Below are 144179 nucleotides of genomic sequence, written 5' to 3'. Positions count from 1 at the left end.
CCTTCTTGGAAAACAGAGCACCCACACTTTTCAGCAAAGAGGGATTTGATCTCCTCCTGAGAGAAGTTCAGCCCTTGTGTGCTCAACTTGAGGAGGGAGGGGAAGCATACACAACAACAACAAAATGGCAAGCATGCTCCCTGCAGCCTTAAAAATAAAGCCTACCAATCAAAGACTGTGCCTGAAGGAGCTAACAATCTCATCGTGCCCAGCATAGCTTTGCATCTTTGCACACACAGCGCTCAAGATAACAGCAGGGTCTCCACTCCATCAGCCAGTGGTAGAGGCATCAAGAAGCTCAATACTACCAGTTCCCTGGCATATCCAGACAGGAATTTGAATCCTCTCGTGTTCCTCATGAGCACAACACAGAAAAGGGAGGATACAGCACCCACATTGCTCTCAATTTACAAGCAGGTAAAAGGAGAAAGTTAGGGGATGTGACCAGGGCAGCCAGAGCCACATACTGACAGAAGAGACCTCCAGAGCCTCACTGCAAAAGGCACAGGATATTGCCAACTCTGTTTATTTGTGGTTTTTCCAGTATACCTCAGCCAGCCTTTTCTCCTTCCCTGTGGTAAGTCTTACTTACAGTACTTCACCAAACCTTTACTAGGCGTTACAAGTATAGGCCATCATAAAACATCCATATGTATAATTTTAAAACATATGCACATAAACAGCCATGTTAAATATGTAATAGCGAGGATTTTCATCAGAATTTCTTCCTGCTGAATAGTGCCATTCAACCCTGTGGTAAGTGAAGTTTATAGCAAGATGAATGTGTCCTCTAGAATTTAGTCTGTGAAAGAGACATTCTCAAAAACAAAAGTTTACCCCTTGAGCCTTAGGTTAGTAAGGTAGTCTCCTCTCTCTCTCTCTCTCTCTCTCTCTCTCTCTCTCTCTCTCACACACACACACCCCCACACACACCCACACCTCTACCTCTGCTGAAACAGATTACAGTATTTCCAAAGAGGCTCTTAATTGTTTACTAAAAATCTGCTTCTTTCTAGATACACTAAGTCACTGTGCAGAATTCCAAACACAAGCATAGCTAAACAGTGCTAATGTTAAGGGTGAATAACTATTTCGCTTAAAATAAACTGTTAAGAGAGTATTTAAACCACATGCAAATCTTCCTTAGCTGCATTGTCTAGTTCTGCTTTTCCTCTCCCTCCCTCCCTTCCTTTTCGCTTTAGACAGTTTTTAAATTTTACTTTTAGCTTGGACCACAAAATCAGATTGAACGAAGCTTAAAATCAACCCAACCATATCACATTGTTGTTCATCAGTAAATGCCGCATGTAAAAAGGTGTTTTTTCCCTACCTTTCCAGAAACAAATTAAATGTGAAATTGAGGAAAAAATTATTGGATAGTAAGACTCTGCAGTTTGGGAAAGGTAAAGTGTGCATAAGAATCTAGACATAAGCACAACCATTGAAAAAAATCAAAAATAGAGCAACCGCTTATGTCCAAAATGCCTTCCTAAAGAGGAATGATTTGTTGTCGTGGGAACCTGTCTGGCATCTGAGGAGAATTTTTAAAAAACCAACACAGTATCAGCCCTTAAAGATTAAAAAGTGTATTTACACCTACAACTGATATCAGATAAAAGGTACACAGAACTCGTGAAACCCCCACTAAAGTTAAGGAGAGCAGCAAAAAAAGTTTTTTCAATCATGCAGAATCCTATGCATATTTATTTGGAATTGCCTTGGATAATGTTCCGCAACTCTTACCACTGTGTGTATAGGATTGCATCCTTTAATTAAGCAAGGTCCTTTGGATTGGGCCCAAGAAAAGTCTTCAGTTACTAATGTAAACAATGCTACTTAATAAGGTGCTTCATATTTAGATTACATAATAGTGAACAGTTTTTCAGCTATTTAAAATGAGTTAATTTTGCTGCTATATAATTTCTAGCCCCTATTCAGAGGCTGATCTATATATAAAAAAGCTAGAGTAGTTCTGGAGTAAAAGCACATTGAATAGGGCAAATGTTATGCGAGTAGGGGGAGGACTGTAGATAATGTATACAGAATGAACTAAAAGAAACCTCTGTCACAAGCTATATTTTCCTGAGCAAATAAAATACTACAAGTCCATGACATTTAAACCACAGTTCCTACAATCAGCCTGCATTTGACCTTTCGGTACAGTAATATAAAGCAGTCAATTTTTCTCTTTCTCTATCTAAATTCAAATTGTTGTTGTGGTGTTTTTTTTAAATCCCATTCCTATATTAAACACATACTCTTATTTAATAAAATTACCTTTCCAGTAAGCGGCTTCCTGCCTTCGTGCTTGGCCAGAAGAAGTGACTCTTTTTTGAAGGACACCTTGGACTTCTGAAAGAAATAAGAAACTGGGTAATGGGGGAGTGGAGAGTATTACATTTTTTTAAAAAAAAAACACTAGGACCAATGTATGAAGGACATATTTATTCCATTTTGCCGAAATCCAACCCTTTGCAGAAAAAGCTCCACAAAGCACTTTGTGGATGAATTCGGAAGAATCGCATTTCTGCTCAGGCAGCAGGACAGCATTTCAAAAGGGAAAGAAATATGATTGCAAGCAGATGCTCATTCATGTTCTCATCTTAAAGGAATGTGTGTGTGTGTGTGTGTGTGTGTGTGTGTGTGTGTGTGTGTTTAGGCAGAATGATGAACAGCAGATTTTAGGGTGCATTAAATGTTTCTTAATTTCTTGCAGATGAGGGAAACAAGTATATTTTGGCACTACTTGTACACTGTACAGGCAGGCAGTATTTCTCTGTTCTTGCTGGAAATAAAAATTTTGCTTCTGGATATTGCTGTAGACCACTTGTGTCATGGGATAGCAACCGATTAAGAAACAGGAAGCAGAGAGTAGGAATAAATGGATAGCTCTCCATTGGAGGAATGAGTTCCCCAAGGATCAGTATTGGAACCAAGGCTTTTTAACTTATTAAGGATCTAGAGTTAGGGATGAGCAAAGTTTGTTCATGATGCTGAACTGTGTGTGTTTCCTACTAGAGGGGCACAAAGAGTACAATATTTAAGAAACCTTTCAATTACAGTGGTACCTCGGGTTACATACGCTTCAAGTTAAGAACAGTTTCAGGTTGCAGACTCCGCTAACCCAGAAATAGTGCTTCAGGTTAAGAACTTTGCTTCGGGAGGAGAACAGAAATTGCATGGCGGTGGCGCAGCAGCAGCAGGAGGCCCCATTAGCTAAAGTGGTGCTTCAGGTTAAGAGCAGTTTCAGGTTAAGTACGGACCTCCAGAACAAATTAAGTATTTAACCCAAGGTGCCACTGTAAAGTTAAACAGAGTGTTTCAATCAGCTATATTCGCATCATATTTTGCGTTTTCAGTTCTAGGTGTTTTCTGAGTCTGCATCATTATCTACGCTAGTTTAGTTGTAACTCTTTATCCAGAGGAACCAACATGGGGCTGAAGGGGCTTCAGCTCCCCCAATATTTTGGGGCAGGGGGCAGTGCTTCCCCCAATATTGAGGGGGCCGCCACCCCTGCTGCCACCAGGCACCCTCTATGTACCCCAGAGCCAGGCGGCAGCTGGGACAAGCATGGGGGGCAATCTCCATGCTTGCTCATCACAGTGGCAGCCTGGGAGCCCAGGAGCTGGGCTGCGGCAGGGAAGAGCAAGCATGGAGATCACCCTCCTCGCATCCCACCACCATCACTTGGCGCATGCCAGTGGCATCACCTGACATGTCACGTGACCACGCCCCCTCAATGTGGAGGACAAGTTTTCGCCCCTGGCCTTATCTTATCCTTGGCTTAATTTCTCTTGCAAGAGAAGTGCTGCACCTGTTTCTCTGCCATTTGCTTACTTATTTATTCCTGAGAATCAAACATTCTGTCCTAAAACAATGGCACCCCTGTATTTTCTCAAATGGGCTTCCATTCCCCTCACACACACCCAGCGCCGTTTTAGCATTTTGTGGCTGTGTGAGCACACCCCATAAAGAGACAAATCAGAATGTTCACTTGTAATATTTTTTGCAGTAAGTTGTAACGAAGTGCTAGTTTGGACAACAACAACTACAAAACTAAGACATACACACAACCCACTCCAATCTTTGGCCTTTTGGAAGAAGAATTGCAACTTTGATGTTTCCTCCAAGTCATTTCTATCTTCGTTCTTTTAGAAGAATTTTGTCACCCAGTGGAAAGATGATTAGCATAACACTGTAAAAGAAACCACCACCGAGATCTTTTGCTTGATATTACATGCACCTGTTTACTCAAAACTTTACTCTTCGTCAGAAACTAAGGCTGCTATTTGTTCTGCATTTCTCCCCACCCCCATCCTGCCTTGCGTACGGTTCACAAATAACATCTATATTCATTATGCTCTGTACCCAGTGACTGAGCTAGCTAACAGGGAAAGTTATGTTCTTCCTGTTTTCTTAGACTCTCCATTAGTGTTGGCCTGCTTCTTTGCATTCCTGTTTACGCAACAGTACTTCACAGCTTCTGGACCAATAACTTAAAACCAGCAGACATTTCTATGGCTCCTTCACTTAGACAAACACACAGAAGTGATGAATGTCTTCTTTGTGTGGTTTTGTAGGTTGAGACAACATCAACAGAGATGAGGCGGAATCCAGATTTTAGAGTTTTTCGGAGAACTAAAGGTGGAATGGCAGAATACTTTTGCCCTTGCTGTTCTGTGCCCACTCATCCTGCCAGGGTCTCTGGTAAATGGTTTTCCTTCAAGTGGCTTGGAAGCTGCCTCATCACCTAATACCGAGAGCAAAGTGGACTATAAGCAGCTTCACCCATCACAAGTTTGAAAACCAATAATCGGAGCAAGCACCGCTTTTTATAAGTTGTGCTGGGTGAAAGCTGCTTAAAGAGCCATTTTATTCTTAAGTGAAAAGAAACCCTCCAGCTGAACTTCAGGGATGGGGGTTGCAAAGAAATGGGATCTGGCTGCAGATTGAGCTCTGCTCCCACCAGCAAAGGTATGCACAGCCTGAGAATCGAGGGGGGAAGCCAAACCACACTCCCACTTGGGTGTCTTTGTGGAGTGACAAGGCAGCCACCACATCTGTAGCTCTCCTGCTCACAGCAGCTGCAGTGGAAGGCAGGGGCAGGGAAAGAATGACTCAGCCCAACGCCATTGAAACCAACTCATGATCTGGCCGATACTAGGCAGGCTCAGCTTTTTTGCTGACTCATTCCAGTGGTTTTTCCTGAATACTTCCAGTGGGCAGAAGGGGCTTCTGATGCTTCTGCTATTCCTCCAACATCATGGGGGTTTGGCTAATAATAATAATAATAATAATAATAATAATAATAATAATTTATTATTTATACCCCATTCATTCTGGGTGGCTTCCAACAAAATATTAAAATGCAGTAATGCATCAAACATTAAAAGCTTCCATAAACAGGGCTGCCTTCAGATGTCTTTTAAAGATAAGATAGCTGCTTATTTCATTCACATCTGGTGGGAGGGCATTCAACAGTGTGGGCGCCACTACCAAGAAGGCCCTCTGCCTGGTTCCCTGTAGCCTTGCTTCTCGCAGGGAGGGAACCGCCAGAAGGCCCTCAGCGCTGGGCCTCAGTGTCCGGGCAGAATGATGGGGGTGGAGACGCTTCTTCAGATGTACTGGACCGAGGCCGTTTAGGGCTTTAAAGGTCAGCACCAACACTTTGAATTGTGCTCGGAAACGTACTGGGAGACAATGTAGGTCTTTCAAGACCAGTGTTATGTGGTCTTGGTGGCCACTCTGCCTATCCAGGTTGTCTCTGTTTATTTGGTCATTTCTCCTTTCTTCTGTTATGTTTTATGCAAGACTATCTGCTTTGAAGTATTTATTCTTCCTCAAGTGCCTGGGTCAGTTTACCTGCTAAAATAGGATGGGGTTTTTTCCAGCACTTTCTCCTTTTAAAAGTTTTTTTTTTTTACATAATTTTTATTTATTAAATTTGTATGCCGCCCTTCATTCATAGATCTCAGAGCAGTTCACAACATAAAAATACAAGGTTAAAAACACATTAAAAAAATTATAAATCAATACCCTCCCTCACTTCCCACAAACACATTTGAACTGGGCCCAGAAACTAACTGGCAGCCAGTGAAGGGGGGGGGGGAGGATTAGTGCAATATGCTCAAACTGTCTTGCCCCTGCGAGCAACCTGGCCACTGAATTTTGCGCCAGCTGAAGCTTCTGAACACGCATCAGAGGCAGCCCCATGTATAACACATTGGAGTAGTCTAACCTAGAGGCTACCAGAACATAGGCAACATAGGGGCACAATAGGGCCACCATCCCAAGCCGATGGAAGGCACTCTGCGCCACTTTAAAACTCTTAAGCTGAGTGCTTACTGTGTGTTTTTTTAATTGTATAGAGGCTCATGTATATTACAGTAGAATCTTTACTCAACTATTGCTGCTAGATCGGAGAAACATAATATAAAGAGTGATTATATTTTCAAAATATGTTATGATTCTGTAACAGTCTGCTGTCCCGTGAAAGCTCAAGCGACAAAACCTGATAATCTTTATTTTTAATTTTTTTAAAGTAACTTATTTAACCTTTCCATACACAATCTGCAAAATTTCTGATGCACTTGTACTCTGGGGGCAGAGCAAGATTGTTGCTTTCCCTTCCACGCTGCTCAAAACATTTGGAGCGCTGCAATCTGGTTTGAAGATGAATTAACTGTGACACATCTGAAGCTCTCGTTGCCACTACACCATTACTTTCTGCACACATCTGCCGAGTCTGTGCTACTGCCCGGCTCTCACATTTATCTTCATCTGTTCCATATTCTACAACTCTGGTCATAATGCCAGAAACCATTTTCCAGCACTGTAAACATTTGTTAGCAGATAGAGGACTGGCAAGGCTACATGGCTATGTCGTAGCAGCTATTTCCAGAACAGGGTGCAGCTTTAAAAAAAAAAACTTTTATTGTATACTCAACCAAGACATAAATACCAATAATGAAACTGCTTCAATGGTACACCCCTAATTTCCACATTCAAGAGTAAAGGTTGTATCCAGTGCTGCTGTTCTGCACAACTCCCCTCTCTTCTTCTGCAGCCTGCCAAGCACTCTCAAAATATTCTCCAGTGGTTTGGGGAACCCTCTGGAGAAGATCAGGGGCACAGGGAGAGTAGAAGAAAGTCCTTTTATACAAGCAGAACTCTGCTTGCACAGTATTGAGATACAGGTCAAAGCCCAGACACTCAAAGAGAAAATAGTGAATTTAATCCTATAAAAAACTCAAGACCAATCCCATGAAGGTTTACCCCATGGGTAGGCAAACTAAGGCCTAGGGGCCGGATCCGGCCCAATCGCCTTCTAAATCCGGTCCGCGGACGGTCTGGGAATCAGCGTGTTTTTACATGAGTAGAATGTGTGCTTTTATTTAAAATGCATCTCTGGGTTATTTGTGGGGCATAGGAATTCTTTCATTCCCCCCCAAAAAAATTATATATAGTCCAGCCCCCCACAAGGTCTGAGGGACAGTGGACTGGCCCCCTGCTGAAAAAGTTTGCTGACCCCTGGTTTACTCAGATGCAAGTCTGAGTTTGTCAATGGGGCCTTACCCTAAGTAAAGCCATTTTTTGTCCACGTGTAATTTATTTAGTAGCATTATTCATGCTGCTTTCCTTATGCCTGAAGAGATCATAATTGTTCCTGGATGCCATTTATATGGTGTCCATTTCAGGAGGAGAATAAGCAGCAATTGGATGTGAATCCTACAGGGAAAATTATTTGAAGCTTGTGCAAATATTCTAGCAACCAAAGACCAAAGGGAGCAAAATTTCTTTAAAATATTGCTCACAAAATCAAATATTTTAAAATAAACAAAATTCATTTTCAGATAATTTCATCTATCACTATTTGGGTTTTTATTTTGTTTTGGCAGTTACCCCTTTAGTTATCACTGTGGAGGTGTCTGTCCTGCACTTTAACAAATTGTGACTTGGAGAGTAGAAAAGGCCAAGAACTGTTCAATTTAATAGGAAAAAAGTGACTTCCCTTATGGAAAATGTGGAGCCAGTTTGGACATAATAGCCAATAAAAGTGAGGGGAAACATTCCTACTTCAATGAAATGGATTTTGGAGGCAGCTAAAGTTATTTTTCTTCTTTTCGTTTGACTTTTGATTACTAAAAAATGTGCTATATTATGGCACCAGGAAGCCCTAGGCAGGACAGGGGCTGCACTGCGATCTTGACTTCAAGACGTTGCAAGCCTGATACTAAACAGGATCTTAAGCTGGCTTTTAGGGGGGTCCTTTGTTTCTGGTCCTGTTCATACCCCAAACATGCCTTCAACTTCTCATTCCTGCTGAAAACACGGGGAGTGTTTTACAAGCTGCTGTCTAACAATGCTAACCCTCTACTTTCTGTGAACTTGAGTTGACTAGGTTCAGCTCCACACCATGAAGAGGGAAAAGAGTTACTTTCTAAAAAAAAAATCCAGGCTTGACAGATAATTTCACAGCAACATGCTGCAGTGCGTAAGGGAAAGTACCATACTTTTCACTCTATAAGACGCACCTAGTTTTAGAGGAGAACAAGAAAAATCTCTCCCTCTCTGCGCAGCGCCTCTCCAGCAAAGCAAAGTCAGAACAGCAAGAGGGATCGCTGCACAATGAAAGCAGCAATCCCTCTTGCTGTTCTGGCTTCTGGGATAGCTGCGCAGCCTGCATTCGCTCCATAAGACGCACCCCTTAATTTTTAGGAGGGAAAAAAGTGTGTCTTATAGAGCGAAAAATATGGTATGCATCTGTTCAGCCCCTGACAGGGCCAGACTGTGTTGATGCCAGTGACGTAGCCATCTGCTCGGGTGCCTGGTGCGGGGGCATGTCCTGCAGCTGGGGGCGGGGTCAGCCTCTCTGCCGCCTCCCCCTCAGTTGTAGGGTGGCTGAGGGAGAGGCAGTAAGCAGACGCAAGTCCCACACTGCTGTTTCAGGCAGCGCAGAACTTGCAGGCGCCTAAGTCACCATGTCACTCCTAAAACTTTTCATGAGCCCAGTTTTATTTTATTTTTAAAAACTAATTTTTCACTGCCCACACCCCCTTCCTCCGCCACCAGTTGATGCGCCTTGAGTTACTTTGTGGGAAGATACTGTGAACAGCAGCTTTGTAGTAACCATAGTGGGTCAGCTGTCAAAAGGACACACTTCAAAAAGCACCAGCGCACAAAAACAAATTCATTTACTACCACATGTTCACAAGTCACTTACCCAAAGCATACAATTTAAGGAGGGCAAGCTAACTTAGGGGAGGGGAGGGGATATGTGGCATATTCCCCACCTCCTCTTGCATTTCCAGAATGAGAATGTCCTCTCCCATAAAAGCTTGTTTATGGAAATGATGAATCATACTTAAGTGTTCTGGAGCAGCACCTACATTTGTATGCATAAGGGAAGCAAATCAAAGAAAGGTCTGTTTCTTTGTGCTGACATCTCTTTCATCAGCCAGTTCCCCCAGCCCATCGGCAGCTCCTTCTTTCCTCCCATTTGGGAGGGAAGATTCTGGTTCCGGTACCAAGACATCAACTGCCAGGAGCCAGAAGAGGCTACATTAAGCACCTCCACATATCGAATATAATGCATCCTTAGGTGTTCCAGTTCATATGGGGTTGAGTTTTAAGTTATTGTTGGATTCACAGGGCCACCCAGTAGTAAAACTATGTGGCTCACAGTATCAAGAAGCGCTTCACTATATTACAATAATTTATATAGTAATACACCATTCCATGGGACGCGGGTGGCGCTGTGGTCTAAACCACAGAGCCTAGGGCTTGCCAATCAGAAGGTCGGCGGTTCGAATTCCCGCAATGGGGTGAGCTCCCGTTGCTCAGTCCCTGCTCCTGCCAACCTAGCAGTTTGAAAGCACGTCAAAGTGCAAGTAGATAAATAGGTACCGCTCCGGCGGGAAGGTAAATGGCATTTCTGTGCGCTGTTCTGGTTCGCCAGAAGCGGCTTAGCCATGATGGCCACATGACCTGGAAGCTGTACGCTGGCTCCCTCGGCCAATAAAGCGAGATGAGCGCCGCAACCCCAGAGTCGTCCGCGACTGGACCTAATGGTCAGGGGTTCCTTTACCCTTTACCTTTACCCTATTCCATACCCTTCCAACTCCCTGGCCAAGAGCAGCTTAGATCAGGGGACCATGGGGGTCATTTAACCAGCCCACAAGTCGCCCCCGAACCGAGCCACGCTAAACCAGCACAGTGCGGCACGGGGACTCACTTCTGTGGCGCCAGAAATTACATTGCTCAGATGCAGACAATGGAAATTGCAAGCACGCATGCAATCCAGCCCATGGAGGGATTCTGCTCGAGTGAACCGGTCCAGGGGAGGAAAACCTTGCCAATCCCTGTCTTAGATGTACGTTTCTCACAGGGCAAAACCCCCTTTCCCCACACCTCTCTTGAAATGAAGGGACTTTAAGGCGCAGCTGGTGGCACAGCACAAAACCCTGCTGGAATGACCTGCCGTGGTAAACTATGAAGTTAAACAAAGAGCAGAAAAGCATGGTGAATGATGAGTTGTTTAGAAATCATTTTACTGGATGCTTCATATGTTTGTATGAGATCAAAATAACGATAGGTGGAATATTGAGGCTTAAAAAAAACAATTTTTTTTTTGGGGGGGGAAGCAGGTGTCAGGAACCTATGGCCCTCCAGATGTTGGCTGAACTTTAAAACTCCCAGCAGCCTTGGCAAGTCCGACCAATGGCTAAGGAATGATGGGAGTTGTAGTTCAGCAACATCCGGAGCGTCCAAGGCTTTAAACAATTATTTAACTTTTGGTGGTTATGAGTGCACAGACCACATACCGATCTCTGTCTAAGATGGATTTATATCTGATGCCAACCATTGAAAAAAGGAACCCTGGTGTGTTTATAGATCCTGGTTCTCTTAAAAGACTACTGCCATAGATTTGGGCTGGGGGCTGGGGCTTTTGGCTTAAACGTTTGGCCAGCTAAAGCTGCAAAATATGAAATACATCCATTTCCTCTTGCCTATTTTCCTACAATAGCCCAAGCACTTGTGTAATAGAGAGATTGCTATTCAGAAAAGGAAAACTGGCCTTGCTGTCCCTTCCTCCCCGTGCACTCATTATTTTCGGCCCTGCTTCCAAGCAAACGCGCGGCCTCTCAGTGGCCCGCTGAACAAAGCTCTTGGTGGATTATAAAGCCATAAGTGTGTGCGGCTGTTCTACATTGGTTTATTCAATGCCTGGTGCTCTTGTGACAGCCTCGCTCACTCGCTGCCGCACATGAAAGAGCTGTCTGTGTCCCTGATTCCCCCAAACGGGGCCAGAGCCTGAAGCAGCTATGTGAAATCACTCAGGTGCCTCGCTCCACTTCCTGATACTTCTCCGTCAGCAAAAGTATTTACCACTGCTTTCGCTGTTCCACTTAGCTCTCAGTGTTTTTGCCAGCAAGCCCTTTCTTTGCGCTCTCATTTAACGGTGTGCTCGGAATTGTAATTCAGAGATCACAGACCCCACTTTCAAATCTCAGTTTAGCTATACAGTGGCACCTCGAGTTACAGATGCTTCAGGTTACAGACTCCGCTAACTCAGAAATAGAACCTCAGGTTAAGAACTTTGCTTCAGGATGAGAACAGAAATTGTGCTCTGGAGGCATGGCAGCAGTGGGAGGCCCCATTAGCTAAAGCGGTACCTCAGGTTAAGAACGGACCTCCAGAACGAATTAAGTTCTTAACCCAAGGTACCACTGTAGCTCCGTACTCTCCATATGATTGTAGACCCTCCAGGTGTCCCAGTTTTCCAGGGACAGTCCCAGATTTACAGAAACTGTCCCCAGTTTCTGATTAGATTTCGGACTGTCCCGCTTTTTCGCAGAACGTTCCTATTTCAATCAGAAATCCACAAGGTCTGCCCCCACTCCGAAATTAGGCTTTAAAAAAGCATTATGTTGTAGACAATAAGGGCATTTTTCATGCTGAATTATGGTACATGCTACATGCAAATGTTTGCATTTAAATCCTGGCAGCTGCTTTTGGAGCAGAGAGGAAGGCAACTTTCCCCCACTTTACTCTTCTTTCATTACAACTGCATCAAGCACTGCCCCTGTCCAACAACAAAGCAGGATTCTGGATGCATGCTTAACCTCACACAAAAAAGTGTGGTTTTATTTGTGCAAGTTTGTGTGCAATGCCTTGCCTAATGGTCAGGGGTCCCTTTACCTTATACTGTAAATTTAGCAAGTGCTGGATAGCAGTCCACATGACCACGCTGCAAAGCAGGTGCTTTCATTTCTTTTTATAGCAGATATCAGCAGGCAAGGTTGCCTGTTGATATCTGCTATAGAAAGAGGTGAAAGAGTGGGTCAGGCTGTATTCCCGCACTTCCCGCCTCCCCCTGCCACTGAGACTCATTTGCAAACAAGAAAGACATCTGAAACGCTCTAGAACAGGAATGGGAAACCTGTGTAGCCCTCCATCCCTGTCCATTATCTATACTGGCTGGAGCTGATGGGATTTGGAGTCCAGCAACAGAGGCTTCAGCTGAGCTATCTCTTAAGCACCTTAGCCGCTTGTGTCTCAGCTTGAAAGATTGTGTGCCTGCATGTTTGCATGTCCACATCACGGACTGGGCAAAAGTTCAGAAACTTCAGAAACCATGAAGCCCTCCAAACAGATTCTGACTTGTGTTCTGCACAGACCGCAACAAGGCAGGGCTAATAGACATGACCATTTTTGCATAAACAGGTGCCCATAATTTAATTTCACACTGTTTTGATGCCCGAAGTTCTTCAATCAAATTTTATGCATGCCAACACCAACTTATGCTGGTTTAGCCATCAACATTTCCCCTTAAAAATAGCATCAATTTGATGCTTCCCGGAAAATCCATCAAAGGACCCTCAACACTCCACAGCTCACAAGGAAAACTGAAAGGGCAGAAATTTCGAAGAGCCAAGCTGGTTTATAAACACCAATTCTCAAATAACTGTTTGGAGACCAGAATATTTGCCCTCTCCCACTCTCTAAGGCAAAACACTTGCAGAACCACATCTGGTAAACATTATCTGAGAAAGGCTAGATAACTTTGATCTCAGAAGGACCTTCTTGACTTGCGTATAAATGCCAGGTCACCTTTCTACTCATTAGAAAATGAACAAGAACGGTTATAAGTCTGAATATTTCAACTAACCCCATTGAGAGATCATTACACAATCAAGATAGCGCTCATTAAAGGGGAAAATAATAATAATATGTGTTTAATGTAGGCATGAAAGGGAGGACAACAAAGTCTAATTAAATGTTAAATTCAATGGTTAAGCACCTCAAAAAGAGATCTTTCCCACCCTAAGAACAACGTGATCTTAATAAATTGAGAGTTCAACCCCTCAGTTTATTTAACGCTAAGCATTTGCTCAATCCATACTAAATTACCACCATCACAAACACAACAACACTGTATGTTAATCTCCAGGTTAAAAATGGTGAACTCAAGATAGCGTTAGGCCACAAGGAATAATTTATTGCCTGTATAATTTGTCCTTGCTTTAGTACAATATTTCATTAAAGACCTATTCAGAAGCGGCTCTGCATAAACCAAGTCAGTTTCAATTGCTCATGTAAGAGCTGGTCTAACTTCAGGAAAAAAATAAAATCTTTTGACCTTTGTAAACACATCTGAGCCTCCCTTCCCCTCGCCCCTCCTTCTCTTCCTTTTGGCAACGAATTTCCAGTGCAGCTATATAAGAATATTTGAACAGTCATTCTTTGTAAGGTGCCATCTAAGCTTTTAGTGTTTCTAACAGTTATTGTAGCTCTATGCATCACACTGGAAATAGTGTGCAGATTTTTATTTTTTAAAGGCTGTGAAATAATTTACAGGGATTAATCAAATCACTTCAAAAAAAAAAAGGGGGGGGGAAGCTTGATTAATCCCAGCAGGGGAGGTCTACCTTCATGTATGAACCTGCCTCGAAGGAGGGGGGATTTTCAGTAGCAGCCAGCAGATCATTTGAGTTTGCTCAAGCTTGATCTGCACTTTATCTGAATTTGAATGTTTCCGATACTTATGGAGCATACAGCTGATGAACATAGGCTTGACTTCTGAAGTTCTGTAATGATTTACAGCATCTGATCAAAAGCCTGGACTTAGTCCAAGAACGACTGATGATGGTTCAACATTAGGTTTCTATTTCTGAAATCAAGGATGTGAATGGACAGTAATAAATGGCTCTGTTGCAATAGGAACTTGACATTTTTCAGGACAGGATACAGTTCTATGGTTATTGCACTTCTTGCTCTTAAAGAAAAAAGCCTCTCTAAATATTAGAGAAGTACAGAATAATAATAACTAGAAAGATGGGAGTGTTTTTTTAAAAAATGGGATCACTGGAAATTTGATTCAGCTTGCAATTTAAAGGCAAACTTACAGAATTTGCACTTCCAATACAATATGCAAACCAAAACACAGCTTTCCTTCAAAATCCACACTTCCCCAAATTTTGTAGCACAGATCTCCAGCTAAGAAATGTGCAAGAACCTGCATATGCTAGGGTGAAAAGTGCATATAAATGTATTTATTAGTGAAAATAAATATCCCAAACCACATTGTATTAGGCAAAATTGCTTTGTAAAACTGATTATTAGGAAAAGTTGAATTCAACATGTATATATTAGGAGATAATATGTTTACTTATGCCTATTCATATGCTTAATTTGAAGTTTTTGATCTTTGCAAAAGAAAAAAGGCGTGCAGTTGTCCTGCTCTTCAGTGAAAAATGCTATATCACAAAGCAGGCAGTATCTCATGAATTTCAGCATCTCAAGGGCAGCAGAAGACCAATTTGCGTTTGATCTTGATGGTAGTTCTTGAGCAAATACTACCCTTTGTGAGACAATAACCGGACTGGCCTTCTAAGCACTCCCTATTTCATGACCCTTCTTTAAAATTATAATATTTGTATTATAAGAGAGAGCTCTATACATACCAGCACGTTGGGCAAAAAAAATTAGTAGCTCAATTCATTCAGGCAATTGAGTTATGCGGTGGAAATTTCCAGGTCAAAAGTTGCATCAGCTGCTGAACATTTGATGCTGATACAAATGAATTTAAATATTTTACCTGCTTAATATATTTCTCATGTAAGTATTTGATTCTGGGTGCTGCGAACTTCCAGCACTTCACATAGCTCCCACCAACACAATTAAAAATACAAACACAATAAAATACACAAAGCCCTTACAATACTGTTAAGTGCTCCCAGCCATAGAGTTGCGAGTACCATTGTCAGGTTGCTGAACAACAACATGCAGAGCTCAGTGAAGTGGGAGGCCAAGCAACCAGAAGAGTCTTGGAGGTGTACTTGCCTGGAGGCAGAGGCAGAATCTGAAGTCAGGTCCAGTCCTAGGGCTGAGCGAATGGCAATCCCAGACAGTACAGGGGTCAGGGAATCTAATGACCATGGAATCAGGGCTCAAGACTAGCAGGAAACAGCAAGCTAGGGCCAGGAACTTACAACGGTAATTACCAGCACCTGACTGCTGCTGGAAGCTCTGCTTGAGAAGGCTGAAGCCAGCTGGTTTTCATCAGAGTCCTCTTTCCTCTGTGTCTTTGAAGGCTGATCAGTTGCAGGTGGAGTCGCTCCACCTTCTCCCCCATTCAGGCTGCTGTTCAGCAAGATACACTGAGCCCACAGACACCTAGCACACACCTTGGGTGAATGAATGAACTTTATTTGCGTCAGCTATTGACCATAGCAACAAATGAACACTGCAGCTAAAACACCCAGCTAAAAACCTTGTAACCTTTGCTGTCATCTGCTCCTCTTGATCTGCCACGAGAAAAGATACTGTGGCAGAGGTTGGGCAACCCTGAATGGACAATAAAAGAGGGGTGATAATTTCATTCCTCAACTCTTTATAAAGAGTGCAAGCCAGAAGGGCATGCGCCACTGATTCAGTGCTGCCATCTCCACAGGGACATAAGTGTTTTTCATGTGGATCTGTTGGAATCGTCCCTCAAGTACAGCCGAGGGCAATACATTCAATCTTGCGAGGGTAAAAGCGCGTCTCTATTTTGGAATTGCTAGGTTACGCAGATAGGGTGCCAGAGAATCGAAATGGGAAGGTGGAAAATAGTCATACCATGGACAAAATTTCCTTATTGTGGCCAACTTGTTCTGATGCTTGATATCATTTAGGCGCTGGCCTTGGGTTTGGTTCTCCTGAAATGAAGGTCTTTGGAGGCCAAGGACCATAATGTAAGAATTACACACACACACACACACACACACACACACACACACTTATACAGGCTGGGCATAAGATGGAAGGCTCACAGTATTAACTCACCATTAGAAGGTGTTCCCCCATTCTAGATGGAGCTTTGGATTTTGCACAGAGAGCAAAGCAAGCTACTGGGTCATTTCCATCCCAGTTCCAAGAACCGTCCGTCCTTTTTGTTTTGTTTCACCCTCAGACGCCTTGATGACATCTCCTTTACTCAGGGGAGAGAGTAAGAAAGACACACTCCTTTCCAGAAGAACCATTAGCTCCTATGGCAACAAATCACCTGTAATGGGCCATTTTTTTAGTGAGGCAGAGGCCAAGTCTCCCAGGAAATAGGAACATACCAAGCTATTTACTTAACAAAAGAAGCCAGCCTCCCCATCTTTTTTCCTTTTTTAAGAGGCGATCCTCCTCTTACACATACTCTGAATGCACACAGCTATAAAAGTACAAGGCTGGAAGGGACCCTAAAACTCAATTTAAGTCTCCTTAGAACAGATTCCCTTAGAAATTAAGTTCAAAGAGTTAACATTACGTACGCTCATAGTTTTTGGCATGTCTGTTGGGATTCCTTCCCACCAAATCCCAGCTGCACTCTCTTACTGAGCAGCGCTAGTCACAAATTGCTTTGAAATAGGCTTTGGTTTCAAAAATGGCACCCAAGACCAGCTCAAAGCTTCTATGTGCAGCACTAGATTCAGTGCATGCACACGAAAGCTTATACCAAGAACAAACTTAGTTGGTCTCTAAGGTGCTACTGGACAATTTTTTTATTTTTATATATATTTCGTGTGCAGTACTAGTTGCCCTGTTCTTTGGATAGGTACTGAGTAAGTATCATGAATGAGGGACCTGTGGCCCTTCAGATGTTGCTGTACTACAGTTCCTATCAGCCCTGATAAGTAGTCATGGGAGTTGGAGTCCAACAAGGGCCACACATTCCCCATCCCTGGTACATGAGGAGCACGACTGGTGCAGGATTTACCGCATTATCTCACCCACTAATTATACTCTTTCTACTAATGAATGTAAAGGGAACAAACTGTTACTACCTCTTCTTAACCAGAAAATCAAATCACTGTGGGACGGTAGAGCTTATCCGTATTTGCTTTGTTTATACCAACCTCTTACAAATTAGTGAAAGGTCATGCCCGTTTTAACAAAGCTGGCAAACTTAGCATCCCAAGACTGCAGTCCCCCACCCCCCAATCATTGTGTTTTACTGATATATCTTACTGATGACTGTGTTCTGTTTATTACAAAGTTGTCACTTGTTCCTCTTGCATGGCTATTGCTCTCCCTACAGCAAACTGAATACAGTGGACGCTCGGGTTGTGAACGTGGTGCCCACCTGAGAGGTGGCGGAACTGAGTTCCAGCAAGTTCCGGCTGAAAAAAGGCCCCAATTACAAGACTCAAAAATCTTTACGGAATTAAAGACATTGAATTCTGTCTAAATACACACACACACACACACACAGCCCTATTCCTTTTGGCTATTCAAGGGCACATGTGTTAGATATACAACAATGATGATCTACTGAAAGAATGCCATCTATAAAGCCCCCGCAGTTAAGTCAGTGGAGGGGAGGGCGAAGCCAATGTTGACTAAAGAGGCATCTGCTTTTCTCTCTGCATAGAACTTGCTGCTAAATCTCCCGGGGATCCGAGTTGAATGACATCCAAGGACAGAAACGATCACTGTCAGAGTTAATGGCTATGCATCTGCAATTTAAAAAGAGGGGAAAAAACGAGGTTCTGCATTGCACAGCCCTGGAAGGTTACAAAAAAAGGTCTGTTGTTTAAAATATTTATTTGTGCCTTAACGACGCCCTCTGTGCCTAATCCAATTAGTAAAAGAAGACGAGGCTGTATCATTAAAGATGATCTCATTAAAAAAAGGACGCTAGTAGGAAGCTTACTTGCATATAAGGCGGCTGTAAATCTAAGCTCCAGTATAGCCTGACTTGCAATGGTGTTTGCTCAGCACATTTTCGTAAGCTCTGATGGAAAGCCAGCGTTCCCAAGGTCCAAATTAATAAAGCAGATGAAGTCATGCATTCCGGATGCTGCATGAAAAAGAGGGGAGGGAGAGGCGGAGAGGCGAAAGAGAGAGAAGATTCAGTGTCCTAATAAAATTATACAATTTTCCATCAAAAACTCAATACGTGAAAACAGCCCAACAAAATATTTATGGGCTACCTTGGAATATCGTCCGGACTAAGCTATAGCAGAGGGTGCTGGGAAAGATCCACAGTCTTCAGAGGATTTCAGATTTAAAAGCTTTCCAGACAAAAGCAATACTGTAGAGGATTTCAATTTTTTTAGTGCTTTACTAGCAATAGCTCTGATCCAGAGCTGGAGGTGCGATGCACGAGGGAGGGATAGCCTTATTGCTTGTGCAGGAGGATAGACAAGATTTGTGCTTCGGGGCTGGGGACAGAGCTTAAGAACACATTTTTAAGAGGTGTGACGAGAGGTCAATGGCGCAATTTACGAAGTCCTAAGTTTCTTGAGCGTTCAAAGCCCTTTGCACACATTTATGCAACAATCCTTACAACGGCCATCTAAAATAGGCCAGTCTTCCTATTTCAGAGAGGGGGTAAAGCCAGGAGAATATAGCCTTGCTTAAAAGCCACCTAGCAAGTTTGTGACTGGCGTTAAGAGTTGACGTGGGTGTGACTTGGATCATGCATGTAGCAATGACACTATTCCAGCTTCCAAGCATCTGCATAGCTGGACGATTACACGCTTCAGTAATACAACCCTGCAGAGTCCTGAAAAGGTAAAAATATATACATTAAAACATCTCTGAAATTAGGACACAGACGAGAGCTGAGGGAAGCTGAGACTCACCAGCGTCACAACAGGCACTAGCCAATATATGCCCATGACAACTGCACAGCCACATTCCATATAAAGACTCCCTGCCGTGATGGATGCCGTCATACCTGGTGGAAGAACCCTTGTTTCCAAGCAACAGAACACCACTTTTAAGTGCTTGAGGGGAGGGAAGAGAAGCAAATCCCCTTAAAAAACAAGAATCCCAGAGGTACTTTAGCGAAAGACCACCCACATTTATTGCACACCAACATTTTATCTGGGAGGCCTTAGTCGAGTCAGTTATGGAATGTCTGAGCTAAGGCTGCTGCAATCTATAAACTATTAGCTGCCTTGAATGTCAACATCACTGACAGAAAGGCAGGATATGTACCGGTATTTTGTTTTTTTTTATGATCAACCAGTGGTCTGAAAGGAGAAACTATGACGTGTAAGAGATTGGTGCCTCCACAACACCCTATAATAAGAAAAAGACTCACCTGTGGAGAGGTTAGAAGCACTGGCTTCTTCTATTAGCTCTTTTTTCTCTAGCATTCCACAAGCCTTTCATACATCTTCTTGCTAGCGCAGTGCGTCGAATAACTCATCAAATAAAGTAGAATCCAAATGCACTTCTAACTCAAATGTGTATGGCCCAGCAATAATATTGTTGTTGTTGTTGATGATGACGGCGAGGACAATGTTGTTGTTGTTGGAGTAAATTAAATTTGTATACTGCCCTTCATTTGAAGATCCCAGGGCAGTTTGCAAGAGACCATCCAATACTTTTTTAAAAATGATGTAGTTTGCTAAATTTGCAGTTGGAACGTGTTAAAAGAATTGCAAGGAATTTATGAATTAATATTGCAACTGAATTGTTATTGCAGTATTGTTTTTGACAACTACTGTGGCTTAGTGTTGAACAGTATCCCAAATTTTATAAAATGCAAGCCAAATATCTGAGACTTTAAAAGACACAGTGGACTTTTAAATGAAGGAATCCTGCTTTTTTTATACACATATATTATAGGTTATATAATCCCAGATATTCTCTGGCAGGGTTTGGGACTCTCTCTGCCTGCCCTCTTTTCAGGTATGCAAAGTATGCAATCTTTTTAATTGAACAATCATCTCTTGGCAAGTGGAAAGCTTAAGTAATTCACAGAGCTGCAGCCTTCCATTCTATCTTGAAAAGAGCAGAGTGGGGGGGGGGAATCAGGTGGTTTGCACATACCAGCCAACTGTGGCTTTGGGTCATAATCAAGAGACAGCAACACTTGATCAATGTGTACAATGAAATCCACCTCTTCCCCCATGAAGAGTCAGATCCTCCTCTGTACACGTTCCAAGCTTGTCAATATCCTTTATAAACTGCGGCACCCAGAACTGGACACAGTACTTCAGGTGGGGGCCTGACCATGGCGAATAGAGTGGTACTATTACTTCCCTTGATCTGGGCGGTTTACTTCTGTTGATGCACACCTTCAAGTTGTGCATTTTAAAAAAGGAAGAAAATCAGTTGAGATTCTGCCAACTCACAAAAGGCTGTAAATATTTTCATAATGAGATAAAATAATGTATTTGGATGCAACTTTCTAAGTCAGAGGCGCAAAGGGATGGATCAATTGTGGAATTCCTTGTTTCCTTAGCCATTTTCTTTTTAATTTATAGAACTCTCTGAGCAATGCATTTAAATGAAAATGAATAATCGCTCGCTTAACAGAAGTCATTAATCCCCCTTAAGTGCATTCCTGCATGAATCTATTACCATGCATTTCACAAGCTTCAGAGCTAAAATAAATGTTTGATGTAATGTGTGCTACCTACTCTGTTTTAATTAAACAACCTCCTCAGCCTTAGCTGGTGAAATATGTCATTAGTCAGTAGCACATTCATCTTCAAGGAGAAGGCTTTTGAGGGCTGCCTGATAGATACACTTCTGAAACAGTGGGAACTATCAGTTAAGCCTTCCCAAGCACTAATGTCCTTTAATGTAATGTGAACTGGTTTCCCTCCCAACTCACCTTCGTTCTGGGCGCAATTAACCAACATGCCATGTTCCTCTTCTCCGAAAAGCAGAAACAAATGATCACTGGAGGCATTTATAAGGTTGTCTTGGGCCTATGACTATGAGGCATACTCCATAACTATTCCATTTACAGTGGTGCCCCGCAAGACGAATGCCTCGCAAGACGGAAAACTCGCTAGACGAAAGAGTTTTCCGTTTTGGAGGTGCTTCGCAAAACGAATTTCCCATGGGCTTGCTTCGCAAGACGACAATGTCTTGCGAGTTCCTGCTGGTTTTTCCCCCTCCCCTTTTTTCTAAGCCGCTAAGCCGCTAAGCCGCTTATCAGCTGATCCGATCAGCAGATAAGCCGCTAAAAGCCGCTAATAGCGTTAATCTGCTAATCCTTCAATGGGCTTGCTTCGCAAGACGAAAAAACCACTAGACGAAGAGAATCACAGAACGGATTCTTTTCGTCTTGCGAGGCACCACTGTATTACTAAAAGTCTGTGGTTTCTCAACTGAATTGCCTTTGAAAGACGCAAACTCTTCCTCAGCCCTCAAAGGTCCATCTCCTTTGCACCGTTGTTGGCATCCGTCTGTCTTGGGAAACAAAAAAGACTATTGGCTAATCCTTTTTCAAACCAACTGTGGGCTGAGCGGGACTTTGGCCTGCAAGATTTTGCTGCAGGTCCCACCTACACCTTTTAAAAACGGTGAGCTGACAAGAAAATGAAGAAGCGTGCATGCACATGAAAGCTCATACCAATAACTAACTTAGTTGGTCTCTAAGGTGCTACTGGGAGGTTTTTTTTTATTTTGTTTCGACTACGGCAGACCAACACAGCTACCTACCTGTGACAAAAAAACGATTAGCTAAGTCCTGAGCAGCCTAAAACAAACACCTGTGAGTTAGCAAACACAAATTTTCAGGTACGCATTTCTCCAGACAAACATCCAAGAAATTCAAAGTATACTTTAGCAAGTTCACAATATGGTATTGCCTTCTGGCCAGGGAGGAGCTACAGCTGTTGACTGCAAGTTCCTAGATTTGTAAAGGGAACAAGGGAAGACTTCCTGCCATAGGCTGGAATTAGCTCCAGCTGCTCCCTCATCTCAAAGGATTTTGATGAGAAGTGCAGCGTGGTACGAGACCAGGGAACAATGATGACGGCGAAGGCAGGAAATGCTTCCTGAATAATCCAGGCTCTCTATAGCCAGTATGGAATTTCTGTCCTAGCACAAGACATGAGTGTGGCTTTATTTATTTCTTTTGTAAACTATTTTTAGGGGATTTTGGAGCCATGAAGCAGGATGTTATTTTACACACGCACACACGATAATTTCTTCAAGTAAATTCTGGATTCTGTATTGATTTGAAGTTTCTGTGTTGACAAACTGACACATATCAAGAATATATTTGCCCTGTTCATCTTGGGCATGCTCAATAAACTCATGGTATCCTCACTCTAAGTTTGCAACAGTAGAAAAAGGTATATTCCAAGTGATCAAATTTATGCATTTTGAAAAAACAAGTTTGTTTCAGGATTTCTTGTATACCAAAACAAGTTGGGTCAGGACTCCTCAGTATTCCATTTGTTTCTGGTGGTTCCCCCATATCTGTCACTGCTTCTGGAAGGTATGTAGACATTTCTGTAAGCCTTACAATGTTACTCTTCGCTTTCAGACATTTAATCAAGTTGCATACAGCAATTACTCATATGGTAGCAATTTTCAAGTATATAAAGGGCTGCCATATGGAAAATGGAGCAAGCTTTTCTGGAGGACAGGACCTGAATCAATGGCTTCAAGTTACAGGAAAGGAGATTCTGACTGAACATCAAGAAGAACTTTCTGATGGAAAGAGCTGTAAGACAGTGGAATGGTCTCCCCTCAGAAGGTGGCGGACTCTCCTTCCTTGGGGGTTTTCAGCAGAGGTTGGATGGCCATCTGTCGTGGATGTTTCAGCTGAGATTCTTGCATTGCAGGGGATTGAACTAGATGACCCTCAGGGTCACTCCCAATTCTAAGATCCTAAGATTCTATACAGTGGTACCTCGGGTTACAGACGCTTCAGGTTACAGACTCCGCTAACCCAGAAATAGTACCTCGGGTTAAGAACTTTACCTCAGGATGAGAACAGAAATCGCATGGCGGCAGCGGGAGGCCCCATTAGCTACAGTGGGTACCTCAGGTTAAGAACAGTTTCAGGTTACGAACGGACCTCCAGAACAAATTAAGTTCTTAACCTGAGGTACCCCTGTACTGTGCAACAGTGCTATCGTTGCAATAACTGCTATAAATTATATACATGCCATTATACATCAACATTGCTGCTTTTGTGTCATTTTGCAATGCAATACAATGCCCATTTTCCTTGTAAAATTCACTTTGCACCATTAAGTAAAACCAAGAGGGTTAGATCTTTTTGGAAATTGGTAGATCATCACTTCTGAGGAATGCAAAGAGGTCGGCTTCATCTTAATTCACAGAAGAAGAAAAACAACATTTCATTTCTCATTTTCACAGGTAATGTAAGGAAGCAAATTTGTCCAGTAAATTGATTTTTTGATACAAATTGCTGTGGGAGGGAGCTTGAGAAACACTTAACATTCAGAGCAGCTTCCTTTTGGTGCTGTTTCGTCAAACTGAGTGCTCAGAATTCCTGAAAACCCCAACGCCGCTAATTTGAAGATAAGCTTCTGACACCCGTGATTCCAAAACTCACTGTTTATCCGTCTCAGAGCAAAATTTTAGTTACCTCAGGATTCTTAAGACAAAAATAAATGGCCCAAGTTATGTTGGTGGCCTAGGCAGAGGAAGGGAGTTGTGGTATCCGCATCAACACAGCGAGTAGCCATGCTAAGGGAGGCATTTCAGATTGTGGTAAGGGGAACTCATCAAGATAACCAGGAAGCTGCGGTACTGCTACATTTCATCTACCGAGAGGAGCACTTCCAAAACACAGACTTACAAACCATGAGTTTGATTTTCTTCTGCTTCTTTCAGCTGCCACTGTTCATGTGAGATGAGGGAAGGCCATTTTGTAAAAGGACTGCAGCCTCTGTGCCACTCTATAGTAGTATCCTACCACACAACTTTAAAGACTAAAATGCACCTACTAGACACAGAGGGCAGAGTGACTGGAATTGATTTCCTTTTCACATGAAGACAAATGAACAGGCTATATCAGAAAAATCAACAATACCATTAAATACTATTATGAGCAATTAAATAAAGATCAAGGAGAATATAATCAAATTAATTTACAATACTTTAAGAGGGACAACAGGAAAGACAGTCAGTGGACAAAAAATGCAACTAGAAGGTACTCTCATTCAAGCCAGCAGCTAAATTGTAAAAAGTTGCCCACACAGGCAATTTCCTTGGGAAAAGACAGGCATCCAATTACCAAATACGGTTTCATTTATCGTGCTGGTATGTTAATCTGTCTAGTTTAGTTGTTGGGCTCCAAATCCAGAGTCCAAAAAAGGTACCCCAGAATTGTCAACATGTATTTATTTTGGGATATTCTTATACTCCCAATTTCTTGTACAGAAAGATTGTATGAAACTACCCAGCGTTAAAGTCCTTTGAATTATTATTCCTGTTTGAAACAGAACCAAAGCACAATTCTTTTATTATGACCCCAACATGCTTTATTTTTACAGCCCCTTAAAGCATTTGTATTGTTTTATCCATTATGCTCCAAGACAAACTCAGCAAATTCGAAGGAACGGCCCAAAGGGTGGGTGGGGGAAAAATATATTGGCGTACAAAGACGTTGCCTGTCAATCTCACTTCTGTGACAGGCACATGCCAGAAGGAAACTAAGACGTTTTTAGAGGGTGAGATATTATTACAATCCAGCATAAATCCTGGATCGTTTGCTAAATGAAAATATATTTCACATTCCTGAAATGGTAAAAACAAGGATACTAGATTTCTGCAGATATTTGGTCAAAGAGATACTCAGCATACATGAGACAGACCCCCAGTGCTCAAAATGTGGGAGGAAAGTAGGAGGGCCCTATATAAAAAACACAGTCCACATGACAAAAGGTTAAGAAAGTGGCTCCAAGCAAACCCATGGTTAGTTACAGTCCAAACTATGGCTTGCAGTATGCATATCACTAACTGCAATGTCATACTTGACTTTCTTCACTAATGTTTTTTTCTGTGTTGTTTCATCTGATGTTTTAATGCTTTATAAGTTGCTTTGAGATTTATTCGTAAAAAATATTAAGTGGTATAGAAATGAAAGGAAAATTAATGACGGCACATGTATGCGGAAGGACACAAAAACAAGATAGCAAATGTTTGGCAGCATAGTTGCTGATTTACTTCCAAGCTAAAATATCACATTGCAGTAGCATTCAACGTTGCTTCTTGTGACAACTGACTCTGGATTACACAAAATCGTAAAGGCTCTGCTAAAGTTGTGAGCAGAAGGCATAATGGTGGTTTATTCGCTGTATAATTTTCTTGTGGACGTCCAGTGAGAACACCTAGCTCAGGCATGGCCAAACTTGGCCCTCCAGCTGTTTTGGGACTACAACTCCCATCATCCCTACCTAACAGGACCAGGGGTCAGGGATGATGGGAACTGTAGTCCCAAAACAGCTGGAGAGCCAATTTTGGCCATGCCTGACCTAGCTGTTTGACATTGGTAAAATTCTGAAGCAGGAAAAGAAGAACAGCATAAAGATGAAAAAGATATGGGTGTAGTAAAGTGAATTAAGCTATACGACATCAGTTCACAAACAGAAAACAACCCATGCATAGGAATAAGCCTCCCTCTTGCCACTATTGGAGGCCTCAGGCTCCACCTCCATTGCTCCCCACCAATCTGTCTGCAAACTTATTTTCTTAAAGACTCCACCTTTGTTTCAGCAACAGTCAAAGAAGGGATCACTGCGTCAGAAGAACAGTTTCAAATGCTAAAGAAATGGATTTGTATATAATAACAGGAGCAATGGCTTTTTTCTTTGAAACTAAGCCAGCACCTTGCCAACCAGTCTGAAAGCTGACGCAAGGATGAATCTCCCTCCCCAAAACCATCTCTCAGAATCACCAACAGCTAGCGGAAGACTGCCATCCATCACAAAGCAACTGTAAATCAAGCCAGAGGTAACCGCACTAGCTCTTTTTTGTCTATCTGTCTATGTTCCAAAACAAACAAGCAAATGAAACAACAGGCAGAGAAAAACTGGTGAAGGGTAATAATAAGACAACTTCCCATGTCCCTTCAGGCTGGAACAAACTCCATTGTCAGGTGGGGAATTCATAGGTTTGAAAACCTCCCCACATCTCAGATAGAAACTTGCTATTGAAGGGAGAATACAGAGAGCCTTCAAAAAACCCATTTAACATCTGAAAACTGTGGTGATGCAACTGCAGGGAAGGACTGTGCCACTTTGATGGCTGAACATGTGAAATAGGCCTCCTTCACCATAATGAAAACTTACTCTCTCTTTTTTGTAAAAGAAGATGCCACCTTAATAACTTTAAATGTTTTGTAATGAATTTATGGTTTCTATATTTAACCGAAAGAAAGAGGCCGGTTTTAAAACCCCAAACCTTTATGCCTGCAAAAGGACCTTTTTTTTTTTGAGATTGATACCAAAGTGGTGAGGAGCAGCAGGAAGAATTTAAAACCAGTTTGTAGACGGGTCAACTCAGTTACTGAATTCAGTGCTGACAAAGTCAAGCTGTTACTCACTGGAAGAAATAATCTGAGCTATTTATTTTGCATTTGAGGTGTGATAAATTAAGCTACCAATTGTTCGAAGAAAAAGGATTCACATCTCACTATCAAGAGCTCAATCAATCAATGCATTTTAACAACAAAGGCAAACATTTTGTCGTATTGAAATAGAAAGCAACATGGAGAACAACAGCTCATTGTATAAAACTTATTGCATCCTGTTCAACCCAAGTAATTTGTAGAGTTCAGTACCCCAACCTCTATAAAGGGGTTTTTTTTAAGTAAGTGTTCAACATAATTAATAAGGAACTACACAAGCACTGTTGCAATAAAGTTCAATAGGGCTGAATCAGAAAGTTTTGGTGAATTGCATTCTTACTCATTCATAAATAAATATTCTCAACTACAGTGTTTACTCAGACTATTCAACTTGAATAAATATAAAATAGCAATTCAAAAAGAATGTATCAGATAAATACAGAAAAAAATGAAATGAAAATAGTGTACTTAAAAGCAATACAATTTAAAACTAGAATTATTTTTAAACAAACAAACCATGGTGAATGTCTGTGGATCTACCTCTGTACGAAGCCCATGAACTTATTCAAAATACATTAGACATTCATAAAATTAGATCACCCACATTCACATCAGATGAGCTGAAATTGTTTTCACTAAAGTGTTTATTGCATGTATAGCTTAATCCTGTCATTAAATGGTGGAAGAAATTTGCCGTGTGGAGAAAAGGATCCCCTGTCAACTGATTCTCATGTGCCTGACACCAGCTTCTGCCGGGCTAAAGGGGCAATTTCCTGGTTTGGCTTCAAAATTTATTTGTTCCTGACCCTTGGCAATGAAGCATATTCACAGCTGTGGCACATAAGAACGGTGATCATACTTGGACTCAAGTCTATTTAGCACCACTGAAGTTTAAGGCTGTAAATATCCAGCCTTCCTTCAACTGTAGGGAAGTTCTATCAGCATCAATGTGAGCACTTCAGAATAAATTACTGTGGCCTAAATATGTTTAACACACATACTCTGGCCCAGAATCTAAGGTGACTCCAGTGAGCTGTGTCCCAGTAAAATTCAGATGAATGTCACAGCTGCTCTGCTGGATACTACCAAAGGTCCATCTAGTCAACCATCTTCTTTGCCAGATTGGCCAACCGGATGCCTGCAAGAAGGGCTTGAAGGCAATCATGTTGTGCTACCGGTTTGTCCTCCTACCTTTGCACAAGCAACCAGTGTCCAGAGGAATAAGGATGGAATATGGATTCTCCATTTAGCCACTGCAGCAAATAGACCCATTTCCCATGAAATTGTCTAATCCCATTCTAAAGACATCTAAGCCTATTGGAACTAATTCAAGAGTGGTGGGCTTTTAATCATCTTGAGATGGTAACTTACACATAGAAAAGACCATCAGGTACAATGGCCATTGCTGACATGAGTTAAAAGAACCTGAAAGACTACTGCAGCGAGAGGCCCTTTGACTACAGGCAGCAGTTCCCCAATGTTAGTATTATATTAGAATTCAAAGAAATCAAACAAAGCAACTGTCCATACATTTGACATGAATTCAAGATTTAAATACAAGAACATTGCAATTTGTTTTGGCTGATCTGATCAAACTACCTAAATCTCACAGTCAGTATATAAATGGTGACTTTTAACCACATTTCATCATGCTATAGGACTCTTAAGGTCATCACCCAAGGATAAATTCAATACTCCATCTTCACATGATACCTTTTTTATTACAATATCCAAAAAGCTGGGTAAGCAAGTTTCTGGGATCATCAAGGTCCTTTTTTTTTTCCTTTTCAATTTTCAGGAATGTGCCATCAAGACTATATTTAAAACCATAAGAAGGTTAAAAGTAAAGAAAAAGGAAAAAAAGAAAGCATTTTCTTCATATAACATTCTGTGTGTCTTACTACCAATCACATCACCGTTTGTAAACCCTGATTTTTTGTTCCGTTATGCATATATAAAACGTATGCATGTTATGTGTTGGAAGCCCCACCCGCCCATAATTAGCTATGTTTATTAAATGTCTGTATTAGTGTCAATCAGCTACAGATACATATTACTTTAAGAATTAAATACATAATTGTTTAATTCAAACAAGCAGAAGGGCAAGAAAAGAAAGCATTATGTGGATGGCACATTTGGTTGTAGATTACCAAAACATTCAACCATTACAATTCAATGATTCTCTAAGTAATCAACTTTCAATGAAACATCTCTGTTGCAATTACATGTCAAAGTATGCTAGATAGTTTTCTTATTACTACAATTTTTACCGTAGTAGTTTAAGAAGTACTATTACAAAATGCTTTAGTGTACTCTTCACAAAGAATCAAGGAGGCAATGTAATAGCTGAGTAGAGAATGTAAAGAGTGCTTCTAGAAACTAGGAATTTCTGGAGTATACTACTTGGTAAGCAAAATAGCTACAGAACTCACAGCCACAATTGTTATGTCTACTATATTTCACTTAGTTAGCTGCAGGTTCAGTGCATTCAAACTGTGCCCAGTCTCTTAATGATGAGTTCTGCCAGCGTGAGCTATCTGAACAAGTTAACACTGTTTTTTAATTGAGAAAAAACCCCTTGTTTATGTGAACTAACTATGTAAACGTACACAGAAGAGAGGAGCGTAGAACCCAGGGAAGAATGGCCACTTAAGTGATATTTTCAACCTGAGGGAAACGTGAAGCAACCAAATTTTCGAGAGAGAGGGGGGAAAAGACCAAGTAAGCAAAAAAAGAGAGAGGGGGAAAAAAAACGGGGTGGGGAAACGAAGGAGAAAGAATATGATCAACAGAGCAAATACTTTAGAAAGAGGTCATTCTCTGAAGACTGTCTCAGACTGGCGTAGACTGCTCTGCTCTATAAAAGTGAATTTAGGACCTAAGGCTTGTAAGTTATAAAAGGCCCCCAATAGGCCCAAGTCCTTCTTCAACGTCACTGAAGTGCTTTCACAAGATATAACTTTTCCCCATGTTCACTGGTGAAGATAGGAGCCTTTTTGTAGTGTTCCACCAACTCATCCATAGTATTAAATCGACGCTGCCCAATGCAATAGACACTGTCCACCAGCTGCACCTTGAAATGTTTATTCTTCCCCGATGCCTTTAGAGATACTGAAAAGTCACTGGGCTGCAAAGAGAAAAGGGAAAGGAAGTGTTTAATGGTAATATCAAATATGCAATTTTAAAGCCTGCTATGTAACGAGGTGAATGAGCTGCGAGTGAGCTTCCCCCCACTGGGCTCAGCGCTCTGGGTACTTTAAAATACGAATTACTATCATCATAATCAGCATCTTTAGTTAAGCGAAAGAACCTCAACAGCACCATTTACAGATATAAATTATGCACCTTGAATGCAAACACTGTTGGTTTAAAGCCAGAGGCCGACAAGTGTCAAGAGAAGTATGTCTACATGCATTCGGAAATATCAAATATTCCTATGCAGAAAAAGTCTAGCTAAAGCAGCGTGCCATTTAAATCCATGGCCACAAGAGGGCCTTTCTTGATTTATTCTGTAGCAAGTTGCTTTTATACATATAAAAAGAGCTAGCAGTTCATCCTATTTAACTTTAAACAACATGGCACATCTGCAGTATTGTATTACTCACCAAAAAAAGGTAGTTAAAATCAGTGTCTCTTATTCCACCATAAACTGAGCTGCCAACATTTCTTCAGGAATGGGTGTTTCAAACACCTGCTTTATTTTTTAGTGTGTATATTATACACTTGTGCAGACAGAATTTATTCCCTCTGCTTGGTCACCAGCACAGCACCCCTTTTTTCTGCCTCTTTTTAACACGAGTTCCCGATATGCATTTCTGTGCCAGATTTGTTTTGTTTGCTACAATTAACTTCCCATCTGGTTTTACACATTTAAGGCCAATGTATTAAGCCAGCGTTGTATAAACGAGCAGAAGAAATGGCAATGTTAAATATTAGCAGACAAAACAATTCATTTAAGTTTGTGCGCCCAGCCATGGACTGCCAAGAGCTTCTTTCAAGCTACAGAACTAGGTAAGAAACAAAAGAATATATCCATTACTTAGGATGTTTACAAGGTTAGCATATAAAGAAGCACCTCTTTCCCTACTAATTTCAATTGGCAGGAACTACTGAAAAACACTGCAGTGTTAATTGATAACTGCCTATTATTTCAAATCTTTAGCTCCACCTTAACAATGAGGTCGACCGAGCTACATATTGCTCTTAGCTAAAAAGCAGTAACATAAATTTTACTGGCAGTTATTTTGGATTACATTCTGTTCATGGGTGGAGGTTTTCCACTACACTATCCAGGCAATCTGGAATTTCCAGTGATTTAGACCCCTCTGGTTGTAGCTGTCTGTTCCAGACATTTTGTCTTCCACATCCAGTCCAATTTTCCTAAATTGCCAGCCAGCCTACACACTTCTGGCTGATTCCACACACCAGGAGGAAATAAGTACGCTTAGACAACACTACCTGGAACCAAGGCAGAGAACATGAACTGTAACATCAAGTTACAATCGTACCTTGGAAGTTGAATGAAATCCAATCTGGAAGTCCGTTCGACTTCCAAAATGTTCAGAAAGCAAAGCGCGGCTTCTGATTGGCTGCAGGAAGTTCCTGCAGCCAATCGGAAGCCCTGTCAGATGTTCGGCTTCCAAAAATAGTTCGCAAACTGGAACAGTCACTTCCGGGTTTGCGGCGTTCGGGAGCCAAAACGTTCAAGAACTAAGCTGTTCAAAAACCAAGGTATGACTGTATTACCCTACTGGTATAATCCAAGTTGGTGTGTGTGTGTGTGTGCTGTAGAAAAATATGAAAATGAGATAGGAAGCAAATGTCTCAGAAGAATCAAGAAAATTTCTAGGCTTTTCTATTTAAATAACTAAAACGGCTTAACAATCTCTGTCATTTTCCGGCAACAAATTCTATTAGAAAAGAAACATATCACTGAAATTACAAGGGATTAATTTATGGAAATCATAACTTAAGTATGAGAAGCGACATTACTGGCTACTGGAACCTAATTTTTATATTATATTTATGTGATAGCAAAAAATTAAGTTATGTGTCATTTGTCAAAATAGGAATCTGACAGATAAATAGTAGGGCAAAAGCACAGCTCCCCCCCCCCCGGTCCTCCCTTTGAGAGCTGACTGTATATGAACTGCCTTAAGTGTCCTCCAGAAGACTGTGGTATTGGGAATGCCTTAGAGCAGCCATTTATAATATTAAAGTAGAAGTAATTATAGGCAGAGCTGTAAGGAAACAAGACTGGAAGCCAGAGACACCTGCACCAGGATTGCACTGTATTTCCCACGGTATTAGGGCAACATCATCAACACTGTGCTGTGGCTGCTTTCTATGGTGGCAGCAGCAGATAATTGTGTCTGGGAAAGAGGGTGGGAAGGAAGAGAGAGAGAAAGAATACCTTGAACAGGAGATGTGCAACTGCTCCAGCCTAATTATTAACAAGGTAGACAGGGAAAACGTAATAGGGCTTTTCTGTCACTTGAAATGAGTTCCCACTCAAGGACTGACATTAAAGCAATGATTGTCTTCCCAGTTCCAAGATTTACTACCTAAATTTACATATAAAATACAAGTACGTGTCACTTTTCTTCCATCAGGCTACAAAAATGAGACCCTTTGGGGGGGGGGAAGCAGCGAAAAGGCACTTTAGTTCTTTCGAGAGAGAAGCACAGTCAAATAGGAGAATCTGAAGAACTTGAACAGCTGCTGCAAAAATGTCAGGCTCCTGCTCTCCTCCTCCCCACCATGGGCTCATATTTTAGGTAACGCAGGGAACTTGAAGAAAATGTAAAAGTGATTCAGCTTGTTTATTACTGTTTTCCCCTACAATGCAAATAGTTCCATTAAAGTCTAAGACCTCTCTCTCTTTTTTGCATCTTAGCACTGTCATCCTATATACTGCATTGAAGTTAAAATGCAGCCTAAAACTATTCCCTGCTGTCTGCCTTGAACTTCTTCCAAGAGTGTTTATTTTTATATTTTGTGTCTGTTTGCCTTTTTCGTTTCAGCTCTTGGCAGATATTTCTGCTCCTTTTCCCACTGGACATAGCTGCTACAGTCGGATGGCTCGCACGCAATCTTTCCCATGCTTGGGCTTCTGGAGTTGTATAGTAGCTCACAGGCACTTTTAAGGGCACATCTGAACTGGTTATTTGCTAGGGGTCAATGCTTCTAAGCGGCACCTAGAAGACATTGCCTGCACTATAATGAAGAGCCGACCTGCACCATCCACACTGGCATAATAACCTAAACAAATATGTGTGATGATATTGTACAAGGATTAACCAAAACACAATGAAAACCCACCACCTGCTATTGCAAAAGGAAGTTGCTTGATAATAAAATTGTTGGAAAGTGCTTGAATATTATAAATCGTATGGTGCAAAAGGCACGCGGGTGGCGCTGTGGGTTAAACCACAGAGCCTAGGAGTTGCCGATCAAAAGGTCGACGGTTCGAATCCCCTGACGGGGTGAGCTCCCGTTGCTCGGTCCCTGCTCCTGCCAACTTAGCAGTTCAAAAGCACGTCAAAGTGCAAGTAGATAAACAGGTACCACTCTGGCGGGAAGGTAAACGGCGTTTCCGTGCACTGCTCTGGTTCGCCAGAAGCTGCTTAGTCATTCTGGCCACATGACCCGGAAGCTGTATGCTGGCTCCCTCGGCCAATAAAGCGAGATGAGCGCTGCAACCCCAGAGTCGGCCACGACTGGACCTAATGGTCAGGGGTCCCTTTACCTTTATGGTGCAAAAGGTTACTTACGCACCTACATTTTCTGCATTCACTTTTTTACACTCTCTTTCTCATAGAAAAAAAGGTAATGCCAGTCACATTGTGATTTTGCAGAATGTGTGCCCTATTTTGCACCCCTTCCCGCTATTTCTTGTAGACTAAGGTAAAACAAAAAATTTCATGCCAGCCCACGATTCTGCTGTCTGCTTTCTCACATAACCATGATCTTTACAGCTCTTCTCAGCAAAAGTCTCAATTATTACCTCATTTTGTAGACAAAGTAATGCATTAAGTCACTTCTGGAAGAATCAAAACACTGAAAATCGCATACTGTAGTCCAATCCACTCAGTCAAAATGTATTTAACCTATATCTATGAACATTTAATTCCCTTCATCTGTGGTATGAGGCTTTGCTGTAGATCCTTCCAGTGTATGTGGTTCTAAGATGTAGAATAAAACTTTCCTCCCCATATTATTTTAACGAAGGGAGCAGCTACAGCTCTTTGTTCTGTTTTTGAGCAGTGGACAATTCTTGAGTTACGAGAGTATAGCATGGCCCGACTTCCTACAGAAAAGAACATTGCCTTTGCCTTTGTACTTAGACTGATTCTTAGACTAATTTCCCACACAACAAGCCACTTTCAAGGAAGTTCCTCTTGACAGCTGTCCATCACGATGGTTGTGCAATGTGCATCTAATTCGTAAGAGCAGGTTCTGAACTTGGTCGTTCCACATTTGGAACACGCTGGTGACATTCTTAGTCAGCAGAGAGAACTGAGAATTCATAGGTAGCAAGTTGCCTGAAAAGCAAATTTGGGAACTTGAAGCCACAGCTGGTTTCCTGCCCTGTCTGAAATTCAGTGGGAAGGTTAATTTGCCTCATAACTAAAGGCCTATGGAAGGATTATTCTTGGGGGATTGCAAACGCATTGTTGGGGGCAGAAGTGATGCATGAGGAAGAGACCTAAGATATGGGGAGCATCAATGGATAGAAAATGCTCACCACTTCATACAACTATCTTTTGAAAGGCCATGGCGAGGGGAGGGGGAGAGGAGGCAGAGTTAGAGCATACACACAAACATTTAAGGTCTCCTAACACCTCCACAGATCTTGAGCTGCTGCCAGGGACTCCAGGAGGAAGTGAAGGATGCCTCCATATTCCAGGGTTCAACTCCCCCACCTCACATTCTAAACCCAAGCTCACAAAAGGCAGCATCTTAATTATATTATTTATTTAATTAATTCCATTAATTAATAGTTTATCAAGAATGGCATAGAACCTGGAGCTATATATGGACAGCGAATGGCAACTTAAATGTCATCTTAGCCATGAACTCACCATCTACTGCTGTCTTGTTCACCCTCTCCTCATCTGAAAGAAGGGGTGGCAATAAAAATTTGCCTTACAACAGGGTTGTAAGGACCAATAAGAGGATGTACGTTAAAGTGTGCTGAACACAAAAAGTTGCAAATATTATACGTTGCATAATACTTTTGGAGGGGTTTAATAACAAAATGGCAAATGCTGTGCTTGTGTTGTTACATGCAGTAAAATGTGCATTGCATCCCTCTGGAAGTCTCTGGTCAATGGATGTGGCTCTATTAACCAGGTTTAAAAATTATTTATATTTATTTTACTTAAACATTTATTATATTGTTTTAAAATATTTAAGTTAATCTATTATTTTAATTTGCACATGGAATCATCTATGGAGTTTACCAGCCCGCAAGGTCAATAAGAATAAGAATAAGAATAATTTTAGTTATACCCCGCCCTCCCCAGCCAGGGCCGGGCTCAGGATGGCTAACACCAAATATAAATTACAATAAAACGTAATGGGGGAAAAACAGTTAATTAAAATATGGCTTAAAATGCAGCTTAAAATGCAGGCCTCATTTTAGTAGTAGCCCAGTAGCTAGAGGAACACTAGCATGACCATAAGGAAAATACTGGCTCAGGGGCAAAATGAACTGCTCCCTGAATCACAAAATGGGATAACCTGCGTAGTCAACTACAAATTTTAATTTACATCTGATGAGGGATGCTAGAACAAAATTTCTAAAAGGTTTGCAGCAGTGCTGCACAAACAGCTGGTTAAATCAATTAATCTCATATTTTATAGGTGAGGAACACAGAGTATGAGTGAGAAGCAATTAGCACAAGGCTAGATTTTTCCTTAGGGGACGCGGGTGGCGCTGTGGGTTAAGCCACAGAGCCTAGGACTTGCTGATCAGAAGGTTGGCGGTTTGAATCCCCGCAACGGGGTGAGTTCCCGTAGCTCGGTCCCTGCTCCTGCCAACCTAGCAGTTCGAAAGCACGTCAAAGTGCAAGTAGATAAATAGGTACCGCTCCAGTGGGAAGGTAAACGGCGTTTCCGTGAGCTGCTCTGGTTTGCCAGAAGCGGCTTAGTCATGCTGGCCACATGACCCAGAAGCTGTACGCTGGCTCCCTCGGCCATTAAAGCGAGATGAGCACCACAACCCCAGAGTCGGCCACGACTGGACCTAATGGTCAGGGGTCCCTTTACCTTTAGATTTTTCCTTGCGTTTCTAGCTGCCCTAGAAGGTTCTGGGGAGCCTCAGTATCTTGTGGTCCTACTTCATGTCAAGCATAAGATCTAGATCCTTCCTTATCTACCTTCTGCCATTCCTTTCATTGGAAGCTGAAAGTATAACTTCAGATACCAATGTAGAAAATATATTTGATTTTTGCCTTGGAATTTGTAAATTTCAGGCCAACGTACATCCTCACACATTTATTCTTACTCCTTTATATCGTATCCTTTTTATTGGCATTGTATACTATGTTATTTCACCTTACTTGTTTTAAAACAAGCAGTTAAAAAGCTAAGTATAATTATTCATCCTGAATAGGGGAATGCAAAATGAAGAGACTGGGGGCGTCCTACTCTGCTTTCCCAGGAAGCAATCTTAGGCTGGTACAAAGCACATCCGTTGCCCCCGGGAGGTTGAAAGGGTCAAAATAAGATCTCTTGTTTATATGCTCCATTCTCTTGCTGCGGAATAGAAGCCTGACAATTTTTTCCCTTGATTGCTTCTACTGCAGCTGGACTCAGTTTCATGCCCTGACCACTCAAGCAACGCTATCCCCTTAAGATGACTTCAAAAAACAGAACACACAAAGTCTCATGATGGGAAAAGCAGTAAATCTAGGCTGTTGACTATTTTAGTAACTCTGCTAGTGCAAAAAAAAACAAAAAACACAAAAGCAAAAAAATATGCAGGGAAGAACAATCAGATTGAGCTGCCTTGTACACAACTACTGAAAAAATATGACCAGCTTGCTCATACATGGGGCAGTTTGTGCAGCGGGTCTGGCAAACTAGTTGCCTGCAGAAATAGCTAGCTGCCCTGGGCAAAGAGCTAATTGCAAGGTTGCTAGAGAATGGTTATTAAAACCACCAACTGCTGCCAAAGCCAGCAGCCGAGGAGACACACATGATAAATGATACAGGAAGTTCAGTAATCCGGCTTGACACATGAGAGAATATCTCCTGTTTATAATATACAAACAAGACTCTCAAGTGTGATATAAGGTAGCTAGAACATATTAAGAAACCGTATTAAAATAACTTCTGAAGTAAGCGGGGACGTGTTCAGATTTGTAATCCACCCAAACATACTGGCTTTTTCATTCATTGTTATTTGAGATCCAGTCCATCTCAAAGTGGTAGCTGGGGAAAGCCTGAGTGTGAAACCCACAGGAAGTGGCGAGAATAAAAAGCCCATCTGAAAAAGAGCTGAAGGGTATTCAGTTGCATCCAATGACAGCTGCTGCTGCAATAAATTACAGTGGTACCTCTGGTTAAGTACTTAATTCGTTCCGGAGGTCCGTTCCTAACCCGAAAATGTTCTTAACCTGAAGCACCACTTTAGCTCATGGGGCCTCCCGCTGCTGCTGCGCCCCCGGAGCACAATTCCTGTTCTTATCCTGAAGCAAAGTTCTTAACCTGAGGTAATATTTCTGGGTTAGCGGAGTCTGTAACCTGAAGCGTATGTAACCCGAGGTACCACTGTAGTCCGTTTTGAAAGGTGCCACAGAACTCCTTAGCTATGCGTAGATTTCAGAAAGATTACTCCCAAATATGCCCAAGATCATAATTCTACTCTTTGCTGCAAGAGACCAAACATGGTTGTTCTCTTAGATCAGGAGTCAGCAACCTAATGCCCTTGGGCTAGTAGCGGCCCACAAGGTTTGTCTAACCGGCCCATGGTGACCCCTGCCGCCCCCCGCTCTTACCGGTGCAGGGAGCGAGTTCTGGGTAGATGGTGCCTGTGCGCTCCTCCGACCCAGATGTGCGCCGGAAATAGCGTGTGCACATGCATGCAGGACGCAGAAGCACTTGTGCGAATGCACACACGCTATTTCTGGCGCACTTCCGGGTCGGAGCGCAGGAAATAGTGTGTGCGCACGCGTGCTCCTCTGACCTGGAAGAGCGTGCGTGCACATACACACTCCGGCCCATCTTTGGACGGACAAGCATCGGCCGGCCCATCCTCTGATAAGGTTGCTGACCTCTGTCTTAGAAGCTTTCAAAGTTACTTCGATAAAGAAGCCAGAAGCAAAGGAGAAATTAACTGAGAGAACTTTTACACAGTCTGCTCGCATGTAGAATACACACTGCAATATTGGAATTTCATCTGTATTAAGGAAATAATTCTAGCAGAAACAAAACAAAACCAAGAAAATTGTATTAACAATCCAACTCAATTAAAACTTTCACACGAATATTTTGTTATGACCTCAGGTGTATCGGCATAGTTAAGAACTTGTTTTGTGAAATAATTTATAGACTCTGAAAAGTCGTTGTAAAAGCTTATAACAGAACCTCTACCTGCATTCAATTTTTTTTTAAAGTATAAAATGACACTGAAAGTTCCATTTGCATTTTTCTTTTAAGATGTACTGCACATCATATACTAGAGTGGTTTGCTCTGTTTTTCTCTGTCTGTGCATATAGCAAATATATTTATATATTAGTTTTAACCAATATAAGGTATTTTGAGATGTAGGTCACTTTCTTTAGCGTAAGAGAAATGGTCACTTTCTGTACTATTTCTCTCTCTCTCTCTCTCTCTCTCTCTCTCTCTCTCTCTCTCTCACACACACACACACACACACACATTGCACGATACATTTCAAAATCGAAATACAGTACTTTGCAAAATTTCAGATTCTGAAATGGGTGCCACTTACCGAAGATTCACTGTCTCTGACAAGGAAGTCTCCTTCCGCTCCCCGTTCGTTTAGAGCACATTCTGCCTGATGCCGAGTAACATTCCCATAATACCATTCTCTTCCTGCAAACCGTCCCGTAGTAGAGGGCCCTGTGTAGCTTATCGGAGGCGGGTGGGAACTGTTACTTGTAGGGCCATCACTTAAGATTACTACATAGTTTTTCGGAACGAGGCCAATTTGCCCTCGGGAATTTTTACATTTCCACCATTCCGGATCATTCTCAGGTTTCTCTATCACTTCCATGGTTTCGCCTTTCTCGAAGTTGAGCTCTTCTTCTGTGACAGAACTGAACGGGTACAATGTCTGAACAACGTGAAGTACTTTCATGGCTTGGCCATTGCTCATGGAGGCTCCCTTCCTCAAGCTGAGGAAACTCGGCGAATCGGCAGTCGCTTCCTCGACTTCTTCTACCACGTAGTTTGAAGGAAACCATCCAATTTGTCCGTTGTAACTCCCTCTCCACCAGCCATCGCTGCACTTTTCCATAACAATGACTCGGGATCCTTTCACGAGAGAGAGTTCATCTTCCCTTTCTGCCACATAGGCAAATTTAACGTAAGCTGGGATGTTCAGATCATAAATCCGATCGGCGTTGCTACCGTTGGATGGGTACTCAGCGTCAGTACTAGGGGTCGGTGAGGCGTCTCTGGCACTCGTCTTCCGCTTTGTTTTCCCCAAACCTGTTTAAAAAAATAAAATAAAAGTTTCTAAAAAGCATTAAACATAACATGGTTTGTAGACCTAATACAGGACTCGAAAACGCTAGGGCTGGATCTAGAAGAAGTGCTTCATTTAAACACGTTGCAAACTTTGCCTGAGAAATCAGGTTGGCAAAAACAGAACCCCACAGCGCCCTCTGGTGTCACCGTGTTAGAATGCATAAATAACGCACATAAAACGTGTTTTTTTTCTTTGCCAATGTAGTCGAGTCCTAGATGTGTCAACAAAATAATGAAGACATAGAAGAATTGTTCTATGATGCCAGAAAACTGCCGGAGGGGAAAAAACCCCGTAACTTTTTAAGAAGCTTCCTTTTCATCTCAGAAGGCTAGCTACTAAATGAAGCTTTGATGTGCCCTTTCAGTGCATTTCTTTCCGAAGTCACTAGAGAATTAATACACACAGAACTGTTGGCAGCATAGAAAAGGAAATTACTCTTTTTATAACCAGTTAGTATTGCATTGTGGGAATAACAACTCTTTGAAAATGCAACCAACCGATTTTCAATCCATTTTAGTTGCAGAGAAAGAAGTTGAAACAAGGTACCAAAAGTTGGTTGTCTAAAGGTTCTGCGCGGCTCCCATTAACATTCAAACCGATTCCACTGCAATTTCATAAAATAAAAACCATTTAAACCAAGAAATGGTGTGATCGTGCACAATACATACACAAAATTATTTGTGCACATTTTATTGGTAAATTTTGACACTAAAATATGTACGTGACCTACATTGTGACATGCAGTGAATTTGTGCAACTTGCTAATGTGCAGCCAAACCGAGATCTCAGTTGCAGAGTATAGCAGTAGGGAAATCACTAGGTATGGTTCTGGATAGGAGTCAACACAGGATATTCAACGTCACAGCATTTCAGATTTTAGAGGTACTGTACACCTAATAATCTCCTATTTTGCTTTTAGTTGTGTCTGATGCGCAGCAGAAAAAGGAGCTAACAATTACTTAAAATAAAATAAAACCCACAGGAGTGCAATGTTTTGAAGCACAATACTTTCACAACCTGCAACAGAGTACCAAGGTATTTATTAAACAGCTAGCAGCAGAAGGAGTAATACAACCTTCACCAGCTCAAACAATAATATTAAATTCAAATGTTACTGTGATAAAGATCTAACACAGGAACTATTCTTTAATGCTCCCTGTACACAAACACACACACACACACACACACACACACACACACACACACACACTATTTTGCTTGTAAACCTCTGAAGGTAGTGAATTTCATTATGGAATTTCAATTAGGTTGCAGGCTCAGTTTATCTGGGACAAGCAAAATTCAAGCGCTGTTTGGGATTTCAACTGTGGAAAAACAAGGACAACACATAGAAAAAAACCACCCAGCCATAATCCTACACATATATTTGGACTACAACTAGAGTGAGAAAGAATCCGACCCCTCCCCAGGCTTTCAGTGTGATACAAGATCTAGTTGAAGTGCTTTGGTTAACATAAAGGAAATAATTCTGATACCAGCAGACAAAAACACAAGGTATTTTAAAAATAAATCCTATTCTAAACAGTTGTCTCTCGCACAAGCCATTTTGGGTTGACTACATCACCGCTTAATTACACACCGAAAATAGTTCAAGTTAAACGCCTGTCTAGGGGTAGCTGAACATACCTGATGCATTCTGGCAGATTACTCACCTAAATGGCATAAACAAAAATCTGCTGTACAAAACCTAAGTTGAAACTGCAGCAGGAGGAAATGGTTAGGGGGGGGGGGGAATGACACACAAGTATGCTTGTCAAATTAATCTACGGAGCTTCAAGTGTCACATTAACTAAATGAGGAAAATGTCAGTGATTCCTCCCGATACGTTCCACAGCTAACTCCCTTCTCCATCTTTCCGTGTGCTTATCCAAAGAACTGTAACTTAAGACTTCCCTCTAGCCTAAAAGTCAGTGGCCATGCAAGCTGGCAAAGTGACAGCAAAGAAACCAAGCTATTGTGGTGTGTGATACAATTGCAGGAAAACACTACTTCAGTCTGCAGTAGAAGTTGGCCACGGCCTGATCTATGATGAAAACTTCCCGACTGCCACTGAACAATGTCTTGTGTATCAACATACAGAGCACTATTAAAAGGAACCAGAGATGGTAACTGGAGAGATATTACTATCAAGAGAATGGGTAGTAATTGGACAAAGTACATATCTCAGGTTAATGACCTCATTATTTCCGCATTCAATGGCAGTGACTAAGCCATTTTCCACTTCAATGTACACACTTCTAGCAATTAAGATTTCCAAATATTTATAACAAGTCCCTTCTAACAACAGTGAGAGAGTGCAATAAACATCAGGAACCAGCCCTAAACCAACAAAAACCCATGAACAAATTTCCACAAAACAAGGCACTTGATATGTTCCAGTAACTAACAATTCAATAGTGAAATAATGCTTGAATTGAAGATTGCAACCTACCTTCTATTAAATACCTCGACATCTGCAAACATTTGACCACTGTAAGGATGACTTTTTAAACTTTTCAATATGGAAGAGAGAAGGAAGGAAACTCACTGCTTGTAAAGATTTACGCAATACTAGCAAAATGCTCAATGTTATGACAAGCAGAGCAAGAGTTAAGAACCAGAGGCCTGGCATACAGCAAGGACCATGGTGGGATTCTGGTCAGCTCTGACGGGACCACGTACTGTCATGGAAGGGAATGCAGCCCATGACCATGTTTGCTTCTGTATTACAAATAAAAGAAGGTCAACATTTAACTGAACTGGGAGCAGATTGCATTCAATAAGAATTCATGAAGGCTTATAACAAATTACGTTTCTTAGTACTGAATCTTCTTACGAATGAAGTTTCAAATACATTACAATATTGGTTCAGAATTTGGTATTCAGGAGTCATAATAGCTGAAATAGGTCGCTGTCTGGAGCAGCATTCAAAATTGGCCAGGTGCATTTTGCACCTGGCTATCAGCCACTTGTGACCAAGTGAAGATGCCCAGGCGCCATGATGCACCTGACATATCCACCATCCGGAGGTGCGTCCCTGGGGATCCTTGGATCTTGACTGCTTTCACACACTAGCAACACATCCTGTAGTATTCTACCCACGGTATTTTATCTGCCCAATCAGAACGAATTTCAGGAACCAAAAAGTTGTGCTGAAAAATACGACTTTTGAGCCGTTTGGTCCCCAAATGGCAGCTAGACATTCCATTTTGGCGACCGTAACCCTGGTTTAAGGAGCCATTTGTCACCTAGCTTATATATCAGAGTTTCTAACACTGGTCGAGAGTCAGTGTTTCCTGCTCAAGTCCCCCCCCCCAAAAAAAACAAACAAACCCATCTCAGCAGCACTGACATAGCTGGCAACATTCAGCGCTATGCAGAAATCTGTACTTTTCATTCCATATATTTTGGCAGCAGATAAAGATACCTGTTTCTGCAGACTTATGCCATTTTCTAATTATAGTTTGCAACACTCGATTTGCAACGAAAGCAGGTTTATACCAAGCCTTCACATGTTTCTGCACATTCACAGGCTCTGCTGATTAGTTACTTCATTTCAGCAATTTAAACTCTTGGTATTCTCTGGATGAAGGAGCAGAAATGCTGAAAGCAGTGGCTCTTCCGTTAGCCTACACTCCCCGGTATTTTATCTGTTATATAGGAGAGAGGCTGGCCAGCTGTTTTCTTATTCAGTCATAGTTTTGGGTCATACAAGTCGGTACCGTCAGTTAATTGCAAAAGCTATTTGCCAAATATGGTGATTAGGAATAGACTTTCCCCAAATGCAATTCAATACGTAAAATTCCAAAAAGAAACAGCTGAAAGGAAATCAGTAAAAGGTACTTTATACTGGGGCACCCAGCAACAAAACCGGCTCAAGGAACACCCCAATTTGCAAACTTGGTCCATGAGAAGTACACAGCCATCACAAACAGATGGATCTGAATCTGTGAACTGTTTACCCACAGAAACTCCATGTTGTTAGACCTGAGTTTCCCATTACTGACCATCATCCAGCTTTGCTTTTTTTTTTTAACAAACTCCAGACTTCCAGCACTTCACCTAATTCTGATGTCAGCCAAATCCCCACATATCTGAAAGTACAAACGACAAGCTGAGGGTACCCACAGCAGAAGCGTCGAGCAGGGAATGACGGAAAAAATCCCTTCTGGAAACAGCCCTGCAAGTTAAGAATGGAACAACTATATCACCATGCCCCAAACTTCCAAATCACAGAGCCATTTCAGAAACTTATAATCACTAGATGGTATGGTATCAAAAGCCACAGCTGGACCACACTCCCCCATCCCTTTTCGCAACATTGTCCAGCCATTAGGGGAAGGGGTGGGGAACTGTTTGGGGGGGGCACATTTCAGGAATTGGCAAGGCTGGCTCCAAACACGAAATGCTATTTTCCACAGAAACAAAGCCCTATATTTAATTCATAGTAACTCCACTCAAGTTTCACCTTCCCTTTTCTCCACAGATTTCTTTTAAAACTAAGTTTGGGTGATGCCCCCCCCCCCCCAGTTGGGGGCCCTTTCTCAATCCTGACAGGACTAAAGACAAATATAAACTCCATATTCCACAAAGCAACGTGTAACGTGCAGCTGAACTGCAAGCCCCGCTTTACAAATGTTCAAAGCCTCCAACTCTGCAAATGCAATTGTATCCAGAAAAAAGTGCATGCTTGCAGCTGAAAAGTGCATGGATGATTTTTGCATATTTTGCATATCTCTTGCTGAAGTATTTCCCATATTTGGGGTAGCAAATAAAGTGTTATATGCTGACAATATTTTAACCAGAGTAATTCTACTACTCAGGAGTATAATTCCTCCGATGTATGGAAGTGAGAGCTGGACCATAAAGAAGGCTGATCGCCGAAGAATTGATGCTTTTGAATTATGGTGCTGGAAGAGACTCTTGAGAGTCCCATGGACTGCAAGAGGATCAAACCTATCCATTCTGAAGGAAATCAGCCCTGAGTGCTCACTGGAAGGACAGATCGTGAAGCTGAGGCTCCAATACTTTGGCCACCTCATGAGAACAGAAGACTCCCTGGAAAAGACCCTGATGTTGGGAAAGATTGAGGGTACAAGGAAAAGGGGACGACAGAGGACGAGATGGTTGGACAGTGTTCTTGAAGCTACCAGCATGAGTTTGACCAAACTGCGGGAGGCAGTGGAAGACAGGAGTGCTCTGGTCCATGGGGTCACGAAGAGTCGGACATGACTAAACAACAACATAATTCCTCCCTCACCTCAGAAAAGAATTGGGCCAGTTGGCTCACACAGCTTTTATGGCAAAACATCAACTACTTAATGGAACAGTTTTGAAATTGGAAGTTTCTGTTTTGCTCCCTTGTTAGACGAATGTATAAACCAGGCACTTAAGCAGGTCACTTACTTGCAACACTAAGTCTACAGTCCTACCCACCCTTACCACTGGTATACTTCTGAGTAAACATGGACACAATTATGCTCTAGGTTTCCTGAAGAAATAGACAGAAGTTACTGGACAGAACAGCTTTTCTATGCCATTTGGAAAAGTAAATGTCACTGCTATTTGGTTGACAATAGAAATGGTCATAATATGAACGATAAGAAGCAGAACACATCACTATTGTGTCCTATTTTTAACAGTTGATATCAGGAGTTGTCTTTTTGTCTCTGGTTAATGCTTTTACAGGTGAAAGTAGGGAATGACTCAAAGGGCATTTAATCCCTTTAAAGGCACAAGATGTCAATGGAATAGGTAAGTATGTCCAATTGTTATCCTTAAAAAACCCCCACCTGCAGTAACATCTTGAACTCTGCGGGGAATGAAGGGCAAATAATACACAGACAGGATCAGGCTGAATTCTCCATAGTTCGTTTTGTCCCATGAAACCTATTTGAAACAGGATGCAATTGACAGGACTCTTTTTTTGAAGGGGGGGGGAGGAAGCAAAATCGCTCCCACTAAGGAACTGGGATTACCAAGTCTAGCCCCCATTTTAAGAAGTGGTGCTCCGCATGTGGTAGCAAATCTTGTTTATCATGCCCAAAATAAAGTAGCCTGAGCTCCATAGACAGAGAAGCGAGATGGCCCAATAGTTCTCTGCTGCAGAAGAAATTTTCTCTCTTTTCTCCCCCTGAAATAGACATATCTTCCAGCAACCACTCCTTCATTCTATATTCTCCCCATGACTGAAAGCATTTTGCTAGCTTTGTTAAAAAAAACAACTGGGAACAATTGTCCTAGGCTTGCTTGAATTATTGGGCTTACTTTATTATACTATTTTAAACAAACAAAAATTAAAATGGAAAGAGAACTTGTGGTGCGTGAGGGAGAGCAGTTTCAATAGCAAGACCACTATTCCGAGCTTAGATGCGGAAAGAGAGAATTAGCTTATGTAACCTCAGACAGGGAAAAGTCGCTTAGAAATTCTTCAAAAAGCTGTTTGCATATGGTATTCAGTATTTGACAGTTTATCATGCTACACTCCATAAATAGAATTGCGTGTTTTATATCAGGCAACCATAACTTCCAAAAATGTCATCATTAACTACCATACAGAGCGATCGAGAGACTGGCATGCTTAATTATCTCTTTATTATTTTCTGCAGGGCTTTTACTGCATCTGGTTGTAGGGGGCACAGGGACACACACACACACAAGAAACAAAAGCTGGAACAGGCAGAGGAGAAGTCCCAGATTTAACATGTTGCTATTTCTGTAAATCAGGCTGATTTAATGTCATATCACAACTTCATTGATCTAAAAGCAGATTCCCGCCTCACCTTCCATCGTTCACATAGCAGCTACAACACAACATTTAATGTTGCCCCCCCTCCCAGTCTAGAGCAGATGATGTTTTGGGATAAAGTTTGCTGTTGGATGATAGACAGATGGATAGATAACAAACTTTACAATTAAAGATCCTTAAGGCTATGATTGACTGTGCCACTGGTTTACAATTTCAATTCAGTGGAGGAGGGTCAAGATATTAACTGATATGCATGAAATTTCAGATATATATAATCCCTAGTGTAGTAAGATAAGACCTTTGGAGCAGGCATTTAAAAAAAATAATTCTGAAGGGTCAAAAGTTCCAGAGCATCCAGAGTGTGGTGGAGTCTCCTTTGGAGGTCTTTAAGCAGAGGCTTGACAACCATATGTCAGGAGTGCTCTGATGGTGTTTCCTGCTTGGCAGGGGGTTGGACTCGATGGCCCTTGTGGTCTCTTCCAACTCTATGATTCTATGATCCCTACTAGGAACTGAGTCTTGCTGAACTCAGCAGGAAATTTATTTCCGGGTAAATATGAAAGAGAAATTCAAAGTGTTATATTCCACATTTCCACCAAATATAAGTCTCCAAGGCAGCCCACAACAAATAGGTGCAATCCATTACAACAAAATAAGAACCAGTGAATATAAACATAAAACAACAGCAGATCTAACAGCTGAACACCAAGTAAGCGAAACAAATAAACTAACTCCAATCAGATGCTGCCAAAGGTCAGGGCAAATAAACTTTTAGGTTGCAGCTAAAAGATAACAAATGTAGGCATCTGATGAATATATAGTCTGCTTATAGTTTTTGTTTGGCATATGCCACCTGCATGCTAACTGAGTCGGTATCATTATTCTCAGAAAAATCAAGCCAATTTTAGCTGCTGAAAATGGCAGCAGAATGGCGGGTGCACATGGGCACTCAAGATTACCGTATTTTTTGCACCATAACACTCACTTTTTTCCTCCTAAAAAGTAAGGGGAAATGTCTGTGCGTGTTATGGAGGGAATGCCTACGGGTGGCATGCCTACGGATTTTCCTCCTCTAAAAACTACGTGCGTGTTATGGTCGGGTGTGTGTTATAGAGCGAAAAATACGGTATTTTCTATATAGCTGTTATGAACTAAAGCTTTAAATACACATAAAGCATTAAGAGCGTCACTGGTACAACCAGTTGACAATCGGAAGCAAAAATATAAGAATACAAAGGGTGAAATGAAGTGAAACAAAAACAAAACTTGACTGTACAGAGAAAATGAGTGTGTTGTAAATCTGACTCTTCCCAGCTTCAGTGAGGATTACACCACATTTCACACCTGTACACTTCCATTGTCATTAGTGATCTATAGGTGTTAATTGTCAAGCGAAAAAGCATTTGGTACTCCTGCAACACAGAGGGCCAGGGTCAGACTTAGGTTATTTTGTTGACTCAGGTGAAGGAAAAGATGGCGTGTTTGCTTTAAGCATCCATATCTTGCTGTTCATCCCCTGGTTATGCAAGAACATTTCCTAAGGTTCAGCAGTGTCACGAAGTCATCCTGACATCTGGCTTAATCATGGCATCTCTTTTGAGATCTCTACAGAAAGTAGCTCTTCAGAATTTATCTGTATGTACCACTCATCACAAGCTCTATTTTGTTCATAGAAATATCTGTGACCTGTTATCTCTTTGCAAATGCAAAGCCAAAGCATGATTGAACAGTTGAAGAACTCTTAATTTTTATTATGTTCACTTTGGTTTTGAATGAAGCGCAAACTATAACTGGTACAATTAACTAACCTTGGTCAATTAAGACTTCTTTCTCCAGACTCAGGATAGGAAAATTAGTGTCGATACAAAGGCCTTAATAACCTTTGTGTGCTTTTAGAACAAAATTATTCACTTTCCTCCCTTTACTTATGACTTTACTGATTTTTTATTGTTGGCTATCCAACAAAACCCCACACATATTCCCAGTTTTAGAGTGACAGAATCACGCTATTTCCAAGTAACTAATTTCTTAATATTTCAATATTTTACATTTTGAAGTTATTGCAAATCCAATTTTACAATTTTTAAAAAAAGAAAAAATCATTTTTGATGCAGAAAGCGAAAGAACTTCATTTTAATTAGTAAACATTTTAAATAATGTCTATGTTTTAAACTTCATACAGCAGTAGCAGTTCCCACACTACGACAACCTGCCGCACTTCGCTCCTATCTTAGAAGCAGCTTGATGTACGTAAACACAAAACTTTTTTAGCGAATTGACTGTCAAATAAAAATCACTCATTTCAAACCTTACTGGGAATTTCCCCCTTTCACCCATTTGCTCCTGTTCTTGGTTCCCAGGGAGAAATACGGCAATGTAAAGATCACTAGGAAATGAGGGAGTCTGAGGGAGTGGAAGGGGATTGCGTAGGTGCTGAAAAGATGCTTGCGCATAGTCAAGTGTCATGTGTTCCCACTGGCTGATAGATCTGTTATGGTGATGGAGTGCGTCTAGCAGAGCAATCATGGCTTCAGCAAGGCACTCCAAAATGCGACTCTGCCTCTGTAGCAAGGCAGCTCTCTTGGCGATGCACCGCCCAAAAGCAGCATCTGACTGCCTCATAGCTGTGTCCATCTGTTCACCAAACACTTGCACTGACATGCCTCATGCACCAGGTTGCAACTTGTCTGTTCATGAAATCTGTGCTCAGCTTCACATTTGTCCAGCTCATAAAAAGAGCTCTGACCACCCTATTTCCTGCGTCTGCGGCAACATTTGCTAACTTCTTTGTGATCTGTACACAATCACAGTCTTCTTCCTGTTCCTCAGCCTTGCTGTCCTCTGTGCATTGGTTAATGGCACCTCTTCTAGCACTAACTCATGTTGCTGTGTGTGATTCTTGCCTTATAAGTGTGGGGGAAGGGTGAGAAGGGAATTGTTAGAACTCTCTTTTCTCATGCGGGCAGATTTGAGGGTAAACCATACACAGCACGGGTCTGCCCTTGTGGCTCGTTGGAAGTTGAAACTGCTTCACATGTACTATTACGTTGTCGTCTTTATGAGGATATACGTTTGACTTTTATTACACCTGTTTTGCAAAAGTCCAGGAAAGAATCGGAACACCATAGTTTAAAACTACTGCTAGAGGACAAGAATCCCAAGACTACATTAAATGTAGCCAAATTCTGTGCGTCTGCAATTAATCGCAGGAAGCAAGTGGTATCCCATAATGACCAAACCCCTAAATGTTAATTACAGGGGGCACGCTAATAATTAATTTTAATTTTTTATATTTAAATCCTTGTTATATTCATATTGTCCTCTGTATTTTTGATATTTTTTAATGATCTGTGATATTGTGTGTGTGTTGATGCTGGTCTGTGACCGTATTAATAAATTCATTCATTCTTTTCTCATGAGTTGGGTGCGAAGTTATGCTGGGAGAGTAAAGTTCAGTTGGGCTTAGGTGGGCTAGGAACACACTGGCAGGGGTGTGTTGCCTCTTTGCTTGAAGTGGAGCCGGCAAGGCCAGACGTTTCCTGAACAGCGGCATCAGCTATAGTGACCATTTCTTTCCTCTACTCATGGCCTGAGAGCCAATTTGTAGGCCGGCCTTAGTGAGTCACATGTTCCTGGGGCAGCTGGAGTCTGGTCTGGATGCAGTCACGGTACTGATCTGGGTCTATTCCACTGATGCTGGTCAGAGACACCGATGCCACAAACCACAATATAGAGGACCACCCTAGGTTCCACTCCCAAGTGCTTGTGAGTGGTGACCTCCTTCCAAACATTCATTTTCTTCCAACAGTAGGTGGCACTGCAGTGGCAACTCCACGAGCACATCTCCTTGTTGAGCCAGGCAGCAATTATATATCTTGGTGAGACCAATGTGATAATCCCTCTGCCCATGTGGCAAGATTCAGAGATCAATGAACACTGAGTGCTCTTCAGATGACCAGAATTCTGCTCTTATTCTCTAGAATGCCATCTGCTGAGAGCCATGGACTCTCATGATGGCACACCTGCTGGTTCCTTTTTTGCCAGGGAGATGATATTATATCTCCCTGGGAAACAACAGGCCTGCGAGCGCTCCAACTGGAGAACAGCCTTTACCAAAGGTGTCATCGGTTTTGAAGACGCTCAAACTCAGAACGAAAGCGAGAAACGTGCTAAGACGAAGGCACATCTGGCAAATCCTCACCGTGATCAACTCCCACCCGGAAACCTATGTCCCCACTGTGGAAGCGTGGATCCAGAATTGGTCTCCACAGTCACCTATGGACTCACCGACTAAACGGTGTTTATGGAAGACAATCTTACTCGGCTACAAGTGATCGCCAAAGAAGGACTGTATCATTATCATCATCGCCATCATTGATATCCCACCTATTTTGCCAAAAACATGGTATACATGGTTCTCCCCTTCCTCATTTAATCTCCGCAACAACCCTGTGAGGTAGGGCTGAGAGGCAGGGGCTGTGCTGAAAGGTTTTCACTCTAATTCTACTACGGGTCTGGCAATTCCACATCTAAAAGTATATACAGGACTGCACATGTTCCGCATTTTTAAAACTTTCTCAGTTTTATCCATGTGAATGCCTGGTTTTATTTCTTCCAGATGACTGTACATATAAATTGTTGCTACCATTTAATAAGGTTAAGTTGGAATATCATTATATCCTGTTCATTAAACTTCATTGCTTTGCTATTTATCCCTCTACGGATGTTAGTAAGAAGTAGAGAGCTATGCCTGCTTTAGGTTTTCCTCTCCTTGGCAGCATGGCACCTGCAATGCAAAGCTGTTTCTTGTGAGGATGGGGAGGTAGGGGTGGGGGGAAAGCTCGTTTCCAAGCAGAGTTAGGAGAAATTTCTTCAGGCAAAGCACCATTGAAAGTCACTTAGACTTGAAGGTGATTTTTGTTTCTACACTGTTCTTGCAGACATGCTGATGACATGCCATATTAGGACACGCCACAGTTCACAAACCAACAACAAACCATAGTCAATGGTTTGCATGAGACAAACCACAGTTGGGTAAAAACCAGCTGTGTGAACCAGCTCAACATCTTCATTCTGGTATCACTCCATTTGACAATTGCTTACTAGAGATTTGTGTAATCTTTGCTTATCCTTTCCAGAGATAGAACTCGATGAATACATGTGTGTGAATCAGCAACTGATAGCTTATGATGCAGCAGCGCCATTAAAGACTATTGAAGAGAGGGCCTTCTCTGTGGCAGCCCCGAAATTGTGCACTTCCCTCCTCCTCACAGAGGTGTGCTTGGCATCAACATTACACAGTTTCCACCACAAGCTCTTTATCTGGGCTTTGACACCATATCAATAGATAGGACCGACCCTACTCTTGTGAGTAATTCACTTCCAATTGTTTTAGCTCCATAAAGCTGGGTTAGCTCAATTGACTCTTACTCTCAGGGTTGTGGGTTTGAGCCCCACATTGGCCAAACAGATTCCTAGATTGCATAGGGTTGGGCTAGATGACCCATGTGGTCCCTTCCAATGCTACAATTCTATGATATTGTAATTTAAGCAACTGTAACACCCCCATCTTTGGACCCCAAAGTGAATGGTGGGGTTGTTGCTGTTGTTATGCTTGAGCTAATGTCAGGGGAAGTTCAATCTCAGGCTTCTTGACTATTGAAGGATAGGAACAAATTTTAGAAATAAGCAAATGAATTACTGCATGCTGCACGTATTGACTGATATCCATCTATCCATGCATGCATGCAATTTAATAATGCCAGTATCTAGTGATGACATTCAGTGTGAAGCAGCTCTCAAAATCAATTGGAAAACAAGAACCCTGATTTATTTCTGTACCTGAAACCAGATATCAGAACCGTTTCTTCTGGACACCTTGGAAACAGGCCCACAAAACCAATCGACCAATAAAAATTTTGATTTTGAACTGAAAAGGCTTACAAACTGTGTACAAAATGGAGGACCCTCAAATTTAAGGCTGTAGGCTCAAGAGTTGTTTGCAAACATTTGGTCACAATCCTATTAACTCCAGACAGAATGGCCATGCAAACCAAGACTTTAAAAGGGGCGAGTGCACATAACAGAATAAAAAAAGCCCTTTTGGGAAGGGTATAGTTTAGTGAAAGTCCTCAGACAACAAAGCCAACATCTGAACAAATGTTACATTTCCTTTGGTGGTGAAATGGGGGGTGGGGGTGGCGGCACCTGAGGCATTCTGGCTGCTAACAAAAGCACGTTGCTTCAAAAAAGGAAATAACTGACAGTTTCCAGCAAACTTTCAAACAAACAGGAAGCTAAGTGAAAAAAGAAAAAAAAGAAAAAACCAAGCGACAGGCATACGGCGTATTTAGCTTCAAACCATCATAAAACTGTTAAGACAAGAACTGTGAATATCTGTGCTACCAAATCCAAATATTGCTGAAATAATCGCCATACTCAGTGTATTGGTGCATTTAAGTGCTTTTAAAAGGCAGGGACACCCTCAACAAAGACTCCACAGCAACAATTAGAAACAAATTCTGGACAAAAATATAAAAATATATATTTCCAAAGTGTTTCAGGTACAGTTAATTGTTGTGTTTTACTGTCACAACATCTGACAAAACCTACAGTCAAGATTTCAGAGTGCTGAAAGCCAGGAACAATTTTCACTGACACTATCTGGCTTGCAAAATTCATATCAAGCAATTCATGCCCTCATGAACTCAAGGCTATAAATATATTTTGAGCAAGGCTGAAGCTAGTGATAAATGTGGTGGGCCTTCTAACCAGAGAGGTCATTGCGAGCACACAGTATTGGCACGCTGAAACTCTGGCTTCCAGGCACAATTCATGAAACTTAGATTTGACCTATAAAGCATTTAGACCTAAATGGCAAGTGTACATAAAGAGGAGCTATCCATGGCTGACCTACCAATTACAGAATTCGCTCCCCTAGAAGCTAAACCTATCTTGAATGTGGCTGAGCTGGATGGAGACAGTGAAGTGGATGGAGCCTTGCCATGTTCATCATTCCTTCTGTCTTGCTGCCCCTCTTCACATTTCTTAAAGACGCAAATACATGTGATCCATTAGGATCTCCATTTTATTAAAAAAACACAACCCAAGGAATTTATTAAGAACCAAATAAGACCTTAACATGGTAGGGACTGCAGGAAGAGATTAAACCTTCCCTCACTTCATGGTCTTCCTTCTGCCAGCTATTAACTGACATGGGGTCCAATTCAGGGACCAAGCAGCTATTATTCATTAAAAAAGAAAAAGAAAACAGAGTAGATCCTAATCATGGATCTCCCATCACATCTATTAGGTAAAGGTAAAGGGACCCCTGACCATTAGGTCCAGTCGTGGCCGACTCTGGGGTTGCAGCGCTCATCTCGCTCTATAGGCTGAGGGAGCCGGCATACAGCTTCCAGGTCATGTGAGCAGCATGACCAAGCTGCTTCTGGCGAACCAGAGCAGCGCACGGAAACGCCGTTTACCTTCCCGCTGGAGCAGTACCTATTTATCTACTTGCACTTTGATGTGCTTTTGAACTGCTAGGTTGGCAGGAGCAGGGATCGAGCAACGGGAGCTCACCCCGTTGCTGGGATTCGAACTGCCGACCTTCTGATCAGCAAGTCCTAGGCTCTGTGGTTTAACCTACAGCGCCACCCACGTCCCATCACATCTATTAAGATAAGGTAAAAGTTCACTTTTTATTTTTTTGAAATTATCATTCCCAATTCATTGAATGAGACATCTAAAATTGATGAAGCCATGGTTTATAAATAATTTGTACGTTGCTTGGATGAATACACAGTACTCTTTTTGGTGCTATATCTTATCAGTTTACATACACATGCTTTGGTGAGCATTGGGATAAATGTGCCTTTTAATTTTTTTTAGTCAAATTTTCTGGAAATGAACTGAGAGTGAAAAAGGAAAAGAAGCTATGTTGCTATAAAGAGGTAAACAAATCTTCGCTATTGGGCAAATGCTGTTAATTCCGGCATTTGCTCGGTTTTTCTGTTTAAACAACTATCAGCAACTACAATCAAAACACCAAACAGCACAATGTGTTCTGTTACATCAGCATCTAATTATACATCAGAACCATGCACCTGAAGCCTTACTGCCTTCAAAGATATACAGCCTCATTTTCATTAAAAGGAACATGAAGTCAAGACCTTTGATTGACAAGGCACTGATCACACTTCACGCAAGACACTCTAACCTAAAAAAACCACGTCTCTGTTCTGATACAAATTCACACTCGGTTGCTCATCTACAATGGAGTTCTCACCCAGGCCCTGTTGGGCTGTGTGCATGAGCATTTTGAGGTGGGCAGGATCTGTATCCCCATTCCAGATTAATAGTTACCTACTGCTAGGGCTAGAGATGGATCATGATGTGGTTTTTGTCTCACTATCAACAGGCAAAATTAAGCTGGTTCACTGAAATACCAGGCAGGGGCATAGTGGGTGGGAATGATATCTTAACTGGTAAAAACTCTTGCTTTGTGTCATCAAAAGGACACTTTTTAAACATATATTTTTATTGGTAGATGCTGGGGCATGGTGAATTCTTACAGGGAAGATAGGGGCACCATCTTTACAGGATCGTATCCACATGAACGTTGAAGGCTGGCTAGTGAAGGACCTTGTGTGAGAGGCAGGGAAGGGAAGATTTCCTAAGGTGAGGGGGCTGGGAGAAGAAAGAAAAGCTCTCAGGTGAGAGGTTCAACCCACTTCTCAGTGAGAAAAGGATTGAGATCTACCTTTGAGTGAGGGCCTTCTTTTTTCTTTGCTCTTCTTTGTTTTTGCTTTCAATTTAGATTAGTTTGTTTTTTTTATTGGATTGTATGATGAAAAGATCCGATTAAATTTATTGGGGGAACTAGGAAAACTTATTATCATTACCCCAGCATCATTATCCTGTCTACTTTTCCATTCTGCCAATCACAGCCAATTATGTGAAGTGGAAGTGGAGGAACGCGGCAAAATGGTATCAGGAAACTGCGTAAGTTTGGCAACTCAGTCTAGTACATTTAAAGAAAGCAATGAGTTGCATCATAAGTAAGAAATCCCATACGAGAGAGAAAGACTATGTGCTTCTGGTACATATTTGCAAATAATCACATGAAATGTACCACCTCTCCCACCACAGATTTGCATTTCTGCTCACTCATGTAAAGATAAAAAATTAGGTCTCCAGTAGGCAGTAACTGAATTCGGCAAAGGACAAAACATAGCAGCAACTAAATGGTAGTAATAAATATAGAAACATGGAGAGGAAGGAACACAAAAACAAAAGGTATAGGATTATAAAAGACAGGGAAACAGGCCTCACTTAGAGGAGTGATTTTCAACAGGCATCACTTAGAAGAGTGATTTCGCCTTGAAGGCTGGTCAGAGGTGCTGCAACACTGACCCCTGTCCCTCTTTCCTTCCCTCCCTCTTCTGATGCCCTCTTATGTCTCTGCCTCTCAACTATGGTTGTGGGGAGAAGTTCAGAGACCAGGGGTGGCAGCAGCGGCTGCCCAGAAGGTTCTCAAGGAGAGGAGGCTGAGGGAACACTCCACAAGGGAGGGTGTTCAAAAAAGGGTGAGGGGTTGCCAACTCTGCAGGCAAGGGGTGACATAACTGGGCTCCTGAGCCCAACAGGGGTGCCAGAGAAAGAATGCACCGTATTTTTCGCTCTATAAGACGCACCAGACCACAAGACGCACCTAGTTTTTGGAGGAGGAAAACAAGAAAAAAAAATATTTGAATCTCAGAAGCCAGATCAGCAAGAGGGATCGCTGCGCAGTGAAAGCAGCAATCCCTCTTGCTGTTCTGGCTTCTGGGATAGCTGCGCAACCTGCATTCGCTCCATAAGACGCACACACATTTCCCCTTACTTTTTAGGAGGGAAAAAGTGAGTCTTATAGCGGAAAAAATACAGTAGTTGGTCAAGGGAGTCATGGACTCCAAAAAGGTTGAAAACCTCTGACTCAGAGACACAATATTTATCCTCAAAGTACAAAGCAAGAACTGCTCGGCTTCTTTGCCGATCACATAAAATTGAGCAAATGCCACTTATGGTTAAAGTAGAACGAAAAGCATAACATGAGAATTTTAAGGAAAGACATTCCCCATGTAGCAATTGGAGATCATTCAACTCTCGCCATCACTTTGGTACAAGACTAGAGAAAATTCAGCATGCTATAAAACAAAGCCCAGGAGCCCACAGGCTGCAGCACACAGAGGTAGCTGAGGTAGAGATAGAGTGGTATTCAAGGAAGTTCAACTCAGGAGTAGACTCACTGAACGTAATGAGCATACCTAAGATAGAATAGACCCACTGACATTAATGGGCCCAAGTATAACTTAGTCCAATACCACTCAAAAGTTTCAGACGAGTCTAACAAATTGAAAGTTACCATGAAAGGAGACCAATCCAGCTAAAAACAGGATCACCAGTCATTCTTCTTTAATCAGTGAACTCCCCATGATAAATTAAAAAATAAAGGCCATTAAGAGATACGTAAAAGCTTTTGTAAATTTCACAACAACTGCCCACGTCCACGACTCAACACAAGTATACCAACAAAAAACACAATCCAAAGTGTTGGCGCTACCAGTACACGTGACGTATTTTAAAGTCTTTATTTTTGTAGGGAAAAACAGGGAGTGTGGTGTGTGCATTCTTACGAAAATCTGATAAACAGATTAAGGACAAAAGAAAAATTTCTCTCTACTTGCATTTCCTCTTGATAATACAAAAATAGCTTCTTACAAAAACAAATTCTTTGTTGCTTAAAATTATAAGCTCTGAATTAAGAGCAAATATCCACACTCCTTTTCATATGCAATGCTGACATGATGTTCGCCCTACAGGCGTTTTAACATAATTGGTTTCTGAAAAGAATTAATGCAAGACTCCAAAAGGACTTACCCAATGTGTCTTTCAGATTTTTAACCAAGGAACCCTTCTTCAAGCTGTTCTTCCTCTCAACATAATTTGATGGCACATATCCTGTTTTGTTGGCTGCGTTTCTTACCCTCCACCATGTTTTGGAATCATCTAACAGCCAGAGGCGTTCATTCTTCTTTATGTCAAGTTCTTGGTCCTGTTGTGCAGTGTAATCCCACTTTGCTATAACAATAACTTCTTCTGTCATCTTTCATGGAGTCCCTCTGTCATGAAACAAATACATTCATTGAAAAACTGCACATACTCCTCTGTTTCACCATTGAAGATTGAAAACATAGAGCAAGCTTTAAAAAGTAAGAACATCCTTGCAGAGCAAAAACGCTACTTTTCTGATGCAGCACTAAACCACATTCCAGATCACCCCCTCACCCTTTTTCTGATCCACTTCTAACTACTTTGTGCACATGTGGCACAGTTTTAGCAGAAGTTTACCTTGCTACCACACAGGTTGACTACTTCATGATCCTGCCTCAAGGTTTCATCACACTGCATCCAATTTGTTGGGCTGCAATTCATTGCAGGTGCTGGAAGTTTAGTTTCATTTTAGAGGAGATGAGATTATAAGCTTCAGGAGGATGTGAAGATTAGAATCAAGACAATGAGATGCAGAGTGAAAGGAAATACAACTTAAGAAGGGCAAAACCAGTCATTTTTGTTTTAATGGAACTCCCATAATATACTACTTGAAATCTAACCTGAACAATGAGTGTGGATGAAATATTTTGCTGAACTTCTCTAATATGATTGCCCATCCTTTACTGTCCACTGCTTGAATGAACCTGTTGTCATTCTTGGGTAAGTTTTAATCGGTTGCTAATGTTCCCTTTTAAAACAATACAAAGACTTAAAATGCTCCAGAATTACTATCCTGATCCAAAATCCAAAATTTTGTTTGTTTTCTTTTTTTTCAAATTTTGACAAAGTAATAATCATCAATCAATAATAATAAAAATGTGTACCCCACCACCGAGACCATTCCATTGTTACTATCCAACCTCCCAAAATTTCAACACCTCTTGCGATGGTTTGACCCCTTTCCGTTTCAACAGTACAAATTCTACAAACACCCTCCATATCTCCTCAAAATCATTTCTCCTGCATATTCCCCATTTGCCTTAATAGCACATGTTAATTTATCATTAATAGCTATATCCCACACCTCTTTATACCATTCTTCCATTTTATATTCTGCTTGCCCCTTCCACTTCCTAGCTATAATTCGTGCAGCTGTCAATAAATCTGTGAGCAAGTCCTTCATAGCCTGTAAACCTTCTGCCCCATCGTAAATTGATAATAGTTCTACCTCTGGACTTTTGGTCAGCTTTAACCCAGTGATTTCTTTTGTTTGTTTTCTTTCATCTGAGAAGGAACACATAAACCACAAGAGTCGAGAGTGCCAATGAGCACATAGAAATCCCCATCCCATTCATGTGACAATTGGTTTTCCCCAGCTAGGATAGCTCATTACAATTTCTTTACTATACAGCTAGTCAGCATGTAGAACCTTTGACCCTCGCCCTCTCTCAGAATTCTGCACTCCTAATAGTCTACTGAAAAAACAATGCAAAATATTTATGCAACCTGAAATGGGCTTTTAAAATGAGGTGATGCAACTCAACGCAAGGGCTGATAAGGTCTCCAAAAGAGCCCCAAAGAAACAAATACTAACTGCTACTAGAAGAGCATATGGCAAAGAAAGAGGAAACAAGAGGCAGGTAAAGATGGGGAGGTGTTTGGAGCAAAGAAATTGATTTAAGGATTAGTGTTTAGGATATTGTTCATAGGCTATAAAAGGTCATAGCAAGAGGCATATGCAAATAACAAACACCCCCGCACACACTTTCTTTTCATGCAGACAGCCGTCCATGTTGGTTCATTAGGGGATAAATCCAAATCCAACTGTAACATGCCTTTATTAGGACCAGATAAAACATTCAAGTAGCAGGCATGGTTCATCTTCGTAAGAAAATAACCTTCTACCGCCATGATGGTTCGTCGTTTGTGGGGAATTCAACAGGCCCACTAACCACCAGATCACATCACACAATTGGCTTCTGTTGACTCTATGCACCTAAAATTAATATCCAGTTTCGCTTATAGTCCTTTTGCTCTGTCGTGCAATGTACTATTGCTGTGTAATAAATGCCAGAGGAAGATCTAACTGTGGAGTTAGTAACTGTGGAGTTAGTAACTGTGGAGTCATTCCACGTCATGGCAACACGATCATGTCACCCACCATCTTGGATTTTGGTTGAAGGAAGCCCCCTTAAATTTTTCCCTTCGATCTCATCCTCTTATTGAGCTCTGTGTAAAATTTCAAAGAGATCTGATCATTGGTTATGGAGGGCTTGGGAATGTACATGTACCTAGAGTCTCAAGACGGACAGACAACGTAGATTTCATGAAATTTTGAAGTGCTATAAAATTTAAACCGTTTAAGATAGAGGGGAAAAAACGTAAGGGGGTTTCTTTCAACCATAAGGGAAGGGTGTACACCAAGTTTCATCAAAAATCCGAGACGGTGGGTGATGAAACTCTTGTTTTTTGCATTGATTTGATGTGGAATGACCCTGTGACTTATCTTTTCAAAAGGAGAAGAGATGTACTCAGCTCGCCTCTGCCTCATACGGGTTTTGGTGCCACTCTGTAATGGTCTGTAAATCTGCAAGCACCTCCTCAATTAAATCTTAATGTATTAACGAATTGCAGAAATGGGCTCCCCATCACCCCCCCCCAGCGACATCAGCCGGCCCCCCATTCCTGCTTTCCTGACAAAAAGTTTTAATGGACTCAGTAACACCTTGCATTTCAACATAGCAGCAACAAAACTATCTGCTCAGTGAAGGAATGGATTGCAGAACAGCAGACAAAACAGCTGTACTCTAGCTAAAATGACTGTTCTAGTTTTTAGGGTTTCTTCCATGGGAGTTACGTAGAGCTAACACACAGTAATCACAAAATAGTCAAAGCACAGGTCAATAAAATGACCTGGCCACAGGGAGATTACAATTGTGCCTGCTCTGGATCCTCTTACTGTCAATACACATTTAGATTAATTTAAATTATTCTGAACATGGGAAGCTGAAATTCTCCCATTAACAACTACACTGTCAGCATGAACAGTTGCTAGGTTGTCCCCTGTAAGGGCATCCACTCACACAACCAAAACAAACTTAACACTATAACCAAAACCAAAAGCACTTGGCATATTTTAAAACAAAACTTTTTAAAAAGAAAACAAGTTGCAGTGTAACATAGCACTCTCAGTTGAACCAAGGACACATAATTGTTAACCTGAGCAGTCAGCTACATTTGGTCACTGCCAGAATTTTGTGATGGGACTCTGGTGGTGCTGTGGTCTAAACCACAGAGCCTAGGGCTTACCGATCAGAAGATTGGCGGTTTGAATCCCCGTGACAGGAAAGCATGTCAAAGTGCAAGTAGATAAATAGGTACCACTCTGGCAGGATGGTAAACGGTGTTTCCATGCGCTGCTCTGGTTCGCCAGAAGTGGCTTAGTCATGCTGACCACATGACCTGGAAGCTGTCTGCGGACAAACGCCGGCTCCCTCGGCCTATGGAGTGAGATGAGTGCTGCAACCCCATAGTCATCACTGGACCTAATGGTCAGGGGCACCTTTACCTTTAGAATTTTGTGATGGGAAGAGTGCCTAGTCTCCAACATTATTCTCAGCTTTGAAGGTGCTTGCAGAATCAATCCACAAGCTCCTTTTTTTGTGTGGCCCCATACAATTGCTGTGCCACCACATTATGGACCAAACATATCTGTGGACATATTCACTTCGACCTGATCTAGCAGAGATCCTGATCTGAACAAGCAAGAGTGTAGTGCAGAAACACAAAGACTATATACTACATGGATGGTCAAGTGATATTAATCCTTTGCTGCTGCTAAAGCAAAGTGACTGGGCAAAATCATATAATTGTAGAGTTGGAAGAGATCCTGAGGATCGAGTCCAACTCTCTGCAATGCAGGAATATGCAGCTGTTCCCTCAAGGAATCAAACCTACAAGGATAAGGTCCCAAATTTCCAAGTGATGCTAGTATTATTCATTTCTGGAAAAGGCACTCAGCTTTGAATGTCTACTTAGGCATATCAGCACATAATTGTTTTTTTTTAAGTTAAAGGCAGTTATTAAGTTATGCAAAAACAGGCCAACTTCCACCATGACTTGGTGAAACATGCCACTAGCTCCCTCTTAACAGAATTTCAAATATGGATGCTCCCACCACATAGGACTGAGCAATCTGCGAAACAAGTTTTCCCCCCCTAAACAGTTTGTTGACCCAGATTAAAGCAGAGCATGATCTCTTCAAAACCATGGTTTGAGTTACGAGAACGGTAGCAGAGAAATAGGTCAGAAGTCAGCTAGCAGAGTTGGAGGAGCCTAAGTTAAACATCAAGACACACCTGCAAACACTCATCCCTTTTCTCAATGTTGCCCTATAATCCTCTCCACTGGTATGATATGTCTTTTGGCATGCCACCACATCACTATTAAGATACAGCTTTTTGATCTGTCGCTGGAGCAATGGAGGGGGTTACAGCAGAGACAAGAAAATCAAAAGACAACATGCACACAAGCTTTGTCTTCGTGCATTTGAACTGGGTATACATTACAAATACTTAGCATCCGATATACTGTAATATCCACCACCATATTAGCAACAATTTGCATATGGATTTTAGGAATATGAACTTCATTTACTCTCTTTTAATGTAAATACACCGAGAAAGGTCTACAATTGCAACAGATAAAATTTAGACAGGATTATATTATCCCTCACCTTTACAATTCTTCCACAGTTAGATACCATTCTAAGACTAAAAATTTCCACAAATGTGCCACCCCTTTTACAGTAACATGGTTGGACGTACCGTGTCAAGTATCTTAACCCTGTTCACATTGTTCCCCTGAAATGCAGGTGTTGGGTATGTAAAAGCCTGCTCTTTTATCAAAGTGTGCAATGCAATGCACACACAAGCAGCCATTCTAAGTTACATATCCTTTGTTTACAGGAAACCTCAAGTTATGGGCCACCTCAAAAGCTAAATATGCAGTTTCCTTCCAAGACGAAAGGGTGTTGCAGACACCACTACTGGCACAGGAGCTGTACATGTACATTGCATATATGTGGTTTTAAAACAGTATTGCAAAATGCATTCTGTACATCATATTGTTCAGCCTTAAATCTGTTGTTAATCATGAAATTCTCTGCTCTGGTCAGACCTCACCTGGAGTACTGTGTCCAGTTCTGGGCACCACAGTTCAAGAAGGACACTGACAAACTGGAACGTGTCCAGAGGAGGGCAACCAAAAATGGTCAAAGGCCTGGAAACGATGCCTTATGAGGAACGGCTAAGGGAGCTGGGCATGTTTAGCCTGAAGAAGAGGAGGTTAAGGGGTGATATGATAGCCATGTTCAAATATATAAAAGGATGTCACATAGAGGAGGGAGAAAGGTTGTTTTCTGCTGCTCCAGAGAAGTGGACACGGAGCAATGGATCCAAACTACAAGAAAGAAGATTCCACCTAAACATTAGGAAGAACTTCCTGACAGTAAGAGCTGTTCGACAGTGGAATTTGCTGCCAAGGAGTGTGGTGGAGTCTCCTTCTTTGGAGGTCTTTAAGCAGAGGCTTGACAACCATATGTCAGGAGTGCTCTGATGGTGTTTCCTGCTTGGCAGGGGGTTGGACTCGATGGCCCTTGTGGTCTCTTCCAACTCTATGATTCTATGATTCTATGAAATGATTAATCACAGAATGATTTTATTTTATTTTTGGTATTCTGATGCATGACCAGAGTGAAAAGGGAGGGGGAATCTGACTGCAGTACCTTCTTGTCCGTATTTGGCCCAGTTTTAACAGAAAAAACTAACCAATCCTTATAACAGTTAACATAAACCCAGCTCACACAAACACACGACTGCATCACCAGCTGTCCTTTCCTTGGCCAAAACGCATGGTTTCTGCCCATGAGTTGCAGGACGGCAGCGAGGAATGAAAGTTTAAAAGCACTCTGAAAAAATAGGTGTGCTGGAGGTCAATGAGAAGGCAAGACAGATTCCATCAAGATGACAAAAACAAATGGGTTTTTTTGGGAGGCAGTGAAGATGTTTTAAAGCAGTAACAAAAATACACTCCTGTACAGTCCAAAACAACAAAAAGCTCCCCTATCCCTTCCAGCTAATTATCTGCAAAATCAACAACATGCCACCTAGAATACACATTGTTCTGGTGCTGTTTGCAGCGTTAACTGTACAATTGATATCAGTCAAATTTAAACTTGAAGTCTCCTGCAATATGCTATTGTTCAAAGAAAGCTTAGAATCACAGAATTGTAGAATTGGAAGAGACCCTCATCTGAGAGCCAGTGTGGTATAGTGGTTAAGAGTGGTGGACTCGTAATCTGGGGAACCGGGTTCGCTTCCCCGCTCCTCCACATGCAGCTGCTGGGTGACCTTGGGCTAGTCACACTTCTTTGCAGTCTCTCAGCCCCACTCACCTCACAGAGTGTTTGTTGTGGAGGAGGAAGGGAAAGGAGAATGTTAGCCGCTTTGAAACTCCTTCTGGAAGTGATAAAGCGGGATATCAAATCCAAACTCTTCTTCTTCTTCTAGTGCAGCCCCTTGCAATCCAGGAATACGCAGCTCTCCCTTACATGGGTCGAACTTGCAACCTTGGTGTTATTAGCACCATGCTCTAACCAAGTGAGCTATCCAGCTGACTTTAGCCTAGAAAAGAACTCTTCTTCTTCTCTGGCGACCACTGTAGCCGCGTAAGATTGTCTTCCATGAAAACGGTCTTAACAGTGAATCCATAAGTGACTGTGGAGGCCAATTCTGGATCGAAATGTTTTATACAAGCTACTTGCAGGTCAGGGCTCACGGCCAACTCCCTTTTCTACTTGTTGCACCACTCCTCCTTCAACCCCACTCAACTATACTACCACTTATCCCACCAGTCTCAGCCTCCAAGGCCATCCTAGGAGACTGTCCTGACTCAAGATGAACCATGCACAGCGCAGACTGGCAGTCTCAAAAGCCCCATCATTCAGCCCGGACGCTGAAGTCCAGCGCCGAGGACCTTCTGGCGGTTGCCTCGCTGCAAAAAGTGAGGTTACAGGGAACCAGGGAGAGGGCCTTCTTGGTAGTGGCGCCTGCCCTGTGGAACGCCCTCCCAGCAGATGTCAAGGCAAAAAACAACTATTTTACCTTTAAAATACAACTGAAGATGGCGCCGTGTTAGGGATGTTTTTAATGTCTGACGCTGCATAGTTTTTAATATTCAGTTGGAAGCCACACAGAGTGGCTGGGGAAACCCAGCCAGATGGGCGGGGTATAAATAATAAATTATCATTATTATTATACACACATGCAATGTTCTCATTATCCCAACTTCTGCCACTTCCCAAGTCTCCCCAAGTTCTAGCACTGGCTCAAAGGACAGGTGGGTGAACAAATTGAGAACGCAGCTTCCACAGTGCTACCTTGTATTAAAGGAGGCAGTGTTACAGAAAGTGCACACAGTTCTGTTTCCTGCTACAGGAGCAACATTGCTATGGCATCTGAGCATAACTTGCAGGGAACCTGTTCAGTGCTAAACTACAAAGGCTGTTGTGGCTTTGTAAAAGGAAGAATGCATGAATACTGATTAACCAGATGTTCCTTGTCAAAATTATCACAGCTGGGAGAAAAAAAATGTCACTGATAAATATCAAACTGCCAAAAAAAGCAACCACAAGCGCCTAATATATGCTTATATTCTCAGGCAGGAAAAAGAAACCCTCCTAGAAACTTTGAACCTTTGTATCTCCTGAAGAAACAATGAAATGCCACTTAATAACAAACAAACAAACACACACACACACACACACACACACACACACACACACACACACAAACACAATATGCTACAAGATACAACTTTATCCCAATTAGAAAAGATGTTTCTATATCTTCAACTTATTTCTATGGGTGATAATTCAACTAAGTCATGCTGTCGTTCTGGCCAGTAGAATTCTGTATCAGTTTATTTTCAGTTCTAATTGAAGATTCTGGTATTAGTCTTTAAAGTCCTAAGTGTGGGTCGAGGTTATCAAAACAACCACCTGCACCTATATCAACCTCCCTGAGCTTTTAAGGTGCCTGGCTCCCTGCTTAGAGCTGTGATATTGACAAGCATTAAAGGACAAAGCCTTTTCTGTGGTGACCCCATATGCTTGCAATCACCCCCCCCCCCAAAAAAAAGAAAATACACATGGCATCTTCTTTGTTAGTCTTTAGGAGAGACTTGGAGACTTTTGTTGTTGCTGCTCAAGTCTTATTTTGGGTAATTTTATGGTGCTGTACTTTAATTATAGTTTTTACTGCTGCTGCTGCTGCTGCTATTTTAATTTTGTTTCTGCAAGCAGCTTTGAGACCCAGATGAGGTAGTTTTAAAACAAATAAATGATTTGGAGTCTTTAGTATATTGTTATTTATTACTGACTATGTTGTGAGATGCCATTTAAGGAAAGATAACCTTAAAGCTGGGCGAAAAACCCAACAAGGCATGTCTAGCTAGTAAACATGTGAACAAATTTAACAACTGCCATACCCTGACAATTGTAAAAACCTGTGACCTGTGACCTTATGTCACTGGAGGAACTGTTGCAGAATGAAACTATTGAAAATGAGATTCTAAATTAGTTTATACGAAACACTAGAAGAATCCTTCAGGAGTGACCTACCCAAACCAGGAACCTGTGACTACTGTCCACAGACTTGCCTCTGAGATATCTTGCAACTACAATGGAGTCCTACCCTCAATTCCTGTGTGCCAACAACCTGTTGCTTGAACTGGCTCTTATGGAGCATGCTAGAGTGTAGCAACCAAGAACAGCTCTCGTTGAGGGGAAACCACTGCCCATCTGGACAACGATGCCTCTACTACAGCTGCCATGTTGACAACACAAAGCAGCAGCCCATCACCAAACAAAGCATTGTAATGCACGACAAACACAAAAGAGAACGTCAAATGGAGGCCTAGGCAATTGATCTGCCCCTGCACAAAGTACAATTCCGAGGGGGAGAAATAGGCAACACCATCAGTATACAGGCACCAATATAAAGAGCCAGAAAAGATTCACAAAAGAACAAATGAGATTCTCCTTCAGTTTATGGTAAGGAAGGGTGTAAATGGCACGGTCAGGACAAGGGACTGTCCTGTTGGAGATGAGTGCAAGCTCTGCCACTGCCAACACCATGGGTGGGCAAACTAAGGCCCTGGGGCTGGATCCGGCCCAATCACCTTCTAAATCCAGCCCACGGACAGTCCCGGAATCAGCATGTTTTACATGAGTAGAATGTGTCCTTTTATTTAAAATGCATCTCTGGGTAATTTGTGGGGCATAGGAATTCGTTCATTCCCTCCCCCCCCAAAAAAAAATATATAGTCCGGCCCCCTGCTGAAAAAGTTTGCTGATCCCTGAACACCCTACTGTTCTCTCCTTCCTGCTGCCCTCTCCTCCTTTTTGTAGGCATCCTCATTATTCCATCCCTCTCCCCTTGCTTTTAACACCCTCCCCCAAATAATAACAGCAGCTCTGCTAGTTATTTTTCTGTTTTCCGAGTGGGTCCTTCCTCAGTGAGGCATTCTGGGTGAAACAGCCTGCAAAGGGCTTGTAACCACCACCACCGTTTACTGCAGCAGTAAGAGAAGAGTGCCCCAAATTAAATATAATATTTGAATGTTATTCTGGAGACCGTTGGGAGGAGGAGGAAAAAAAGAAGAATGGGGTTGTTGGCTGCAATGTTGCAGCTGCAGTCTGCTGCACCAGTGCAACCCCCAGTACAGTCATATCTCGTAAGTCGAACACCTTGTGAGTCAAACATTTTGGCTCCTGAATGCCAAAGTGATTGTTCTGGTTTGCGAACATTCTTTGGAACCCGAATGTCTGTCGTGGCTTCCAATTGGCTGCAGGAACTTCCTGCAGCCAATCGGAAGCCACGGTTTGGTTCTCGAATGTATTCGAAATACAGTCGTACCTCGGAAGGCAAAGGCTGAAGATTACTATCGAATATGAAAAGGGAATACCGTATTGCTCAACAGGACTGAGAAAGCCTGCTTGCTTAAGTCCACAGTACGAAAGTCTAGCACTAGGAGCAACAGAATTCACACAGCCTTTCTAAGAGCAGGATGGGAAAGGATCGGAAAACGTGTGTGTGGCATGTAAAACACAAAACTACTCTGCAAATTTGTAAGAACAGACCAGCAATTTGGAACATGAAAAGCACTGTGATATAGGCTGCCATAGGGCCACCACTACTAATCACCTGCGTGAACGACGTAAATATTAATTCACATTTATCAAAGCAGAGTTACCAAGGAAGCTTATCTAGCTGCAATACCAATAAACAGCATTTTCAATTACTTATGTTGCAGTAAAGCAATAATGTGGGAGACAGTAATACACCATTCCAAGGTTATCGCACCAGGGCTACGCCTCCCATCGTCCCCTTCCAGGTTCGTGAACAACTGTTGACATTCGAGTGCTGAGCAAGGGCACCGTCTAAAAGATTGCAACCATGTGAAAGGCATTGGCTTTTTACCATTACATATTGCAGGTATGGACCATTAAGTCCAGTCGCGGATGAGTCTGGGGTTGCGGCGCTCATCTCACTTTACTAGCCGAGGGAGCAGACGTTTGTCCGCAGACAGTTTTTCTGGGTGATGTGGCCAGCATGACTAAGCCACTTCTGACGAAACCAGAGCAGCACACGGAAACGTAGTTTACCTTCCCGCCACAGTGGTACCTATTTATCTACTTGCACTGGTTTGCTTTCAAACTTCTAGGTTGGCAGGAGCAGGGACGGAGCAACGGGAGCTCACCCCCTCGCGGTGATTCAAACCTCCAACCTTCCGATCAGGCACCACAAAACGAATCCCCCTAAATTCATGGGTTATTTATACCAGATCTGGGGTTTCCCAAAGCAGCACCCATGGGCAGCACAGCACCCAATGCCCCCTGGGTGCCCATCAAAGCCCTCTGACCCTTCGGACGAAAAATAAAATGAAATGTTGTCAGTTGCTGCCTACTTTCATTTACCTTGATGAGCAGCTGGCTGGGGAAAAAAAAGGAGAAGGCTCTAAGCTGCCCCACCTTCTTCCCAGATAGCCAGCTGCTGTTTCCTTTCTTGGAAAAGAAAGGGTCAGAAGGGGTTGGGGTGGCAAGGAGAGAGGGGAAAAAGAAACCGTTATGCTCCACCTTGTATCCTTCCTCCAAATCTCTTCAGATAGGACCCTGCCACTGGGGAATGAATGGGAGGCAGTAGGATGCAAAATGAGTGCTGGGCGGGGGGGGGGTTCTTTTTGGAGTTTTTCTTTGCGTTTTGCCTCTCTTACTGAATTCTGGAATAGGCATGTGGGTCTTGGCCTCTTTTTTTGGTTTTGAAGTTTGGGGGGGTTCCCTGTTTTGGGGGAGGGGGTTGCACTCATTTTCTCTGGGAAGTTATTTGTTCTCTGGGACCAGATAGGACCTCCAAGCAGCCATCTTGTTGTGGTTGGAAAACTGCCCCGTGCGCACTGATTTATGGCGGTGCTCACAACAGTTCTGCCGATTTCCAAATGTGCCCAAAGTCCCAAAAAAGACCCACAAAAGAAGAAGCACAGAATAGCATGGGAGACATGAAAAGCGTGAACTTGGATGAAGATAGCTATGGCTCCTTAGCACGAGGCATGGGAGAGAAGGAGAGATTCTTCTGCTGAGTTTTAAGGGAGCAGGAAGATTTAGATTACAAGAAGGAAAATTTTACGTTCCAGTTCCCCAGTTCCAGTGCCAGCCCACATCTGTCTACTTTAAATAATGAGCCTTCAGGGCATAAAATTACCTCTTTTACATAACACTGTAAACCCCTAGGACTGGCTTGTTCCAAAATTAAAAGGTTTTCTCTCCTTCTCTTCTATTTTAAGTATTGCAGTATTTCTTCTTTTCTTTCTTCTGCTTTATCTTCAAATATTAAACAAACGTTACTTTAAAAAATATTTCAAGAGGTCTCTCTCTTAAAGACTATCTGACTTTTAGAAGACATCTGAAGGCAGCCCTGTTTAGGGAAGTTTTTAAAGTTTGATTGTTTTATCGTATTTTTAATATTCTGTTGGGAGCTGCCCAGAGTGGCTGAGGAAACCCAGCCAGATGGGAAGCGTATAAATAATAAATTATTATTATTACTTTAGGCACCCCAACCAGATCCTGAGCAGACCACAAGGGTCACAGGGTAGCCTACTTAATAGATTGGTTCTGCCTTACTCCAAATGGAGCAATCTGCTGAACAAACCAGATCCCTTGGAATTCAGCTTTTAAGAATGCCGCCCATTGTCCTTCCTTCCACATTTCTAGGCAGAGAAAGGCAATGAAGAGCATTTGGCCACAGGTTCCATATAAACAAAAGAAGAAGGTGGAACTGAGAAATAAAAATTCTGCTTGCAAAAGTACTTCTCCAAAACAGAATCTGTGGCATTTTGGATATTATATAAGAAGAGGGGAAATGAGTGGTGTGTGTGAGATCAACCAAGTCCCATGGATTTCACAGTTGGCAAATACACACTGCATAAAAACAGAAGAGAATATTATGTTTACTCGCCTTTCCAATTCAATGTCTAAATCACGACCATCGTGATCTGGGAATTTCCATGTTGGGTGCAGAATCACTGATCCTCTGTCTATAAGCTATCGTCACAGAATTTCAGTGTTTCACCCAAGCTAGGGTGGCAAGACACAATTCCCTTTACAACAGTTAAGTCCTATGTTTAAGGGAAAAGAGAAATAAATATCCGACTGGTCACCTGGTGCGTTGCAGTTATCCCCTCCAGCATGCAGATAATGGTTCATATATAGTGCAAGTCACTGCCAGTCTCAAAACTTTGAAGTTTGTACGAGATCTGGCCCTATCTGTTCTTTTGGCCTATTGATTTTCACATGAAAGAGCCGCTGCTGTTCTCAATTCACTTTTTCCAGAAGCAGCATCACAGCGCTGCTATCATTTGCGGGGGTGGGGTGGGGATTGGTTTCTAAACTGTGCAAATTTAACCTTGATCTTACCTACAAAGGACAAAACTCCGAAACTTCTAATATTGCAAACCCGATTACTAATCCCCTAGAAAGCTATTGCCTACTTTCTAAGGGAGTCTACTGTGTTGCTGTCTGTAAATGCTATTACAGACCATTCTGTCCTCTGAAAGGGAAACATGTATTCCAATTGGTATTATCAGAATACTGCAGATATTATAAAATTGCAAATTGGGCAATGGGGGGGGGATCTCGCATGGATACAATACAATCAAGTTACTTATTTAGTTCGGGCATCATAGAAACAAATGGCACAACTGGTAGTATTCATAATTTTCTATTCTTTCACAATCATAAATCTGATTGAGGAAATCGAGAGGAATTAGGATTGCCAACTGGCCAATGAAATACAGCCTGCCCATGTCCCTTTAAGAACAACTTGATATGCGTGAATAACATCAAGGCGCAGTTAAAAACACAGCTACGGAGGCTAGTTAAAACTTTGGCAACATTACAAGAGGAAAAAGAAGAGAAGAATAGATTAGTGAGAGCCAGGCAAGGTTGAGAGTCAGGGATAAGGGAATAGAAATAAGCTGGATTATGACTCTGCCTTTTGCCCCTCGGTTGAAGAGCAGGGGCAGCTATTTAATAAATGATATGGATAAGGCAGGAAAAGCTGAATTCTTAAATGATATTGAAGGGGACTTCAGCAAGGGATAGGGATAGCCTTACCAGATTTCTATCCATCATGTAACATTACTTACAATAAATAAATAAAAAACAGGACTAGCAATTTGTTCTACGTTTGGAATTGCTTAAAAAATAAATAAACAATATGACTCGTGAATGCAACCCACATAAGAAACAACAGGTGCAGTTTTCCCACTTAGCTTCAGAGACTGTTGAGAGCTCATCTCTTTCATCAACTGATGACAATGGTTTATGTATCATTAAAAAAAACTGTATCAAAATGAACTTAACAAGCATAACACTGCTTTGGTGCTGGCTAGTACCTGTAGATGGCCCCTGGCTACAAGACAGAAAGTCTGTCTCCAACGTGAAAGAAAACTTCTGCAGTTTCCCTTTCACCTGAAACAAGCTGATCATGCACCTTAGAGAAAAGAAGGAAGCTTCTTCCTTTCCACTTCTGGATCTTTGGAGATGACAGAGTTTACCACAGAAAATGAAGCCACATTTTTCTAGGTTGATGGAAATCTACACAGGACTACTTAATTCTAAATGGTGCTGCTCCAACTCCTCAGCATCTTATCTCCCAGAAGAAGACTTATCCAAATGCAATGCACCCTCAGATCCATTTTGCTTCTTTCCACTCCCTCCAGACCAGAGATTTCCATAATGGCCTTGTCCATTTGGTATTCCCTTTCAGAACACGGCTACCTGCACAATCAGCTTCAGAGTCAATTGCATCTTCCCATCTGAATTACGGGGATTATTAAAAGATACACTACAGTAATTGCTTCCCTCCTTCTAATGCCAGTGTTACAAATCTACTTATTTGGAATTATGGCGACAACATGAAGATAGCCAATGATACCACAACTAACACTGTCTTCTCATTTGCAAATCCAAGGATGCACAGATAGACAATCAAACTTTGATGCTCAGAAAGGAAGCAAAGTCAATTATTTGATACACTTGGTTAATTTTACAGGCACCATAAACTGTAACCTTATGGAGTGGTGATGGAAAGAAAACGGACGGGAAACGGACGACGGCATAGCACAGGGTTGGTTTCCCCATGTGAGGAGGGAGGACAGAAATCCTTCCAAAGGAAGGTTTTTGTCTTCACCTTTCCAAGGGGAGAGGACAGAAATCCTTTCCAAGGTCTAGACATTTCTAAGTTGGTTCCATCTCCACTGAGTAACACAACTGGTACGGCCTCCGTTGCTGTTCACTCAGGAATGCATGACATTAAAGACCTCCTGGACCATATCTTGGAACAAGTAGTTAAGGAGGCTAAGTTAAGGATTCCTCCCCATATTTAAGAGTGAACACGAGCAACGTGACAGAAGTCACTATCCTGGAATTGATAGTACAGTTGCAGCCTTAAGTATACTAAATGATAAAAGCACTTGAGAAATGGAGGCAAGGCACAATTAGTTCAGCAATTTTAAGTGGGAAAGAGAGAAGTATTCTTAGTTCAAATGAAATCCGTGTAACTTACCTTTGGCACAATTCAGGATCCAGACACAGAAAGTTAAGACTCTTGAGCAAAGTTACGCTTGCGAGAAGGTTCTGAAACAAACGAAAACACCCTTTTAATTAGGACGTTAAAGACAACACATGCTTTTAATCATTCTACTTTACTTGGTGCATGTGTTAATTTTAAATTAATGTAAACCAAAATGTAGATACGATTTCCATTTTCACAAGAAAAAAATTACACAGAAGAAATGTTAGGGAACTGTAGCCAGTTGAACTCAAGCAAACTTTATTGAGTGATCAGCCTTTGACCAAAGTATGGCTTTGATCAAATACTATGGCAAAACCACACACACACAAACACACACACACACACACAGTTAGTCCCATTTAGTCTCAGGTAACTACATTTGCTCACATTCATGCCATAATATCCACTGTCTCACTATCTCCTCTTTCACTACAGCTGGGAGCAGCCTTTGCAGCAGCAGACCAGATTCAGAACCCATCAATACTGTAGACATATTGGATGGTATCCAAAGATGGCATTGCCATCATAGAAGCAGTTACTGATCCATGCTTTTCTGAGCTCTCCACGTCCTCACTACCCCCCTCCCTGAGTGGGGGGGGACTACTTCTGAGAGTCATGGGCCATTGGAACAGAGTAAGATTTTGTGTAGCAGGTTGCAGTAAGCAAATCAAAACAAAACCAGGTGCCCAACTATTACTATTACAGGGGAACCTTGGTTGTCGAATGTAATCCATTCCGGTAGACCATTCAACTTCCGAAATGTTTGACAACCAAGGATCAATGGACTGTTGGCAAATCTCATTGAAAAAGAGAGAGAAACACGCTTCGGAAGCCGTTTGACATCTGAGGCACGTTCGAAAACGGAAGCAGTTACTTCTGGGTTGTTGGCGTTCGGCTTCCAAAACGTTCGACAGCTGAGACATTCAACAACCAAAGATTGACTGTAATTCTATTTTTTACATACACACATACACACATCCCTTCACCATGAGGTCTCATGGCAGGTTACAGCAATGTAAAAAATACATATTAAAATCAGTTAAAAAAGAATTACAGTCAAGAGACTAGGGTGGATGCTAAACCATATACCTCAGGTGCCAAAGGAAAGAGTAAGGAATTGTGTCTTCAGTATACAACTAAAGCGATACCACTGAAGTGCCGGGTGCACCTCTGTGTGGAGGGAATTCCATAGCTGAAGGGTCTTCTGAGCCACCACTGCCATAATTTCCAAGGGCAGTAGTGCTACCAAGAGGACCCCCCCCCCCCGCACATCATAACACTGTAGAAGAGGTGGTCTTTCAGATTGCTGTTAAAAGTTTTAGTTGAAAAATACCTAAGAATCAGTTACTGATTGCAACCCAAATATTAGAGGGACACAGCTAATCTTCCTCCACCCCCAGGTAAGGTTAATCTTAAGGTACTGCAAGCATATTATTGTGTATATGAAAAGAGTCCATGTTTTATCATTAAAGGCAATGGACTCTTAAATTAAGGCCATGGCTGATACGTAGCTTTGTGGGGAGCTGGTAAAAGAGAAAACTTCTCCTTCATAGTACTTCATTCATTATACCACCAAAACAAAGAAACAACTATACTAATTGAATGTAAAAGGACCAGACAGGAAGGATGAAAGAAACTGACAGCTTGTGGGAGTGAGAGTAAGGTACATGGAGAATGGGAGAAAAATTACAGGAGATGGGTAAAAATATATTGAGAGACATGTTGGGGTGAGAAGGAAAAGAGTTAAATGAAAATATCTCCTTGCAGTATCTTAAGGAAAGCCAAGTTATAGAACTCCCTGTCAAAAGGGAAATGCTTTGGTGAAGAATTTAGCAATTTCTAAAGATGGATTAGAAATCAGTTTTAAAAAATGCTAAACACTGCCTCCATCTACCACCAATTTTTGAATGGCTGTGCCACTGCACCACCATTTTGTGACTTAGTGGACCTCAGTAATTTTCAGCTGCCTTAAGTGGACACTGAGGATAGGTTTTAAAACCTTCTGCACCTGACCTCTTCATGATCAAACATAATAATAAAAAACTGTAAAAAGGGTTAAAGAAACTGGAAAGCATGTCAAAAGTTCTTTTAAGTATTTGGAGACGCTCTACAAAACGCACATATGCTAAAACAGTAATATACATGAAATGAGGCATTTGCTCTAAAAAACAAACATTGCTGTGATGAATGTTAAGTTGAACAGTACAGGTACATTTGGGATATTATTTCAACCATGATAGCTTTTGCAGTTAAAATGCACTATTGCACTCAAAGGGAAGAAGGTACTAAAACTCATCCTACATCTTTTTTTTCCATGATCCTAACAAAAAGGAGATGCGTACTCAAATAATCAGCTATCTTCCAAGGGAAAAGACCACATAGTTGTCCCAAAACAGCACTGAGAAAGTGTATATAGAGTATTAGAGCATTTCATGTAAGTCTACTTGGAAGTAAGCCTCATTGTTCAATGTAAATTATTACTCCTGGGTAAGTACATATAGGATTGCAGCCTGAAAAACACAGTGGACGTAGCAGAAGCACTACAGATTCACTAAGAAGGAGAAGTCATTCTCCCGTATTATTCAGGTCTAGCCAAAGATCAAGCAAAAAAAAGGTTTAAGCTTGAATTGGTGTAGCTTAAGAAACATAAGAATGATTAAAAAACCAGGAGCTGATCATAAAGAATATTAAGCAAGTTTAACAATGTGATTCTTTATTCTGACGCAGTCAACAATAGCTTATCATACCCTAAAAATAAACACAACAGGGTTAAAAATCCAGCAGCAATATGGACTGTGGCTTGATTAAAAAGCAAACTTACCCCTATTGTTGGACTTCCAAGGCTCCCTCCTTTTTAAATTTTGCTATATTGTATTTTGATTGTTGACCGTACTACTGTGTCAAAGACTAATGACAGAATGCTATAAATTGCTAAACAATATGCTGTTGCAGACTTGTCAATCTAATGGCACCTTCAGAGCTATCTGAATACAATATCTGAGCACGAATCCAATCATGTTGTTTCTGCTTTTAAAACTCAAATAGAGAGTCCTGCAGGATTAGATGTGGAAATCATTCAAAAATATGGATTAGTTTCATAAATAGTTCCAACTCTGACACAAACCCTGAGCTACATCCTGGTCTGCTCTCAACGTGGGAGGAAAGGAACATATTTTGTTCCAGTAAGAACGAGTCTAGCTGCTGCTTGAGCTGTCTTTGGTCCAAGCCCCATTAGCATGGGGTAAAAATCTGTCTCACATGATTAATTATAATTTAAAAATGCATATGTATACAGTAAGAGAGAGAAAAAATTGCAACACAATCCTAACTATGCCTACTCAGAAGTCTATTGGATTCAGTAGGGCTTACTCCCAGATTAAGTAGGGTGAGGATTTTCATTGTAAATAAAAACAATACAGTGGTACCTTGGGTTAAGAACTTAATTCGTTCTGGAGGTCCATTCTTAACCTGAAACTGTTCTTAACCTGAAGCACCACTTTAGCTAATGGGGCCTCCTGCTGCCACTGCGCGATTTCTGTTCTCATCCTGAAGCAAAGTTCTTAACCCGAGATACCATTTCTGGGTTGAGGGAGTCTGTAACCTGAAGCGTCTGTAACCTGAGGTACCAGTGTACAACATAATCATAACAAAGGTTACTAAAATTTGCTTACAAAACAGAATATTTTGGAAATTCTACACCGGGATAGCTGATGTTGTGGACTATAACACTCATCAATCCCAGCCTCCATTGCTAATGGTCAGGGAGGAGAGTTGTTCTGGAGAGCACCATATTGGCTATTCCTGTTATCTACTACAGATTTTGGAAATTGGTTTGTCTGTTTGTTCTTCATAGGTCCAGCTGCCTACCCAGATATTGTCGCCAAACTTGGTGTGGGGGCAGGGAGGGATCAGTGTCAATGTCTGAGTGCCAGGCACCATTATGAATCAAGAGGGTGCACTAAAATGTGACTTTGGTGTGACTGTACCGCTTTATTGACATAGGTTTGGCCACCTCTAAAGATAACATTGCCAAACTCTGTGAAGACATTCCCCAAGTAGGGGGAAGAAGACTTCATTGCCATTGGTGTGCTGGGTGCCATTTTGAATCAAGATTTTGAATCAAAAAGTGACTCTGGCATGATGGGTCTAAAGTGGCCAATTACACAATCCATTTATAAAACACAGTATTTGGTGGGTTCTTTTTTATTATTATCTTTATTGAGTTTATAAACAAAGAAAATAATAATAAGAAAGAAAATACAAATAGCAAAGAATTTCCCATAAAGGAGAAAGGTAGCATTTAAGTTTACAGACTGCTCAAATCTATGTTCCAGTTGAGTTAATCGTAGCTACCTGCATATAATTTAATATGCATATATGCAATGTAACAAACAGAAATAAAAAGAATACTTCCGATTAAGTCCATAATACTCTTCCTGTTTGTAACCATTAGATCCAAACATCGTCTTCCTACTTATATCCATTATTTAATTTCGTCATTATTGTTTTTTGTATTAATACCATATGTTGTTACTCATTCTTCTAACGTCAGAAAGCCTTTACTATTGCAGTATCCTTGGAGATATTCTCTCACCATTTTCCATTCCTTGTCTACCGCCTTTTCTGAGGCTCCTCTCACTGGTTCCATTTTTTTTTTTTTTTTGGCTAACATTAGATATTCTACCAGTTTAGCTTGTCATTCTATTTTGGTTGGAGGGGTTTCCCTTTTCCAATTTCTGGCTATTAGGCACTCCTAATATCTTACTTTCATGACGTGAATGAGAACCCAATATTTTTCACAACTTTGACCTGTCTATCCATCCTCATTCACATATACTCCTCTGAATATTTTGCAATTTGAGAAACCTTCCAAGCATACATCTGGATGCCACTGATTTTCATTAAGCATGCCAGAATTTACTCCTGTTAAAGGATTCCATGCTTGGTCATAATGCTCTTGAGTGAGCAATTGATTAAAGAATACATGCCTAATATTAATGGAAAGCTGGGGATGCTGTTAGTATCCTACCATAAAGAAAACTCTTATCTTGGAACAATCCTACCAAATATATAAAATCTGCCTTTAGTTAGAGATTATATATAGCATTTATGCTGCTGGAGCTTGTGTATCTGGTTTTATGTGGTACTGAATACCAGCAATATAAAATTTTATAAGACTTTTCTTTCCCATTAAAACATTATCAAGGCGATAATGCCAGTCCTTTTGTAAAGATTTCCTACCAGCTAATTTCTGCAGAGGCTATATTGATTCATAGAGAAGTCCTTATTAGTGAGTATACTTTAATAAAATTGTAAATCCAGACTTCCTTTAGTTAACAGACTTATACATTTAATTTTTGAATGTCACATAGAGCCTAAGTGATTCTGATGCTCAGTAGGAGTCTAGCCTACAAAACTAATATTATATCCTAGATTGCTCACAGGAAAATCCTTCCACAAAGGATACCAAGATAAAATTAAGTTAGCTAGCTATGGTCACACCTTTCCTTCAAACCTTTTCAGAAAGCTTATTTCCATTTCCGTTCTCTTTCTCAAGCCACTCCCTACTCTGTGTGTTCTGAAATGGGTCCTGAAGGTCAAGACCATGCTTAGCTTTCCTTACTGACGCCATTGCCTATAGAAAGCTTTAAACCCTGAACATCATTAAATCCTAGGTGGAAATGAGTGCTCAAGGTAATTTGTTATCCAAGGTGCACATCTTAAGCCATTAAGCAAATAATGTTTTGAGCAACAGTCAAACCAGAGAGTTTAACCGTTAAGGCACGTTTCACAAAATTTCCAATCACTTCACTTTCACGTCACTTCCATCATTTCTGAGAAACACTGTTCAGAAGGGGGATTGCTAAAAAGACAGTACAGTGGTGCCTCGCAAGACAAACGCCTCGCAAAACGAAAAACTCGCAAGACGAAAGAGTTTTCCGTTTTTGAGTCGTTCCGCAAGACGAATTTCCCTATGGGCTTGCTTTGCAAGAAGAAAGCCCATAGGGAAATCTCCGGAGACCTCTTTTAAAATGCTGGTGGTCGGGAGCAAAGACTTTCGCCCACCGCCGGCCTTCAGAAGAGGTCCTGGACCTCTTCTGAAGGCCGGCGGGGGGCAAAAGTCTTTGCTCCCCCCCCACCTGCCTTCCCGGGACAGCGGAATGCCTTCTCTGCAGTCCCGGGCGATCTTAAAATGCTGGCGGGCGGCAGTGAAGCCTTTGCTGCTGACCCCCAGCATTTTAAAAGCCCCCAGGGCAGCGGAGACTTCTCCGCAGTCCCGGGCGATCTTAAAATGCTGGCGGGCGGCAGCGAAGCCTTCACTACCGCCCGCCAGCATTTTAAAATCGCCCCGGGACAGCGGAGGCTTCGCTGCCGCCCGCCAGCATTTTAAAATCGCCCCGGGACAGCGGAGGCTTCGCTGCCGCCCGCCAGCATTTTAAAATCGCCCCAGGACAGCGGGGGCTTTTAAAATGCTGGCGGTCGACAGCAAAGCGCTCCTGTCCCCGGAGCTTGTGGGGCGGGAGGTGGGGAGAAGGGCTTTTCTTCCCACCGCCAGCCTTCAGAACAGCCTTCTGAAGGCTGGCGGTGGGAAGAAAAGCCCTTGTCCCCCTCCCCAGCCTTCAGAAGAGGTCGGGGGACAGACTGTCCCCGGACCTGGTCTGAAGGCGGTTTCCATAGGAACGCATTGATTGATTTTCAATGCATTCCTATGGGAAACCGTGCTTCGCAAGACGAAAAACTCGCAAGAAGAAAAAACTTGCGGAACGAAATAATTTCGTCTTGCGAGGCACCACTGTATCTTCTGTTAACAGACACCTATGGGCTTCACCTGAAGTAGCAATGTTCAGCAACAGACCAAATTTAAGCAGTGCACAAGCAGCATGGTACCAATCCATACAAGAATAACGATCAGTAATTTGTTCCCGGGACTTACTTGAACTTCGCATAACTGTACCAGTAGAAACTACAATAATCAATAAGAGATGGGAATTCGTCCTCATGCAGCTCTATGCACTGTATTGTCTACCTGCGGCCCTCCAGATGTTGTTGGACCAGAACTCCCCAGCTAGCATCACCAAGATTCAGGGCTGATGAGACGCCAATAACACCACAGCAGACTGCAGGTGCCCCATCCCTGATTTTTAAAAAACAACAACAACAAGGCTCTACACAGGAGCGCACACACCCAAACGGAAAGTACTCCAAAGCCCATCCAGAATTTGAGGTGCACCTTCTCCAGTTGTCCCCATCTTCAAAGGTTAGGTGGCTGGTGAGCCGACCTTTTCAGTGATGACACACAGTTGGTTTTATCAATAAAACTTTGTGGATTTCTTGTGTCGATAGGCCAAAGTCTGAGGGCAGAAGACAGGACAGCAGTTTAACGGAAACCAAGTAGGAATTCTGGCATATGTTCTTAGATAGTTATATTGGCTTTTAAATTTAACAAACATACATGCTGAAGATTATTCTGGTTTATCAGACTGATTTGCTGAAGCATTCAGCCTCACAAGAGAACAGGTAAGTTGCATTCCCTGTCCTTCTGATATTTTGGGCAGCCAGAAGAAAGCCATTTAGAGTTTCCGTCACCCACCTGAATCCAGCCTAAACCTTTTGGGGAAGGAAAGGCCTTGGAAACAAGAGTCTGTCTCCAGGCAGACCAACCTAGAAAACTGCCTTCTTTACATGCTGTTCAAGAGTAGCTCACGTTGGTGGAATTCCTTCCACAAATCCTCCTTGCAAGCGACTTCTTTCTGCCCTTGACCACATCAATGCAAGCGCTTGTTCTGTCCTAGGGCAGTACAACAAACCTCTCAGTGGTATGCATAGTTTCATTTGAGATGTTATATTGCACACATTCCACTCCTAGCAGAGCATCAGTATGCTCCAGAATTTGAATGATGTCTGCTCCATCAATGAATATACATAACAGTGGGTGACTCATGCTGTAGTTGAGAAGTCTTCTATGCATTACATTAAGTCACTGTTTTATATTTGGGGGAATTCTTACCGCAAAAGACAGTGAAGGAGGGCATACCTAACTTCTGCGTTCAGAGAAACTATCAAAATTCCTACCCTGTGTTCGGCCATCAAGTTATGAAGAGTGCACTACATGCTTTTTAAATTAATGCCAGTCTTTTTCTTTCTTTCTTTTGACACCCTGGTTGTTTAGCTACTAAATAATGTTTTATTGTTCTGACTTTTGTTCACTTTTCTCCATAGTTAAACATCTCCATAGCAGAAGGTCTCCAATTGTCTTTGAATAGATGGTCTTTATTCTTTAATCACTCTACAATCACTACAAGTAAACAAGCACCTTTAGCAAATGCTATCTGCACATTAGACATCTGATCACAGCAATGTGTTTCCATTTGTTTTCTTGTGTGCTGATGGGCTTCCTTAAATTCTGTTATCATTCTGGTAATTCTGGGTCCAACTAAACATTGTTATGACTGAGGTAAAAGTACCACGGCCGGGATTCTGGTAAACTACCTAGGTTCAAACAGATCTTAAGACCTCTTAAAGAGCCACTGTGAAACATTATCTAGACTGTTGGACTTGAGATCTAGGAGACCCAAGTTAAAATGTCTGCTGCTGAGCCACGAAGCTCACGATGTACCGTTGACTCAATCACAGTCAGAGCTAACCTATGCCACACAAGTGTTGTGATGATAAGTCAAGACTTCTACTCTTCTATTTCCTTGGATAGGAAAGCAAGATTAAAAGCTTATAAACACTATACAGTAATACCTCTGGATGCGAACCGGATCCGTTCCGGAGCCCCGTTCGCATCCTGAAGGAAACGCAACCCGCATCTGCGTGTGTCGCGATTTGCCGCTTCCGCGCACAACGTCATTTTGAGCGTCTGCACATGCGGCGAAACCCGGAAGTAACATGCTGCGTTACTTCTGGGTCGCCGTGGAGCACAACTGAAAATGCTCAGCCGGAAACTACTTCAACCCAAGGTATGACTGTACAGTGGTACCTCGGTTTTCGAACATAATCCGTTCCGGAAGTCCGTTTGAGTTCCGAAAACGTTTGAAAAATGAAAACCGAAAGTGGAAGCCTCAAAACGCAAGCCTCAATACGGAAAACTCAGAATGGAAGCCACGTTCCCTGTTCGAGATCTGAGGTGCGTTCGAAAACCGAGGCATTTACACCTGAGTTTTCAGAGTTCAGGTTCTGAAACGTTCGACTTCAAAGGTGTTCGATAACCGAGGTACCACTGTATGTACATCTAAATATGCAAGCTCTCCCTCCTGAAAACTAAGCACACTAAAGGACCACTACCGAATTAAAAATCTTCTCAAATATTACTGGTTGAAAATATAAAAATGGGGTTGTCTTCAAAGAAGGTTGCAGGTTTGATCCCCATGTGGGACAACTGAATCTCCCTGCCCTTCAGCGGGTTGGGATAAGATGATCCTCAGGGTCCTTTCCACCTCTACGATTCTATGATTCAAACCATGCTTACAGAGGGGGTGGCAGCCCTTAAAAATCACTCCTGAGGCTCAGAAGGAATTTCCTAAAAAGGCTGTTTCATGCTAAACTGAAGCAGGGGGAATCACTAACCTCAACACACTACAGATCCAACTAAGTGAATGTACATAATCAGAACATTAATTCTTTAGGATCCTATGCACAGAGATCCTATGTTACCTTCATTAAGTTACCGACATCTTTCAAACTAATGTTATTATTGTGTTATAGATCAGTTTTCACTTAGGGAAAGTCAAGTCCATGAGAAAGCCTTCACCCACCACAACTATTCATTTCTGCACAGCAGTTCCGACCCCCACCCCACCCCCAAAACCGAATCCTCAGGCTGAATTCCTGAGTCTCAGACTTGCCTTGCCCTCCCAGTGCAAAATAATCATGATGATATAAAAAGCTCAGAAAAAGGCAAATTGTTTTGAATATTTTATTTAAAAACAGCTTATAAATCACCCCCTGAATCTAAAGAGACAGCAACATTCTGAGATTAATTAAAGCAGTATAGAATGAAATCTTATCTGACTCTGGTGTCAGCATACGTCCTAGGTGTTTTATCTTCTTAAAATTCCATTACATGTTTTGCTTTCATTGTGATATGCGATAATACCAAATTCCAAGCAAGCAGAATAGTAGCCCAGGGGCGTAGCAGAAATGAACGAACACCAGACACTAAATTCTGTATCTAACCAACCCCTACGCAACAGCCCCAGGATTAGGCTGCTCTGCTGAGCAGTATAGTTACTTCTGAAAGCAGTAACCCTACATCTCTTTCTAAAGGTAAAGGTACCCCTGACCATTAGGTTCAGTCGCGGACGACTCTGGGGTAGCGGCGCTCATCTGACTCTGTAGGCCGAGGGAGCCAGCGTTTGTCCACAGACAGCTTTATTGGCCGAGGGAGCCGGCGTACAACTTCCGGGTCATGTGGCCAGCACACAGAAATGCCGTTTACCTTCCCGCCAGAGCGGTACCTATTTATCTACCTGCACTTTGACATGCTTTTGAACTGCTAGGTTGGCAGGAGCAGGGACCAAGCAATGGGAGCTCACCCCGTCGCGGGGATTCAAACCGCCGACCTTCTGATCGGCAAGTCCTAGGTTCTGTGGTTTAACCCACAGCGCCACCCGCGTCCCGTGTCCTGAGGTAAAACCCTTCAAGTGCTTTGCCAAAAATATTAGACATTACCAGAATAGAGATGATATGGCAATAGGGGACTGCTGTTTTCAGTGGCAGCCATGAGGCTCATATAACATTGGGTTAGGCCCTTACACATAACCTCCTGCAGCCCTATGCACTAAAAGTGGGGGGCAATGAAAAGGACTAGCTTAGCTTGTACCAACGCATACACGGGGGGTAGGAACCTCTGGCCTGTGGGCCAATACTGGCTTGCCAAGGGGTCCCTGTTGGCCAATGAGGCCATCTTCTCCAAACAATGTCCACCTGCCCATCAACTGACATCACTTGCGACGTCAGCCAATAGCAGTTGGTAGGGTTAAGCCCAATCTTGACTGTTTGCCTATTCTCAGCAGGGAGCAAAGGCACACAACCATATCTGCAGGATTTAAGGTGATGAGCAGGGAGCTAAATCTTCTTTAGTTTGGCAGGACTTCATGCAAACCCCTTCATGATTCAGGAAACATTTTGCATGAAATCCCCTGCTAAAATGAAGGGGGTGACACTGCCTTTAAGAAGGACCTTGCAAACTGCATTGAAGTCCATGGCCTTCAAAACATTTTGTACCTGATGCTGCTTCGACGCCAGGTTGTTTGACAGGTGGGCAGCCCAGATCCACTGTCATAAATTTTACCCACAAGACCAATCTGGGCCACGGAGCCTAAAAGGTTAGCCACCCCTGACATACATGAACGGTTCAAAAAGAAGCTGTAAAGATTTAATGGGAGCACATAGCCAGCACCGTACATTTCACTGGTGAGAGACGTTTTGTCAGCTATAAGGAACTTAAAAAGCAGCTACTCCTTAGTGCATACACAGATGAAGGGAGCCAATACTATGGTCAGCCATCCTAGTTCAATCTGCTCCCACAAGAAATCCTCCATGTAATGGACTGTGAAAGTGAACGTTATGAAGATGAAATATTGACATAGCTTTAAAGGAATTTGGATTTCTATAGATTCTTCCTGGGATAGAAGGGTAAATGCTGGCCAGATTGTGGATGGCATACATCTCTAAGTTCCCTGATCCTTCCAAGCATTTCTGGAATCCATATTTACTCACATCAACATGGGAGGAGAGGATTTCTTGTTCCTGATTTTAACCAATCAAAACAAGTGGCTTAGCATCTGCATTTTTATTCCTAAGGCCTATCAGGTGATACAATCATTTTATCTTCTCCTCAGCTAAGCAGGCTTGTTAAAATGTTTGTTTCTTCCCAGTATCTGTCATTTCGGAGCAGCTTTGTTACTCCCACAAAAAAAGACTGCAGAAAAAGCACAGCGAAAAATAGTTTACGCTTTGAGACCAAAGAGAAATGAGGTTTAAATATGAAAGACAATGACATACTAAGAAATTAAAAGGCAAAACGAGTTCCACAAACAGCTGGAGCAACAACGTACTGACAATTTACTGTGAATAGATCACAGCTCTGTTACTGAGTGGGGGAAGGGAAGAGAGAAACGAAAAGGTGGAAGCAGCATTCGTTTTGATGTAAAGGATGAAAAAAGTCATTAAAATATTTATATAACCTGAACACTGTGGAGTGGAACTCACCACCCAGAGAGCAACCTATGCACTACTGAAAGCTCTTATCTGCAGTATCTATCATTTTCAATTCACTGCCTAATTGGAACACAATCTCCTTGCTTGTCTAAATTTAGGAACAACTTTCACAATACTTTTTTTTGGAGGGGAGGGGGCAAAACGAATTCGCACTAAACACCTACCTTGCGGCAGGCCTTTTCAGTATTACTGGAAAATCACCTCCAGTTTTTATCTGCAATGTATTTGCCCAACCTATTTTAAACAAGTACGCAATTCCAATAATGTGGCATTTATACAGGGCCGTCACTGTACACAGATGTGAACCGTACAAAGTAAATATCAAAGATGCATAAAATGATACCAAGTGATATCAAGTTTCATTATTTACGTGGACATTTTGCACATGCAAATAGCAGCACAAGGCCATGGTGGTTCAAAACCCAAGTTAAATAAAGCACGTTGGAATGGGGAACTTTAATTAATCCACTGGTAAATACAAATACAAGGGCCCGATTTTTTATTTTTAAAAAGTATGTGAAGAGCCTACCTTATTAATCAATTTTCATGCATACTTAAACACTGGTCAAAAAGAAGCACCATTTCTCTGTGTTGGAGGTACATGTTTTAACAGTGGCTGAGGTTTTACACGGAAAATATATATATCCAAAATTCAATTTTAAATTCCATTTTCAAGAAATAAAGAATTTGGGGGTGGGGGAACAGAGGCTGAGATGAAACCTCTTATCGGCACAGCAATTTATACTTTTATTCCCAAGGCAGGCAAGGGATTCATGATGAAGTGAAACAATCCTTAATCAACTTAATATTTTCTACATGACAAAGATCAATAAGTGGCAATCAAATTACATACCATTAGTTAGGGCTTCAAAATGGAATTTTTCTACAGGCAGGAATTTCACAAAGAGAGCCCTCATCATGAAGTGCACACATTTGACGGCATCTAAATGACAGGCATCAGGGAATCCTGAAGAGAGATCTGCTGTAGCAGAGTTCTTCAGATCTGACACTCGAGTGCTCGTATTACTCCGATCAGCACAGTAAATTAATGTAACAAGGCCTCAGGTTATTGAAAAGATTCCGTTTCAATTACTAACTTGGTTCTTTAGTCTCATCATTCAGGTCAGGTGATCCTCAAAGTTCAGCATAACTTTGGGACTAACACGCATATTACAGTTGCAAAGGCGATGGCACCAAAAAAAGCCAGCCCTCAGGTAAATTATCCTCACTCCAGCCAAAAGGCACCAACTTGCTAATCACATAAATCTCCATTATATGTATTTCTTAAATAATAATAATAATAATAATAAACCACCCACCATCTAAAAATAGATTTCAGGGTGGTATATAAAGAAATTTAAAGTTACAAAAACCATTAACCCACAAACCCACCAATGCAATAAAATTAAGCAAAATAAAACCACTCAAAACTCTGCTGTTGCTTGTGGTAGCATGCCACTAAAAATAGGTTTTGTATTCCCCCCATTCTATGTTGCTGTCTTGGTGTTTAAGTGCACTACACCAAAAAGAGCAAGCCTAAAACTTCAGTATGTGAAGTTTGGGGAAGTCAAGGGAAGAGCTAAGATTGCTAACAGCTTTCTCTCCCTCCCGCCATCTTCTCCCAATCATATACACACACATTTCCCCAATGAATAGCATAAAAATAGAAGGAAATTTTCTTATCTTTGCTGCAGAACGCAGCTGTTTTGCTCCATATGGCAAGGCGGACAGTCACACCTAAAGATAATCTCTGCGTTGCTCACTATTTGTTGTGAACCAAAATAATTGATCATTTGAATTTGTTCCTTTGTCAAAGGACAAATTCCAAGTTTCTATCTATCCCATCCTGAATTTGTGGGATTGCCAGATTTTATAAGTAATATTTGTTAAGTGACAAACTGGCACAATCTACTTGCACGTTAAAGAAGTCCAAATTGATTTTGGTGGATGATGGGAGAAAAAGGAAGGAGGCGCTAGATGGGGAAATGGAAGATAGAATCACATCTTAACAGTAGAAATGTAAAAATCTCCAGAAACATTTAAAGCTGTGGAGAAAAACTTGTTTTCTCATATTTGCCCACCACATTTCGTTGGGAGGGAGGACACACACAAAATGGGTACTGGGGGAGATATGTGCAATATTTACTTCCTTATCCAAATGAAACTTATTAGTTGCTCGAACAAAAGAAATGCATCACTTTTAACTTAATTAGATTATAACATTGTACCATTTGGCCTATTTAAAACCATAAATGACTTTGTTTCATACCAACAAACTTGTGAATATACCCAGTTGTGCTCCACTTCCTTGTACAAGTCACCCAAACGGTTGAATCTTTTCCTCTGAGGTTTTGCCACCCATAAGGAGAACTTTGCAGTTTCTGCCCAGCTTTCTTCTGACCTTTTTATTACCGAGCAAGGCAGGGCAATAACCAGATTGACTCCCAATGTGTAGGAGGGTGATTAGGAGACATGAAAAAGGTCAACCAGGAAGAGGTAGGTCAACTGGAAAGCCGAAGCAGGCTATTTGCTTCCAGCATCTCCAAACTAGATCAAAAGTCACTAGAAAAAGGCAAGAGGCACTTCATGTGCAATGACGGCATTTTATACTCCCGTCAGGAAGAGGGCAGAACTCTTTAGGTACATACAGAAATGCATTTTTAACTAGTTAGCTGTATGCCAGGATTGTGATTCTCTAATGCCATGGAGTATTTTATGTTTTAAAAAGTGTTTAAAAACATTGCAATCATTCTAAAAATATCTATTTCAGAAGGGTTTTTAAGTGTTCTCCCAAACTTCCAATTTTTCAAATAATTCTGAGAAGAAACACAAATGAGTAAGGACCATTTCCCTCCTTGAATGTTCCCAGAGTTTATTTCCCAGGATTTCATATCTCTACTCAACAGATGTGCAATGAGTTTGGTTTTTGTTTTTAAAAAGCAAATTGGCTAAACAGTCAACTTTCAATGGCTAAAGTATCTGTCCCTTACTGCTTGCGATACAGTTCGAGAATGGAGTTTTGTCCTTCGCTTAATTAAAAGTAACACATTTTAGAGGCCTATACACACTTTAAGCAGGATAACATTTCCCCACAGCTGAAGACTTTGGTTATTGACTTCTGCTGTTTATCCTTGGACATTTGCCAGGAAAATGTTTTGACTGTAGTTAAGAGAAATGATACATTGCTACATTTCAACAACAGCAGCATAGAGGAATGTGGCTTTTGGTGTATTATTAAACTCGTCGCTGTTAGCTATACGTGAAAATGTATTGCTTCACAAAATACCCACTCTTGTAATTTGGCCATGTCACACACCGGCGATTTATCTCAACAGGATACATTCTAGAGGTCTAAACACAATATTGCAGCGGTTCTCAACCTGTGGGTCCCCAGATGTTGTTGGACTACAACTCCCATCATACCTGAGCTCTGGCCTTGCTAGCTAGGGGTGATGGGAGTTGTAGTTCAACAACATCTGGGGACCCACAGGTTGAGAAAGGCTGCAATATTAGAACTGGGGCGGCGGCGGGAATAGACATGCCACTAGAACTTAAATCCCCTTTGTCATAAGCTAGTTTAGTCAACTACTAACTTTTCATAGAATTGTTCATGGCATGAGAGAAGGAGCAGAGCCGTAAGGTCTGAAGAGCCAGCAAAGGTCCAGGGCAGACCAACGGCCTTGTATACTTTCTGTCACCTCCTCCTGTCTCTGAGCCACTGCTGAGTCACTGTCTGAGAGCCAACAGGGCAAATCTAGGCTTGCCTTTAGGTCCACTGTGACCTTTGCTCTTGATGCCCAAAGGCAAAGGGAGAGAATCAGAGGATCTAAGCAGGGCTCAAAATTATTGTGGGAGCCAGGTAACAGGTCCTCCAGCAAATATACCTTGGAAGTCGAACGGAATCCGTTCCAGAACTCCGCTCGACTTCCAAAACGTTCAGAAACCAAAGTGTGGCTTCTGATTGGCTGCAGGAAGCTCTTGCAGCCCATCCGAAGCCCCATCAGACGTTTGGCTTCCAAAAATAGTTCTCAAACCGGAACAGTCACTTCCGGGTTTGCGGCATTCGGGAGCCAAAACGTTCGAGAACTAAGCTGTTCGGAAAGCAAGGTACGACTGCAGTTGAAGGTTGCGACATGAATCTAAAATCTAGGGGAACCAGAGATAAAAAACCTCACTGTGTGACGGGTCAGCAACTCATTGCATGTATGTGCACATGGCAATAAAGACTGCCTGCCTTTTATCACAATCTTTCACATTTTACATTAGCACTTATACAGCATATCTAACAGTACATTCATACCTCTTGTTTTGTTTAATTCAGGTTACAGTGGTACCTCAGGTTAAGTACTTAATTCGTTCCGGAGGTCCGTTTTTAACCTGAAACGGTTCTTAACCTGAAGCACCACTTTAGCTAATGGGGCCTCCTCTGCTGCCACACCACCGGAGCACAATTTCTGTTCTCGACCTGAAGCAAAGTTCTTAACCTGCGGTATTATTTCTGGGTTAGCAGAGTCTGTAACTTGAAGCGTATGTAACCCAAGGTACCACTGTACATTGTTCTATGCATATATTACCCTCTTTCTCCTTCCCTTAAAATGGGATGACAATGGTAGTGGCAAAACAACCACTGATGGGGCTAACTCAACCTTCAAGACAATGTACACCTTCAAGCAGCTTTATGAAGGCTGTGTTCAGATGGTACTTTTTATTAACCAAAGCTCTGCCATTCATTCATTCATTCATTCATTTGAAGGATCATTCTTCTATTAAAGAACTAGTCCAAGCACAAATCACAGCACCCCACAGGATTTCCTGGGAGCTGTTTGCAGGTACTTGGACTTGTCCTGCCTAGTCTTGTCTTAAAGGGCTGTGCAAAAAAGCACCTACAAAGAGAAGTAAGCCGCCAAACAGCAGTAAGATTAAGCTATCTGCCAGGAACACATTGTAACTTGGGAAGGTGAAAATCCAAGTTGCACTTCCGTATAAAAATAAAGGCAGTTCCTAAAATAGGTGTGCTTTGGGAAATAGTTGCAGCAACAGTGCAGATCTGAGGAGAAAATAATAGAAAGGATAAATTGCAGCTTTTAAGCAGAAAACAAAAACAAAACATAAGCAAGCAAAAATAAATGATGAAGGCAATGCAGAAAAACGTCTGCTTAGAAATTATTTCTACATTTCTCCCTAGGTAAGTGGTTCCCAATCTTTATGAGTACAAAGACCCCTTTCTCACCTCAAAAATGTTTTGTGAACCCCCACATGCTAAATGTTGCAATTTCAGACTCTGTTGAGAAAATACATAACAACAATAAATATGCAAGGATCTGTGTCACTGAAAAAGCTCTGTCTGTCTCTCAGTCTAGATTTTAAGGAAGCAGAGGAAATGTAAATAAAATAAAATAAAGGTGTTTCTCAGGAAGGTTATAAGCACTATCGGCAGTAGGATCCCCCAGAAATAAAAATTCCTGATATTTAAAATTGTACTTTAAATATTCAGGCTTAAAGTAGAGTTCAGTGTAACTCCCCAGTTCAGTGAACGTTGGTATATTTGGCTCTAATGAAAGTTAATTCTTCTAACTTACCCTAATAATTCTGTTGCAATAAAGACTGCCTTATTTTGAGCCGCTTTTTCTCAAAACCCCAACCCATCAGACGGGTCTTCCACACTAAACCCAATCTTCTCTGTGACATATGGACAATTATTCATCTTGAATAATTCTTCTCTCTGCTCAACATTTTATAAGGAGCAAAGCTTTTTAGAAGGCTTCTATCTGATTCACACACGTATCATCACTAGGAATTTGCATTAGTGCTAACGACAGTTTATACTTAAAATAAAATAAAAATACACTGGTTGGTCTAACTAAGGGATCATTTGAAGTATGTCTATGAATGCTATATTAGTAGCACCTGAGTCCACTTGCTTTTATTGTGCTTCTATAGAGGAATATTGTACCTGTATTAGTCCATAGCAGCAACTCCCATTTTAAAAAGCATGGAAGTCCCCTTCAGCTGACATATACCCCCATCATCAAACTTTTCTATTTTTCTCTAATTTTGTAGATAGTTCACTGAACAACCTATCATTCCATCAGCATATCAGGCTCATTGGATAAAACATTGGGTTGGCTTTGGACTAGGCTAGCCACCAATCACTCAAAGTGGGGCGTCCAATTTTAGCAATCCTCCCCTACCTACGAGAGCCCCTTACAATATCCCATACTGCTGCAACTTTCAGGAGGTGCAAGGAGCAGTGAAAATCAGGGACCCAGTCTTGCACAAGTGCAAGTGTTTTCCCACTAGCACAAAACAGCCATTGTGTACATTTGTGCACATTCTATTTTACCTTCTGATAAAAACAAGACTTGCTCAAGAAATCTCTCAAACATTCCCATTCATTTCAACTTTGGGGTTAAGATTTCCAAAGTGTATTTAAGATGGAGGCATTTGAACTGATTACAAAGCCAATAGACATGATTACACCCCCCCCCCATTTCCTCCAAACATAATAAGTGTAGGTGGTGAAGAGAACAAAATGTATTGCCATGCTCAGCTGTCAGGCTAGAACACAGTCTTCTCTAACTTCTAATTCTGGATCATTTCCTGGCTAACTATGAAGATGATTCTCTACTAATCAACTGCAAAGTATCAACTGTTAACAGTACCACAGATTAACTTGAGAGTTCATTGGATCTTTTAACTGGTAATTAGCATGTTAATGGTACTGAAAAGTACCTTATTTTACTTTTATTTGACATTCAGCCTATAGATTTATACCTGCTGATATAAATTTATTAACACTCTTTCAAATATATACAGAAGAACACTCTTGGGATCCTTGCTTAGCCATACTTAATAAGAGTAGACTTTCGGGCAGTAATTCATCAACAGACCAAAATACTCCTCAAAAGTTAATACAGTCGTACCTTGGAAGTTGAATGGAATCCATTCTTGAAGTCCGTTCAACTTCTGAAAAGGTTCAGAAACCAAAGTGGAACTTCTGATTGGCTGCAGGAAGCTCCTGCAACCAATCGGAAGCCCCGTTGGCTGTTTGGCTTCCAAACAAATGTTCAAAAAGCGGAACAGTCACTTCTGGGTTTCGATCGTTCGGTAGCCCATTTGTTCAGGAGCCAAGGCGTTTGAAATCCAAGGTACAACTGTACTGACATTAACCATAACAACCTACAAGTAAACGAATTAGTTAAAATTTCAGAACCACTTAGAACAGTATTTTATAGACCACCAGATACAGTACCTAAATACCACAAAAATGTACCACAAAGGAATTATTCAGCAAGGGGGGCAGGAAATATTGTTACTAACAGAATCAGACAAATTCTTAGTTAGCATATGCAAAGCTGCAAATTTATTCTAGCACGCCGTTTTATTCAGTTATGCATACGTTTTGCTTCCCTGATTGCTTCGAGCTTATGTTCGTTGATTGGCTGTTCCCATGCGTCATATTAAACTGTACATAATGTTTGATGTTCTGAGGATAAATGGGCGGAGGCAAGCGGGGAGAAGAAGAACCAGTGGTGCTGTCTTATTGTAAGAAAATAAAGGTCCCTGCAGAAAGGTGGGACAGAAATGTAATAAACTCATCACTGGAGAAACAGTACCCTTTGTTTCAACAATACTGAATGGAAAATGCATCCAAATGAATTGGGGACATTTTAGGATTACCGGGTCTTCTGCAAGAGGCAGCACCCATGCGTTTTGAAGAATTAAGCAAGGTTTGAGCTAACCGACCCAGTGCTCACTTTTCTTCTCTGCTCTCACTTGGAATGGGAAGAGGGTAGAGCGAAGTTATTCACTGAGAAAAACAGCAGGAGGTGGGCTGGAACCACATTCAGTCTACTTAGAGGCATCACCTTTGGGTAAAGACCAGAAAGTCTTGGTGAGTATGCATTATACAGTGGTACCTCGGTTCTCGAACATCTCTGTTGATGAATGTTTCGGAACCCAAACGCCAAAAACCCAGAAGTAAATGCTTCCGTTTTCGAACACGCCTCGGAATTCGAACGGCGTCAAATTGAATTTGCAGGCAGCCCTTTGCACTTCAGTTTTCGGACGTTTCGGAACTTGGTCTTCTGGAACGGATTATGTTCGAGAACCGAGGTATCACTGTATTACCTTTACAATTCAAATAAAAGTAGTGTTGTTAAACTGGGGGAGACTCCTTCACCGAACACGCCAATTTGAAGTATGCACTACTTTGTTTAAAGCACCTAAGCCTTGTGAGACATCTCTGTATAAATTTTGAGTAGGGCTTCAAAAAACTAAAAAATCTCATCATCTGAGCACCTGGAAATCTGTTTCTTCTGTGTTCAGTTTTGTCTTCTAAACCCTAGCTCCGACACATAAAATTTGTAGTATTTTCTAATCCTGATTTTAATGTTTTGCTCCAATTAGCTGTCTATTATTTTGATAAAAGTGGAAAATCCAATACTTTGTATCTTCTGTAAGACAGCAAGATTATTGCAATGCAACACGTAAAGCATAGACTGAATCAAAAGAAAAGTTATCTGTTTAGGTTTACTGTAAAACACTAGAGAATAATGCAGTGCATGACAAGATGATTAAATGTAATTAATTAAATCTGCAAGCGAATCTGGGTGAGTAGAATACACAAAATGGATGCTCATTCCTCGGTTCATGCCTACTAACTCTGAAAGTATTCTAAGGCTGCAGTCCAAGACGACACGTACCTGGGAGTAACCTGTATACGGTTGAGGTATTTCAATACAGACCATGGGTGCTGTAATCACTCAGATCAGGAGAGCTCAAGCGCTTGACTCCTATTTATCTAAATAGGGCCACATCAGGTTTACCTCTGGCTTGCTCAAACATGCATAAATTCTATCCAGGGCTTCTCAACAGTGCTATGCTGGCCTTTCAAACCCATTGTTGAAAGTATTTAAAACACTGTAGAAACTAAAGCAAACCACAACAAGTATGTTCAAAACTCATTTTGCTAGTTCAAGCAATAAATTCCTTAAATAGCATAAGCACTTACTGCAACAAGAAGCTTTGAGAAATACATTCCCACATGGAAGACTTTTGTACAGTTCCCCCTCTCCCCGCAACATAATTGCCTCCCTAAGAATGCAGGTTTTCTTTAACACGAAAACAATTTTGCCACATAATACCAAGCCTTTACCTTCATAGGAAAAATAAGTTTCTGTCACAATGGCCTGGTTCATGCAACACAACCAGCCAAACTATGGTTTATGCAGAAAGGCCAGCCAAACTATGGTTTATGCAACAAGGCCAGCCAAACTATGGTTTATGCAACAAGGCCAGCCAAACTATGGTTTACCAACTGAAGGTGCAGACTCCTCATACTGCTGAAATCCCATCCAACACTTCCTCCCTCAGGGGGATATAAACCAGAGTGCTGGATTAATGCCGCGTAATCCAGCTCTAAAGTTTGTTTCTCTCAAATCCAAAGGAGGTAACAAAAGTAAACCATGGTTTATTCCAGGCTTATTCTCATGGTTTGCAGAGAAACAAACCCAAAGTGCTGGTTTTCACACAATAAGGAACATCCTGGATTGTCTGTTCCTACTGTGGCAAAGGGAGAGGGGTCCCGTGTGATTTGAGCAGTGTGCACAAGCAAGCTTACTCATTCCTGGAATGCCATAGTTTAACTGTGGCTTACTGTTATGCGCAAACCAGGCCATAATCTGCTCATTGGAAAAATCGCAGTCTTTAGGCAAAGAAATCTAAGCACATACACAATCACCCTTAACAGCATGTATTTTGTTTTGAGAACATAGGTTGAGAGTCCTCTGTGGACATCAGTTTCCTAGAATCCTGCCCCCCCCCCCGATTTCCAGAAAAGCATTATAGCAAACTGCTCAAGTGAAGATGCAAACTGTTTAGAAATTAACTACACAGTAGAAAAAATGTCATGTGAGGCACCTCCTTAAGATTCAAAAGTTTCAGCTCTAGCTACGTCAGTAGCATAGTTTTAGACCAGAATGCGTTCTTGCTTTATTTCCATTCATTTTTAATTATTTATATTTCTGTTAATTTTGTATTCATTTCTTGTTTTACAGAACATTTTCCCCATCCCATCCATCACCTATTTACTAGCATTTTTCAATACTATTCATTATTCTTAGCAGTAATTTCCATAATTCTTGGCGCTATTCTCCACCGCCAAGCTTCAAACCATTATTTACCAGTTCCAAATTGTTGTCCGATTATCCTTAAAACTTATCTCCTTTTCAATCTTCTGCTCATGAAGATGCTCACCAGCCCATACCACATTAAAACCATCAAATAGTACTATTACTACAATTCATTGCCCTTTAATAACAATCAATACCAAAGAGTGTCTTAAGTGCTAGATGGAGAGCAGGTACTATGGTACCTGCTCAAATGGCTTATAATGAATTCCATATTGTTTTGAGTAAAGTAGCTATTATTTTACAGTCACCCGTCCTAAATATAATTTACTTGTAAGTCCTACTGATTTCAAGTAAGAGTGCATGGGGTTGCACTTGTAATATAAAAAAGGTATACTGCTGGAAGAAATGATTTCCCTTCTACAAAAACCTGCGCTAGATTGTTAGCTTAATAAATCATTGAGCAAAAGTAGCCTAGGACAATGTCTTGCAAAGCATTACCTAATGTTCGGTAACCAACTAGAGGCTATATATAAAAAACAGCATTTCAACGGATCATTGAGAACTAATGAATTTAAGTGAGTTAACAGAAACAAATTTGGAAAAGAAACCATGCTTCAAAACAACGTAATGAAGCAACTTTTAATAGTTGTTTTCAAGTCAGTTGATGAATCCCGATATACAGGCCGTAACTTTTTATTTTTTAAAAAATGCATTCGTTCCACGCAACAGAAAATATAAATTACAACCAACATCATATACCAATATACATCTGAAGTTCATATATAGCTACAAGGTGTGAAAGAAGTCCCTCAAAATCAATGTAGTTATTCCAGAGTACACAATCTGGTTACCTGCTGGTGAGTGCCTTAGCTCCTAATCCTATACATTTGCACTTGTTATAGGAAGCCTGTGAAATGGGTTTTCATGAAGTGTTACACCGCTGCAGCCATATGCCCCTTCCTAGTGAAGTACAGTGGTACCTCGGGATGCGAACGGGATCTATTCCAGAGCCCCATTCGCATCCTGAATAGAACATAAGACACGACTGCGCGTCTGCACGGGTAACGTTTTGCTGCTTCCGCGCATGCACGTGATGTCATTTTGAGTGTCTGTGCATGCGTGAGCAGTGAAACCCGGAAGTAACGCGCTCCGTTTCTTCTGGGCTGCCACGGAGCGCAACCCAAAAGCGCTCAACCTGAAGCACATTCAACCCGAGGTATGACTGTATTCCAAATATCACACCAAATTCCTTTAAAAGTGTTTTTTAGTTAGAACATATCCCTAAAAACTCAAACAAAACACCCAAGTGAACTGATCTATGCTTTATAAAAGCTACATTAAACAGGCTCAAAATAATACATGTCACTGAACATATGCCCTTATTTACTAAACTAGCGAAATCGTATCTGATGAGAGCAAAGAGAGGAGAGTTCCTTTCCTCCAAAATCCACAATGACCATTGGATGACATCCTCACTCATCACACCACACCCACTCCTAAAGCAGAACAGCTGTCCTTGACCTCACTTCCAACAATAATGTTCTGCACAGTTCTTAATAAATGTTCATTACGGCACGCAGGATGTGTAGGAGAAGGGCCAGGTAAGTTACCTGCTACGAGGCACATATTTTTAGGACTGCTTGGCACAACCCAGTCCTCAAAATGTAGGCCCTTTGCTTTCGTATAAAAGAACAGCCCCCATTCTCCAATATGGAAGTAAGTAAGGAGACACTATCGGCACAGTGGCAAGCCCCCTTCTCTGGCTCTGGTTACTCCTGCTATAGGGAGGTATTAAACCAGTTCTGGATAGGGCAGTGAAGAACCAAATATTGGGGGGGGGGAGAGGGAGAGAGAGAGAGAGAGTCCTGAAAACATAAAGCAGTGGCCAGATGTGCCTTTTACCAGTGCAGGCTTGTACACCAACCCTATCTCAGTTACCCATGAATCAGGCATGGGTAGGCATCCAGATGCTAGATGCCATCTGAACGTGTGACACTTGTGTTTGCCGCCTCTCTAATAAGCAATGCAACTGATGCAAACTGTCTTCAGCTCAAAGGCCTGACCAACCCTCCAAACAGCCATACGCCAGGGGTGATCATGGCCAAAATGGCCAGCAAAACATGCACCTTCCATACCACACATGCAAGTACACTCATAAGAGGTTTAAACATCTCAGCCTAGCACTGTAATGGGATGGTCTCCTGATGGAGAAGACAGGAGTTGGGAGACTTTGTGGACATCATAGAGACCACAGGTTTACTGCTATGTTTCCAGGCCCAACGTGCCCATATGAACCTTTAAATCAATTTGGAAATAGGTTAGCTTGCACATACACCAATATCAAAAGTCTTGCTGATGTAAAGATTGGCATGCATAAGAGACAGGGCCTTTTCAGTGATGGCTCCAGAGTTATGGGGCTCCTTTCTGGTTATGCCTGGCTCCTTTTAAGTACAGGCCTTTAAGTGGGGCTTGCAAACGGATTTTCACTGCTGCCTTCTCACAAGTGTGCAAATGATGTGCATGCCTCGGAAAACAATTTTCTCATAAAAATTGTACCCTATTTGATGTGTCTCAATTTATCTTGTACCTTTTTATATATGATGCTTTGGGTGTAAAAAGTGATTTATAAAGACTCTGAATGAATGCATTAAAATAATCAATAGCAAATCACACTTATCTGCTTACATAATTTATCTTCTGAACATACCACCATAAAGTAAATGAAATTTACAGCGTCAGAATTTTTTTAAAAACCCAGGATTCCAGAGTTCTATTGCTAATAGTAAAAACCATCAAGGCTGATTTAGATACCAACTCTTTACCCTTAAGTTCCCTACAGAGCATCAAAGCTATTTTCACATAAGTGAAGGTAAACAGAGTCGGCTATTTATGTGAAGATGACTAAGCAGTGTGCACTCTTTTATGCTTTATTATTTACACACATATTAACTGCTCAATATCCAGTTAGATAATGATCATTTAAGTCACGTGAATATATCCCAAGGTCCCCTGTTTTCTAGAGAAGTAATAAATCATCTTCTCTATGTTGGACAGAGGCACTGTGGGGAAAACCAAAGCAGAACTATTCCAGTAATGTCCATATTAAGGAGTACAGTATGGTTATAATTTCTTCCAAGCAAATTCTGCAGTCTTCCTCACTTTAATTCCTTGTGTAGCAAATCCAAAACACTTTCGATATGATTTCAAGAACTCCAACTTGAGCGAAGGGCCATTTATGAAACACCTTTGAGGTGCTTCAACGTTAGGGAAAGTAGCTGTTAAAATATTATGAACCCTCCTGAAAGCTAAAATCTGAATATTCAGCTCTGCCCATCCCCGATACATACCCGCAGACAAAACCTAGACTGAGCCAAACTCCCAACAATGCAAACTGATGCATTCACCTCTCAATCCATGTTTTGAGAGGGTGCTATTGCCCAAGACTGGCATACACCTAAATATGTGAATGTAGCAAACATGTATATCATACAGGTGTACTTGTCAGGGATTGGCTGCAGCTTCCTGCAGAGTCTACCTGAGCTTGCCTCTGCACAAAAATCTGAAATGGCGCCAAGTAAAAGCTAACAAAGAATACAGATTTCAGTGTTTTAAGATGATCCATCAACTGTAACATGGAAGAAGAAAGTAGTAAGCATTACACCCAAAACACCTCAGCTGAATCTACCCTATGCACAATTATAGGCCTTACTGCAAGTGGATAAGCTTCAGGACTGACTATAAACGCACTAAGTGACTATCTACATACAATAATAAAAGTAGCAGTAGTACTTAGCAAAAGGCAGGGGTGTCTTAATTGTGGTGCTTAAATAAAGCAGGTGGGGCTAACCTGAAGCCCTCCAGATGTTGCTGAACTAAACTCCTATCAACCCCACCCAGCGTGACCAATAATAATAAAAAATGATGGGTGTCATAGTTTAGCGACATCTGCAGGGTCACAGGTTAGTCACTTAGATGTGAAGCTTTAGAATGCTCTGTTGCAACCACCCTATATTGTTCTTCATATACGGGGAGTAACATAATGCTCTTGAGACATCCATCCACTTTATGCTTAAAAGCTTCCTGATACAAAAAAATAGTAATCAACTAGTATAAGCCACTGCTTCTCTCTCTTTATTTAAAAAACAGCTCCCTCGCGCCCCCCCCTTCAGCACTTCTCTAAAGCCACCACTCTTGCCATATATTTAATCCCTCTGTCCCGCTCCCTCACTTCTTCCAGTCCACAAAGGAGTAAAAAAAGAAAAAAGCTAGATCTGGTACCTCGCCCCCCCTTTTTTGCAAACAGCAAATGATCTCCTATGTGTGGGGAGTAAACTCCCACCTCTACTTCCAGCCTGATCGTCCCTCCCCCCCCCGCAAAAAAACCCCACACACCTAGATTCCGGCCCCCCCCCATCTCCCCGCCCCACGTAGTGCTTTGCAACACCCAGCACTTCTCCGTCTGGACCACCCCGCCTCTTCTTTCCTCCTCCTCTCTGCCCCCCCCCCGCCTGAAAACAAAACAAAACAAAACCCGAAACCTAGTCCCTTCTTTCTTTCGAGATGCCTAAGCTTGCCGCCCCCATGGGTGGAAATAAAACCCTTATTCCCAAACGCACCCTTTTCCATTTCTCCCCCGGATTCCACAATAGCCGTCCATAGTTCCGAGGGCGGGGTAGGCGAAGGCAGCTGCTTCCCCACCCCCCACCCCCCCGAAAAGTCCCTCCCTTTCCGTCACGACCCCTTGATTTATGTGATCTATAAATCAGAGGGGGGGTTTAAAAATGTTGAATCCTTTTTTTAACCCCCCCCCCGCCTCTCTCTCTCTCCCTTCCCCCCCCCCCGCCGTCGCAAAACCCGGCGCTGGAGAGAGACCGAAGGGAGAAGGAGAAGGGCGGAGGCAGCCCGTCCATAAGCAGACTGCCTTCTCTCCGTGCGCCCTCCCCGCATCCCCAACGGGGCGCGCCTGCTAGGCCCCGCGGCCACGGGACGGGCGCGGAGAGGGGGTCCCGGAGGGGGCTTCAACCCCTCGAGCCCGCCCCCCTCAACTCCTCCAAGTTGATGGCGGCTGGCGATATTCTTGCTCGCTCGCTCTCGCCTTACCTGGCTTGGCGGGAGGAAGGGGAGACCCGCCGGTGGTCCGCTCCTCCGGGCGCGTCGGGGCTCCCCGGGCCAGGCGCGCGGGCGGGGGATCAGTAATGGCAGGAGGCGGCGGAAAGGAGCAGGCTGCTCTCCCCGGCGGGCTCCGCTCTTTGTCTCGGCGGCGGCGGCGGCTCCTCTTTCTCTCCCCGCTTGGACCCCGTGCGCGGCTTGCTCGGCTTCTCCTCCTCCTTCGCCCAGCGGGCCGGGCGCTCGCGGGCCGCCGGCGTCTCCGCGCTCCCCTCCCGGGCTCCTCTCCGCCTTCCTCCCGCGGCTCGACGTGTCCAAGGCCCCAGCGCTCCTGCCGCCGCTCAGCCCAGCAGCAGCAGCAGCGGGCCCCTCCCCCTCTGCCCAGGCAGGCAGCTCCCTCCCTCCTCTCCCTCTTTTCCTTTTCCTCCTCCTTCCTCCCCTGGCCGCCCCTTCCCTTCCTGCCGCCGCCGGGATCGCGTAGGGCGGGGAGGAGGAGAGCAGCCCTCCTCTCCCCTGCTTTTCCTTTTCCGTCTCCTGGGAGGATCTCCTTCTCTTCCTGCTGCTGCTGCTGCAACAAACCCCCCTCCCTCTTTTCTTTTTTAATTCCTGCTCTTCCTCCCCACCCTGAGCAGGGGGGGGGGGAACACACACGATTTTTTATTTTTGGAGCAGCCGGTGCAAGAACCGCAGCCTCTCTCTCTCTCTCTCTCTCTCTTCACACCTACGCGCCGCTCTAATTTGGGGAGGGACTTTTTTTTCTTTCTTGCTCTCGGTCTGCAGCAGCTTCGCGCACTCTTTCGCTTTGATTATGATGATGATAATAATAATAATAGGAATAAACCCCCGAGATTCAAACTCTTTATTTCTCTCTCCGGGACTTCTGGAGGAGGGAGAGGGGGAGAGAGCACGTGGAGGGGCGCAATGGGCGCAAAAGCGCACTGGGACCGCATAGAAAAGTAGCCCGGTCCTTGCGCGGGAGCCCCCAAACCCTGTGGAAATATTAGGGAGGTGGGGGTCACCTAACTCCGCCAGATCTGGCTGGGGGGGGGACACTTTTCAGCCATCGACTTATATACCCGTGTGCCTGTATTTTAATTTTTGCGCCCTCCCCCGTTGGAGAAGGTTGCCCCTCGATTTATTTGTTTCTTAAAAAGCCCGGAGCGGCTTGTAAATCTGGGCTTCCCTGCCAATCCTGTCCCGATTCCAGCCTGCGAACTTTCTGGGTTAGCTATCAATCCAGGGAAGAGAATCGAAACCGTTAACACAGGACTCGCGACGCGCGTAAATGGAGAGCTGGGATCCGCGCCCACGGTTTGCTGCGTGATTCTCGCCCTCTCTATTTTAAGGTGGGGGTGGAAAACAAAAACAGCACCGTGGAGGAAAGTGCTTCTGATGCTGCTTGTTTTTCCTAGGCGGGGGGGGGGAGGGAGGGCATAGATCCAGAAAGGAACGGGAGCCGGTTTCGAAGACGTCGGGTTTCCTGCGGGCGCGACGCTGCACTTGCACCGCCAACTCAAAAATGGAAAGGAAACCGGCCAATGTTACCATTCCCAGAAGAAGGGAACTTTCGGGCGCAGCGTCACAGCCTCCGAAGAGGCTGATTGGGCAAGGTCGTGATGTCACTCTGGAAGCACCGCCTTCACTCCGGAGGGCAGGAAAACTACCTGTGTCAAAGATAACAGATGTCTAAAGAGTGCAAAACAGTTGCAGCGCCAATACCGGGCTGAATTGTTAATATTAGAAAATCCACAAATGTTATGCGTTTCGTTGGTTCAGTGCCTTTTTATTACCCGGTGGGATTAATTATGTCTTCATTTGATAGAATTAATCTTTTAGGGCTGTCTGGCAAAGGTGGCTAACAAATAATAAAACAGGTTAAATAAAATAGGCAAATATTATCTGCATTGTAGACATCAGCAATAAACACTAAAAGCAGCGGTAAACACCGAGAACAGAGTGGAACAGCACAAGCCTTTGCTTGTTTACTCATGAGTAAATCCAACTTCGTCCTATGCCCTTTTAAAATGTGTGTGTTTTGGGGGGGTTATTGTTTTTATTTGGATTATATGTTTTGTGGTTTTATATTTTGATTTTGGTCCATGAACTGCCCTGAGACCTCCAGGTATAGGGCAGAATATAAATTCAAATAATAATAATAATAAATAACATAAAACATAATAATATAACATAACTTTGTTCAGTGTGGTTTAATTCCAGGTAAGTGAGCATAGTATTGCAACCTAAAGCAGGGAAATAAAACAGGCCAGCAAAATAAAATGAATCCATTATGGGGGTTGAACTACAACTGGCAAGGGAGCCACCCCATAGAAGGCAATGTCTCTGGTTGCTACCCACTTTGGTTCTCCAGCTGGCAGAACCTGCCGCAAGACCTCTGAACCAGATCATGGTGAGCAGGTAGGTTCATGTGGGGGAAAGGCACCATTACCTCGATCCCAAGCTATGTAGTTTTGTAGATTGACACTAGCACCATGAATAGCCTCCACTCACAAATTGGAAGCTGGTGGAAAACACATTTCTGTACTGGCAGTGTGTGTTCTGAGCAGTCAGGACCAGGAAAAAAGGTATTTCCTGCTCTATCTGCAGTTTTTGAATAGTTTTCCAGGGAAGCCCTATATGCAGGACATTGCAGCAATCAGTTCTCCAAGTTACCAAGGCATGAATGACTCTGGCAAGACCCCTCTGTCCACAGCTAGCAATCCAACATAACTTGGTTTTAAAAAATGCTTTGTACTAAGGTTGTAACTTGAGCATTCAAAGTACAAGCTGCAGACTTGATTCTTGGGGAAGTGGACCACCAACCAGATTAGCTTTTGCATCATCAAAACAAGGATTTTCAATATTTGGAATCTAAAATTGCATGGAGGTATAGAACGTAACTGGGGTGCCTATACTCTTGCATGGTCTACTTTCTTAACTAAATCTCCCAGTGTGTTCAGAGTTTTCAAACAAAAATGACATAGTCAAGCTCTCTTAAAGTTAAGGCATAGCTATGCTGTGTTAAGTGATTCTGAATATGAGTTTTTGCTCAAAACTTTAGCTGTTGCCTCACTGGTCAAACCAAGGTCTGCCATGTTCAGCAATAATCCCAGTCATCAGTAGGTATTAAGTGAGAGGTCAATGTGAAATTAGCTTGCGATCCGCTATGAATCTCAATTTTACTTTTGTTCTGGTACAGAGTCAGTGAGGAAATCTGATACACAGGACAAAGGTTAATTAGCAGACTCATTGCTCTCTCAGTACATAAGGTTCTCTCTCACATTTTCTTGAAATGCTATGTATGCTTACTTGAAAATACATCTTACTAAGTTTAATGAGGCCGATAGCCAGGTAAGTGAGTTGGGTAAAGCTACAACCTGTGTGCTGCACACTTATCTCAAAGTGAGCTCCTAGGGTTGAGATTTAAGATGACAATTCTATGCATACTTACTTGAGAATAACTCTTAGCAAATTCAGCTAGTTCTTTCCTAAAGACAGCCAAAAAGAACATTTCAATTGCTTAATTTAGATGAATATAGCACACCCGCCGTTCACGTTTGCACAAGCTATTCTTAGACTCTCTTAAATATAATTTTGAAACTGTGAATTGACTTTTCTTCCCTTCCCCCCTTCCATGTTGAAATATTTATGTTGCAAACAGTCACAGCCCATTTGTGCATGTTTACAAATTTAATAAATAAATAGTTCCACTGTGTTCACTGAGACTCTCAAGAAAGTGTGTTCACGGTTGTAGCCTTAGGGTGACACTGAGCACTTTTAATTCTCAGTGGCTGAATAATAATAATAATAATAATAATAATAATAATAATCACAGCTCAGTCCTGTGCAGAGCTGGGTGACCTAACTTTGCAAAGAATCAGACTGTAACTACCCCCCCCATGGAAATTAAAAAGATTTCAAAATGCTTTTGGCTGGCTCATACCCTTGAATTCATATGTATAATTCACCACTTTAATTAGTTACCACTGAGTCACTTGTGTATCCTTGGCAATGTGTTTCTAATTCAGCCTGAAAATAACATAGCTGCTCTTCTCACTTACTGCCATGACTATTGTCAGTGACATTTACTAAAAACAGGCTGAGAGAGGAATGATATCAGGACTTGGAAATGCTATCGCGTTCCTGTCCTCAAGGCAGCAAAATGATCAGAAGGTGCCTTTAACATCCTGCTGTAAATTGAGATGCACAAATTTAGATTCTGTTACAATAAATTCTTTTATTAATAGCACCTCATCTTCCTCACCAGTAACCTCAAGGAATGGGTGGGAAAACTAAATGTAAACGTGGATCTACGTAACTGAGGGCCCATTTACATGAAATCACTCCGCATGATAGCTGAGACAGTATGCAAGGAGTGATTTGTGGATAGTAGCTCTATGTGCATGTCTAGTTTTCACCATCGTAACACCCATGCTCCTGAGAGATTTTATTTTTTTAAATGAGGTAGAATGGTGAGCACTGCCAAATCCATGTGCACATGAATGCCTTGACATAGTATTATGGCTGGCTCCATAAGTGGAATTTGAAACATCCTTTCATGGATAGCCCAAGTTCAAAGTCTGCTGAAATTACTTGGAAATATTCATCATTGAATTTAGTGAGCCTTTCTCCTAAGAAAACATCATGCTGTGCATGGTCAGCCCTGATATATACCGTATTTTTTGCACCATAACACTCACTTTTTTCCTCCTAGAAAGTAAGGGGAAATGTCTGTGCGTGTTATGGAGGAAATGCCTAAGGGTGGCATGCCTACGGATTTTCCTCCTCTAAAAACTACGTGCGTGTTATGGTCGGGTGCATGTTATAAAGCGAAAAAAACGGTAATTGGTGAATTTAGGGTGCTGCAGCATCCTTTATCTTTTATTGTTTTATTCTTCTACCACTTCCAAAATTATCTCAAACAGGCCTTCTTTTCCCCTTGGGATGTTTAAACAAATATTTTATCATTCTATGGGTGATTTCCAGCATTAATCATGCTTGGGGTAAATCCACTGAAATCAAGTCCCTTTATTCCAACCTGTCAAATCTGAATATGACTAAAGTTTGACTGTCACCATGTGTTCATGAAGTTTCTTGGACCCCATGATCTACTTTGTTGCAGAAATATTAAATGCAGACTAAGAATGGTTTCGCAGAGTAATACACTGCACATAAATAACATTAAGAAGTTCTGAAATGGTTAATTATTTGAGCAAGTGTTAAGACTGAATCCTTTTGTCTATAGACTATCATAAAAATAAAAATGTCTAGGGTGGGTGGGAAACAGGCGCAGATGGCCAGATTGTGGTTTAGTTCACATAATCATTAAAACCTTCACAAACCATGGTTTATAGAGCCAGAAACGAGCATTAAGGCTGAGTGCACCTCCCTTGTTCCACCTATTCCAATTGCACACTGGTTGTATTAAGCTAGAGTTCCCTATTATGTCCAAACTGTGGCTCAATGTTGGATTCAAAAAAACATGAAAGGAAGCCAGAATGTAGTTATTTTGTGGGTTATTCATCAACATTAAGCCAGAGTCCCCCAGTTTAGAAACTGGGAGGGAAAGGGAAGTCAAAATTTCCCAGCTTAGAAATGGGGGATTTGGGCATGATACAAGCCAAGAGCTTCATGCCAAACCAGTGCATGACAGGGAGGGAAAAGGAGCGCATGACTGATGTTCATTGATTCAGCTTGGTCATCGCTTTAACTGAAAGAACTATGCAATAGCTCAAGCCAGCTTCCCTATCCAACAATGAAGTTAAGAATCACTTCCTCATTTAATCATGATTCTTATTCTTTCTTTGCCTTGTGGGTAAAGCTCATAATTAAACCACAGTTTCTTTTTAGAAGACCTTGATTTATAGAAGTTCCATGGAGCGGTGTTGATTTAAAAAATGGCATATGCTGTTTCTTCCGTGCCACTGATAAAAACGAAGGAGGTCACTGCTGGGCTGGGATTCAGCAGTAACTATGGAGTTGTGGGCTCTGGTTAACCAAAAGGAGTTTTCCTATGGTCCTGCAAATAAACAGCATTGTGAAGTTCCCATTTTTACTCCAGACTGAAGGCAACAATAACCGTAAACATTGCACAAGAACTAGCCGGTCCTGAAGTTGGTTTCGTTTTCCATCGTCTGCGAGGACTGATCTAAATGCATCTTCCTTTACAGAAAGCAAAAACTGATAACATAAATGATGATCGATTTCCCTGTGTGCGTGCCCTTTCAGGTGATAAGTGTGATATCTTAGCCTCGGTTGTCGAACGTAATCCATTCCGGAAGACCGTTCGACTTCCGAAACGTTCGACAACCAAGGCGTGGCTTCCGATAGGTTGCAAGCAGTGGCGTAGCATGGGGGTGCAGGGGGCCCCGGCCGCACCGGGCGCAACATCTGGGGGTTAGGGTTAGGGGGCGCAAATCCATGGGTTAGGGGGCGCAATTTACTTGCCTTGCCCCGGGTGCTGACAACCCACGCTACGCCACTGGTTGCAAGAGCTTCTTGCACTCAAGCGGAAGCCGCGTCGGACGTCGAGTTCTGAGGAACATTTGAAAACCAGAGCATTTACTTCCGGGCAGTGCTTCTTTTTCTAAAAAAAATGTTTAGGGGTACTCTCATATTTTCCTACTTCTATTGAAATACTGCCCCTCTGGAGCCAAACTTAGATTCACAAAATGTTTAGGGGTATGCGTACCCCTGCGTCTCCCCAGAAAAAAGCACTGCTTCTGGGTTTTCAGCGTTCGGGAACTGAAATGTTCTAAAACGGAGCCGTTCGAGAATCAAGGTTTGATTGTACAATAAAGCTTAGTCGTTTGCTCTATTTATGCAATCATTCAAGTTTCAGATTGATGCAAACGACTAAACTTTATTGTACAGTCAAACCTCGGTTCTCGAACGGCTCCGTTTTGGTGGTGCTGTGGGTTAAACCACAGAGCCTAGGACTTGCCAATCAGAAGGTCGATGGTTCGAATCCCCGCGACGGGGTGAGCTCCCGTTGCTCGGTCCCAGCTCCTGCCAACCTAGCAGTTCGAAAGCACGAAGTGCAAGTAGATAAATAGGTACCGCTCCGGTGGGAAGGTAAACGGCGTTTCTGTGTGCTGCTCTGGTTTGCCACATGAAGCGGCTTAAGTCATGCTGGCCACATGACCTGGAAGCTGTACGCTGGCTCCCTCAGCCAATAAAGATGAGCGTCGCAACCCCAGAGTCGGCCACAACTGGACCTAATGGTCAGGGGTCCCTTTACCTTTACCTTACTGTTCAGATTTGCTTAAATGTTTGCCACATCATCACACTGAGCCCTTTTTCAAGCCCTCGCCATAAGTGCCACGCATCACATGACTGTTCATCATGGCCACTATACTTTGCTCAGCAGCTGAAACTGGCTTGGAAATGCTTCATTCCCTGTCCCGTGTTAACGTGGGGCATTGAACTGATACCATGAACATCTCTAGAGTTCACCTGGGACCCTTCTCTGCTAGAGCATCTCAAATTAGCAGAAGTTGCTTGAAATTAGCATAAGTTGGCTCCCCCCAACTTCCAAGTACTCAAGCGTGATCAAAGGCTCAATAAGAGGTGGAGTCAATTACAACAGGTTCTCCTCCTCCTGTCATCTGGCTGTGTAGTACTACAGAGGAATCATCAGAATAAAAACCTGCTGTGGGCTCATCACAACAGATCTTGATGACGCCAAAATGTTAATGCTATTCTGCTGTTCTCCAGTTTTCCAAAGGGCAGGAAGTTCCAGGGGCAGTTTTCCCCCCAGCTCTTTTTCCTTGTGAGAATAAAGTCCTGAGGTTTTTAAGGTCGGTTTTGGTTTTTTTAATGACTGTTTAATTGCACCTACACACACTGCGCATGGGCCACAATGTCAGTCACACAGGTTAACAACTAACAACTTGTTACACTAGTGGAATCCAGTACAACGATTCCAGTGCCACATTTAGGGCAATACGGGTGGTTGCATTAGCTTCATTGGGAACTCTGCCTGAAATATCTGCTACATTAAAAGAAAACTTTGGTCTTTAGCAGATTGTCTATCATGACCCGAAGAGGGAAAAATCGAGGGACACATGTTGTCTGGCTCAAATCATGATGTCTTGCAGGTCTGTTTACTGCACAGACTTTTTTTTTTAAAAAAAATAACAATTAAGTAAACCGCTTATAACTAAAAGGGGGGGGGGAATGGCAATTCTGGCATTTCTCCTATATCATTTCTGAGACCAAAGCTGTTGTGCTGTGTTCTCTCTGTTGTCAACAGTCCGTGAATAACCTTGGTCACATATGCAGATGCAACGAGCAAGGCATCGGTACAATCAATGGCTGCTGTAATTAATTAGTCCTGGAATTAACTGGAAAACATAGTCTAAAGAAATAGCAGCACAGGGCTGAAATTGATATTGCCTCCTAATGCTATTGATTTCAATTTAAATGACTAATCTAATCTATGAAAAAGTAGAAATGTATCATACTAACAAGAGAATTATAGCAAGCTATTGGGTCAAATGGAAAGGCTTTCCAAAGGGCAACTTTGGCTGCAATTCTAACCCCGGTTACCTGGGAGCGGGCAGGGGGCAGCCCCAGACCTTGAATGGCTAAGCTAGCCAAGGGCCCCCACCAGGTACCAGCTGTGCTTTTGTTTGAGTTTATAACTTTATTCTAACAAGGCTCCCACACCAGGTCTCAGGCAGGCTATACACAGACAATCCTGGGAGTAAGCCCCACTGAACTCAACAGGACTTACTTCTGAGAAAAGATGGTTTGGGTTTCTCTGCAAGTGCTTATAATCTGGATGGAGGTCTATACTACAGTCCTATACTCACCTGGGAGTAAGTCTCACTGAGGATTACTCAATAGAACTTACTTCTGAGTAGACATATATAAGATTGGCCTGGAGGTGTATAAAAAAACATGAAAATATTCATTGCAGGTCCTATTAGCCTAAATCGTGTGTTTTTTAAAAAGAGAGATTTTGTTTGAAAACCTAGCCAATTAAAAATATTAATTATATAAATGTATCCCATTACTTTTGAAAGTGAATCCAATCTGGGAGAGCCTTACAAAGTTCACACAAAAGCGTAATGTTGCTTACTTTAACTCGTCTGTGGAAACAACTCAGAGGCTTTTAAGAAGAAAAAGGATAACATCAAGAAGATTGAAAGAGAGGACTGGTGAACACGAAAAGCAGCAGAAATATGAGATGACTGGACCCTTACTGAACTTGAAGCATGGGAACCCTCAACAAAAATATATAATTTGGCAAAATATTTGGACTTTATGATATGTATTGGTATAATTTGGAATAATTAATGTGATATGATTGGATTGTTAAATGGAAAACTTAATAAAAATTATTTTTAAAAAAGAAAGTGAATCCAATCTTTCATTGAGCAGTCACAGAAAACCATAGGCAAAGAAATAATCAGTTCTTGCAGAACATACTAAAAACATTGATATTTAACATGACCTCTCGGCCGCACTTCTCTCTTTCTTTGCAGATATATAGTTCCTGGAAGTCAGAAGCAGAACCCGGGGAAGACCAATTCCGCAAGCTCCCTGAAATGGCAATGTCTAGACAACCCGAGTTCTTCATGAATGGGAGCTTCTTGTGCACTGTAAGCAACCTTACACTTTTTGACGAGTACAAAATTGTCTGAGCCTTTCAGGGATGGCGAACCTGTGTTCCTACAGATGCTGTTGGACTACAAATCCTATCATCCCTGTCAATTGACTGTGTTGGCTGGGGCTGATGGGAGTTGGAATCCAATAACATATTGAGGTCCCAAGGTTCCCATCACTGCCTGAAAATAAATTATGAAGGGTGTGATTCCTGCCCCCGCCCCCAGCAATTGGTGCATTAGGTCATCAGCAACAACAACAAGTGCCTACATACATCTAGCCTCAAAACTGACTTAATCCTCTTGGAGGTCATTGCTTAATAGAACAACCACAAGAATGAGGCCAATGTGTAACTCTGCTGGGGATCTTCTGATAACATCATAGCTGCCTGATTGCCTTCTTTCGGCGGCTTCATAATCGGCCTCTGACCTTTGAAACAGAAATAAAATCCATCTATGGCTGAATGATCCACTGAAATCATATCTACTGAGGATACAGAATTTAAAAATGAAACACTTCTCTGAGTTTGCCATAAACACGTTTAGCCGTCTTGTATTTGGAGAATGCAGGGAAGTTAAGAACTTGAGGGAAAGGCAGCTATGTGCAACCAATGCACAGACCTCAGAATGGATTAGCTCTTTTGTGTGAACACTGCAAACGCTTGAAAAACTGTTTTCTCAAGAGCAATCCAATGGAGCTGACTTTGATACAGACATCTTGGCACATGGCGGTCAACGTGCACAGCAACTGCCATATCACAGTGGCTCAGTGCTGGAGGTCCCAGGTTCAGTTGCGGGACAAACCCTGCTCCATAGCCTCCTACATTTCTCCGATGAAAACAGGGACATCCTACCATGCATTCCAGTGAAAATAGGGACATCCTAAGGAAAAGCGGGTCATGCCAGGATCACATCAGAAACTGGGACAACTTCTATCAATCCGGGACTGTCCCTGGAAAATAGGGACACTTGAAGGATCTGCAGAATCCTGCAAGTCAGTGTAGACCAGGCATAGGCAAACCCGGCCCTCCAGATGTTTTGGGACTACAACTCCCATCATCCCTAGCTAACAGGACCAGTGGTCAGGGATGATGGGAGTTGCAGTCCCAAAACATCTGGAGGGCTGAGTTTGCCTATGCCTGGTGTAGACAGAATTGAGGTAGATGGATCAATGGATTCACTCAGTTTAAGGCAGATTGGTACATTCCTATCAGGGAACAGATTAGGGGAATAAGCCCTGCGCAAACAGAACTGCACATGAAAGAAGCACAATTCAAGACTGCCCACCCCACCCCACTGTTTACATGAAGGTGGCTAGGCATGATTAATTGGGTAATGTTTCCCCACTCCACTCCAATCCCCTCCCTCCACCCAGAACTGAGCAGTTAAGGTGTATAATTATAAAGCCCTGGTGCGGTTTCTTGTGTCTGTACGTGTGCATTTCAGAATTGTTACTTTGGTTGTAAACAAGGCAGCCATGGCAATTTTCCACGGAATGGAAGCTTTCTGTGTGCCTTTGCAAGAACACACTAGATAGCACCCAGAACTGGAAATGCTATTTAGTGCCAGCAAAAGGAGAAAGGGAGAATTTACTCTTTAATAGGAGGGTTTGAATGTTACATCTGGGAGCTGAGGAAAATATCAATGTTGAAACTACCGGGCCAGTATGAGTGTGCAAATTAAATTTGGGTACTGTATCTCTTGGACTTGTTTAAGCTAGTAAAGGGGAGACGGAGGAGATATGATAGCCATCTTCAAATATCTAAAAGAGGATGAAGCAACATTTGTTTGATCTTGCTCCATAATAGCTTCAAGTTACAAGAAAGGAGATCCCAATTAAACATCAGGAAGAATTTTCTGACAGTAAGAGCAGTTTGGCAGTGGGACACACTCTATGGGAAAGTGGTGGCTTCACCTTCCTTGGAGGGTTTTAAGCAGAGGTTGGATACCTATCTGTCACATATGATCTAGGTGAGATTCCTGTATTGCAGGGGGTTGGACTAGATTAATCCTTAGAGTCCCTTCCAATTCTTCATCTCCATGATATTTTAGACTGGCTCCTATAATTCAGTTTGATAAGTAGCAGGTAGCCAGTTGGAAAACGGGAAGCTCCTTTATAATACTATTTTAGGAACCTAGGAAGCTGAGTCACACCCCCGTCCATCTAGCTCAGTACTGAATGGCAGCAATTTCCCAGGGTTTCAGACAGCGGTGTCTCCCAGCCCTACCTGGAGGTGATGGTGGAGAGCCAGTGTGGTGCAGTGGTTAAGAGCGGTAGACTCGTAATCTGGTGAACTGGGTTCGATTCCCCGCTCCTCCACATGCAGCTGCTGAGTGACCTTGGGCCAGTCACACTTCTCTGAAGTCTCTCAGCCTCACTCACCTCACAGAGTGTTTGTTGGACATGCATTTTCTTTTGGATAGTTGACAGCCCTACTCTGACCATGACTTTAAATGTATGTTATGTACCAATGGCACAGCTAGAATTTATTTTAGCGGGAGCAGGCTTTACGTTAGATGGGGGGCAGAACTGAGTTATCTGCAATGCAATTGGTCAGTTAGCTTTTGGGGTTTTTTACTTGATGAGGGTGGCAGCTGCACCCCCTGCCTATGCCCATGGTGTGTACCTAGCTAAGTGACATTGAAATTGCCATATTCCATCACTAGGATGGGGTGGTTGTCGCACGTATTCACAAGGGGCTGTACTGTATATCCTTCTCTAGTTGTGCTAGTCCAGAGTTTGGAACATTTCTAGTTTTAGCATATTTATACTTCTACATCTGCCTTGCGCAGTCATCTCCTTTGTGCCAGCCCTGCAAAGTACCGTATTTTTCGCTCTATAACACGCACCTGACCATAACACGCACGTAGTTTTTAGAGGAAAATCCGTAGGCATGCCACCCGTAGGCATTCCCTCCATAACACGCACAGGCATTTCCCCTTACTTTCTAGGAGGAAAAAAGTGAGTGTTATGGTGCAAAAAATACGGTATACAGAGCCGTCTGTCTGTCTGAATAGGTGTGTGTTTATGATCCTAAAGGTAGCAACTAGGAGGAGAAAGATTAAATGAAAACAGTATACTTTTGAGCACAAAGGTCATGCTATGTTTATAATGGATAAATATTCCATCAGGGAAGTATTTCCCAAACCAGTAATAAAGGCAATGCAGCTATTAAATGCAGGGCACACACACACACACACACACACACCGCCAACACGCACTCTCTGCACATTGGGCTTCTGAAGAATGGAATAGATTAGGTGTCAAGGCAGCAAATGAGATGTAAAAACGACCAAAATTGAATTTCTCCCCAACTTCATAATTCACCCATAAGCTGTATAAATGTCTATTCATTAAGCAAAGATCTGAAGGCAGAACTTTTTGCCTCTCCATTTTTCCATTTTCATTTTGAGTTATGCTGTAATTCTCTGCAAATAGCCCACATATACTGACATGTTGTGAAATGTCTTAAAACTGGATTTGCAATCACTGAACATATCTCACAGCGGTATGTTTTAAAAATAATAATTTGACGTGTTCCAAGCAAATAAAAGATGCAGGGAAAACATTGGCATGTTATCTGAAGTGATGATTCTTCAGAAGATAGCTTCCTTTGCATGTCTTGGTGTGCTCATTTTCGCCATGGAATTTTTTTGTTTGTTTCTTAACCACCCTCTTATCTATAATAGTAAGACTGTGTGAATATTAATCAATGTGACAAATACAGGGGAATCACCCACAAAAGACAGCATTTGAGAGTTTAAGGGCTCCTTCAGACATGTTTCTGTGGGTATATTCTGCAACATATAATAGTTCATTAGTGATGGATTTATACTGGACTGTCTACAAATCATTCCACCTTTTTAATTGTTCTGCAGTGTTTCCTCAATATTTCCTCATTATTGCCCTCTGGAGGGATGCTCTTCTGCTACAGCACAACACAAGGGGGACAAAAACAACAACACCTGGAACATTTGTGGTATGAAAAGTTTCAGGAATTAAGCTGGAAGCTGTGAGGTGTGCACAGATTGGAAACAATGCAATACCGGTATATCTGCCCTGAAACTTTGGCAGATACAAATAATGTTGAAAGCAGCATTGTGCATAACCACCCCAGTGAACAAAAGCTGTCATGAGCGCACAATAAAATGGTCACATGGAAGAGCCCTAGCAGCACAATCCAATGCAAGTCGACTCAGTTCCTTGGGCCTAACTCCCAGGTAAGTGTCCGCAGGATTCAATGGTTTAGCATTTGTAGCATCATTTGTTTAGCTCATTTGCAGGTAGACAAAGAATGGATAGTTCCTGGTGGGATCACAAGAGAGTTCAGTAGCAAGAGAACGGGATCAGAGGGTCTTGCACAGCTCCCCCCCTCCACCTGATTACCAAAAGCAACCTACATAAATACATGCAAATGTTCTGATCCCTGCATTTGGAGTCTCTTAGTAAAGAATATACCGTATAACATAACATAACATAACATAACATAACATAACATAACATAACATAACCACACGCTAAGTATAAACAGTCCTGATGAACTTTAAGAATATCTATATGATTTTGTAAAAATAGTTGTTATTAAAGAGAACGTACATTGTCTCTGTTTTCAGGTCGTAGGGTCTTTTCTACAGATCATTTAGATTCGATGTGAGACATTAACGTTGTATACAGTGGTACCTTGGTTTTCAAACGTAATCCATTCCAGAAGACCGTTCGACTTCCAAAATGTTCAGAAACCAAGGCGCAAAGGGCAGTCTGCCAGTTTCACTGAGAAAACTGAGAAACACGCAGTAGAAGCCCTTCGACTTCTGAGGCGCGTTTGAAAATGGAAGCATTTACTTCTGGGTTTTTGGCATTTGGAAACCGAAGTGTTCGGCAACAGAGATGTCCGAAAACCACTGTACAGTATAAGGTTGGGGGAGAGAAGACAAGAGAGGACTGGTGGAAAACTTACATTATTTTAGTTAGTGTATGTGTGAGGTTTTGTGTCAGCATCGTCTGGGAAGGTTCTTTTTCTATTCACCTATATGAATTTTAGTGCTCCTGAGTGCTTTGTGCTGGCTTGCTGTGACTAAATGAATCATGCATGGTTTTTTTTTTTTTAACACACACACACACACGATATTAAGTTTCAGCTACTACTTCAAAATACTATCTTGAGAAAGGACATCATGAATAGGGAGAGAACCCCATGGGATATGCATATGTATAAAAACTATAGAGGAGAAAAGAAAACCCTTTTACATTTACTGTTGCGCTATATTCAAAAACGCAGAGATTTTGCAGAATGTTTAGAATATAATACAGGCTTTAAAATAGTTCAGTTCCCTGGAGAAACGCTGGCCTGCTTATCATAAGCATAAGAACGTGCATTTAGTAACTGACTTTTAAAGGTAGTTCTGGGCCTGTGAATGACGAAAAAATTGATTCCAAGCTTTCAGTCTTAGCACGGAAAGCTTCGTTTCAAACCAATACCAACACCTCATTGTTACATATGTTGTCTTAGAGAACAAGTTTTCAAAAATGCATAAAATGCACTGTTCAAAGAAATGGACAGGAGCATAATGCAAAAACATGAGGCAAAGCATGAATCACCAACGTGGCTGAAATCTTAAAATAGAGTAATCTTTGTAATCTCATTTTCTCTCATATAGCAGCCCATGACTCAGTGCTTATTATTTTGAAATGGGAAAGTCAGACTTCCCAACTTGTTCCCTTGGCACTGATCTGGAAGATATGCTTTGTACATAGATCTTGCCCCCGCCTCTCTAAAGGATAACTCATTCTGCTGCATGAACTTTAGTAGGAAAGAAGAAGAGTTTGGATTTGATATCCCGCCTTTCACTCCCTTTAAGGAGTCTCAAAGCGGCTAACATCCTCCTTTCCCTTCCTCCCCCACAACAAACACTCTGTGAGGTGAGTGGGGCTGAGAGACTTCACAGAAGTGTGACTGGCCCAAGGTCACCCAGCAGTTGCATGTGGAGGAGCGGGGAATCGAACCCGGTTCACCAGATTACGAGTCCACCACTCTGAACCACTACACCACACCGGCTGAACCACTATACCACAGGGCAATTCAGTTGCAGAAGAAGACTCAGATTGCACACTCTACTACCACAGTGGTTTTCAGACTTCCTGGCTTCATAGAATTCTTTCCACTTTAGAGGAAGTGGTCATCGCTCAGTGGTATAGCGCCTGCATTGTGTGTGGGAGATGATGGGTTCATTCCCTGGCAATAACATGTAAGCCTGAGGTCCTGGTGAGCTCATCCCAGTCATAGACAATGGCTAGCTAGATGGACCAGCAGCCTGACTGGCATAAGACAGCTTCTTGTGACTCACCAACAAAGGAACTCCTGAATGTCTGCTGGGAAACCTGTGTTGCTGAGGGTTCTGGGAAGCAATTTAGGGTGCGGACTTACTTCACAGAGGCCACTGTCCCTGCCTGTTTGATTTTCTCTTTTGCATGAGTGAACTGTTAGAAGAGGGCACCAAAACCCCTGAAACTGTGCCTATTGGGATGATCAGAGGAGGAGAAGCCAGAAAGATGGGTTGTGTAATGGGTATGAGTTACTCGTGCGTAAACTGGTGCCTTTCTCAGTTAATTTGCCTTGTTAAAACTTTCTGACTGCGCAGCCCCTTCTCATGGTGACTGCCTCAGTCACTGGCAGAATCCGTCAGTGGGCGTTTCTTGAACCTCTTCTTGAACCTCTTCTTGAACCTCTTCCAACATAAAAGTTGTTTGACACCCAGTCTCCTCCTCCTCTCACTACGCGGGAGTCTTCTGCGCAGGGAAGGCGTGGGTAGCGGAGGACCTGGGCTCTCCTCACTGATGTCCAGTGAAGAGTCCCTGAGCCCTCTCTCCACTTCCCCCGTCTGCCTCCCTTTATCCCCGGTGTTGCACTGATTGCCTCCCCCCTCCACTGAGCTGTTTCTCCCCCTATTGCTGGGTCCTTCGCCAGCATCATCTGGGAGCCTTCCCTTCGCCTCTCACTCCGATGTCAGTTCCCTGACAGGTTGCCATTAATAAGCTTCTTTTGGGGAATGGATTTAGCCACTAGGAGAGGATATACTATGTAGTTATTATCCTTCCTTGCTCATCTTTGTGAGCAGCATCCTTTGCAGCTTTAAACTTGGAAGCTAAGTTTTCAGAAACAATAATCCATGATGCTTTAAGGCAGACTGGATTTTCCCTGGTATTACCCCTTTCCTCCCTCTTAAAAATAACAATCATACATGTTTTGTGAAGAAGTAAAAGTAGAATTTACTTACATACTCTAGGCCTTGAGCAGCAGTTACAGTGGCAAAATGAAGGCAGGTTTATAACTACTAGCTAAGTTACAAAAGTACAAAAATTAAGTTCAAAATGGTGTCTGAGCTGCGTAGCCCAGACATACACGTGTGCTCAGCTTGAAGACATGATGAGGAAAGAGGGAGATGCCCAGGCAGGAAGGAAGTATGTGGTGCTACAGCTTCCAGCCAAGACAGACAAAGGAATTGATCTCACAGAGTTCTCTTTAGTAATTTTTACAGGAAAGCTGTGAGCTTCAACACCTTCATGTGCCTATCTGGTAAAAACATCAATTGTTGGCTTGACTGCAATATTGTCCCACACTTCTCAGCAAGGAAGAAGATTGTTGAGGAGCACCAAGCACTCTAGAATACATTTTTTTAAAACCACTGCTGCAGTGGAGCAACTCAGTCTTTGGGGTTCCTGAGATGGCTGCAGCCAGAATGCTCTTCTAGGAAATTGTCTGTCATCTTTAAGGGAGCTAGGGTCATTGCCCAAGACTTGCACTGATGCTTTACACTCATCAAATTTAGGTCTGAGCTCTGCTACCAGCTTTCAAAAGGGCAATGGACTTTTGTACCTTCCAGTGGACTTTTGTAACTCTTGCCACCAAGCTCACTTTCTTCTATTTTTTTTTTAAAAAAACATTAAGTTAATAAATGGGAGAATTGCATGAATGGTGCCTTGTTGAATCTGGTCCTGTGTCTCTATTTAATTTCAAACTAAGACTGGGTGTTTCCCACATATCTACATACCTGCAGAATAATTGTCTCAGGGACACCATCTCTGTAGGTGAATTGTGCACTGAGAATAATGTTTTCTTTGTCAGGACTGGTCAGAGCCAAGCCAGACAAATCTCTCTCTCTCTCTCTCTCTCTCTCTCTCTCTCTCTCTCTCTCTCTCTCACACACACACACACACACGGATAGCTCTTCACATATTGCAGATGCATTTCTCCATCACAAATAACTGTTTTCAACCTCCAGACAAAATTCTGCCTCTCAAACATTTCCCTTTTGAGATTCAGACCCTTTTCCCAGCCCCCTGCAATGCAGGCATAAGCAGCTGTCCCATATGGGAATCGAACTTGCAACTTTGGCATTATCAGCACCATGCTCTAACCAACTGAGCTATCCAGACTCTTTCATTATTGGTTCGTTTTGGAGCCCCGTGTGCAAGACGTTCTTCGCAAGTCCCCTCCTACAGATTCCTAAAGGAGAGGAAGGATCCAAAAGTAAAACGCAGAATGAAGCACGGCTGAAGACGGCAACATAGCAAGCAAGCCAGCACTCAAAAGATGATGCTTCAGGGTGAGGGAAGGAGGCAAAACTGGACTGTCCCCTCCCTCCACAGCTGGGCTAATGGATCACCTGGCCTGTGGGAAGGAAGAGGAAAGGATGGGAGGTGGACAAAGACAACCTCAGGGCCAGCCTTGGTTGGATTGTCTGCTCTTCACCACAGGACCAACTCTACATTTGATTTCATTTGTTTGTTTTAGTATTTTACCATTATAAACCACCTTGGCAGAAATATGGTATAGAAATGCAATACATAAATAAGAAATATGAATCTGTGAAGGTAAAACCCAGGGCTATTTGCGTGTGACATTACCAGTACCTATGATTTTATATTTTGGTTACCCATGGCAGCCATTTTGTGCTGGTACCCACAGCTTTTTTTATCAATATATGAGTCCTGGCATCACAGTTTTAAGCCCCCCACCCCACCCCGAAAGCATCGGTCCAACCTAGTCATGAAGCGCCCTAGCACATTTATAAAACTTTCTTTGTATGGCAATGTAAAGCGCTGAGTTCGTATTACTCTAGAAAGGCGGTATGTTAGGATAATAGTTTTACTTGAATCTTTAAGGGCATCTCCATAATAGATTTCTGGAAGTCAGGCCCAAGGGTCAAGAGGGTCAGCTCTCAGTAGGTTCAGGCAGTAGGAGAGAGAACAATGGTTCTTACAGATTCTTAACAAAATACTGTTGTATTTAAGACCTGTTGTTGCCTCTTTCCTGGAGCAACCATTAAACTGTTCAGTTATATCCCTGATGTCTCATTCACAATGATCAAGCCAGACAAATCCATAGCAAAATGTAACGATACGAAGGCTTTGGCACTATATTTATCCCCTGCATGTCCCTGGCCATCTGCACAGTGACAGTGATGATCTAACCAATATCAGCAGAGGACATGCAGTCTTCACAAATAGCTTTCTGCTATTAAAGTGGGTTGAGGACGCAAAGTCCTTTTTTTCACTTAAGGAATACTTCACAGTGTTTAAGCGCTGAACTGAATCTGCTGCAGAGGACACGGAACAGCCCTGCAATGAATGAATAACAATGAAGCCACTGTACCAAAGCTCCTGACACATTATACAATAGTCACTTTTCATATTAACATAATGCCAATATTTATGTTTCTTCTTGCTAGGCAGTCCATGGAAATGAATAATTTGCTAGAGTGGTTTATAGCTTGAAGCTTTTGCTACCACATCAGTTTATGGGCAAAATATAACACTTTCGGTGGAAGATCATGGGTGAAAACACTAAGACATCTCACGCCAATGCTATATTGAGCTGCCTTTCAGTCCACTGAAATGGAAAAGAAAATCTTGTACACATTAATTTTGGAATGTGTTTTGGAAAATAAGTCAGAAGCAACCAACAACTTTGCTGCTAAGTAATTGGGTGGTGCTGTGGGTTAAACCACAGAGCCTAGGACTTGCTGATCAGAAGGTTGGCAGTTCGAATCCCCATGACAGGGTGAGCTCCTGTTGCTCAGTCCCAGCTCCTGCCAACTTAGCAGTTTGAAAGCACATCAAAGTGCAAGTAGATAAATAGGTACCGCTCCAGCGGGAAGGTAAATGGCGTTTCTGTGCACTGCTCTGTTTCGCCAGAAGCGGCTTAGTCATGCTGGCCACATGACCTGGAAGCTGTACGCCGGCTCCCTTGGCCAATAAAGCGAGATGAGTGCTGCAACCCCAGAGTCGGTCATGACTGGACCTAATGGTCAGGGGTCCCTTTACCTTTTTAATAATTAGAAATAATTAGGAGGAAAAAAACCCAAGGCCACTATTTATCTTGTGATATATATAATGCTAAGCCTGGTTTATAGGAAACTTGGTATTGGACTACATGCCTATTTTATTTTATTTTTGGCACAAATGGTGGCTCTGGTCCTGCCAGCTGAATTTGCAAATGGCCAGAGCAAGGATTATGTATAGCCTTGTATTCAAAGTTAAATCACTGAAACACTAAATCCACCTTTGCCTTGGTGGATTATGCTGATAATTATACCAATGTCCATTGCATACGGGGTTGACCTGATTAATGATTTTCAGTTGATTAACTGTCCTGCTCAGTCAGTTTAATTGATGAATTAACCAGCTTAAGCAAACATCAAATTATCTCCAAACAGGTGACATTTTATGGATAATACTGAACGTGTCTCTTGGCATAGTATCAGAGAAATATAATTTATTGCCTGAAACACAGGACATCCATAATCTGTTTCACGACAGTGTACTTTATTAAAATACAAGATATGCTGTAGCATAATAGGGACTAGCATAATATATGTGTTCTAACAAATTAACCAATTCACTACATCCATTACTTAAGTGTTGCTTTTGTCTCTTACTGTAGATCTGTAAAAAGATTTTACATTTTAAAGTATGCACATGGAAGATAGTTTGTGTGGCTTCGAAGAAGAAGAAGAAGAAGAAGAGTTTGGATTTGATATCCCACTTTATCACTACCCGAAGGAGTTTCAAAGCGGCTAACATTCTCCTTTCCCTTCCTCCCCTACAACAAACACTCTATGAGGTGAGTGGGGCTGAGAGACTTCAGAGAAGTATGACTAGCCCAAGGTCACCCAACAGCTGCATGTGGAGGAGCGGAGACGCGAACCCAGTTCCCCAGATTACAAGTCTATCACTCTTAACCACTACACCACACTGGCTCTCCAGTGTGTGTTAGTCTTGACTTGCTTGTTCCATTGAGTTCAATTAGGACCTGGTCTCACTTTGCTGGTTCATGGACCAAGGTAACTTCAGAATGGTTCCATCAAAATGGTGGCGAGAACAAGGGTGGAGTTGCAGATTGATGATGCCACAAAACCAAGAGTAGTGAACTAGAGATTAAAAAGCAAAAATGTTATGATTTCCGCCTTTAAGGTTTCCAAAGCATCATGTTTTCACTTCTACTGTATATTTTAGAAAATTGCTGTGTCTTTGGACACCTGTTCAGATACCATAGCCAATTTTGTATTATGATTCCTGAGATCAAGCGGCAGGTTTTCAGCTGAGTTTGGATATAACTGGATGCCATTTTGAATAAAGATGGCCAAAGGAGCATGTCAAAACTGCCCTGGATTTTTGTTAGTTTGTTTCATAGAACTCCCAAGCCACATCTTAACTCTGCAATTGACTGTGTTATGAAAAGCATCTTAACTCTGCAATTGACTGGTTATGTAGCCTCATGCAGATTTTCAAATCTCAGTCTATGATTTCTAAATATTTAAAATGGATATGTTACCTGGTCTGTACTTTACAAAAGTGTCATAAAATGCAGGCAGAATACCTATAATTAAGCAGATGAAAGCTATCAGAAGATTTATCTTTCTGAAGGCTATTTATATTACTTACTAGTTTATGAGGTAGAATGCTCAATCAAACAGAGGACTCACCTCAGGTATTACAGCTGTTCAGGTGTGCACCTATATGTTTCCACACAAGCTCCAGAAATATTACTTTTTGTTTTATGAACTGTCCTTGTAATTTGACTTGTACAGGCAGCTTAAGCTAACATGGAAAAAGAAGTGAATAGTTGCTGAAATGATGAGTAACTAGAGTTCAAGAGGAAAGGCGTTGATGGAGTCATTTTTGGCTTGCTTTCAAAATCTGGTTTGTCAAACTAGGCTGTATGCAGTAGACACAAGCGAAATGCAGTAAGCATTTCTAAGCTAAGAAGAATAATGCACACGTTTATTGAGTTTGAGCACAAATATAGCAAAGTTCTCTTCTTTGCCAGGTTTCAGCCAGTTTACATAGTCACACTTTATTTCCCTCCCCGCCCCCCCCTGCTTTACTGACAGAAGGAGTAGGTGGGGGACTGCCAGAGAAGAGGGTTTTTATAGTGTTGTAGGACTGGAGGGTTGGCTTGGATCCCGTCCAAACCTGTGCAACATTTGTAAGATGGGAGTCTGTAGCAGAATGAACTTCTAAAAAGATCAGACCATTCTCCTTGTTAAGTTTTTTTTTTTGTTGTTATTTATATTCTATTGAAGTGATTTCAATTAAAAGAAATAAAGTGATACAGAAAATGAAGGAAAAGTAATGGCCTCACCAGGCCTGTTAAGCACCCTTTTTACATTTCTAAAGAGTTGGTCAAGTACCGGTATGTTGCCATGGAAACAACTAGCTGGTGATGATTCCAGAAGGAGGGGGACAGGCCTTCCCTATTGACCTGCCTGGAGGCCATGTCATCCTAAAGGCAGGAGAACAACAGACCTGGGGCCAGTCTTTGTCTAGTCTTGCCTGGGCTTAGAAGACACAGGCTTGACCTGCTCACTGTTCTGAAACCAAAGCTATGAATTTGGGGGTCATCCTAGAAACCTAATGGGGGAACAAGATCTGCTGGGGTGTTCACACTATGAGCACCTCTATCTTATGCTTAGCCTGTACGTTCAGTGGTAGCTCAGGTTAAGTACTTAATTCGTTCCGGAGGTCCGTTCTTAACCTGAAACTGTTCTTAACCTGAAGCACCACTTTAGCTAATGGGGCCTCCTGCTGCTGCTGCGCCGCCGGAGCCCAATTTCTGTTCTTATCCTGAAGCAAAGTTCTTAACCTGAAGCACTATTTCTGGGTTAGCAGAGTGTGTAACCTGAAGCGTATGTAACCCAAGGTACCACTGTATGTGTAAATAAAACTGTACATTACAAAGATAACACAGTCTCCAGTGGCCTCAATTCCAAGGAAAGCCACACTGAGGTATGGGCTGATACATCTGAAATCTCTCATCAATTGGATAATGGAGGTGGTCTACAGCAGGGGCAAAGTATATTTCTAGGTGGACGACAAAAAGAATACCACATATGCTAATTTCTGGAGCATAGAAATGGGGGCAAATGGAAGGTGATCTCATTGGGGTGGGGGCAGATACTTGTCCTCCTGCCCCACCACCAATGTTCTGGGGCCACCAATGTTCATGGCAAATATAAATCTCCTGTGATTATCCTCAGTCCATATTGGCTTTTGTTTCTGAAGGCAAAATCTTGTAACTGTTCTTCTGCAGCCAGGTACAATGTTCTTTTTTTCCAACTGCCGATTTGCTCTTTTCTCTCTCTCATGCATAGAAATTGTTCAGGCACTGTTCTCTATTAAGTCAGAATTTAGGTTAGTTTTACTAGGCAGTACTTGCCATAACGGCTACTTCTCCTGTTAAACTAATTAGCAAAAGATTTACTTTCCCCATCTGCTTGTGTATTTCTCCCTTTCCTCTCAGCTTTCGAAGGAATAAACATTGCTAATTGCTAGTTAATTTTGCTGACACTCTGGGATGTATACGGCCGGGGTCAGGCCTGCTGATGAACATACATTCATTCTTTTCTTAGTTACTCTTTATCCACAACTACAATTCCTAATTGAATCTATCACTTTCCCTTATTTTTCTTGCTAGTTCAAAAGTACGCCCCTATATCAACAGTGTTAATTCATTATGGTTTCACTTTTTCTGAAATATGTTATATGCTCTTTTATTCTCCCTGCCTCTTTGCTGAGCACTTGCTAATCTGAGTTTCAAGAATTCTTTTCCCCCTTTATCATTCCTAAAGACATTTATTGCCAATACTTACACGATGCCTCATAGCTGATACAAACTGGTTTTCAACAAGCTGAACGAGCTAACAAGGTGCTCTTACGCCCTTTGACAGATTCACAATGAGCCTCCGATAATTAGTAATGAACAACTGACCTGAGTCAATGAATGTACATATGCAAATGAGAAAATGGCCAGAATTTCTTGCTCAAGGACCATTAGACCATCTCTTTCCCATGCCTTGATCATTCTCAGCTAAGAGAGAGTAAGGGTCAAGGATCATTTACTGGGTGGTACATTTAACAGTAGGGACGCGGGTGGCGCTGTGGGTAAAAGCCTCAGCGCCTAGGGCTTGCCGATCGAAAGGTTGGCGGTTCGAATCCCCACGGCGGGGTGCACTCCCGCTGCTCGGTCCCAGCGCCTGCCAACCTAGCAGTTCGAAAGCACCCCCGGGTGCAAGTAGATAAATAGGTACCGCTTACCAGCGGGAAGGTAAACGGCGTTCCGTGTGCTGCGCTGGCTCGCCAGATGCAGCTTTGTCACGCTGGCCACGTGACCCGGAAATGTCTCCGGACAGCGCTGGCCCCCGGCCTCTTGAGTGAGATGGGCGCACAAACCCCAGAGTCTGTCAAGACTGGCCCGTTCGGGCAGGGGTACCTTTACCTTTACCTTTTACATTTAACAGTATATAGCATAATCATGTTGTAAGCTGGTCATCTACAATGCCCTTTGTAAATGTTGAGAAGTATTTTCCGGCAAGATCATGCTGATCAGAAATCTGTGCAAGAAGTCGTGTCATCAATGTCTTTGCCTCTATGTTGGGGCAATGCAAACAACCTCCTTACACTACTGAGCCTCTTGGGCTTGCTGATTGGAAGGTTGGCGGTTCGAATCCATACAACGGTGGTGAGCTCCCTTCACTCTGTCCCAGCTCCTGTCAACCTAGCAGTTTGAAAGCATGCCAACCCAAGTATATAAATAAGTATCACTGCAGCAGGAAGGTAAACAGTGTTTCCGTGCACTCTGGCACTTGTCACGGTGTCCTGTTGTGCCAGAAGCAGTTTAATTATGCTGGCCGTATGACCCAGAAAGCTGCCTGTGGACAAATGCCGGCTCCCTTGGCCTGAAAGTGAGATAAGTGCCGCACCCCATAGTCGCCTTTGACTGGACTTAACCATCCAGGGGTCCTTTACCTTTATATCCACAAAGTGGTAAGTCACCACTTGATAAAATGCCCTCTGCTTTCCACCCATTGTTTGGTGTGCTTTCAAGATATTGTGGGCTCCTCGTCCCCCAACACAAAATCCTTCAAAATACTTTCTCATACAATATAACTCTTTCGCCCACCCCCAATTAAAATTGTTTACTTTTGAGTGATCTCTCTGTTTGCTTAATTCTAGAAAGGCATGTGGACCTACGCTGCTGCCAACAGGTTAGCTGCGGAAGCAGTACAAATGAAACAGCAGGCCAGCGATGAGAGATGTGGAGGAGAGGAAACTACCCCCAGAGCTATGCCATTTGAGGCAAGGTAGAGCGTACTGTGCACATTGATGGTATCATTTAGCCATCAATACCTCTGTGGAGACCACCCCTTCTCTATCAGTGCTTTGAGTCCTAGGGAATGATCACGTTCCATTAGCCAGGCAGCAGAATGATAGCATGTCATTTACCACTGAGCCGCAGCCACTGGCCTGACTTAGTTTCTCTGTACCAGGTAGGAAGTAATTGTTCTGCAGCGGCACTCCCTGTGTTTCAGTTCTCTATTATCTAGGTCACAGAGAAACCCTGAAAATAGTTATAAGAAACTTCTTTAATGATTCATATTTAGCTGTAGCTGTCATTTCACAGATGTTTCATCGAATCCCACATGAGTCCAAACTCTTTGATAGTTCTACCATTTCTTCCCCCAGGTCTGCTATTTGCTAGTCCTTTGAGTCTGAAACAGCTGCCCACTGTAGTTTCTTTTCTTCTTCTTCTTCTTTGCCATTAAAAAAACCCAACACCTTCCATCCAATGAAACTAGGCCCAACTCTTCTCATAACAAAAGATGCTTACTGCTGCCATCCATGTTTTTCAAGTGGCTGCTCTGAAAAATGGGCCAATTCATTCAACTGATGGATGAGCAAATGATCCACACCTTGTGGTTTTATGGTCTGTCCCCTGCCCAGCTGTTCTGAAGGTACCTAAATCCAGGGTGGATAATTATTTTTAGCTGGAAGGTTCCATCTTTTCTAAGCCACCTTCCAGGGGCTAAATTCCTAAACTGGGCAGAAACAATGCATGTAAATTTTATCTTTGTAGAGCCAGCTAGTTTCCAAACACACTCACCTTATGCCTCTCTGTCCCCATCAAGGCAAGCAAGGGCATTATCACAGTTGAAGGCTTCATTTCAGCCTGGCAAACACATTTATAAGGACACCTCTGTACCAAGTTTATAGTACAGCCTATGCTGAACAATAGACTCTGGGCCATCCACCACAGTTGCGCTGTGTTTGCTGCAGGCTAGGCCTCCTGATACCTTCATAATTACTCTGGGCAAGCACACTTTGAAACTCTTGTTTTCAGTCATCAATTATATTTAGAAAAGCGAGTATTGCACGGTTAAATTAGAAACTCTATTATTGTGGACTGGAGCCAGACACCACAGCTGGACATTTCTCCCTTGTTATTTTTAGGTTCTGTTCTGTGTTCTTTCCAGCAATACAGTGACATGTTCTTTGGCAGGCAATAGCCGTGAGTGAGCAGCCCTCCGTGCAAAAATCAGAAACACATAATTCTTCCCAGCCAATTCCAGTATGATATCAAGAAAGCCATTCGCTGCTCAACCTGCAGTTTCCAATCCATAACTGTCCAAAATAAGACGTTCAATTTTGTCTTCCTGTTGGAAAGTTCTGAGAACCAGGAAAATTTAGCAATAACCTAGTGTTTCCTAGTTACAGGTAGGTAACTAGGTAGGTAACTAGGTAGGTAGGTAGTGTTTCCTAGTGAGTTGTTTCCTAGTTCTGCGAGTTGTTTCCTAGTTCTGCGATATCTCTCAGCGGCCTTTGATACAATCGACCATAACATCCTTCTGGACCGTCTAGAGGGGTTGGGAGCTGGGGGCACTGTTATACAGTGGTTTCGCTCCTTCCTCCTGGGCCGTGTTCTGAAAGTGGTGGTGGGGGATGAGTGTTCAGACCCTTGGGCCCTCACTTGTGGGGTGCCTCAGGGTTCCGTCCTCTCCCCCATGCTTTTTAACATCTATATGAAGCCGCTGGGAGAGATCATCAGGGGGTTTTGACTGGGTGTCCATCAATATGCAGATGATACCCAGCTCTACCTCTCTTTCAAATCAGAACCAGTGAAGGCGGTGAAGGTCCTGTGTGAGTGCCTGGAGGCGGTTGGAGGATGGATGGCGGCTAATGGATTGAAGTTGAATCCTGACAAGACAGAAGTACTGTTTTGGGGGGACAGGGGGCGGGCTGGTGTGGAGGACTCCCTGGTCCTGAATAGGGTAACTGTGCCCCTGAAGGACCAGGTGCGTAGCCTGGGAGTCATTTTGGACTCACAGCTGTCCATGGAGGCGCAGGTCAATTCTGTATCCAGGGCAGCTGCCTACCAACTCCAGCTGGTACGCAGGCTGAGACCCTACCTGCCCGCGGACTGTCTCGCCAGAGTGGTGCATGCTCTAGTTATCTCCCGCTTGGACTACTGCAATGCGCTCTACGTGGGGCTACCTTTGAAGGTGACTCGGAAACTACAGCTAATCCAGAATGCGGCAGCTAGACTGGTGACTGGGGGCGGCCGCCAAAACCACATAACACCGGTCTTGAAAGACCTACATTGGCTCCCAGTACGTTTTAGAGCACAATTCAAAGTGCTGGTGTTGACCTTTAAAGCCCTAAACGGCCTCGGCCCAGTATACCTGAAGGAGTGTCTCCACCCTCATTGTTCTGTCCGGACGCTGAGGTCCAGCGCCGAGGGCCTTCTGGCAGTTCCCTCATTGCGAGAAGCAAAGCTACAGGGAACCAGGCAGAGGGCCTTCTCGGTAGTGGCGCCCACCCTGTGGAACGCCCTCCCATCAGATGTCAAAACGATAAACAACTACCTGACATTCAGAAGACATCTTAAGGCAGCCCTGTTCAGGGAAGTTTTTAATGTATGATATTTTAGTGTTTTTTGGTTTCTATGGAAGCTGCCCAGAGTGGCTGGGGAAACCCAGCCAGATGGGGGGGGGGTACAAATAAATTATTATTATTATTATTATTATTATTATTATTATTATTATTATTACCCCATTGCTGATAGCCTGAAGATGTCACTTGGCACTCAGTTGAGCAATGTCCACCAAGAAATATCATATGGATTTCCAGAGAAGTGTGGGAATTGTTCTCAGACTTTTGCACACCACCCTAGAGATCTTTGGATAAACAGTGAGTTAAGAAATACTTTAAAGAAAATAGTTAATTATACTGTGGAGAATTTGAGGGTATAGAATATTAAAATTTTATAGTATTACACAGATGGGGACTTGGTTACCAAGGTATATAATATATTTCTTAGTTTCAAGTTGAACATTCAGGGTGTAGTTTTCAAGTACTCATTACACACACAGAAATCTCAGGACTGATGATTCTTTCACTGCTGCCCATACAGATAAGATAAAGGATGCACAATGAAAAACTGTTACATAATGAATAAACATACATATAGGAGCTATATAATTAAACACTGCTGCATAATGTGTGCACATAATTCTGAAGGGTGGAGTGGCTTTTATTTAGAACAGTCATTAGGAATGGATTAGCTATTACGCTAAATAAACTATAGCTCATGGCTCCACCCAAACTGGTAGTAAGAGTATTTTATCCTACTGTTAAAATGGGCTCCTTTACAACTCGGTTCACTTTGGAACATGGCACTCAAATGCTGAAAATTAAAATACCGGTAGCCTACCCAACATGAGGAAATGGATCTGTTTACATATAATAATTCAAGGACAAGACATGAGATGTGGGCGGATGAATGCAAGGAATCCTGTGTTTACCCCCTACAAACATACAGGACTAGGTGAGTTTCTAAAGGGAGTTTAGGGGCATGAAAGGGTTCTTCCCAATCCTATATTAGATTTCTGCAGCACAGGAAATTGCTTGACGTGTTGCTCTCATATCTCCAAACTGTAATACAGATGCCTGCGTGTGCACATAAACTTGGAACTCATTGCAGGCCTGAGGAAACAGGCAATGTCTCTCCCCTACAAGCATATTACTGTATCGGCCAAAAGTCTACTGTTGGTTCCTTTCCCACCCCTTGAAGCCTTGTTGGGGAGAAGTTTGAGATGGAGACCCTGAGAAACTTCTGTATCTTTGAGGTTACTAGGAAAGTGTGAAATATACAGTGGCATTGGGGGGGGGCACAGGGGCCTTTGTCTCAGGCACAAAATTGTTAGGGCTTCAAAATTTCAAAACAGCTGCACACTTCTGTTACTGGGCTCCATTGAAAATGGCTTCTCCCTGTGAACCTCTCCAGACAATGGAATGACTCTTATTTTCTTATCTCTGTGGCTGCGATCTCCTGGGTGATGTGGATGCTGCTAGGCAGTTGAATGTGCATGCGTATTTTGTCTATTTCCCTTCTTCACAGCTCCCCTCCATATGGCCCCGGGCACTGGCAACCCATGCTCCGTCACTGGAAACATACAGTTTTTCCTCTCACTGCAGCACTATAGGGAAAAGCTGAAGTTCATAGTAACTCTTAAAGATACAGGAGACCCTTTCAAGATCTTCACCTGGAAATCTTCCTTGTACAGATTTGTAACTCCCACATGGGGCAATGCCCATAGTTTAGATCCTCTGGGTAGAAGCCATTCTGAGAACGCTGGTCCCTCTAGGAAAGCCTCAGTACCACTGAGCTTCTTCTGAAATCAAGTAAGCATGGTTATACATCTAAATACACATCTGTGGACTATGTTCAGGGAACAAGTTCTTTCAGAACAAGAATGGTGGTAGTGAGGAGGATTAAAGTCCAATGTGCTGGGGGATTCCTCTCCCCCTGCAACCCTGGCTTTATTCTACTAGAGGACAGGCTGATGTCTGTCTAGTACAGGCATTCCCAACCTTCGGCCCTTCAGATGTTTTGGACTACAATTCCCATCATCCCTGACCACTGGTCCTGTTAGCTAGGGATCATGGGAGTTGTAGGCCAAAACATCTGGACGGCCACAGGTTGGGGGTGCCTGGTCTAGTAGGAACTAGCCCAGAAACTAGCATAGTTTCAAAATACAAAGGAAGACTGGATCCACAGTCTTGGGTAGGTTAGTAAAGTAGCAGAGTGCCCTTGTGAGGTACTCAGAGACCAGGAGAGATCAGGGCCTTTCCAGAAAGCAAAGGTTATTGACAAAATATAACAAAACGACAATTAAATGATTGCCAAGAAGGTGTCCCAGATACAGAGGAGGAGAGATGAAGTGGTTACCAGCCAAAGAGGTTGCCTGGTGATTGTGTGGTTTTTGAGTAGGGGAGAGGAAAAGACTTGAAAAGGGGAGAAGGGTTCCATCCGTCCTCTCTTATCCTTTGGGTACGGGGCTCCTGAGTGTCAGAATAAATCCAAAAAGTTGGTAAAAAGAAGAGACATGCCTAGTCCACAAGCAGATGGAGCTCACTAGAAATGGAAGTGCAGAAAGAAGGAACCCAAAAAGGCCCGTTTCAGCCAGGCTGCATTTATCCCAGCAAATATTCACCAGGAACCACATGGAATTTAGTAGTTCAGGGATGCAAGCGCAGGCACTTTGCCAGGAAGTCCCAAACCTAGATATGCAGAGTGAATGCCAGCAGAACGAAGGCTGCAAGGGAAACACAGGAGACTTGTGGCGGACAGGAAACTTGTGGAGTCCAGGAGCTCTGAGGCAGTTATAGCCTTTGATGGCACAGGAAGAGATGATTGCCTTGTTACTGCTTAGCAAAAGAGATGGTAGCAAAAGAGATGGTAGATTGGAGTTTAACGTACTTATTGTAAACAGCACTGGACCATACCCTCCAACATTTCTCCAATGAAAATAGGGACTTCCCACTCCATCATGATAATTTTACTACAGTGGTACCTCCGGTTGCGGACGGGATCCTTTCCAGAACTCCAGTCAGATCCCAAGGTTTCTGCAACTGGAGTGACAGCTTCTGCGCATGCGCACGGCGCGGTAGAGCGCTTCTGCGCATGCACACACGGCAAAACACTTCTGGGTTTGCTGCTTTCACAACCCAAAGTTTACGTTACCCGAGGGTAACGTAAGCCGAGGTGCTACTGTATTTGTACCCCTCACATCTTACTGGGTTGCCCCAGCCAATCTGGGCAGCTTCCAACACATATAAAAACACAATAAAACATTGAACATTTAAAAATACCCTTCTCTATACAGGATTGCCTTCAGACAGCTCGGGGGTCAGATAACACCATACCCTCCAACATTTCTCCAATGAAAATAGGGACGTCCTAAGGAAAAGTAGGACATTCAGGATCAAATCAGAAATCGGGACGGCTTCTCTAAATCAGGGACATCCCTGGAAAACAGGAAGACTTGGAGGGTCTGCTGAACTCTCCATAGCCAATCAATAGGAGACATTCTCATCCCACACCACAGAGGGTGTGTCCAGTGGATAGTCCCTTGTCCATTTCAATAGAGGATTTGGGTGGGTCATGTTCAAGTGTACTTTGTCCTAGTTTGATAGATTCTTAATAGACAAAACATAACCTGTTGCACCCAGGTTCTTTGGAGGAGGCCTGGGGGAGATAATGCTCTCCAGTAGCATTTGACCTGTTTGTGCGTTTCCTAAAAAATAGTTGTGTGTCCTTAACCCATTCCATTTTTAAAGAATTTGCTAGACATAGGAAATTCAACTTGGAGGCCTATTGTCTTGTTGCAGACAGGGTTAGGTAGGCCCTAGGACTCTTCAGTTCATAAGCCATCTGCACGACTCGAGGTGCTTAAAGTGAGGAGTCATGAGGATTGTCTCTCAACTTTCTAGCTACCGTGTGGGTTCCCCCACCCCCGACTTCCACAGTTTAGATCTAATTTCCTGGCTGATTTTGTCTGTGTTTCAGAATCTACCTTTGAGAAACAAATCCATACTGTGGAGTTTCAGGCTCCGAGCACGTGGCGAGTTGCTATGGCAACCAATTTGCAAGAGTGTGCAGAGGGGTGTGTGTGTGTTCCACACGCGATGGCTGCATAGCTGCTGGGCCACTAGTTCTGAGATAGAGCCTGATGAAAGAACAAGCCCAGTTAATAGGTAGGAGATCTTCGCTGGTGAGAGAAAGAGAGGAAGCCAGAGGAGGAAAATCCTAAAGGCCAGCATCCAGATGTGACCACTGGGTGAAATCTCTGCCGTTACTAAAATTAGCATTTGTTGAATCGGGCCGAGGTAAGCATTGGACCAGCAGTTCCGAGGAAGAAGGGAACACAGGAAGGGAAGAACACAGAAAGAGGTCAATCGCAATGAAGGAGAAGAGTCTATCATGAAAATAGTTCTGCTGTCAGTCAGGGAGGTGCATACTGTCTATATACTCTGTGGGATGGATCTCAGGAGAGGGAGGGGAGCAGGAAAAGAAGATGCCAGCTACCACCAACTGCCCTGAGCCTGCCTCAGCTGCACTGTCTCCTCCCTTCTCAGGGCCATGTTAAATAAATAAATAAATACCACCAGCTGCCCCATGGGAAGGATCCTAGAAAACAGAAGCAGGCAGGCAGAGAAGAGCTTGCTCCTAGCTCACTCTCTCCACTATTAATGATTGTTGATGAAAAAATGCTGGGCAGTAGGAGATGGGCGCCGTTTGTGAGCGACAGACAGTTGGCACAAGTACCTGTTGTGAATGGCAACTGGAGAGCTCTGCTTGGACTGAAATGCTGGAGAGCTACCAAAAGTCTTTGTAGGCAATATTGAGCCAGGTGGGCCAATGGTATGTCATGTTGTGAGGCAGCATCCTCTGGGCCTCCAAACAGAGAAGTTTACAAAAGCACAATCCTATCTCTCTAACCAAGCATGAAGCAGCCTTCGGAAGTTGAAAACTATTATGTTATTTTAAACTGACAGCATTTATTGGACAGCATTCGCAATCACCAGAAAACGAGACAAAGAGGTTTGTTTTGCTCTTCTTTGCAACAATGTTCCACTGACATTTACAGAGAGCTTTACCTTTTCCCCTTCAAGGTCAGATTTTTAGTTCTGGAAGCTGCTAATTCCTGCTCTCGCAGCCATGTCTAGAGCAGCCTGAATCCCTGAGGGCAGTGTCAAGCAGTACTTCCAAGTTTAATTGATTAAGACCTGCTCACACTTTTCTTTTCGCGGGCGATTGATGGATCTAGTCGTCCGAACTGCGCAAGGCAGATCAATTGACCAAAAATGATGTAATGACAAAACTTCCAAATCTATGTCTACATTCATCACCGCATGAGAACTGTGGAGACAACACACTCAATTAAAAGAATGTCACCTGATTGTGTGCCACACCAAACCCTCTGGCTGAGCTGCAGGCTCTCTCTCTACAGCGAATGCATCAAAGGCATAATACAGTCTGGTTTCACAAAATGAGCTTTCCAGGGAGGCTGCAGGGAGGGCTGCAATGTAGGTTTAGTTTTAAAACGTTGTGGATAATGGCTCTCTGGCATCAATAAGTAACATTTGTGGTGTTTGAGAGTGGATGTAACTGTCTTTTGAAGCTATTTGAAGCATGGGTAGGCAAACTAAGGCCAGGGGGCCGGATCTGGCCCAATCGCATCCTAAATCCGGCCCGTAGACGGTCCCGGAATCAGCGTGTTTTTACATGAGTAGAATGTGGTCTTTTATTTAAACTGCATCTCTGGGTTATTTGTGGGGCCTGCCTGGTGTTTTTACATGAGTAGAATGTGTGCTTTTATTTAAAATGCATCTCTGGGTTATTTGTGGGGCATAGGAATTCATTCACCCCCCCCAAAAAAAATTATAGTCCGGCCCCCCATAAGGTCTGAGGGACAGTGGACCGGCCCCCTGCTGAAAAAGTTTGCTGGCCCCTGATTTAAAGTAAGGATCAGGTTGGATTAAAAAACCTGACATTTTTGGACCATTTGTGTCTAGGATTTGTACCATCCCCTGTCGCTTGGGGGGAAAAAGCTCTGTCCCTTCAATAGCTGCACAACAGGTAGAGATTCTGCTTTTCCTGGCACAGAGAAGGTGTGATGGGTGGAAAACTTCTTGATGGAGGATTTCATCCTATCACTAAGGATGGGGGAGACATTTGGTTCAGTTTGCATTTTAAAGGCAAACCTACCCAATCCACATTTCCTGAAGCAATATGGGAACTGAAATGCAGTTACATCCTTCTCTGAAATTTGCAGCGCAGTGCTCCAATGAAGCAACGTGTACAAAAATGCATATAATCTGTGCACAAAATGCGTATAGTGGGGAAAACGGTGCATGGAAATGCATTACATTTCTTGCAAATTTGCTTTCAAAAATCTGTATACAGTAGGCCCGCAACTTGCACAAGGGTTGCATTCCGGGATCACTCCTAAAGGCAGAATCATGTATAGTCAAGACGCATTGGGTTCAATGGCAGATGGGATTGCCAAATTTATTTTTTCTGGAACCCCGGAAGCTATTGAAGGGACAGAGCTTTTTTCCGGAACCCCGCCCTATTCTTGTCCCCTTTTTCTTTATTTATATTTTCTTTGCTGTATGTGTAAAGCTGAGTGCGCACAAGTTAAATGCGTGTAAGTTGCTGACTTACTGTATCAAGCAAATTGCATTCCCAAATATGTATGTTAGGAGAAATTTGGAGTAAAATGCTTGCATTTTTTTAAAAAAAGGAGCTTGCAAACTGATGTGGAAAAATGAAAAGCTAAAAACCAAAATTGACAGATAAGCCCATTTCTACTTGTCGTGGAGTTGTTAGAAACACAACACTTTAGTTAGAAAAAGAGTGGCAACGCTACAAACATAAATGTTGCAGCACATTCCATAAATGTGAATGTTGCCATTTATTGACCGAAAAAGAAATGACAGAAGCCAAATTTCTTTGCACCATATAGATCCAGATTTATGTTCTTCATAATGCTCTACACAGTTCTGAATGCAAACAAACCATTGAGTTTTGCAGACTTCTGTACTTGCGTTAACCCATCTGAACTCCTTGTCAAATCTTTCTTAAACTTTCAGAATTTTTTAATATTGAATGTTGGTTGATTAATAGCAACTACCCTCAACTTACTTTGGGAAATAAGATTATGTGAAGCCATTACTGGGTTACTTACTATGACCAAGCATCAGAAGGGGAGCCACTTAAAATTTGGAACTTGTGTTAAGATGCAGGGTAATATTTCATCATCTGAAAATAATCCTTCAGTTCATTGTGTGCTGTTGACTTGTAGCCGAAAGGATTTCTCTGCCTCGTCACATGTATCTAGGCTCAAAACTGGATTGCATTTGATAAAAAAAAGTGCTTTCTGTCTTGGTCTGAGTTTCTCCTTAGGTTTACAAGCTGCAACCACACCAACCTATGCTGACAACGAAGGAAGTCGTTTGTCTCCAGGTCATTGGTATTAAACAGTTGTGAATCAAAGTCTGAGAGAAATAGCTCTTAATTGCATGTGCATCCATGAATACTGCTTTAGGTGACACTACATACTGAGTAATGGCATATTTTTAAACCCCGGAGCTAACGCGTGTCATTTACAATTCTAGCATTCAGGTTGGAATTTCACTAATTCAGCGCTGCAGAAAGTTTGGCTCCATGACAAATGGTTTAAAGCAACCACAAAGAGACATTGAAATGAGGGCTTTGCTTCCCTTCCTCATGACAGTCCACAAGGAAATTTATCAGCTTGAATAAAGACAACAACAATTCAGTGGTATTCAAATATGCCATTGGAAGGAATATCTCTCGCATCTCAAGAACAAAAGATCTTGAGCATAAACAAAACTTTCATATTCAGAGGCATTCTATGCCAGTATACCGGGTATGCCCAGGCTTCCTCAATCTAGTGCCCTCCAGATGTTTTAGACCACAATTCCCATCATCTCTGACCATTAGCCATGCTGGCTGGGGCAGATGGGAAATTGTAATCCAAAACATCTGGAGGGTACGAAGTTGGGCAAGTTTGGTATCTAGAATCATTGGAAGGGACCCAAGGGTCATCCAGTCCAGTGCTTCCCAAACTTGGGTCTCCAGCTGTTTTTGAACTACAATCCCCATCATCCCTGACCACTGGTCTTGATAGCTGTAATGGATATAGGGGTTGCTCGTGCGTAAGTTGCCGCCACTCCTGGCTATGTTGCCTTGTTAAACCTTTTCTGTCTGGACAGCCCTTCACTTCGTGGCTGCCTCAGTCGCTAGCAGAATCCGTCAGTGGGCGTTTCTTAAACCTTTTCCAGCATAAAAGCTGTTTGACACCAAGTCTCCTCCTACTCTCCCTGCGCGGAAGTCTTCTGCGCAGAGAGGGTGTGGGTAGCGGAGGACCCGTGCATCGAGCCGGGCACCAGACCCTCACCTCTCCCCGCATGCTCCCAGGGGCTTGCGCAGGCCTAAGCCCCATTTAGGGGTACGGACAAAAGAATGGCAAACCCCTGGATTCCTTTAACATAATTCCCTTACAGCAGCAGCATTTTGGAGGGGCAGGCAAAGCCAATCCATACCCCTCCACCAACCAATTTTTTAACCAATGCCTAACCGCAACCTTACAAGTTGTGACGATTTGCTGTGCAGTAGGCAAAAACCAAATGGCACCAGCCAATCAGCCAATTGGACAAAATTCCTACCAGGCCCCTGCCCCAAAAGCAGGCGACGCCATGACAGGCATAGCAAGGTCAACGCAATAGCCCTAGATTAGGGAGGGTGGGCGGGTGATCCGATGCACACAGCAAAAGAGCCCAGTCGGTGCTGCGTGACTCAATTTTATAACCTTTGGTCCATCCCCCTAAATGGCAACACCAAAATTTGCCCAGTAACCCAACCGCCCAATCACTGCAGATGGTCATCCAAACTAACTCGCCCAGCAACAGAGGGGTGGCCTGCCAGACCCCATGGCAACACGTGCTCTCTATGAATGAGAACACGCTTTGTTGGAAACTACTATATTTCAACTCCATTAATGATCAGTTCACCCATGGTGTTCATCTTAAACTCCTATAGTTCAGATTTAGAAATTCTATCTGCTTTGGTGAAAGGTGGAATAATGTTCACCTTGCAATCAAGTTTTTTCATGCTTACTAAATCAAGAGTTTTGAAGGAATGCTCTGTCAGTGAATTAAATATAGGCACACATGGATGTGAGGATCATGGTAATTTAACAAGGAGCATTCAATTTTTTGCTATTCCTGAAGGTAGGTCTCAAATGCTGCATCTATGTAACTCATCTATGTAGCTCACTAATAGCTGGTAGCTGTCTTCTTTTTTTCTTTGGTCACCAAATCCAACAGTATTTACATTTGTCACTTTCAACCAATCATTGCTTTTCTGGGGTTCATATGTCTGAGCCTTAAGTCTTACTTTTGGCTGAAAGTGTGTTGACACACAGTCATCAAAACTGGTATTAAACTATCAAACTCAATTTCCCAGTTCCTGTCTCCCCAGTACAGAGAATGTTGAAGCAGAAACCCTGGCTGATAGATTTGCTAAGTGATTGATCTGATAAACTATCAAAACCAACATGACCAGACAAGGATAAGGATCGGCAGCTCTATGTCCTCGCATCCTGATAATCGACCGGTGAATTAGAGGGTGCTCTCATTCCAATATCAGATTGATAGTGCAGCTGCCAGGGCACATCAGATGAATACAGGAACAAGGGAGATGTACCTAAAATAGCAAAAGATGCTTCAGAACCGTCAATTATCTCTTATATATGTAAATCTGAAGCGCTACCTCCAAGAACATTGCAGCAAAGAATAAAAGGGGTATGGTTACACTGCAGTCAAGGGAGATGTGAACAAATTAAGTTATTATTAATACATGCCTACAGTTCAACAGGGGGACGCGGGTGGCGCTGTGGGTTAAACCATAGAGCCTAGGGCTTGCCGATCAGAAGGTCGGCGGTTCGAATCCCTGCAACGGGGTGAGCTCCCGTTGCTCAGTCCCTGCTCCTGCCAACCTAGTAATTCAAAAGCACAGTTCGAAAGTGCAAGTAGATAAATAGGTACCACTCTGGCGGGAAGGTAAACGGCGTTTCCGTGCGCTGCTCTGGTTCACCAGAAGCGGCTTAGTCATGCTGGCCACATGACCCGGAAGCTGTACGCCGGCTGGCTCGGCCAATAAAGCGAGATGAGCGCCGCAACCCCAGAGTTGGTCACGACTGGACCTAATGGTCAGGGGTCCCTTTACCTTTACCTTTACAGTTCAACAGAATCCAACAGTTACAGATCAACCTGCTCAGTTTCTGCAGGTGTTGTCTCGGGGTAGGCCCCAAGCCTACAGAGTCCAATAAATCCAACAAGATTGAAAAACACTGGCATAATAAGCACGCAAAGCCGAAGACAAATGGGGGCAGATGCAAATAATCAGTAGGAGTTTGAAATGGGACCAAGGGGAAGTGTCAGGAGCCGGTAGCCCAGAGGTCAGCAGCAGAGGAGATCCAATCTAGGCAAGACAAGTCCAGTGGCAGTAAGTTAGAGACTTGCGTAGTTCTAGCCACTGGGAAGCTAAAAGTAAAGGCTGGAAGTAAGCACTTCTCCACACAGTGTATAGTTAAACTGTGGAATTCCCTCCCATCAATCCACAGTTGATGGCCACCACCAACCTAGATGGCTTTAATATCTTAGAATCTTATAGTTGGAAAGGACCTGAGGGTCGTCTAGTCCAAGCCCTTGCAAAGCAGGAATCTCAGCTAAAGCGGCCATCTGTCATGGATGTCATGGTCCCTTCCAACTCTAAGATTCTAGGATTCTGAAAGAGGATTAGACAAATTCCCGGAGAAGAGGGTTATCAGTGGCTACTAGTTGTGATGGCTGTGCTCTGCCTCTGCAGTCGGAGGCTGCAATGGTTCTGAATACTAGTTGCTGGAAACCACAGGAGGGGAGAGTGCTGCTCTTGTGCCCGAATCCTGCTGGCAGGCTTCCCGCAGGCATCTGGTTGGCCACTGTAAGAACAGGATGTTGGACTAGATGGCCTGATCCTGCTAGCTCTTCTGATGTTTTCGTAAGTACAGCGGTACCTCGGGTTAAGAACTTAATTCATTCTGGAGGTCTGTTCTTAACCTGAAACTGTTCTTAACCTGAGGTACCACTTTCGCTAATGGGGCCTCCTGCTGCCGCTGCACAATTTCTGTTCTCATCCTGAAGCAAAGTTCTTAACCCGAGGTACTCTTTCTGGGTTAGCGGAGTCTGTAACCTGAAGCGTCTGTAACCTGAGGTACCACTGTATACCTAATCCCAGCTGCCAGTGCTCACAGGCGTTCTGACAGGCCTTCCTCACTAGGAGTAATCTTACTCACAAGGAGCCATTTTAATGCACTGCATCCAATGCATTGTATGATCTTGCCAGTCATATAAATCTCCTGTATATATCCCTATTTTTTCCTTGCCACTCCCAGATGAGAGGGGGCTAGTTCCACTGCACATGCAGAAGTCTGCTGCACGAGTAGAAAGGCAGTGTTGGATACAACACAGTAAGTTGCATGCAGCTTATTTTGTTTCATTTCTTGGTTATTATTACTTTTTTGGGTGAAGTACAGTATGTTAGAATTACAAGCTGTCCATGCATATGGTTTACACACCACACACACACACACACACACACACACACACCCTGGGTTGAACGGAAGGATGAACACTATGCTTGCTGACTCATGTGAGTCAACAGCAGGGTTGTCGTATCTGATCAGGGAAAGGAAACGTCACCTTACCTTCTCTAGAGATTTGATAGGAAGTAAGTAGGAGGTGAAGCTTTTCATGGCAGTGATAAACACTGGCACATGCCTTAGTTTGATAGAAAGCAGCTGAGAAGCACAAGTAGATGAGTCCTTGTGGTCATGAGAGCCAGTGTGGTGTAGTGGTTAAGAGCGGTAGTCTCGTAATCTGGGGAACCGGGTTCGTGTCTCCGCTCCTCCACATGCAGCTGCTGGGTGACCTTGGGCCAGTCACACTTCTCTGAAGTCTCTCAGCCCCACTCACCTCACAGAGTGTTTGTTGTGGGGGAGGAAGGGAAAGGAGAATGTTAGCCGCTTTGAGACTCCTTAAAGGGAGTGAAAGGCGGGATATCAAATCCAAACTCTTCTTCATGGACAATGCTTGGGGTCAGATTGGAAACACATGGAGGTCTGGCCCCCAAGACCTCAAATTTCCATGCACATCATATAAATGATTTTTTTAAATATATAAACAGATAAAAGCAGGTGCAGCACCATAGTGGTTTATTATCATGGCACTTTGAAACCGCAAATGGAAAGTTGGCTAAAAACTAATTTGCAATGCTTATTTACAATGGAAATACAACTGATGGTGCTTTTGCCTGAAAAGGAGAGTTAAAACTGACCGAGCCAGCCTCCCACTCTCACTTTTCCAAAATTCTCTTCAGTGTGGGAGGAGGGAAATGGTTTCTTGATAATATGCATAGGTAAGAAGTAATTTACCTAGATGTTAGAAGAGAGTGAACCATTATCTGATACTCAAACAGGGCTCTCTGCTCTGCAAGATGTGCTTAACCTTACTCTTCTGAGATGTAGCATTTTAATATGGAGGATGGTAGTTTGGCTTTTTCATTTTTATATTTCCCCCCTTGACTTTAAAAAGCCCTCAGTTGTAAAATATAAAACCATCACAATAACATATCGGGAAAACAGAGTGAAAATCGGAAAACTGGGATAAAAACCTATAGCGGTCATTCGCTTTCCCCAATACAATAATTTTTAAAAGGCTAGGGAGAAGGGGAAGTTTCTTGAGGGACCCTTAGAGAAGCAAGAAGTATGGTGCCAGGCAGGGTGGCCTAGTCAGGTGACAAGAAGGGTCCACAAATATATATAAATGTTGTCATCTCTTCCAGGCTATCCCTCGACCCGCAAGGTTAGGGTTCTCAGTCTAATCAACTTTTCCACCTGGTGATGCTGTTAACAAATACTTTGTCAGTCCATAACAAAGGATTAGTCAGCCATGATTCAATTGTGAATGACCTGGTGTGTATTACCATGATCTGGAATGACAAAATATCCCCCTTTCTGGTATATATTTTTTAGCAATTGTGTTAGCAAGTGAAGGCACAAATCTTTACACATACATGTCTGGGAGAGAAATCTGAGTGCATTTGGGTGTTTTTAGGATTGCTGTGTTGGTTTTATCTGATTTGAAGGACGAACTGTTTTTTGAGGACTTTTTGAAAAATCACTTTCTCAGGGATGTGCTACACAGTTGTTCTTTTCTGTTTGAATTGCAGATTGCCCTGCAATCCTAATGAACAAAGAGTAGTTTTAGAAATATGCATGCATGGCTATCGAACCACACTGAGATTCCCTCAGCTTCCTGGAATGATATGGCCTTCACTGAGATCCAAAAGGCCATTGTGTTTAATTTCTCCAGGGAAGGTGGCTTCTACCACCAAAACAAGAAAAAGCACACAACATGATCTGTGTTTATGCTTTTAACTTGGGGATTTCTGCAGATCAAGGTCCTGTTAAACCCTTCATGATACAAAGATTAGTGCCATCTTGTTCTAGGCAGGGAGTGGGGGACATGTGGCCCTCCCCATGTTGTTGAACTCCAATCCCACCAGCCCTAGCCAGTCAAATATTACAGGAGCTGGCAGGTTCCCTGCCCTTCTTCTCAAATCTGCAGATCAAGCTTCACTTAAGGGAGCAGAGGTTGGGAACCTTATTAAATAGACTTTATTCAACCAAGATTCCTGCAGGACCCACGAAGGCAAACTTTTGCTGAAGGACACAAGGCACACTCGCCGGTTTACCTCAGGAAATAAAAAACAAATTGCGTAAATGAAGTGGAACATTTCTATGCCATCGAGATGCCAATAAAGATAAGCGACAAGTCACAGGTCTGTTGTTTTATGGAAGGGTTCTTAATAGTTGCAAGGTGAACAGAAATTTGGCAGGGGAAGCTACGTGTTGTATAGACAGTGGTACCTCGGGTTAAGTACTTAATTCATTCTAGAGGTCCGTTCTTAACCTGAAACTGTTCTTAACCTGAAGCACCACTTTAGCTCATGGGGCCTCCTGCTGCTGCCGCGCCGCCGGAGCATTATTTCTGTTCTCATCCTGAAGCAAAGTTCTTAACCCAAGGTACTATTTCTGGGTTAGCAGAGTCTGTAACCTGAAGCGTATGTAACCTGAGGTACCACTGTATATGGAAAATGAATAATAAAGCATTTAAAATGCAAAAAAGAAGGAAATATTAAATGGTATATAAATGCTTTTAAACAAATAAACCAACAGTACAGCACTTGATAGACATAGAGAATTCTGTACCAGAAAACAGTAATTATGCATTTTAGTTTAATCAAAAAACCCCACACCTTTTTGTATACTTTTAAAGATAGTAAGATGTCTTCAGCCAGTTGTTTTCGTAGATTGCAATAGGATTGGAGCAGTAACAGGTCTTCAACATTCGCCTCTGCATAGATAATATATATAGTAAAAGACTTTTATCTGTTTGTTACTTTCATGTCGTTTTGACTAGGTTGCTTTGCATAAATACAAAACAGGACAAGTTGTCTTGCCACACAGTGCGAGTGGACTTGTGCAGCTTTAGTAAAGTGCTGAAGGGTTTAACCCATTCATCCTCAACCTGATGTTCTTCAGAAATTTTGGACTACAGCTTCCCATCAGTCCCAGCCAATGATGAAGGCCAGATACGATGCATCACTAGAGAGCTAGTGTAGAAAAAGGACCATGAGTCTGAGTTGCGCAATAGGAACCCTTTGGTTCAAATTTTGCCTCTCCCGAGAGCTCCCTAGCTGGCCTTGGCAATCCAGTCTTTTCTCATACACCGCCCTCTCTATATTAAATAGTAATAATGTGTGGAAATTATTTTGACTTTCCTACATGATCCTTCTTTTTTAAAAAATAAAGTATTAGGACTTTTCATAACACAATTAAAAAACATACTAATCTAAGCACACACAAAAAATTAAAAAGAAAAAAAAAGGAAGGAAGGAAGGAAGAAGAAAGAGTAGAAGAATGCAGCCTTCTTTCACAGGTTTATCTCAATTTTTGTTCCAAAAAGGAAAAGGGTGAGCCCTCCCAGCTCTCACCTGGGAGCATCCGACTTTTCTGTATGATCTATGCATTCTAAGTATTAGCTTAACACACAATTTTACCTTGGTGCATGTGTATTTCTCTTTTCCCAGACAGATTTGTTAATAGGAAGATACAACTTTCTGTCTAGAAAGTTCTGCCCGGATAGCAGGTGCTCTGTTCCTGAGCCACAGACTCTCCTGCCCCCAAAATTGTGGCTGAACACATAAAAAGCATGTGTAGAGGCCATGTTTAGAAGTTGTGCCGAACTTACAAAGGCCAGTGTCGGTGTGTGCTCAACCAACACAAATATGTGGTCTAAACTGGCCTAATCGAGAGTGTGAGCTGTCAGATGGTCTGTGCTACAGAGCATGCATGTGTGTCACCAGCAATCAGGTTGAAAATTAATCTGTGCCCGAATGCACCGATAGCAGCGTTTCTAGGGGACAGGGCTCTATTGTTGACATGAAAAATAAAGTCTCCGGGAGTGGAACAGATTGGACAGTGTCAAGAGTTCCAGACGTTCGGCAAAAGAGCCGATGACTCATCATTTGATTATTTAACTAAGTTGTATTGAATGCATGCATGTTAAGCCAAGAAGACACATGGCTTATCTGTTTAGGTTATTGATTGACTTAGAATTGATTTGAAAAGGAGACAGGTGTTGATGGGAGGCAAATACGCAGCTACGGAACAAAGGGGGTAGGGGCTGACGTTTGGAAGGCAACAGCTTGTGCTGATAAAGAAATAGAGCAGCCCCCCTGCCCAGTCTGCTTCCCCTCCCTCCAGAGCACAGGAGTAAACAGCCAGACAAGCAATTTGCAGGCATCCTGAGCCAGGAGACTGCTAGGACTGAAGGGCAATGAGAATGGCCGTGGCTGGGAAGCTCTTGCGACAAAGAAGTGTAATTTTGGCACTTGGGCATCATACAAACTTAGGAGCAACCAGTGTGGGGTCACTGCCACTGGGAGGACTGGGAGGAGCAGGGTGACAGCAAGGTTGGGGCTCCCCAAGCCCCAGGTGCCAGCCAGAGCGCAGGATTGGTGCTGCCCCTGTGGCCACACAACCCCAACTTCACCACTGTCCTGCCCTTCCCTTCCCCATCCCTGTAAATGGAACCAACAGCACCTGCAAATACATAAACGTGCATTTCACATGGTAGCAGGATGTTTCCAGAGAAGCATTCTCTAATGAATCTCTTAATAGCAATTTGTGATGCCGTTCCTGTTTGCCCATGTAAAATATAAATGTTGTTGTTTAGTCGTTTAGTTGTGTCCTACTCTTTGT

General features: G+C 42.5%; 2 protein-coding genes and 1 long non-coding RNA gene across 6 annotated transcripts in view; 1 reads left to right on the top strand and 2 right to left on the bottom strand.

Annotated features, from left to right (window-relative positions):
* The window catches only part of ECRG4 (ECRG4 augurin precursor), a 23418-nt gene extending 19267 nt beyond the window's left edge, over positions 1-4151 (bottom strand). The window contains 2 exon segments of the mRNA XM_082218893.1: positions 2278-2352; positions 4080-4151. Coding sequence (XP_082075019.1) covers positions 2278-2352; positions 4080-4136 — 132 coding nt within the window. The 5' untranslated portion in view covers positions 4137-4151.
* Positions 4152-25026: 20875 nt separating this feature from the next.
* Positions 25027-33209, top strand: LOC309530244. The gene is made up of 2 exons (XR_014218721.1): positions 25027-26221; positions 32861-33209. It is a non-coding gene; the product is annotated as an uncharacterized lncRNA (long non-coding RNA).
* NCK2 (NCK adaptor protein 2) lies at positions 28539-100373 on the bottom strand. 4 transcript variants are annotated; one of them, XM_082218798.1, is made up of 5 exons: positions 99991-100373; positions 72524-72594; positions 57228-57469; positions 38801-39522; positions 28539-29964 (listed from the first exon to the last, which is right to left on the bottom strand). In XM_082218798.1, exons 3-5 carry the CDS (start codon positions 57451-57453, stop codon positions 29770-29772), a joined length of 1143 nt encoding a protein of 380 aa, XP_082074924.1. In that variant the 5' UTR covers positions 57454-57469; positions 72524-72594; positions 99991-100373; the 3' UTR covers positions 28539-29769. The 4 variants fall into 4 exon arrangements, with proteins under 4 accessions (XP_082074924.1, XP_082074925.1, XP_082074926.1 ...); XM_082218799.1 differs by lacking the exon at positions 99991-100373 and adding an exon at positions 99507-99528; XM_082218800.1 differs by lacking the exons at positions 72524-72594; positions 99991-100373 and adding an exon at positions 69914-70073.
* Between the last annotated feature and the right edge of the window lie 43806 nt (positions 100374-144179).

This window comes from Podarcis vaucheri, assembly GCF_965113315.1.
Source record: "Podarcis vaucheri genome assembly, chromosome: 4".
Lineage (NCBI taxonomy): Eukaryota > Metazoa > Chordata > Lepidosauria > Squamata > Lacertidae > Podarcis > Podarcis vaucheri.
This window is presented reverse-complemented; position numbering and strand designations above follow the sequence as displayed.

What these genes read in the sequence shown, in the direction of transcription:
- NCK2 (XM_082218798.1), bottom strand. Translation starts at nt 57,453, where the DNA reads ATGACAGAAGAAGTTATTGTTATAGCAAAGTGGGATTACACTGCACAA. An exon ending in AAATCTGAAAGACACATTGG is followed by an intron (nt 39,523 to 57,227) that starts GTAAGTCCTTTT and finishes TTTTTTAAACAG; the next exon opens with GTTTGGGGAAAACAAAGCGG. An exon ending in TCAGAGACAGTGAATCTTCG is followed by an intron (nt 29,965 to 38,800) that starts GTAAGTGGCACC and finishes TTCTCTTTGCAG; the next exon opens with CCCAGTGACTTTTCAGTATC.